Source organism: Salarias fasciatus, chromosome 23, assembly GCF_902148845.1.
Source record: "Salarias fasciatus chromosome 23, fSalaFa1.1, whole genome shotgun sequence".
NCBI classification, from domain to species: Eukaryota; Metazoa; Chordata; class Actinopteri; order Blenniiformes; family Blenniidae; genus Salarias; species Salarias fasciatus.
The window spans coordinates 15,840,580-15,971,366 of NC_043766.1; the positions used below are offsets into that span (position 1 = coordinate 15,840,580).

General features: G+C 40.2%; 4 protein-coding genes across 11 annotated transcripts; 2 read left to right on the top strand and 2 right to left on the bottom strand.

The window, feature by feature from the left end:
* Positions 1-17,656: 17,656 nt before the first annotated feature.
* Positions 17,657-100,817, bottom strand: ttll7 (tubulin tyrosine ligase-like family, member 7). 5 transcript variants are annotated; one of them, XM_030082610.1, is made up of 23 exons: positions 100,547-100,817; positions 91,775-92,158; positions 91,421-91,552; positions 89,523-89,644; positions 86,345-86,412; positions 85,892-86,050; positions 79,771-79,987; positions 78,145-78,309; positions 75,202-75,360; positions 59,679-59,773; positions 57,495-57,642; positions 54,447-54,520; positions 51,206-51,341; positions 45,785-45,871; positions 40,651-40,879; positions 38,508-38,797; positions 37,414-37,548; positions 33,779-33,859; positions 31,855-32,015; positions 27,304-27,477; positions 25,597-25,703; positions 19,471-19,575; positions 18,488-18,575 (listed from the first exon to the last, which is right to left on the bottom strand). In XM_030082610.1, exons 2-22 carry the CDS (start codon positions 91,797-91,799, stop codon positions 19,493-19,495), a joined length of 2,847 nt encoding a protein of 948 aa, XP_029938470.1. In that variant the 5' UTR covers positions 91,800-92,158; positions 100,547-100,817; the 3' UTR covers positions 18,488-18,575; positions 19,471-19,492. The 5 variants fall into 5 exon arrangements, with proteins under 5 accessions (XP_029938473.1, XP_029938471.1, XP_029938470.1 ...); XM_030082611.1 differs by lacking the exon at positions 19,471-19,575 and having other exon boundaries at positions 18,462-18,575; XM_030082614.1 differs by lacking the exon at positions 33,779-33,859.
* Positions 100,818-104,769: 3,952 nt separating this feature from the next.
* Positions 104,770-115,260, top strand: prkacba (protein kinase, cAMP-dependent, catalytic, beta a). 3 transcript variants are annotated; one of them, XM_030083103.1, is made up of 11 exons: positions 104,770-105,099; positions 107,829-107,837; positions 108,662-108,723; positions 110,810-110,938; positions 112,121-112,219; positions 112,374-112,456; positions 112,632-112,758; positions 112,976-113,071; positions 113,824-113,946; positions 114,227-114,391; positions 114,494-115,260. In XM_030083103.1, exons 1-11 carry the CDS (start codon positions 105,054-105,056, stop codon positions 114,617-114,619), a joined length of 1,065 nt encoding a protein of 354 aa, XP_029938963.1. In that variant the 5' UTR covers positions 104,770-105,053; the 3' UTR covers positions 114,620-115,260. The 3 variants fall into 3 exon arrangements, with proteins under 3 accessions (XP_029938963.1, XP_029938964.1, XP_029938962.1); XM_030083104.1 differs by lacking the exon at positions 107,829-107,837; XM_030083102.1 differs by lacking the exons at positions 104,770-105,099; positions 107,829-107,837 and adding an exon at positions 106,648-106,912.
* Positions 115,261-118,106: 2,846 nt separating this feature from the next.
* On the top strand, positions 118,107-125,433 carry samd13 (sterile alpha motif domain containing 13). Of its 2 annotated transcripts, XM_030084015.1 has the most exons (5): positions 118,107-118,290; positions 118,614-118,736; positions 122,010-122,052; positions 122,164-122,275; positions 122,359-125,433. In XM_030084015.1, the coding sequence occupies exons 2-5, from the start codon at positions 118,709-118,711 to the stop codon at positions 122,500-122,502; spliced, it is 327 nt and encodes a 108-aa protein (XP_029939875.1). In that variant the 5' UTR covers positions 118,107-118,290; positions 118,614-118,708; the 3' UTR covers positions 122,503-125,433. The 2 variants fall into 2 exon arrangements, with proteins under 2 accessions (XP_029939875.1, XP_029939876.1); XM_030084016.1 differs by lacking the exon at positions 118,614-118,736.
* uox (urate oxidase) lies at positions 124,171-129,021 on the bottom strand. Its single transcript, XM_030083680.1, has 9 exons — positions 128,951-129,021; positions 128,137-128,349; positions 127,361-127,477; positions 127,171-127,249; positions 126,666-126,852; positions 126,453-126,576; positions 125,790-125,873; positions 125,657-125,701; positions 124,171-124,230 (listed from the first exon to the last, which is right to left on the bottom strand). The coding sequence occupies exons 1-9, from the start codon at positions 128,969-128,971 to the stop codon at positions 124,171-124,173; spliced, it is 930 nt and encodes a 309-aa protein (XP_029939540.1). The 5' UTR covers positions 128,972-129,021.
* Positions 129,022-130,787: the final 1,766 nt, after the last annotated feature.

Here is a 130,787-nt window from a genome sequence, read left to right on the forward strand (position 1 = left end):
AGGATGGAGATGAGTAGAAAGGTCAGGACATAACAGTTCAGTCCCATAGCTGGGGGAGATATTTTTTGGACAGCACACCAGGGTCGCCATGCCAGACAGCCTTTGCTCCTGTACTCTGGTACAGTTGTAAGGGTTGTGGCCAAAGCAAAGACCAGAGGGGCTCAAGGTCATAGCCTGCCCCTCTTCTGCTGACAGAAAGAAGGAGGAATGGGGAGGAAAGGGCAATGAAGGCTATACAAGGTGCTTCTATTAGAGTCTGAATAAAACTGACTCTATTCCCTCGTGCAAGCTACGACGACCCTTCAGTTCATGTGCTGTTGGATTTGCATGTGTAGGTGTCTGCTCTGCTCTCACTTTTGTCTCCTTGTCCTTTTACCTGGCCAGCCAGAGCAGAAGTCCCCCAGGGACGTCCTATTGGCAGGGCATGTTCATAGCTTTAAATACAGTGGGGCTAAATACCAGGTCTCTATGATCCAGTTTCTGGTTTACAGCACAAGAGCACATTTCATTTGCTTGTTTTCCCTTCGCTTAATAACAGCATGCACATTTCCTGCACTAGCGAGAAATAAAAGTTACTTCGTTATACTTATGTCATGCTTTGTTCAATGCTTTGTGCTTGAATGAATGTTCTTTGTTTGGAATTTACCCCTTTTCTCCCTCTGTTTAGCCATGGCCTTCAAGTCATTCATGACAGCACACATATCAGTGCAGGTTGCTACAAACAAGGGCTGCTGGGCACACAGCCTCATTTCTGAGGCGAGTGACAGGTCACAAGTGCCACCTGTCCATTGGGGCCTCCACTGTGAAATGTGATATCACTCAGAGGTTAACACAGATAGCCTCAGAGCTTTGCAACTTTCATCATTATTCCGGCATGTCTACTACTAGTAACATACTTGAAAACACACTCAAAGAGACATATAAGGGTTTAAATGAATGATGTTCGTAGAAGATATTCAGGATTTTTTTTAAAAAATAACAAATATTTATCACTTTCTTAAATGCTGACCAATACTTACAGAGTAATTTCATTTGATGTCTGTTTTCAAGAGTGACTGTCCTCCCATCAACAAATTGGGAGTTCATTTCACAGGGCCGGGTAGTAGAAAGGGAAAATGGTCCATAAGCCACCAACATCTGAAATAGCCCATTAATTATTAATCCATTACTTTCTTCAGTACCAACAATAATTTAAAATTTCCCATCCATATCTGCCTTTTAAAATGGAGTGTGATTCGGGTCTGATGTTGACAGTGTTGCATTATTGAAAGAAGGATGGTCTATGAGGAGCTGTCGCTTCCCTCTTGGCTGACTGGAGGGGTATATGTTAGTGTGTGTTGGTGTGTGTGTGTTTGACTGGCAGCAGCTGCTGAAGAGCCAGATTGCCGATGTGACACCCGGGAGGGAGAGATGAAGCCGAGAAGCCTGCACTATGTCCATGTACTCTACAACCAGACGGTGTGTTATTGAAGAGCAATGACCAGGCAGCATCAAACCCGTTCCAAGTGGCATTTACTTGTACATTTCCATGATGTTGAACATGCTGCGGCAGAGCAGTTAGTTTGCTGCTCAGCCTACAAACCAATATTTGCAGTGGACAGCTCTCAGCTGTGCGGATACCGCTGAACCAGCTAAAGTGAAAGGTATTCATTAATTTAAGCAAAAAGACTGTTATTGTAAAATATTATTTTCAAAAGAAATAATGCAAGGCAACAACTGAATACTTTGTTTAAGCTTTATGCAGCCTTTTGATTTTTTGTGAAAAATCTCCAACGCACAAGCAGCAATGTATAAAGGGGCTAGTTAGGGGCTAGGTAAATATCTGTTTTTGTGACATGCATATTTTTGTTTCTCACATGTGAGTGTCTGCGATGGATAGATGGTGTGTATAGAGTACCGCCTGCCTTCACCCAAAGCCGACTGGGATCTAAATTAGCACTTTGTGACTTCAATATTGACTAAAGTGGTGTGGAAGCTTGATGAATGAATAAGCATGTAAATGTTCTGGTATGACTTTTAACATAAAAATATAAAAATACCCTGAATCCTTGGTCCTAAAAATGGGTGATTTAGCCAGTTTGATTAATTCATGGACATTTTTTATGGTAAATGGAATGCAGTTACACTTTTTCCACTGCTTCAGCAATCTCAAAGCAATTTACACTGTTGATCACATTCACCCATTCACACACCAACGGAAGCAGCATGGCAGCTGTAACCTCGGTATATTGGTCAAGAAGACTCACACATGTGGACATCATGTTATTGTGCTGTCTTTTTTGGTACAGAGTGTTTTATATGTTATTTCTCTCTCTCTCTCTCTCTCTCTCTCTCTCTCTCTCTCTCTGTCACACACACACGCACACATTTAAGGCCTTTGTATGCTTCTGCGTCGCACTGACGCAGGACCTATGCCGTCGACGCAGCCACCCCTACGCAGCCCCTACGCTAGGGCCTGACACACGCTTCCCAAAAATCCTAACCACGCGCGTGACGTGAACGTCGAGGGCTGTGATTGGGCTGCTTTCACCTTATTTATAGAATGAAGTAGAACAATATACTCACCCCGAACACTTTTGTGATCCGAACAGTGCTTTGGGAGAAATTTAGACCCAAAATCGAGGGGCGGACATCCGTATACGGCTAGCAGATGGGGCATGGGTAACACCACTCCTAAAACAGCTTTTATCATCCAAAAACTCATTAGTTTCACCAATATTTCACCATGGTCCGCTCACGCCACTCCTCCATGACAGCCCAGTGTCGCGAGATATGTCATATATGCAGATATATGTTCGGTAAGTGCACGCGTGTCTAGATATCTATGTCTAGATATCTTTGTCTAGGTAAGCCGGAGATACGGAAGCCGCATTGCTGTTGTGACTGTTGATTACGAAACACTGACCGCGGTTTGGCGGTGAAATTGCAGAGGAGGGCATTCCCTTGACACAGAAGCAAGATATGCTCAGTGATGGCATAGGATTGCGGCGTAGGGTTGCCGGCGTAGGTACGGCGTCGCCGTGACGGAGAACCGTAAATCAGGCTACGCACTACAGATGTGTTCCAACCCAATTTCAACGACTGCCCATAGATAGCCTGCTGCAACTCTCTTATTACAACTGTCTGGTGACATGTAGTGCCAAACACGCCTTCAGTACAACAGCTAACCTCAGCAAAAACAAGGCGTCACAGTCCTTTAACAGGTCGACATGGGCCTACCTTATTTGAAAAGAAGCTCACATTGACGCCTTTCTGTGACCCAAACAGGTTAATCACCATATCGTTGAAGTCTGGTAATTTTTGGATGAAGTCCATCTTGATAGACAGCGTGGCAAGTGCATTCAATCAGTCTAAATAATTGGATTATCCAAAGCAAATAGTCCACCTCATTCATGCTAATGCCCGCCATAGCTGAAGTTTTTCTCCCTCCTTCCCAACTCTGGCCCAAATAGCAGCACCGCTGCGTTAAATCGCCGCTATTGGTGAAAAGTCAGTGGCCTGTGGGCTAACTGAAGTTAGCCCAAAATGCTCAGTAAGAGACGGGGGACGGGACATGACACCTGTCAATCACTTACAAGAAGGAAATGAATGTATCTGCTGGGGCTTTAAAAAATCAGCCAATTTAGAGATATTCTATATTTTCCTTTTGACTGGTGCTGTTGCTACCTTTGGTTTTATCTAAACTTAAAACAATCTGTTGTAAGTTATTAAAAAAATAATTTTCTTATCTTTTTTGTATTAGCAGTCTTTTTGTGCTGGGAGGGCTTAGCCCTGCTAGCCAATTTATACCAGCCATCCCAGATGGTAATGGATAGAATCATGACATGGTTTCTTCAGTTAAAATGCATTTGTTTTTCATGTTTCCTGATAGCAGTTGTTTCTTCAGGTGAAGCATGTGTGTTAGTAACTAACTAACCAATCAGATACAAACACCACAGGCCCAAGAGTGGAGAGAGACAACTCAAAGAGCCACCAAACCAGATCCTGTGTGAACAGTACACACACACACACACACACACACACACAAACAACTCAAAAACCCACAAAAGTCCCACCCCATTCAACCCTAGCAAGGTACAAGGCACCTACAATACCATCCACGTACATTTCCTGGGCCATGAAGTATCCAAAATGGACCGCTGTTTGGTCACTTCCTGTACCATACCAGATCCTCTCTCATGCACAATTCAACAGGTCATAAAGCCAAAGGACACGGAGGAGACAAACCCTCCTGAAACAGGATCACTGTAGGACCAAGGAAAGAGGGAAGGAATTGTGGAATAGAAAAGACGGAAGAGGAAGCACACATACCTCCATGTGTCCTGGTCTGTCAAACCATACTAAGCATCTATCTCCACCCAGTAAGTCAATAAAGCCACAGGGACTCAGAAATTCATTTGTGATGTTTTATGTATTAGTAAAATTGTGCTATATACATGTTGGGGTTTTTTTTGTCTCCCCCCCCCCCCCCTTCCCCGGTTCAGTGATATTCTTTTTCTTAGCTATTTTTAATTAAATTAAATTAGGATTGGGTGGTGGTACAGATGAAGTTAAGCTGATGAAAAATTTCCTTCTGTGTATCGATGGAGAGGCTGTCTACGATCTCTGACTGGAAAGTGTAATAGTGATTTTCCATTGGCAGGTATTATATAAACCCCCCTGCAGGTGCAGGGTATGGCAGTGCTCCCATACCTGGACAACTGGCTGGTTTGCGCAGTGTCGCGGGCACAGCTGGCCCAGGATACTTCCCTGCTCCCTGCCCATGTGGAGCTGTTGGGCCTCAGGCTTAACCTCCCAAAGTCATGCCTACTTCCTGCCCAGAGAATAACCTTTATTGGAGTGAACTTGGATACCACGGTCATGAGGGATCGGCCTTCCTCTCGCAGGGTGGACGATGTTCTCCACTTCCTCAACTTGTTCTGGAGGAACCTTGAGGGGCCTTGTGATACGGCTCTTTCCTGCAGCTACTGGGGAAGCTGACTTCACTAACGACGGTGGTCCCACTGGGCCTGCTGTCATTCCGTCCCCTGCAGAGGTGGCTGAACAGCTTCCACTTGGCTGCCAAGTGCATCGCACCTGGAGGCTCAGTGTGGGTGTGGTGAGGACAGAGCTCGGTTATCACGGGGCATCCCATTGGGTGCCACCCCAGCCAACCACGAGACCGTCACCAAGGATGCCAGTCTCATGGGGTGGGGTGCTGTCTGGCAGTGCAGAACAGTGTGGGGGTGGTGGTCTGTACTAGACAGTGTAGATCACATCAGCTGCAGGTCGTGCATCCGGCACTCAGACACTTCCTGCCGTATCTGAGGGGATGGCATATGGTCCTGCAGTCAGACAACACCTCGGCCGTCTTCTATATCAACCACCAGGGCGGCATCAGGTCTGCTTGGCTGCTGCAGGTTTCTCAGCTGCTACTCTGGTAGGCTGGCCCCTGTCTGGCCAGCCCGTGGGCAGTGTACCTACTGGGGGACCTCAATCAGCTGACAGACTCCTTCTCCCATTGGAGTCCCCCATCAGGGGAATGGCACCTTCACCCAGAGGTGGTACGCTCAACCTCCTAGTATTTCGACAGGGCCGAGGTCAACCTCTTTGCCTCAGAGGAGTCCTTCCACTGCCCATTTTGGTTCTCCCTGGGAAAAGCCTCCAGCCCTCTGGGCCAGGACGCGCTGCCGCACTCCTGGCCGCGGGGCCTTCATCATGCCCACTCATCCATCATCATCCATCTTCATCATCCACCACTCCCTCTGCTTTGGCTAATGCTCCTGAGGGTTCTTCAGGAGGATCACATGCTGCCGCTGGTGGTCCCTTACTGGCCAGCATGGGCTTGGTTTCCCTTGCTGAGCAAGCTAGACTGCAGTGGACCATGGAGCCTCCCCAGCAGGAGGGATGTGCTGTCTCAGCACAGGGACAGGATTTGGGACCCCTGCCCTCACCATCTGTCTATATGTCTGGCAACTGAGGGGCCTGAGTCACTGCTGAGCAGGTTTACAGAGACTGTCAGGCGGATCATCTTGAATGCTCGGGCGCCATCGACCAGACTGCAGCATGACAATAGGTGGAATTTGTTTGCACAGTGGTGCAACAGCCGTAGGGAGGGCCTGGTGCTTTGCCCAGTGCCTGTGGTCCTGGAGCTTTTGCAGTCCCTTTTGGAGCTCCAGCCCAGAATCTACATTTGGTCCTGGAGAGATCGTGTCAGCCGACTTTTGAGCTCTTGACACCGGCGGAGCTGCAGTGGGTGTCATGCAAGACTGCTTTCCTACTGGCCATTACCATGGCGAAGCGTGTGGGTGAGTTGTACACTCTGTTCATTAACCCAGCATTGCTCAGATGGCATCCGGATGGTGCGGGCATCACTATGTGGCCGAATGCCGCTTTTCTTCCGAAGGTGTTGTCGGGTCTGCGAGCCAACCAGCCTATAAGACTTGCTCGATATGAACCCCCATCAGGCAATCTGGGGGGCCCACTGGAGCTCTTGTGCCCAGTCAGAGCTCTGAGGGGCTACATGGCTGTTACAGCAGATGTGCAGACATCTGAACAGCTGTTTGTCTGCTACAGAGGCCCTAATAAGGGCTCTGCTTTCTCTAAGCAGTGCCTGTCCCACTGGGTTGTGGACTCCCTTCAGCATTCCCATCAAGCTGCTGGCTGGCCTACTTCCCCCTAGGTGTGCGCTGCCACTCCACCGGGGCAGTGTCCATGTCATGGGCCGCCCTGAAGGGTGTGTCCCTGGAAGAACTATGTGCTGTCTCCTCCTGGGCGACACCTGGCACCGTTTCCAGGTTTTAGGCCCTGCAGAGGCATCTCAGTGAGATGGGTTCCTGGGATCCCTCGTGACTAAGCTTTCATACTTCATTCCAGTGCTTTCAGCACCGCATCTGGCAGTCATCCGGGATTCATAGAACCGTAGTTGCATCCATAACTTTTGTTTTAAATAAGCTATATTTTACTTTCTCTTTCTTTGACATTGTGAAGATGCTATTACAGATTTTCTTTTTTTTTTTTTCATGTGTTAGTGTCTATGGCAAATCAAGAATCCTTATCCCAGTTGTGGGAAATTAATGCGACTTTTATTTAGTTGAAATTTTGATTTTACTGCATAACAGTCATGTCTTCACTCTCTGCTTAGGATAATGAACTCTGTGTTTGTTATAAATTTGTTGAAAACTGAGAAGGGCATCTGGTGGAATGGACTGAGACAGATGACCCAAGAAGCAGCAGCATCTTGTTGCTGAGATGGAAATCATGCACATTCAAGAATAACATCACCTCTCTACTTTTTAAGGATTTTCAACATAGACAAAGTCCAACACACTTGTTACAAAGACAATATGGGCAAGAAATTTTCTTGCAACAGCCTTTGTGTGGCTTTAGAAGGAAACACCCTACTTCTTGCCAACTATGCTGGCAAAAAGCCTGACCTTAATCTCACTCTCAAAACAATAGTTTTACAACACAGACTCTGAAGTCTGGTGCTTGCACTCTAGTGCCCTCCATGTCTTCAGATAACAGGGACGACTAACTAAACTTAAAATGCTCAAAGACTGAGAGATTTTCTGAAGGTGAGAGCACCTTTGCACCCTGGCTGGTCTGCCCCATATGAGGATACCCTCACAGCTTAGTAGGAATATATCCTCTATAGAATCAAGGAACCAAACTGAAACTCACCAGTGTCAGCAGAAACTGGTCAGCCTTTGAACTCTTTTAACTTGATTTTGTTGCTGGTTATTAAAGCCAGATTTGGGAAAATAAGCCTGTCTTCAAAACTTGACAGTCTTTACTGCACAGACAGAAATAGGCATATATTCATGTTTTAACATCAATTAAGTCAAGATCATGAAGATCCTATAATCGCTTTGTTTAAAGTACTATGGGATTTTTCTTTAAGCAAATTTGTTGATGGACTATCAAGGTGTCCAGACTGTACCCTGCCTTCTGCCAAGGCTCAGACCCCAAAGCAGACTTGACGCGATTTAGAGTTTGCCAGAATGTGTTTTCAAAAGTGCAAGACAGAGGCACAAAGGCACAGCACAAAAAAAAACATAATTGCAAATGAAAGCCAAAGTTCAATAGTCCAAGGGGTAACAAGAGGGGAAACACTAAATGATGATGGAGCCCAAAGACATGGGGGTACACTGCACAAGATGATCTGGCAGTGAGACATGAGGAGAAAGCAGTTAAAGTTTAAGATTAAGAATAAGATTTTGAGATTTATGATTAAGGTTTTTTTTGTTTGTTTGTTTGTTTTTTTTTTTTTTACCTGTTTCTTTCATTGTTTTTAGCTTCCCTGTAAAGGGAAATAAATGCATTAATATCATTAATTATTGTTATTAGGTAGGGAGGAACACAGGTGAACCCCATGAGAGTAATTAGATGTACGGAGGAAGGATGATTGGAAACACACCCAGGAGCAGCAGACACACAACCACATGTCACAAGCACACATGCAGACACCGGTGAGATGGAGAAAAATGACAAGATAGATTTCACGGTGATGGGATGGTACAGACAGACACCTGACACCTCCCCCATTAGTTAGGTGGAACTGTCTTCGATGCTCCTGTGACCCTGAACTGGATAAGGCACTAGAGAAGATGGATTGATGGACGGACGGATGGATAGTTCCGCAATCCAGGCACAATTATGTTGTGTGTTAAAGCTGATCTGAACAGCTGGAAATTAGTATATAGTCCAAACTCTTTTAAGAATACCAAAATCACACCTCCATCTATGAATCTCTTTTATGTAAACAGGTCTTCCATGCTTTATTTTCTCACATCCTCTAATTGCTGTGGAGGAGTAAGAGCAATGCAACCATTGGTAACCTTTGCATAGTTATTAATCTTAACACCTTTTCACAGTTAAAGAAAAAAAAATCATTAGTTTACACATTTTTCAAGTTTTCATTATGTGCTATTTCACAGTTAAAAACATTTACTTCTCTGTCCATTGTACTGTGTATATATACTGCACCGTTGTGGGAACCTTCTTCTTCTTTGAGGTTTTTCGGCAACTTGCATCTCAACAGTTGCAGTACCGCCATCTCTCCTGGTGTTACCGTCGACCAGGACACACCACACTGCATGATCCTGACTACGGGGGCCGAGCAGTACATACTTGAACCGCGGAGCAGAGGCTGTGGAACAATGCTGATTGATTAAAATACCAACGTATCTGCTGCAGACGGCGGAGCGGAGCGACACGTATTTTGTGGAACGAGGCCGTCAGCCTGGACCTGTACCTCCAGTCAGCATATATCCAGTCAGCTCGTGTTACCCACCTCAACCGCCCGACGCTCTGCCCCTCTTGCTCTTGGAACTTCGGTTGATTTCTTCAATTCACTGAGAACTCAGTTAAACTCCCAACCCAGTCTGCTCCTGCGGCTGGACTGCAGCTTCATCTCACAAAGACTCATGATACTAATAAAACTCCTTTTCTCCGCTTGAGCCTCAGGTCCACCTCCGGAACAAGAACCGCATCCTCACTGGGATGTAAAATCATTGCTATCATTCGCTGAACACAGCAGTGAATGTCAGAGAGAGAATCCCAGGAGAAAACACACAGCCCTGTGTTCAAGTGCAATACAAGAATCAGTAAATGGCATTGGCGCGTTACTTGTTAGTACTCGCCGATACTGATATCAGTATTGGTGCAACACTAATAAATGTACATTTTATATATATATATATATATATATATATATATATATATATATATATATATATATATATATATATATATACACACACACACACACATATACATACTGTATATGTATATACATACATATATACACACACACACACACACGCATATATATATATATATATACATATCCAATAGTTGGCACACACACTCCAGTCCATTTTCTTTTCAATAGCCACCGGTGTGCCAGTAGAAAGGCACGGTGCCCGAGGTCCATGCGACACAGCAGAGGTAAATCAAACAAGACAGCTGACGGTATCCAGCACCTTAAGCCTCTCCAGGTCAATCTCATCCACCCCTGGGGCCTACACACCAAGGACATTCTTGACTGAGAACACATCAAAAACCTCCAACCCTGCATCTTTCTACAGAGGGATGTCCCCTGTATTTAGGAGTTACTTAAGGTGCTCTCTTCAACTCCAGGTGATATCCTCACTTGAGGTCAAAGGATATCCCCGTTTTAAGAGCACAGTGTGAGAGAGAGAGCCCTCTGACCTCGCCTGAGCTGCCAGATGGTTGGCCCAGAACTCATACTCCATGGCCTCCCTGAATTTCTCCCATGCCACAGTTTTTACTCTGCTGCTGCTACAGCCCGTTCGGCTTGCCAATACCTGTCAGGAGTCCCTTTCCTCAACCAAACACCAAAGTCTGTCTTCAACCCCAGGACTGCAGGTGTGAAAAAGGACTATATTTGGCTGATAAAAATAAACTGGTTGTCTGGACATGGCATCAGTGTTAAAATTTTGGCTTGCAGCGGAGCACTTCTACTCATGGTGGACAGTCGGCTGACTTTCAACAACAAAATGATTTTGAGGGTCAGTTTTCTGTTCTGTGGGGGAAGATAGTGGTCTTATTCATAAAGTAAATATGGTCTTGGATAAGTGAATTTTTATATTTAACTTCAGACTGATCTACGATTTAACATTTTTTTTTTTTTTTTGAGGGGGGGGGGGGGGGGGGGGGGGTTAACATGTCCCATGTTCCACTGGTCTTCTCTAATAAGCTCCATAAATTTGGGGAGTTTGTGTGAGACGTACATACTAGGTGTTTTTTAAGGCAGTGGTTCCCAACCTGTGGTCCAAACCTCCCTCTGGTGGCGCCACAGTTTACAGGAGGGTGTGCAAGGCTTTGTTTTCTTTGAGGCTGTGAAGTTGCCAAAACTGTATTTTTGTATGTTCAGTCATAAGTCACAACATCACACCTACTGGGATAGTTAAGAGTCTGAAAATGAACACTTAAAAAATCAGAACATAACAAAAAATACAAAAACTGACTTTTTTTTTTTTTTTTTTTAAGTAAAGATTTGGAATGATGTAATGATTCCTGTATTTGTTTTGGTGCATGTGTGTTAGTAGGGAGGTTGGGGGGCACTATATTTGAAATCCATAATAATCATTTCTTCATATTTTGAAACAATGAGTTCTGTTTTTCTGAAGATGAACTCTTTGGGCTTATACATCGTCTCAGGGAGTTTAGTGTCCATTGTTTGTATGAAGTCATATTCTATATAACGCTATTGGTACCCAATAATTTTTTTTATTTGTTTTTGTGTTGTTGTTTATATTTTACTTTTTGATGGATCCATCTTTGTCTTTGGCCCATGGCGCTACCACTGTTTTTCTCCTCAAAATTACTTTGGTACCACTGTGTACCTGCAGATTGGACGTTCTCATTCAGCAAGCCCATATTCTGGCAATCTTTAAAACTGCTTCGAAAAGTTCTAAAACTATAAATTTTTTTCATTTAAATGACACTTTGTAATTTTGCATCATAGATTAATTAAACGCTAACTAACCCATTTCTAAGGCATAAAACAACTTCAAGAATTCAAGAAGGCTTTGCAACCCTTCATGAATCTTTGGCAGCCCCAAAAGATTATGAGACACCAATCACAACAAAGTCATCTGAAAATGTTTGCAGAGAAAGAAGTATTTTCACTGAGGAAAAATCGCATGTAGAATCTCTTCTGCATGAGTAAAATGGATAAAAAGTAAAAAGGAAAAACACCCTTTTATGAAGAAAACATCAGCAGAACTAGGGTCAGGGAGAACAAGGTAGGGATTAGAGGATAAAAAGGAAGAAAATTAAAAACAGACAGAGGGAAACAAGCAAACAAACAAATTGTCTTCAGAAAGCAAGCCACACAGACTTGGTGGGGCAGGAGGCACAGATCAAAAATCCAGTCCCACTGTCAGCGATTCTAGATAAAGGACAGAGAACGTAGAGCAAAAACAGTAAGACTTCCTTAGAGTTGGAAAAGTGTTTTGATAGTGTGGAATCCCCTATTTTTTTTCAAGGGATTTTGGTTGTGAAGAGGGATTTTTAAAGTGGACTATACTTTATTATATGGAGTCACCAAATGGGTCAGAGTAGTCCAGTCTCGGGGCTTTCGGCTTTACAGTTGGACCTTATCTGTGGAGGTGGAGAGGCTGGTTTGATGGGATTTCCTTCACCAAGTTTTGAAGATATGCCTTGCTGCCTGATTGTATCTTCATATGCATATAATATCAGTGCTTTGAGACTGAGTTAAGATATTTACTATTTACATTATGCTTATTTTTTTGTGATGAATTGCCCATTTCTGTATGGATCATTTTTAGAGTGGGCAGGATATTTGACCATGGAAGAACTAAAGAAGTCTTCTTTCTGCCTGAAAATATTTAGTGGAGGAGGGAAGAGCTTTAAGTATTGGGGGCATTTCTTTGAACTCAGGGAGTTATAACAAAAACAACTTGTCAGGTGTCAAAGGTTAAATTGTATGTCAATGTTAAGAGCCTGTCTCGAAGGTCAGATGCAGAGCATAAATGTTTCTCCAGTCCACAAAACTACATGTGAACAAGGTTTTTCACTAAAAGAATAGTGCCGTTATTTACAGCTGTGCAGTCTTAACAACAATTGTGACCAAATACCGCACGGTGAAAATAAATAACTGAATAAACAGATACTTTAATTAATTTAATGAACTACTAAATTAATCTTACCCTAAAATGAATCAAACCAAACAATATAAACTAAACCCAACTCTGCAGTTCAACAAAACCAGAAGAAAGAATTGGACACTATGGTTTGCACTGCGAGAGACCTCACATTAGAAGTGGCAGAGTTTTTGTTGTACAGGTGGAAGTAAGGAGGTGTGGTGCATTACGAATGTGGGTTAAACAGGAGGAAGTGTGAGCACACTGAGTAGGATGTCTAACACAACAGCATCAGCAAATCAAGACAGTCAACTTGACTTATTCACCTTTCTTCACTGCTACAATACCAAAGAAAAAAACAGTCCACTCAAAAGAAAGATTCAAACACTATCCTCACAATAGCCCCAAAACAATTCCAACACTACTCAAAGACACAAAACTAACACATTTCCTAAATTTTGAGGGCAAGGGGAAGAAGATTAGCCGCTGTCAGTTAGAATGTGCCGCTGCCTGAAGAAGTTGGGTCTGTTCTGAAGGCAGGGTGCTAATCTTCCAGCTGATGGAGTGCCTCCAACAGTTCGTTCTTCCTCTGAAACAAGACACAAAGATCAATACAGAGACAAAAGCAGTCAGTCACTCACACACAGATTTACAACACACTGAGCACTTATTGTAACACAGACAGCAAACACTCCACACAAACATATACAGGTGATATGGCCAGGGCTGTGACAGTCAAGTTGTTTATGGTTGCCTCCAGTTGTCATATAGGGAAAGAGTTTTGGTTGCCAATAACTTGTTTGTTTTGACTCTATGGCAGGGAATAACTATGCTGACATCGGAAGGAGATATGATAAAAAAAAGAGGTGTAGGGGAGCATTTTGACCTTTTTCTGGTCTGGCAAACACTCAAGCAGCAGCTCTGTATCTGCCTATGGCTGAAGGGGGCAGAGACTAATAGTCACATCCTGTCAAAGCTCTGAAGCCTCAGACTCCTCTCTCATAGAGGCTGCTCTGCAGCTGCAGGTCAGGATGGATGGAAATTGCATGTCTGTTGCTGAAAAGAGTTGGGTGGCTTTGCTACAACCAGCAGTTCTTTCTGATGAAATTGGAGGATCTCACTGGACTGACTGCATTTTACAGCTCAGTACTTCGAGCTTGGCAGGTCCTTCAACCAAACATATAGTTGATGAGATACAGGGTATGTGATTGTGCAAACTGTCTTTCAACAGTTCTCTTCAAGTTCAAGTTCTACTGTCTACTAGCCATTTTTTGGAGGGTCACCCTCAATAAAATTGGCATTTCTACACCTAGTCACCTGCCAAAGATGACGTGAGTACAGAATTCTTCATCTGTCCATCAGCCAAGTTTTTTGGGATTGCCACAATGGAGACAGTCCTCCAACCATCCATCTTCTGCATCACTTACATCCTATTCAGCGTAGCAGGGGCAAGGGCGGGATCCATCCTGGACATGTTGCCAGTCCATCACAGGGCAAACACAGAGACATACAACAAGACACACTCACATCCATGCCACCAATTTAGGGTTAATCAGCTTCACATGCTTGTTTTTGGATCTTGGGAGGAATCCAGAGTACCTGGAGGAAACTCACACTCATTCGGAGAACATGCAAACTCCATACAGAAAGGCCTGGCCAGTGTTTGAACCCACTGTCCTCTCACTGTGAGGCAAGAGGGCTAAGCACTGTGTCACTGTGCCACCTGGAGGTGATCCTCTTCTATCTTCTTTCAACCCCTTGCGTGGAAAGGTTCAAGGCGGTTGAGTGAAAGCCAGCATTTCAAATCTGTGTGAAGTCCTGAATCTGCATTCTGCACAGGGATGAAGGAGGTGAACCAGGTTTTTCATCCATATTATTCCCTTATAAGCAAGTGGCAGGCTATGGACAAGCCATCAGAGCATACCTGAATCCATGTGAAAAATTATTTTGTTCCCAAATTAAAAATGTTTTCTTTGCTGAGTGCTCCAGATTGTTGACAAGATTGACAAGACATATGCTTAATGTTTTTCCTTTGTTTTAGGACACATCAATTGTATTAGCAAGAAGTGTGCAAACCGTCTTCGGATTTCCTTACCTGGTTCTGTCAGACTGGGATTTGATGCTGTGGATTTGGTACCAGTTTGTGAAAGCTGACGATTATTACTTTAATATGAACAATACATGATGGAGAAAATTGTTTAAGCCTTGGTCTATTAACCTGCTTGACAAAGCATTTATACTTTTTCCTTTTCTTTTTCGGGGTGGCTTTTTTCTCTCGCTCTCACTGATTTCAGTAATTTTTTTCTTGTAGATCTGTTTGCTCCACATATTCTGAAGAGCATACATTATGGCTGAAAACGTCACTACAAGACAGTTCTGCGAGCTCTGAATACTGGGTTCAAATTGTCAGTGGGCTCCAATCTCCAAGTTTTGATCCTGGAGCCCACCCAGGCCCCTCGCAAAGCGATGAGCAGCATGAGCTTCTTTGTCTCACTGTTCAATTATGTCTGGATTTATAATAGAGGCTTGAATACAGCGGGTGCTCACTGGGTTAATTAACTTTTGTTCATCTTTGACTTGACCCGGATTAAAATATTGTGTTATTTTTTTTATCTCATATTTATTCATGTTTTGAACTTCAAATGAGGTTGGACAATTTTTGGACCTATGTTTATGTGATAGCACTGCTAGCACAAACCAGGCAGCCTTAAAACTTCATTAGGATTGTAGTAAATAGCAGTGTTTGCTAGTTTATTGTTTGCAACAGACTCCACAGCAGTGAACTTCTTAGTACATCATGTTTGTTTAGTAGTTCATGATTATGTTTTAGCAAGCAATTTCTTTCACTATTTTCATGAAAGCCTCCTTATGGTGTTTACAGTTAGTGCCTATACACACTGCAAAAACTTTTTTTCCTCCCATCCTGCTTCCCTTCAGAGCGCTCGCAGCTTGCTATCAACACGTCATCTGTGTGGACCGTTTCTTTTTTTTTTTTTTTTTTTTTTTTGGAGAGTGAGCTCTCCCAGTTCAACACAAGAAATCAGCTCTCAAGGTCAGCTTGTTTTCTCATGGCACATCACTTGTTCCCTCTAAAATCTGTTTTCTTCACTCCCTCAAGCTTTTCTTAAAAGACACGTCAAGTGGATTCTGTGGCGTTGTTAAGAAAAAAAAAAGAGAAACTTTATCATTGTAATCGGTCTCAATTTTATTACCATCTTATTTCAAGATTGGCCCCCACTAGTTAATGTTGCCGCCTCACAGCAACACCCTGCTGAGAGCTGGAACTTTCTGTATTCAGTCTAATTTCACTTCATTGAAAAGTGGGTTAACGCCTGCAAGTGATTTATCTCAGCAGGTGTGTATGGAAACAAAAATTTAAATGCAAGACTGACCAAAACATAACTAAAGAATAACAAAGTGCGACATGTAAACAATGAGAGGTACCATAGGTGTGTTAATCCCACTCAGCAATTTAAACCTCAGTGTGTTACCTCAGTCTGTATTACTTGGGCTGGTCTCAGGACAAGAGCAAATGGGATCGATCGTCTTTTGCCGCTGTCACAAAATAAATACAGAACAAAACTTAATTTTACAACAATGGAAATTAAATTGAAAAAGAAAACAGATGACACTGTTTGTTGAAACATTTTATTGCTATGTAAAATTATAAATCTCATACTTCAAATGAAAAATTACCACTCTTAAATAACACGATCAAAATCAGGCAGAAACAAAAAAAAAAAAAAAAAAAAATATTTGGCATTTGTGAATTGATGTTCAGCTTTTGGGGAGAATTCAGTCAGAGCAGATCTGTCACTGCTTTGCTGCTACACCACTGTAAATTGCACATTGCAATGTGTCAAACGGTCACCTTTAAAAATGTTATAATCTCATGGAGTAGTAAACAGAGTGGTTAAATGACAAAACATGTAACACTGTCTTTCTCCCTATCAACATTTTACTTGTTTATCTGAGGTCCTATAGGAGTTTATGACGTACTAAACAAGAACAGAACTGAACACATGGATTAGATGTGCTAATTACTGGCACACCCGTGAAAACCCTGCACTTGGTGGGAAAAAGGCTGCGGCTGCTCATCTCAGGCAACTTCACTGCGTTTACAGTATAGTACATTTGAGCTGGTGAGCCAAGTCATTCAATGTGCTCAACAATCTCTGTAACGTGCAACACATCCTGGATAACCGTAAAACAGCCATACTCGGTTTGACAAATGCAAAAGTGTCTCCTTCAAGAGTGCAGCCGACACAAAGACACGGTAATTAATGACAACACAAAACTTCAAGTATATTCCAAATGCATGTCCTCCATCTAACCACTACATCTGGGTCTAAAGGGACTAAAATCAAGCATGCAAACACGACTAATGTGCAGCCTCTTTCTCTCATTGTGTCATTAGTGCATATTAGGAACTGGTGGGTGCTCTCTGACAGGTTACAGTCCAATCCCCATTTTACACCGAATGCATTGTGTCTCCATTGCATCGTATCCTCCACAGTCATTACCAGTTGCACATGCCTGCGTTGCGGAGATTTTTTATTTTCATCAACAAATACGATGTATTGATGTATTTAGAATTACTAGAGCTGCTGTACTGCAGACAGATGCAAGGCGCTGTGGGTATCATAGTAGATGTTCAGACTCATCGAATAGCGAACAGCTGATTCTTAGTTCGGAGCAAATTGTTAAAAGGATACCTGAGTCCGTATTATTGTTGTGTTTGGAAGAAATGAAGACGGAACACTTGGATAGTAGTCCGTGTTTTAACGATGTAGATCAAGGACCTCAGGCTGCATTTTATTTGTTTAAGCATATATTCTTCCTCCACTACCGTGCATGTTGGCTGCAGCATGCAGAGAAAATAGACTCGCTGCCGCTCAGTTGCAGCATGCAGCAAGTAAACCGCATCCAGTGAAAAAACAGCTGTTAATTCCAATGGGGGATATTCCGTGTGGCAACTCCAGCGTGACATGACGGAGCTGCAACGAACACGCAACGCATCCGGTGTAGAATGGGCTTTAGATGTGGCATCAAGTCAGCTCCTCCTCTAAGACACTTGTCTTTTTCTACACTGACATTCTAAACATTGTGTTGCCTAATAGTTCCTCACACAATTGACGCACACAGCATCATCATTCAAGAGTGGTCCGTGCTCCACTTTTCTGGCGTTTACACAAAACTACAAAAACTACAACATGAAATGGTCATTAAAAAACTTTAAATTTATTTTTACTTACTTAATAAAATGACTTATTGCAGACAGCAAAAAAAGGCAATATTACATCCAATTTTAGTTTGTAAATGAAGGGTGGCTTTGTTGATACTAATCCATACCAGCATACTGCATCAGCGTTCATTGCATTCCCGGAATAACTAACAAAAACAAATAAATACATACAATAAGAAATAAAGAAATAAACCTTGCATTGTTTAGTATTTGTTATTCTTTCCTTTTACAGTACCATGACTTGAAACTGTACAGTGAGTATAATACAGCAGTTACAATGAAAAGAATCATTGTCTTGTTCACTGGGGTAAAAGACGGGGTGAGGATACCTCTGGTCTGCTGGTCTGAGCAGGGCTGAACTAAGCCAAGCTGAGAAACGCCCTTTTATTTATCCAAAGTCATCCAGCCTTGCTTGGTTCTATTCTTCCACAAGGAGACTGAATTGTAGTGTGAGGCCCCACCCGGCGTCCAGAGCTGCTCTGTGTTCAGGTCCAAGATGGGATTGCACAAATCTGGGTTTGGCGAGGAGGGAGTCAATCGTGGGAGGTTGAGGTCAAAAGGCGAGGTGTCAGAAGCAAGGGTTGCCACTGTGACCTCAGAAGTGGCCCATCCTAGCGGCAAAAAGGCTGCGGGAGCGTGGCACGGCCGACGAGATGCGGCCAAAGCTGGACGAAGGCCACTTCATGATGAACTGGGAGGTCACTGGCAGCAGATACCTGGACAGACGGACAAGACCGAGGGATGGAGGGATTAGGGGGAACGGATGAACATAATGAGAGGATTAGTCATGCAAAGGTCACAATTTAGAGGTCGGGGTGCCTTAGCGGGCACTGAGACGGTGAGCTGCCCTATTTTCATATATTGATTCTACCCTTTATTGCCATCTCCATTAGCATATTACAACTTTAATAATGGTCTGGTGATTTCAAGGTATTAGAAATAAGAAAATGGCAGGAAAAGTGCAGGGAAGAAAATGTGAGATGAATACAACATGGCCTATTTTGTGAAGGGCTGTAATGACCAATCACTGACAATATTGACCATTTAATGGTTTGTATATAACATGCTGGTTTTGAAGGGGAGTGGACGCCCTGCAAAAATATAATGTGATGAAACTATTTGGTGTGGCATCCAATAGTTGGAGAATACAGAAAGAAAGAAGAAGATACAGTGAAAACCCACCATGCTTTAAGCCCTTGCTTCAAAAACATTAAGGGGTGACATTCAGACATTCATGTTTCATGACCAAGAGTCCAAAATCAACCCAAAAACTTTTGTTATATATTTTCTGGGAATAGCAAATATCTGTGGTTTTGTTTAGAAATTTGACAAGAGTAACTATTTAGAGAATATCGCTTAATCCGTGAGGTGAGTATTTAATTTAGTTTTTCACTGTATGGCTCATACCACACATAAAAAAAAGTCAGATGCATAGTTTCCGTGTCGAGATTTCTGTCAATATAATTATATATGAGGTAGTCATGTATCCCCTGATACTGTAATAAATCTTAATACCTACACCAGCAGCAGCACAAGTTCTCTGCATTTCCATATCTAGAGTATTAAACTTTGACCCTCACATTTGTGGTATCATGAACAGAAAATCCTCACCTATCAATCCGCGCCATAGACGTCAGAACCTTTCTAAGACTTTTCTATGACACCTTCCACCGAGACAGAGCAGTGAGGCAGCTCCTGCTAACAGCGTTCCAGTACCTGAGAATGAGACCAGTGTCAGGGTGAGATAGAGTCAAGGAGGGGCTGAACCCTGCTCCCATCTTCCTTAGTTACTGTAAATGAGTCAGATATGGTGGTCAGAGCCATGTCAGATGAGATGATCAGATCCTGGACAGGGTTAAACTGAGAGTTATGCAGATGTCGGAATTCAGTTCAGGAAACATGAGACGGGAAGTTTGAGCTCCAGTTGCAAAAGCGATTTAATTTATATTTACCCTTTTTTTTCCATCATATTTGTCAGATTTTGATATCATAGAGTGTATGACACTCTGGTTTGACTCTGGACATATATATATATATATATATATATATATATATATATATATATACACACTTCCACACAACACACACACACACACACACACACACACACACACACACACACACACACACATTTTAGTTCAACAAGTACAATGGTCAAAAGAAGTACTCCCTGTGGACACGTTTAGGATGTGACAATCTAATCAAAAGGGAGCCACTGGGGCTGACAATTACAAAGTGAAGACATAATATCTTCTTCTTAGCCAGTGCGGAGATAGCACACTTTTTCCTCTGACAACCCTCATTCCTTGTGAAATAGCTCTTGGACAAATTAGCTGAGCGGCTTGTTCTGAAGTCAACCAAAAAGGAAAAAAAAAAAAAGGCATGTCGCTGAGGGCATCCATTTCAACACAGCCCGAGACCCAGGAGAGTTAGGAAGGATTTAAATTAACTTGATTTAGCCCAATGAGAGTGTCCTTGAAAAAGCTTCAAGTGGGCCGCAGGTATCCCTGCAGCACATCATCTTCTGTGACTGGACTGGGTGAATAGTGGGCTCAGTCCTACACTCCTTAAAGTTCTCTACTCCAGAGAGGAGGGCAGAATAACGCTTTGGCCTCAATCTTTTACATTTGTGTCCATTAGGCAGCTCACACTGCTGTCTTAGAAAGGAAATTTAGTAGTTTCGTGCAGTGTTTTTTATGCCACCGTTGAATTCATTTCTGCATGTCTTGTGTGTTTTTTTCTTCTTCTTTTTTTACCCTAAGCTCTTCGATGAGATTCATGTGTTATCCACTGGGATTCTACCCATGGATTTGTGGTGTGGTTTTCCACCTACATTTTATAAGATTTTCACTAGAAAAGCAGAGCCTAGGTATGGAAATGGCAGAAGAGGAAAAAAAAAGAAAAGAAAAAGAAAATCAAATATTGAACATCCATTGGGGCTGAGTGTGTTCTTCAGAGCTCCTCTGCTATTCACTTTGAGAATATTCAGCTCATAAAAAGAATCGCTGTGGTGGTTGTGGCGAGGGGTGGGATTGAGAGGGGGCTTCTCATGTCCAAGCAGCTGCTGTCTCTCCAGGCTATATTTAATTGGACCCTCATTCTGCATCTTCCAGGTTCGTCCTCCTTTTGATCATGAAGAAGGTCTTCGTAAGAACGTGCATGCATGAAAGCCAGAGGGAGGATTGTTCATGCACTTGTGCTTTACTTCAATACATCAGTTGACAGGGAGGCAGACAGATACTCTGTGCTCCAGTCCATACATGCAAAGCTACAATCTACCACTGTTCCTCCTGACAGGCCCTCAACAGCAATTTTGCCATGTCCGTTGAGATGTGACTGCCACGGCGCATTAAGAGGAGGCCAGGGAAAGCAAAACACCATGACTAAAGGTGGTGAAGGAGAGTGCCGTGATCGCTGACGCAATCACAAACCAAGAGGCAGAGAGAGGCTTGAAGGTTATCTGCAGCCCACATTCAGCTCAACAACCCCAATTAACCCTAATTACTTGCCACACTTTTCAGACGAATCAAAGTTAATAGAATCTGAAACTTTTGTCATCATGGGAAAATTGTCTTTGGATATTGACAGGCTTATTCCACACTTAACAGGAAAGTCATTAGCAGGGCTATTTGGTGACTTATTCTCATCTTCCCACACAAACCAAAGGCTGTTGACACAACTGATCAGGGCACTTCACAGAGGAAGAATGCTTGAACGGGAGCAAACAGGTGTGGTCAACAATGAGACTCTGCAGACCCAAGCTAATAGTTTGAGTTTAATACGGGTCAAAAAGCTGTGCCACTTTATGGGCTATGAATGTGTGTATATGCAGTGTGAGTGTTTCAAACTGAACAGAGCCAAATGATCTTTTTAGTATTTCTGGTTTCAGTGGCTGCGAGAGTCTAGGCGCTATAAAAACTGGGCTCAGAGCCAAACATTCTACAATACTGAAACACAAAAGCTGAAACAGATTATATGTAATACATTTTATCTTGTCCTTTCCTATAAAGTGTTTGTGCTTAAAGCCTCAGAGAAAATGTTTTACATTATAGAGCATAAAGTAAAGACTTGGCTATCTCCACAATCATATGGCCATAATACTTATTTAACAACATTTCACATTAAATTGGGGCCACTGAGACTCAGTCGGTTGAGTTGTCGTCTCTCAATCAGGATAATAAGTTCGATTACCTATCTCTCTTTGTCCACATGTCCAAGTGTCCTTGAAGAAGACACTGAAACCCAAAATTGCTCTCAATAGATGGATTGAGCACCTCGCATGGCAGCCACCTCCACGTTTTCTGTGCGTATGTGGATAGATGAATGTGATTAACGGTGTAAAGCACTTTAGAGACCGTTCAAGTGGTGGAAAACCACCATATAAGTGAAAGCATTAAAACATCAAGATCTGTGGCTATTATAACTGGAGATTATGTATCCATCAAAAGCTTTGTCGAAGACAGGTTCTGCCATGGCCTTTCCTCTCTTTACAAGGTGAATTCAAACCGTTTATATTAAGCGGCGGTATTTTCAGACTGTCATCGATCATTCTGCTGAGTTAAAGGCTGTGCATGTTCTCCGCAGCAAACCACAGAACAGTATATAAATTATATGAACAACATCTAGAACCAAACAAATCCTCCTAGTAGAGGATTCATTGGCCTTTTCCCCCAACTGGTGGGTAGACAGGCTGTCCTTTCCTTCCAGGGCCCCTGACTGGATACTGAACCACTGTTGAAAGACGATGTATGTTGTCAAGACATGTCCAACCCGGCCAACTTGTCCTCTCACTGCCGGGGATAGCATCTCAAGATTTCTTTCAATAAACTGTCTTTTTATATCTGTAGACAAGGCAGCAGAGTTATATTTTGAAAATATTACCTCAAATCATATTCACACTGATCAAAAGGGCATTTTTTTTAAATTCCTTTCTCTTATTTTATCGTTGGTAATCTCTATTCGCCATACTACCTCCTGGTGCTCCTCTGAAGGGCTTTCGATGTCAGCCCTCTGTTGGAAATCCCATAGTGTTTATTTGGCCTGCTCTGCCGCGTCTTCCAACCACACCCCTCTCATTGCCAGCCTGGTGTTGGCCGTGTATAGCCCCCGGCTCCCGCTGCCTCCTCACTCAGTGCCTTGACAGTCAGCTCCCTTGCGTTCACGTCCCTCTTTCACGTCATTGTAGCTCCTCGCTCCGTCTGTCCAGTGGATCTCCATCTTTGTGAACGGAGTTTGAAAAGTGTCCCCATCTCTATAAACACTTTCTTTGTGCCGTGCGTTTCTCTACGATCTCAATCAGGTAATCGTGATCAAACTGAATTTTCGGTGAATCCACCTGTATCCCCTTGTTCTGCCAAACTTTCTTTAAGATCATCTCTCTCGTTTCATACCAGGAGAACTTCACCACCACTTGTCTGGGAGCTCCAGTGGGACTCGGCCAGTGTGTCAGTGCTCTGTGTGCACATTGGATGTGAAGATTGGTTCCATCCGGTAGCGCCAGCTCCTTTTCAAGCGGTCGATCCACAAATTCCACGATTGAATTTCCTTCTGCTCATTCAGAGAAAACCGAAAATCCGATCTTGCCTCCAAGTCTGTGATTTTGTCCTGTATCAGACGTGTCTGTCGGGTCACTTTCAGGAGCAGTTCGCTGGTCTTGGTGTTATCTTCCTCCAGTTCCACTATTCAAGTGTGGGCTTCGGCTATGCTGTTCATACGTGTCTCAATCGCCTTATGGTTTTCTGTCAGTTTGCGGTCTATGTCTTGTTGGGGGATGTCCATTTCTTCCTTCACCTCTCTTTTTGACATCATCTTTAAAGGTTTTTAGTTCATTGTGGAGTTCTTGTGAAAGGTCTTTTATATCGCTACCACTGTTGGCCATAGCCTTTAGGGTTTCAGCATGCTCCATTTAACCAGCTGCGCTCTGGTCACTTTGCTCGCGTACATCCTCCTCCTCCTCGTCTGCCAACTGTGCTGGCGTTGTCTTCGATTTTTCTTTTCCCCTTAACAATCCCAACACTCATATATTTCCAGTCAGCCTATTGTCAAACTTGTTCTCCCCACACTTGTTTTGAATGCAGAAAATAAGTTTTGTGAGCAATTAAAATTTTTGACGGATACACATTTAGTTCTAAGAGCTTATCTTAACCATTGAGGTCTGGGTTTATTTTAAACAGCACAACTGTTACATTGCACTGAGGTACATACAATTATTCATCCAACTCAATTTGATCAAGTGCTGTTGCCTCTTTCACACAGCTTTTCTTCGTAACACCTCAAATTTATGGTAAACTGCCTTATGTAAAACTGTGTGGTCCCATGTATCCACTTTTAAGTGGTTATTGTTATTTTTCCCTTACATTTTCTCTCCATCATCTAACTAAATCCAGCACAGCACAAAGTCTCCACCCCTGAACCTGGTTCTGCAGGGTTCTTCCTGTTAAAGGAGGTTTTCCTGTCCACCATCTGTTATGCTTGCCCATGTGGAATTGTTGAGTTTTTATCTATAAAAGTACCTTAAGATTACTGTGTTGTGTTTGATGCTCTAAAATAAAACTGAATTTAAATTGTTTCAATCCAGGCATATTTCCTGATAGAGAATAAAGTGTGCAAAGTTACTGAGCCTGTGTTAAAAACAGTCCTTCAGTCACTTGACCAAAACTTTAGTGACTTCAGAGCGACGTAATATGAACCATTTCTATTCAGGACGGTGGAATTTTTTTTTTTTATGTCATAGTTTTCATTAGAAGTATTGGAGATAAAAACAGACAGCAAACAAAGTGACCAGTTGTTCATAGGAACAGGTGAATACTGTGTTAGAATGGTTTTGGAAAAAAAAAAAAAAACCTCAGCGTATTCTTCAAACACACGTGGTATTAAGAGTTGTATTAAGTTTGAGGTTAGCAGAGTGTGAAGAGAGATGGATGGTTGTCACATAACAGTGACACAGCAGATGCATGCATGCCCCTCTCTCACACACACACACACACACACACACACACACACACACACACACACACACACACAATTTTCCCTGTCAACTCATACATCAAATGGAAAATAATCGTAATCACTTCTCCGTTATCTAAAAGTGGTAGTGGGTTGCAACTGTCCTCAGCATGCCTTGACGGAGAGATGCGAACCACTTGTGCTGTGAAACTTCAAACCGAACGACGTGAGTCGAGCCATTTTCTGTCTTCTTGTGACAAGAAGAGAGTAGTGCTTAGGTTGATCATGGCACTGATGCGGTGCAGGTGAGGTGCTCAGTTCCCACTGAGGCCACTCATACTGAAAATGCACTCAGAGTGAGATGCTTTGATAAAAGTGTTGAGTGAAAGGCATAATTAAGCATGTAACAGCAGGATGATTGGCCTGTGATGTACAGCAAGCTGGCACGATGGTTGCAGTGATGACCAACAGGGCTCCAAACAGTCTGAATGTTCCTCCTTCTCCTGTCTCTTTCCCACCGAACATACTGTTTGCAGGTTCGACTAACATGATAATTGAAACGCAGTCTCATGGCTTATTGGTCAATCCAGACTTTGCTCATTTGAGTGTTAGTGAGGGAAAGGAGAGGAAGGCATGATAGACTGTTAGGTTTGCAGCCAAAGCAACCATCTTTAGGGCAGGAGGGACCGAGCCTGTTTCAGAGCTTTGAGGTGGTGGGATCAGCAGGAAGCAGTGAGTAGGGACTGTGCTGGAAAAATGGGGGGGTTTAGCAGAACTAAACCAAGCAGAGACCTGCATCGAGGGGCGAAGAGACGGAGGAAGAGGAGGAAGAAGAAGCGGCAGCGGCAGCAGCAGGAGTGGAGCCATGGGTAGAGGTCTGTCCAGCAGCAAATGGTAAGCTTTTTTACACAAACATATATAAACACAGAATAAATAAGGAGAGACAGACCAATGCATGCTAAAATGGACTCTGAAGGACACCTACTGCAAATATATGGATACACCTGTGTACCATACTCTGCAAGACAACGCTTTGGAATCCAGCTATGGTCAAATTTCGCATACTTTAAGTTGACTGATGAAGTTCATGTTCTTAAAAAAATTGTTTCAAAGAGGGAATACCAGAACAAATAATAGAAAGCTACATAGTTTTTCAACTGTACAAAAAGGCTGCATGCTTTTTTCTTTTCTTTTCTTTTTTTTTTAACAGTTGAGGGTTTTATATAGTGTGTGCACAGTGATAGCTTGTTATATATGCACAAGAGTTATGAATCATGTAAAGCAAGGCCCCAGGAAAAAAGAATCTCTCTCTCTCTCTCTCTCTCTCTCTCTCTCTCTCTCTCTCTCTCTCTCTCTCTCTCTGTAAGGTCATTTGCTGCACAGGCTCATCTTGGCTCTAATTGAATTAAGCAGGCCTCGAGGGGCCCTGGGCTAACCTGAGCGCTAATCTGTGGGCCATTATTTCCTGTTAACAGCATACTCCCTCTCTCCAGCTCCCAGCCCAGCTTTCTCCCTGTCTGCCAGCCCAAAGCATATGTGATTTAAAAGTTCACTCATTTTGAACCTGAGCTGCTGTCTCCTACGGGGATCAGTCTTAAAAATAGAATGATGCTGATTTCTGCTTGCTTGTTTTATCAGGGGCTTTGTGATGAAGATGATGGCTCAGAGGCTCCATGGAGGGGAGTGAGGAAATGTTTCCTCTGGGAGGTTCAATGATGATAGCTTTAGAAATTCCAAATCAATGTTTTCTTGTCTGCATGATGCACTCTCTCAGTACTTTTTTATTACAATGTTTTCATTCCAAAGGGAGTCTATCGTTGGGTGTTAATCTGGGGCTCAAACTGCATTAAAACACCTTCGTTTAGTTTCACCCTGATCCATAATACCACAGAAAGTCACGAAAAGAAATATCTGAATATGCTCTCTTTTTCTACTCAGTTAATGTCACAAATGTGTAGTATTATAAATATCTTTTGTGGTGTTTTAATACTGCTTCACACAGTGGTTGATTAGAAGTTAGAGAAGTGAGCTTGTGCTTGGATATTCGCAGGTGTTACTACATGTAGTTAAGGTTAACTACGGATAGAATATGTTAAATGTATAACAATAATTTCTCCAAAAGGTATCAATGAAATGGGTTAAGATTATGAACATTATTAATATAATTCATTGGATCTACTGAAGTACGCTGCCAAAGACATAAAAAGTCACTGTGAAATTATCCACTAAGTTTGAGGTTTTTTTTTTTTTTTTAAACCCTATCTGGTTTTCAGGTATTTTAATTAAGACTCTTTGCTGAGCTGAAGCTCAACATCATACGCAGCAGCTCTAACTTCATAGCCTCAACCTGGGACTACTAGACTGTGGAACTGCTACCTTGAATAATATTCATTTTCTCTAATGTACTATCCCTAAACCTTTGCAGAAGGGAAGTTAAAAGATTCTTTGAAAGTAAAGCACACAGTCAGGAAGTATGTAAGAGTTGTGAGTCTCTCTCACCTTGTGTCATCCCAATCGGGGCTGAGTCCGGTCAAAGAGCCACGGGACTCGAAGACAAACTTGTAGACGACCAACAGACAGTCTCGGCACAGCTGGACCAGCCGGCGGCAGCACTGCAGCTCTTGGGGAGAGACCACCTCACTGCTCTTGCTGAAGATGGTCTCCCACGATGAACTGTTGAGCAGACAGAATGTAAATCTATGCACACTGGAGGTGCACACATGATAACATAAGAATTAAAGCAACCAACACTTTCAAGGATAATATTATTTTAAGCTGTAATATATTTACAAAAGTAAAAAAATACATACATTGGCATTCAAAAGGAAAAACTACAAATACGTAGCACGTTAGGCCAATTTTCTTTTTTTCAGTTTATTATAGTTCACTCCTGGCCTGCAATTATAACTGTTATATCACCTACAAAAGCATTGCATGTTGTCGTTATACCTTTTGAACACTGTTTACATACTTTGCTGTACATATATGCAAAAATAAATTAACAGAAGATACACATTTCACCCAGGCATTGAGAGTAATTTCATGTATATTATGTAAAGCAAGATGACCACCTAAATAAATTTGTGGTCTTTATATCTACATTATATCTTTATAGCCACAGAGATTTGTATGCATGCCCTCCTGTATGTACATACAGGAAGACAGACAGACACAGAAAGGAAGGATGAAAGAAATCCAAGTGCAGTTAACCCCTTTTACAACCCTGGACATACCTCTGACTGAGAGAGCTTCAACAACTGAGACACACAACTCCAGGGGGTACTTTTGATGTCTACCCCTTTCACTTCTTGGGAGGTGGGAGGTGCCTCTGAAAGGGCTCAAAACTGTTTCCATTCTTTTCCTCTAAGTCGTTTTCAAAGCCTGTTGAATTCATCTTGCACAATAGCTGCAAGGCCGTTTGATTGTTGTTAAGTCCCTTAGATAAAATATCAAACAAGAAACAGAGAGGAGTGGGGAGGGGGCTTCACTCGGATTTAGAGTGTGCTGTTCGAGGTGCACTGCTTTACTGTCTCTGCATGACTCCAGGGCCCCCTGTTGGGTTCAACCATGTTGAGGCTATGGCCTGCCGCAGGATGGAGCTTAACAATAGAAAAGCAAGCTTGCTGGATCATCTAAGGCAGGCTGTGATCAGACAAAGGCTGCATGGGGTGCAGCATGCTGGGGTAGCTGAGGCTCAGCACAGGCTAATCCTTGTGGCCACTATTCCTCCACACGCCACCCTGTCTGCCTGTCTTAGGCCAAGTCTCCTCCAAAGATGCATCTCTGGTGATCCGAGCACAAGTGACAGGCCCTAAGGATAAGTGGGAACAGGCACCCATACGTATTTATACATATTTATTCAAACCACTTCCGAGGTGGTCTCGCATGTGATCACATATGTTTGGTAGTAGGAACAACATGTGTCTTGAATGCGATTCTGGATGGCGGCGTAGCCAGAAAGTATGTCATACGCAAAGGAGCTGGTGGTAAATTCAGTCAACATTCTGAGTGTTAGAAGTGGCGTTATAAACCAGACAGTGCGCCAAGTGAGAGGCCATTTTATTTTAGTCTATGCTGTTCTTACTTTCCCTCGCTGTCTTACTCTCACAGTCACGTGGGTCTCTTTGCTTTTCGGCCATCCTTGTTCAGCCCCATGTTTGGTTAACTACCATATTAACATCTATATTTGTTTTCACATGTTTACACCTTTCTTTTTTTTTTTTTAAACTGGCAGCTGTTATGTTTTATGTGTTTTATGTTCGGACTGTCATTTCTTTGAGTGTTTTGTCTCAATGAAATCTGAAATTAGAATATATAAGCAGATAGCAATGGACCATATAAAACTGGCCCCGAACAGTCATCATAAAAAGTAGCTGGTTGGTTTAATTTTATATCATTAATTTATAATGTTATTTCCAGTGCTCCAGGTTGTTTATCTGCTCTTTCTAGAAAATGAAGCACATGCATTGTTAGCTTATTATCACTTGGTAGCAGAGTTAACTTTCGTTTTTTTTTTTTGGTTTTTGTTTTTTTTTTTTTGGGGGGGGCGGGGGGCGCGAACTTAATCAATCCACTCATCATGTACAAAGTTAAGGGGCTACTGGGTTCTGATCTGAAGTGGCTTGCTGGTACGCATGATACAGGTAAGAAGAAACACTACAGCGTCTGGCCTCGCCACACGTGTTCGGATCACCTGGGACGCATTCTAATGCCAGGTGGAAACGGGGACCTTATTTCTTCAATCATGTACTCAGAATTTCACTCTGTCACTATTTTCTTCATTTTCTCACCTGTATCATAATTTTTATTCCCTTCAACACCACCTCTTCATTGCCTTGCCGCCTACATTGTAGACGAAGGAGCATTGTGGGGGTGGAGTAACGACTGAAGTTACACTCTGAGCCCTTCTGTGTCAAGGGGAACACGGCCACTGAGCTACTCAACTACACAGAAAAGAGGAAGGGGGATATTTGATATGCTCACACCTTCATCACTGAAGGAACTGAAAGCTCCGGCAGCTGTTTGCATGTCTTTGTCACATAAGTGTGTGTTAACAAATATATCTATGCTCAAGACAGCTAATGTGCATCTTCATGGATTATTGTACGTATTAGTAAGAGGGCTTTGTGTATCTTTCAGACAGTTAAGGTGAAGCTCTGGTTGTAAGCGGTTCAGTGTAGCATGTGTCTTGGTAACATGACGAAGTGAACAGCAGTGAATCATCCTGTGAGAAGGCCACTTCCAAGAGTACAAAAAACAACACATAAAAAAGAAGAAGAAAACGAACCCATAATAAAATTTCAGAATATCAGATGACAACCTGAAGTAAAAGAACTAAGAGACCTTCCTTTACCTTCTCTTACCTTTCTCCTTTTTCTTACTCCCACCTGTGAAAAAGCCCTGATTAAATTTGCACCCTGTCTCCACAGAGTAACATGTTTCTTTCATGCCTAGGAGCTTTCAGTAAAAGTGCAGTGAGGTCTGGTTGGTCTGTCAGTCATTCTTTTTCATTCAGCTTCCATTTCTTCCACAGTCATACTGAATGAAAATGACAAATTGTAGCTACTTTCACTGAAGCCTCTATATGGAGGTGAACAGGAAGGCTTAAGGACATAGGGAAATTACAAGGTGCATGAACTTCTAGTTATGGAGATGAAGATTTTTTGCAATGAACGAAATAGTAATGGACCTGAAGTGTTGATTCTAAAGATTAAACTTTCTATGAACATCTTGATTCATTCAGTCAGTCATGATCAGTGATTTTTATTGTCTTGGTGCTCTTTAAAGCTTGTAAAACATTTTTTTCATTATTGACTCTCACATGACTTAATTATTATTCCAATTTTAAAAAAATAAATTTTCAGAAAGATTATCAATTTAAAAGCTAATTTACACGAGTTACATTGGGCTTCATAAAATAAAATGGATTTTTTTTTTTTCAAATTGATCTCTCAGTGTTTATGTAAATTACAGCACATGTTTCATGTGTATCAGAAAGCTCCAGTAATTTTACAACCTACAAAAGTTATTTAAAATCAATTAGATAAATTGAATAATTAATTCCTTTTTTTTTTTTTTTTTTATTACACACAAATTTATCTTTCTTGCAAAATCATGTCAAATTCCTCAAGACACAGCTTGAATATTGGTTTGAACTAGGGCATGTAATACACATATATTATGATTGGCAACTGAAAATTTCAGTCAAATCTGGATTGCAGCCCTTTTATACACTGGAACGAAGGATATACCTGTATCGAAATCAAGCAGTAACATGGAAATATCTCACCGCTTTGTATCTTGCCAAGGTTGTGAAGTTCTTACTTTTTAATTTAAAAAAAAAGAGTACAACAATCCAAGTGTAACAATGTTTCCCTTAAATGAGGAATGCTTCATACTTTGTCTCTTTTCATTTTAAATGTGTTGTGATAAGTGTTTATATGAAACGGTTAATTTTACAAAGCAGCTTAATTGAAATCTGATCAAGTCTAAATCCATTAAAACACAATCATAGAATAATTTTTTTCATAGAGGAATGGATTTTAATGGAAAATAAACTCAACAAAAAGCATCTGTGGAGAAATAAAATATGCTGTTATGCCTTTTTGGAATAACACTCAAAATCTTACAGCCAGTTTTCCCAAAGGTTAAAAAAATAACGGCTCGACCTTTCTTTTTCAAGCTTGGTTACGTAACTATTTATGAATCCATTTCTATGGCAGCTGCCACCAATAGTTTTTAATCGTTTGTTTGTTTCCATTAAAACTGTGGTTTTTTTAAACTAAGTAGTAATGGCACTGTTTAACGAGTAAGACCACAATCTATCTGAAGTATGAGAATGGTATTTCAAGATAGAAGAACATATTGAGTGAGCAACTCAAAATGGATGGCTTAAGAGAAAAAAAAAACAAACATTAACTTTGCAAATAAACAGCCAAATAAAATGTATCAGATTATGCAATGAAATAGGAATATCAAATATTCAGAAAATTTTTTCAGATGAAAACACTAAGATTTTGATGTTCATATTCATATGTGAACGTGGCCTACCCAGTGTTTGAGAAGCAGTTCCACAAGCCTTGACCATGACTCCAGAGCATTCGGTTGAAGACGCGGTTAAATAGCCGAAAGAGGTGAAGGCTCTCGACATCGGGTTCCCTCCAGACTCGCTGCAGCGCCGAGCGCACATTAGTACGTACAATGTCCAATACCTGAGTGACAGAGAGATGGAAGGGACGACAGTGGCACAGACTTAAAGCAAGAATGTGAACGAGAAAGAAATAAATGGCAGAATACAAGAAGGTGATAGCTTTTCAGTTTGAAGTACATAACTCGGTATTTGCTCCTATGATGCCATTAAAGAATGATTCTCTGCTCTTTTCCTTAAAAAGACCATGAGTCATCCATTCATGATGTAGGTACACACAAATGCACACACAAAATATATGCACAAACACATCCTGAAACTAACTTTAATCAGAGCATACAGACATGAGTTTGAGCCATTACAGGTCTGTATTTATGCCCTCAGATTCATGCTGGGTTGGATGCACAGACATTCAGCTGTTTTCGCGTGTGTGTGTGTGTGTGTGTGTGTGTGTGTGTGTGTGTGTGTGTGTGTGTGTGTGTGTGTGTGTGTGTGTGTGTGTGTTGTGTGTGTGTGTGTGTGTGTGTGTGTGTGTGTGTGTGTGTGTGTGTGTGTGTGTGTGTGTGTGTGTGTGTGTGTGTGTGTGTGTGTGTGTGTGTGTGTTGGACAAAACGTATCAGGCCAGACCGTTGAGAGTGTGGGACTAATTGCTGCACCAACGTCAGTCTTGGAGATAAGGTGTCAGAAGTTCCCAGGCTGTCTATGGACAGCGGCACCATCCTTCCATCTTCCTATCTCTTCCCACCTCACTACCTTATTTCCTATCTTTTCTCTCTCTTTTCACCCCGCTCAGACAGCAGCACTGTGGCTTTTTTGACTTTGATTCCTCGCTCCTCATTACTGATTTGCCCATCAGACTGTGTGTGCATGTGTGAGTGTCCGCGGCGCGCAGGGGCAAGATTTTCCCCACAGCAATAGGAGGCGAGCCGGAGACGCGCATCCACACTCAAACAAACTGATAGATGAGTAAACACACACAGATATGTTTTGGTATGGTAATCAGATGGCAGAGCGGTGGGCGCCATGTTCCTGACCTCTGCCTGCTGCTCATTAAGCTGCCCCACTCCAAATAAAACATCAGCTCGCGCCACCACAGCCCAGCACACAGGCGAGCACAGTTGTGTAGAAAGCCTCGGCTGAGAGATCACATCATTAATGACACGCCCACTGGATGCCATTTCACATCTTGTCCCCACTTCTGTTTTGTTTACATCCTATTTGGTGTCTCTGCCTCTCACTGTCTGACATAGTAATGATCTTCATGCTTGTCTTATTTTTGTTTTGTTTTTTTCTTCAAGTCTTTTTTGGGGATTGTTTTCATGCTTTAAAAGTCGTTCAAAAGCTTTCAGAGGAATAGGTGGGAGTGGTGACAGCTTGTCATAGTCACTGATTTTAACAATGTCCATTCGGTACAGGGTGACAGCATAGACTGAGACAGCATGTGATATAGCAAGCAATTTATATAGATTTCCAGAGTTGTCCGGAATTGACAGATTAAAAGATTAAATATATGTGACAATGGTGGCAGAGTACCTAACACTGTTACTTGTAGAGAAATTCTTGACATAAAGACAAAACTCAATTTTAATCAGCTTAATCATTGTGCATTAATGGACAAGGATGATCTAATTCTTGGTTGCTTGCAAAAATCAGTGATCTCAGTGACCCATAATGTGCAAATAATTAGTGGAAGGCTTTGAATTGTGTTTGGTTGATTAAATATGACAGCAGCTTGTAACCAAATATCTGCAGTGAACCCGACTGAAAGGCTGTTTGTCAAACTGAAGCTCAGAAATGTTGTGATCTAGACAGCAGTGTGAAACTCACTTTACGTTGTTTGGTTGAATCCAACTTCACTAACCAATAGGAGGCCACCTTTGGTTTATGGTATTTCCAGTTGTCAAGGATCTGTGGGGAAAAGTCAGAATTTTTTCTTTTCTTTTTTTTTTTTTTTTAATCAACATCCACAAAATAATACGCAATAAAGATGCAAGGAAGAATGCAAATGTGAAGTCACACAGTTATTTCCTTTAATTTGTTTCCCAAAAATACACTATAAAATCTCTGGCTTACCGTCCTTGTTTAACAGGCAGTAATTGGACCATGTAGCTGAATTACTGCCACAAACAGCAATAACAAGAAGCGAGAGACACTAGCGCCAAAAAGACACCCATTAGAAAAAAAATGAATGCACCTTTTGACTTGTTGAAACTTTTTAAATGGAGGTTCCATGAAGTTTTTGTGCTTCTTTTCATCTCCCTGTCATGACCTGGCCACAGAATGCCTTTCCAGACAACAGCCAAACGTTAAGTGCTTCCCTTCAGCAGTTCATTGCCACAAGAATGTCTCAGAGATATAAGGAGCACATATGGTAAACTTCTAGATCTCATTCCCACATTCACACTCTCATCATCCTGGTGGACCTTCAGCCACACTTCAACCCAGTCATGAAAATTGTAGCCTTAGTGCTGTATCTGTTAATTGAATCAGTTCTTGGCCTTCACATATTGGTCTGTGTTTTAGAGAAGTTCTATGTGTCAAAAGAAAGTTTAAAGCAAAAACAATCGGCAAGGTAAGAAACTGTTTCCTCATTATTAAAATATATTATTTTGCTTATTTTGTCCTTAGTGTGGAGAGTGTTGTATCTCTGTAATCTAATAAAAGCATAATATTCAAAGCATGGTGCCATATTTCTTTGCCTTTGTATAATATATGAAAGACATAAAATTGTCACATACATTTACACAGAAATTGGCTTCTCTGCCTTTTATTTGGGGGTTTAATTACTGAGAAATAACAGAAAAATAATGCTAGCATAAAAGTTGTGGTGTTTGGTTCTGCAGGACAAAATCCTGATGGTTTATGTGTGTGTTTTGTGTCTCTGTGTACGAGAAATCCTTGGGGTATTTATTATGTTCAAAAGCTGTGCAGGATATTCTCATACACTTGCTCCTGGTGCCAACATTACTGTGTACCTACAGGCACAGTTATTGTTGTCATGTTGACTTAATCTACATCTCCCCACCAGTGCACATATCTTGCATGTGGTGTGCTCGATCCCCCGCAAACAGTTCACCCCTTGGGAAGTTCCAGTGTAAATTTCACGTGTGCATCTCATGCAACCAAGCACAGTTGAATTTTCATCATAACAGACATTACATTGACAGCGCTGTGAATCTATTCCAGCTTTAACCACTCATGTAACTCCTTGCAGTTACCATGAACCTGAACTCAGTCTGCAATGCAAATGTAATAATTTGAATTATGAAGCACACACCTGCACCCACACAGATATGTTGAACAAGTTACACAAGAAACACTTTGCTCAGATTCTTGCTTACTTAGCTTTGTTTTCTTGGATAAATATTACAAACAAGGTGGAAAAGTGTTTAGTGTGGCACTGGCGAGCTCTTTGTTACATCGTGTTTCATACATAAACAAATCATCTTCAATTAAACCCCAATAAAATGAATTTGATACATTTCCTTTTTTTTTTTTTTTTTCCAGGGCTCCAAATGCAACAATAAACAAGGTTTTTACTGAATGATAAAGGAGGCAATTATTGAGATACACACACATCATTAGAGCAATTAGGCCTCAACTCATAGAATCACAGAAAGAAAAAAATGTCAAAGATTGTTTTCATGCCAAGTGAACACTCCTCCTCCCTTGAGGCAAGAATCCAGCAGTACAGGTGCAGTTGCTCATCTGCGTTACCATGGTGTTCTCATTAAGCTTAGTTAACAGTACAGGTGGTGGTAATTGTCTCTCAGAGCCCTGACACACCCAGATGTTTTGCACACGCACACACATACGCACACACGCACAAGCTTTGGGTGTTATGAATAGATTTCAGCCTGCAGATGGCATATATTAGTACTGAAATGAATTAAAACACATTTTATTAGCTGAAGTTTTGTTAGTGAGACATCTGTATTTGTTAGATCGTTATTAGGAATGACAGCACTTCTTGGGTATTCAATTCTATTATGTAAGCAAAATACATTTTACCAAACTAAATTAATGGATGGAAACCTGAGAGGGGGGTGAAAGCTATAAAAACACAGCTACTAAAAAATATTGTTATTGTCCTCTCATGCCCGGATTTCAGCCCAACAGAGTGGCACATAAAGAAAAGTCGATGATTTTCTGCTTAAAGGTCTGCAAACTGTTACTCTGGTGATGAATAATAGATGAACAAATTAAATTATATTCTTTCTTTTTTTTTTTTAATAATAACAATGGACAATGTGCAAAGGCTATCGAGACCTTACTAGCTCACTCTCTTCACACACAAACTATAGGAAGATGAAAAACAGTCCGTAGAAGCACAACACACAGCAGTGTGACAGGAGTGCGTCTAATTTTTCCAAAGTTAAGAAGCCAATAAAGATGAAATCTAAACTTTGTGACCAAAAATGACATTAAAACTTTGTACAAACAAAATATTTAATCTCATGTATCAATAAATAAATAAATAAATTTGCATTAACAATTGAGCATTTTGCTTTCTTATTTTCTTAAACGTAATTGTAAAGACTTGATAATGTTATCTTCGGTCTTGTCTCAACAATATGAGTTGTGATACTGAACAGACCTTTTCTTCCCAGGACAGCAGTTTCTCTTAAATAGTTAAATGCTTTCACAACACTCTTATATTGCTCACAATTATTATTATTTTAAGGTGAGTCTCTGCCTCTCTGCAGCTCTAATTTAATTTTTTTCCTTGCTTACATTGGAAATATAGCATTAAGTATTTGTGGTGCTCTTTCATCAATGAACAGAGATGTAAAGAAACATAATTATGGTTACAGAGATTAGCAATAAGATTATACTGTACATTTTATTTCAATATGGATTGTTTCAAAAGATGCTATGTGGGAAATGGAGACTTTCTTTAACAGTACATGTAAATACATACATAAGAACCTGGTTTGACACTTTAAGCACCTTCATAAATCAATTTTTTTATTGCTTAAAAAAGACTTTTAAGCAACTAATACTGGAAAAGCACAAGCAAAACCAAAATGAGCATGAGCATGATGCTGAGATCTTACCACAACAAAAAGAAAACAAAAGAAAAAAAAAAAAACAGACTGAAAAATCCAGGGGAGCCAGAGGGAATTGTGTATGGCTGCAAACTGACCGACAGGTTGTCGCTGGGGTCATTTGAAAGACAATGGGAGCCAAGCCAGAATGAACTGGCTATTGTGAAGGGAGGCAGGCAGGTCACTTTTAGTTAGGCCGCAAAGTGACCGCACCTGGCCACAAAGGAGCTCTGGGAATACATTGTGTCGGCACTTCTGATTGATCCCCGTGCTGTTTGTTCACACCAACTTTATTTGCCAACCACTTCTTCATGTAAGACGACATGCACGCACGCACGCACGCACGCACACACACACTTTGTAAATAACTAACAGACACAATCACATACTGTACGGTAGACATTTTGCACCCACCTCATCCAGCACAGCCTCGGCCTCTTCTTCCGTTTTTCCGGGAAACCTGATCCTCATGGAGGTGAGTACTGCGAGGGTCTGCCCCACCAGCTCTGCTTCCTGCTGTTTAGTCCTCAGATTTATGAGTGGGTCACCCTAAAAACACAAATATGTAAAGGAAACTTTTAAGCCTAAGATACCTGAATTATTATACACAATAATACAGTGCAAAAACATTGGATTCAGCACAAAACATACTTTTTTAACATATGAGGAATTAATGGAAACTAATACTGTATTGTGCAATAGTTATATAACTTTAGGAATAACTGACAAACTGTTGATAATAAATTTGCTGTTTTAAAAAACACAAGTTGCTGTCTAAAATGTTTTTTTTATTTCTAAAATAATAAAAAAAACAAAATATAAATACAATGTGAAATCTCAAGATGCTCAAAAAGGAGTAGGAGGAAGCAGAACCTCATCTAATCCCACCCTTCTGCCATCCATCTGTTTGCATCCTGTGATTTTTTTTTTCAAATGCATCTAAATGAGAACAGATTATTACATGTCATTTATTTAGGTGTTTTCAATCATGTGACAACAACGTGAAAGGACATTCCGAGTTACTTTACCACAATGTCTGCATGAAGTCAAATATAGATATAGATATAAAGTCATACTATCTTTGTTCTGCTCTATTTTATTTAAATTCCCTTGATTCAAAGATTAATTTGTAAAAACGTGAAAGGAATAGAGGCGGCCTGCAGAACGTAACAGATGGCAACATAAAACGTAATTGAGGGCCACCACTGGTCTATATAATACTGAAGAAACTCTTGCAGGGTCGGAGTACAATATATGTCTAAGCAAAGACAGTAGTGACAGGACAAAGACATTTGTTCCTTGGCCTATGCGTCCAATCAAACTGCAAAGCAATTTGTGATTGTTTTCTTAAAACTCACTAGTAGTCATGAACATGAGCCACTCTCCAGATGTGACAGCCCGAGTTTTATAGAAAGTAGGTTTTTTGTGAGTGAAAGCTTCTGTAACTCAATCTGAGCTGCAAAGAGGTAAATCCCACTTTATGTGTCGGGGAGTTGTGAGCAACCTACTGTATTGGAGTGGATGGTTCCCAGGCTGTTGCTGTGAGGTACTCGATGAGAGGAGCCACTGCGACTCAGTGAATGAGAGCGAAGGGTGGCGGAGCTGGGCCTAATGAGGGGTGTGGCCATGGGAACTGCAGGTCTAGTGGACAGCGCCCGCACGTCATTGGCGGATGAGAGGGAAGAGATGGAGCGAGGGCACGATATGGAACGTCTGATCGGGCCGGAGAGGGTCGGCGAAGCGGAGGGGGCAGTGCTGGTTTTGAGCGACTTGACTGGAGGTTTCCAGTGCATGCGACCTGCAAGGACAGAAGACATGAGGAAGAACAGAGAGGATTACTCTGTTGCACTTTTATTTCTTTTCTTCCCAAAGTTTGTCTCAGATTCCCTGTCAAGGTCAGGATCTTGTCTGTCAGATTTTTAGCTTTCTCTCGTATTGCTTTTGAGAGGAAATGCTGCATTAAAACTCCCCACAGTGACACTTTAGTAAATTAACCCAATGGCCCTGTGTGTTTGATGATACCAACACAGCATGTGTAGTCCGAACAAGAAACTAAACAATAGTCCTGTCTGGAGGTGGGGTGGATTAAAGAGTCGCTCATTGTCTATCGAGCACACACACACAAAAAGTGAGGCAGAAAACCTACACTAATGTTCTGGATCACCTTTGAATCTCCTCCAGCTTGTTGACCAGCCAGTACATTGGTGTGTATTCGCCATTTGCTCAGTGTATGTGTCTAACATCAAGTGTGCACACATGTAATTATCTGGTTGTGTGTATGCACATGCCCGCCGAATGTTCAGAGGTATTACTGATGCCAAATCAGAGCATTATGGGGCTTAGTTGTTGCAGCCTTTTGGTGGCTTGGTATGGAGTAGGGGCTTGGCAAGGTTGCTGTCTACACACACACACACACACACACACACACACACACACACACACACACACACACACACACACACACACACACACACACACAAGTTGGCATTCCAATGGCTTTGTCCCCATATTTTGTGATAAATAGAAAAAGCTCCTGCAATGGCACTGTCTATTAAAAAGTGAAATTGGCAAGCTCTAATGTAACCAGAGATTTGTTTTCCTTCCAAGGTCGGCACATAGATTGCAATAAAAGGTGCTCTTTTTCTCACTTCTGAGAGCTGAAAATGAGGCGATGCATGCAACTTATGCGAATTTGAGAAAATGCTTGAGACTTATCATTCTTGCATTAAAACTGAATATTTCCACATTAAAACCCAAGGTGTTTCCAAGGTACACAACAAAAAGTGGCCCTTTTTCTTCTTTTTTGAATCAAATTCCTTCTTCTCAGCCTTTGTGCTTACCGTCCATTTACTGGAACTGCACTGGTCAGGACACCTTTGTTTCCTCATGTGACTTCCAGGGCTTCAAGCATTTCGAGTGTGGGTCCACAACTTTGCTGCCGACACAGTCCTGGTCCCAAGCTATGACCGTACTCTGAATGTTTTACTAAAACTCCAAGGATCTGCTCAGCATTATATTACATCAATTACAAACATAAATAGTGGGCTGATGAGCATTCATAACATAGTCTCTGCTTGCTCAGATCACCACAAACTACCTTCCTCTACTACTGAGATATACGAATATATATGCATGCTCCGTAGGGACTGATCAAAGTAAGTCTCCACATTTGTATTTAAAGAGTGCCTGAGCGCATGTGTGTGTGCGCGTGCGTGCGCTCATGTGTAGTTTGAAATGTGTGCTTACAAGTGGGAATATACTATTTGAAAACCTTTTAAATGTGAAAGTTACACCAGGCAGGAGTGTATGTAATGAACTTGTAACATCTCAAGCTCAATTCCACTTTCCTTATTGGCTCATTATAGACATTTAAGGCTCACTGTGTCACTTCTCTCCACACTTAAGTCTATATTACCATTAAATAGAGTCCACCTGGATATACAGACAGAGAGCACAGATTTGTTTTAGTAACAAGGCTAACGACTTTATTCAGGTAAAAAGCTTAAAGAAAAAAATGAAAAAAGAAAATACAATATAATATCTATTCAAAAAAAAAAGAAGATTGCAGGAAACAACCTTCATCAAACCCTCACACTCTGACTTTTATAATGAAGATTTTCTCTGACACATGTACACGTACTGATGCTCTACCTGAACGCTCAGCCGTGTTCTTGTCCTTGCTTTCTCCAAGGTCGTAGGAAACTTTCTTCTCTCCTCTCTTTTCTCCACCTCTTCTACCTGCTGCTTTTCTCCTCTCCTCGTCTTCTTCATCCGAAGAGGAGCAGGAGTTATCAGCACTGCTGCAACTGGTAAAATCTGCCAGGTAGTCTGGTCGTAGACGCCTCGGTGTTTGACTGCACTCTGGCATGGTGGTCAAGGGCTGGCAAGGATATACAGGCACACAAACACACGGCATATGTGCACTGCTACATAAGGGCAGATTGAAGAAGTGCATGCGCATACATGCAAAGGCATATTCACAAATATACAGTCAAAGGTTCTAACACACACACAAACATAAATTCATTTTATTTGCTTTCCAACCCTAAATCATGCATAGTGACCTAATATGAAAACAAACAAATCAACAAAAAAACAAAAAAGCTCTTTAACAAAGATCCACAAACCCAGCAGGGACTCACAAGGACATAAGTACACAAACACATCCGCACCTAAATAGGGAGACGTTATGATGTTGTCAGGCTCGCCTCACCCTAAACCCATTACCATCTGTCACTGGGAGACCTGGTGGTGACATGGCAAGCCCAGTTGCCCATATGTGTGTCTGTTTCCTTGCAGGCTCATTATGCACAAACACACAATTACACATGCACTGTCAGTATAAATAGGAACATGATTGGCTTCATACCTTGAACAAATTCGACCTGATTGGATATGCAAAGGTTAAACTCAAAATTCATGTTGGTCAGAATTACTTCACAACATACATTACTCATTAACAGTTTGGGATATTTGACTTCCAGGTGAAATTTCAGGATGAACCTTAAATGCACTAAAACCTTTATAGATAAACTTAACTGTTAAATGTTTCAGGAATATTTTCGCACCTTGGTGCTATCCAACAAAGAGTGTGATGGAAAAATTAATTCACAACAGGTGTTTGATCCATGAACTGAACAATCAATGTCCTGGCACAATTAGAGTAGGCATTTAAACAGTTCTCTTCATCATGCTGTTCACATTCCAACATCGTAAGTCCAAAATGACACCCAACTGTTGATCAACAGTACCTCACCCTGAGAGGCTTCAAACGGGGTTTTTCTCGTACAGAAGTGGCCACTGAGCTTACAGTGTCAAAGAGAGTCATCAGCAGTTCGAACAGACATACAGAGAGACTGGACGAGTCACAGGAAGGCATAGAAGTGGACGTTATTTGGCCACATCCCTCACTAACGGTTGTGAGAGGTTCCCTGTGGAACCAGATGATGAAAGCCACTCAACTGTAGGCCTATTTGAGGGAGGTGAGTGTCACATCACACCACTGCAAACTGTTGACATCGTTGTGGTCGTCATGCTAGACGACCTGCTTCACCACTCCACCAGATACAGGCATCATCGTTGTGCATGGGCCAGCAAGCACTGACAGTGGACGAGGGATCAGTGAGCCTCAGTGCTGTGCTCTGATGGAAGTCCATTCACACTGAGCAGAGATGACGGCTGCCAGTGATGTTGGAGACATCAAGGAGAACGCCAGATGGGCCTGTTACAGTGCAGGCAGGTGAGTCTACTCAATACAAAACCTCCACACACTTGGTGAATGGTACACACTTGGTGAATGGTACAGTGTCAAACCCATACTACCTGAATAACATCATTAATCCAGGCATTGATCCCTTACATGAACAGCACAGATCATTTAATTTCATCTTCATGGATGACGATGCAGGCTCATCGAGGCTCATCATTAGAGGACGGCTGCTGAACACTGAGGTACCCCAAATGAAGTGACCTGCACTTTCTCCAGACTTCAATCCCAGAGAAACCTCTGACCAGCTGAGTCGCCATGCAAAGGCTAGCAAGTCTGTATAACCCAGAACCTCAATGACCTGAGGGCCGTTTTTCAAGAGGAGCGGGATGCCATGCCTCAGCAGACAATAAGCTAACTTGTGAACAGCATGAGACGTTTGGGTCAAGCTCTAATTGATGCTCAAGAGCAAACGGCAAGTTATTGAGACACTGACATTTTTTATTGTGATGAATCCACCACTGCTGCTGGTCTTTGTTTAAGTAAATTGCAATGACGAAATGACTATTCCATGCTTCTACTTAAATACACCACTTTTATGATATATCACTACAGCATGGATTTCATGCATTTTCCATAAATTCCACCAGAAAACCAAATAACCTTAACCTTTTGTGGCTAGTGTAATTAAATATTTTCTTAAAACTTAGTATGCCAATGTATTGGTATGTTTTAAGAATATTGAAGCTCCATTTTCAGCAGCGATAACCTCTGAAAGCTGCTTGTAAACATTTAGAAGCAGTTAGAAACTTGTTCTTCATCTCTATCAAAGCTATTTTTTATTTTACAAATGCTGCTTCTGCAATTTCACATTTTAGCTCTCTCTAACCTGCTTTTGGAAACAGCATTTCAAATGTTTTGTTTTTGTCAAAGTCCAACTTATCATTACAGAAACTCTTATTTCTAGTTTAGTTTGAGAACTAACTGACACGTCATCTAAGTGTAGCAAAAACTGCCTCCAATAAACAGTATTTCTATTGTTTGCTTTTAGTTTTAGTAATTTTTGCTAATCGAGAAGAACTTTTAATTTATTTGTTTAATGTAAACCCACTAAGAACTTAAAAAATGAAACTTGTGCAAGTATTTGATAAACTAATTAACAAACAAAGTCTTTATAACATCCCGGAGGTCATAAAGTTGTGCGTCTATTTTATATCCAGGAAGAGCACACACTGATAGCATTAATAAAGCATTTATACATCTGTTATTCAACAGTCAGACTGGGCAGGGCTGTCATGCCATCCAAATTAATGGGCAGGAAGTGATCACAGGGCTTACACAGTCACCGCCGGGTAGTCGTGTGGGTGAGTGATAGAGGAGGATAAAGACAGAGAGAGATTAAATACATGAGAGGAGAATAAAAGAGAAGATGGGAACATCAGATTGATGGGAGGAGAAATAAAAAGGCAGGAGAAGGTGAAACTGAGTATGGCAGAGCAGTTGAGCAGAAACGAGACTCTGAAAGAGAGACTGAGAGAAAAGGAAATTAAATGAACGCAGAAAGACAAGACAAACGGGCAATGGAAACGTATGGGGGGGGGGGGGGGGCAGACATGAAGTTAAAATGTGAGTTGAGGTTAAAGGTAAAGAGAGAGGGCAAGACCGAGAAGAGCAGACGGAAAAGCGTGAGCGTCAGAATCGGTGCTAAGTTGTTTTTGTGATTTTGTCAATGCCTGCTTAAACTCAAATCAGCAAGGAAGACTACAGAGGGGGCTGGACTACTCCACTGACTGTTGTTCTTTATTTTATTATTAAAAACAAATCTTGAGTGTTCTGTAAGCTGAGAACCCTAAACAAAACGATATAAAACACTTCAGTAAAACAAATCATCCCACATTCAACAGCCTGAGAAATCATCTACACAAAAATGAACAAAACTAATTTTTCTGGGAGTTAAACCAACATTTAACGTTTATTTCCTGTACCACAAAACACAGGCTCTTTTAATCTTTTCAACGCCAAGTATCCTTTTAACCAACAACTGTATCAATATGTGAAGCATAACTTAAAATCAGAAAACCATGTCAGGTTTGAATGTGCACAATGTTAAGTCCCACATGCCAGTTAAAGTGAACCCGAAGCTTATGAATTAAACTGCATCACCTTCAATATCTGAAGTTTTACCTACTAAATGTCCTACTAGTTGCATCTCCGCAGGCATGCCTGCACCACAGCAAATATAGTTTGGCCATTCTTCTGAGTTTATTAGTTTAGTATATTATTATTTGGTCAGCAGATTATAAATTAACATACAGAATTATGTCCAAAATACAAAACAATATCGATCATTCAACATCATCATCTCCAGCAGGATGCCATTCTGATCAAACAAAGGGCCACACCTGCCACTGACACCAAGCACACCAGGTCAGACACCAAGCAATATATCCTACCATGTTCAACTCTTCTAGATTTCTCAAGACCAATTAATGACATGGTTCTGAAACAGTACAAGATAAAATGCAAAAAAAAATACAGGAAAAGCCAATACGTTCAAAAAGCAGCTCAACGGTGGGGCAGCTGGAGTCAAAAACAGAATTCTCAAATGAGAATCTTAAGCAACTTCTTGTTCTTTTTCTTTGGCTCTGATTTCCTGGGATTGATTTCTTCAGAAACAACACACTTTATAAACCTTTCTCTGTTGCTCAGAAGCTTGTTTCCTTTAGCCACATTCCTAACCTCAAGCTTCTGCACAGTGTTGGTTCAGTATCAGCAGATGGCTTGTGAGCACTAAACCCAAAGGAGTGAATCCAGCTGTCAAAGCACTTCTTTCCCTGTACTTGACGTCTCTCTCCACAGACGCCAGAAACATTGAAATTGACAGAGCCCAAATTAATTTGGACAACAATGATTGTGTCTGGACAAATCCTCATTTCAGCTAAGGCCTCCCTAATGCAGCGCTGAACTGCCCTGTCAAGTCCCTAACACACTCTTTAAGTGCTCCAGTCAATTTAACCCTCGTGTGAGAGACGGATGTGGAAGTGCAGGGAAGGGAAGTGATGGAGAGGTGAAGGGACAAGAGTGAACCCGGGTGATGGTGGGAGTAATGTGCTGTCGTGGGAAATCGAGGGGGTGTATAGCTGCATGTGACAGTGGGGGAGATGGGGCAGATAGACAAAAAGAAAGATAGCATGGAGAAAACACAAGAAAGTGTCTGACAGCTGTCCCCTAGGGGAGCTGGGTCTTTTCTTTGGGCCTCCTTATGATTCTTTTTTTCTTAACCCGCTACCTGCTGCCCCTTTATTTTTCTGAATCACATTCTATGTGCTTCTGTGGGCGTTAGCTCTAGGCGTCTGACTACCTGCCTCCATCCCTATCCTCCCATCCTGACACTCTTCTCTGCACTTTTCTTCAGGTCCCATGAGAGTAGTGGTCTCTCTCTCCGTCTCTCACACACACACACACACACACACACACACACACACACACACACACACACACACACACACACACACACACACACACACACACACACACACACACACACACACACACACACACACACAGACACACACATACCTTCGGGCCTCGTTGCCTGGTGGATTTGCCCATCAGCTTCTCATCGTCCAGTTCACACTGCTCCAGCAGATCCAAAATGTCCTCCTCCTGCACACCAGTATTGGATAAAAAGCATCAGCAAACAGTAACAGAGTAGTTAAATCTTGTTGATACATTGATAAAGTATTATCAAAACACTCTGAAGTTTCACATCTCTAACAGCCTTGAAGTCAAATGAAGTGTGAATGAACAAATACCTTTTAACGATTAAAAAAGGGCCAGATGAAAACCTTAAAACTTCATAAGCAATGTGTCTTATCTGGAGGTTAGAAAAGAGGCCCGAGGTGAGCATTCAATGCTTGTTGGCAGTACTCATAAAGACTGAATTTGGAAAAAGCAGCCTTCCCAACTTTGCCAAAAAACAGAAGCCTTGGCCATTTGGCTGGAGCTGAAATACAGGCAAAGGTGATTAATGTTGGTTCATAGCTGGGACATAAGCTCCCACTTGCTGCTCAAATATGGATGAAAAGTGATTGTTCTCTTTCAGATTAGCCATCAAGCAGCTTTCGGGGTCCATGAAAAGGTCAGCGTGTCCCAGGTTTTCTGTATTAGTCTGCATGTTTAAAGACTTGTATGTCTGCAGTGGCACATGTGCTTGCCTTGAATAATCCCTATTTCAGTTTTAATATCAACATTAATCAAGTGATAGTGTTACTCTGAGATTTATCTTTTTTCTTTTTTTTTTTTTTACAAAATGTAAATCTTAAAATCTGACATGTTCTATTTGTCTGACTTTTGAGCCGGTTTCATCTGAGTGACCCTGAATTATACTTTCAGTGGATCAATAAAAATAAGTTAAAGTAAATTATTTACACATTCCAAGGAGACTATTTCAGTTAGTTAGACTTATCATTTACAACCCACTTAACTTGAAGGTGCTGTAGGCAGGATTTTGCTAGTCAATGCTAATTTTTCTGTGTTTTCTTTGGATTAAATGTTAGAGTACCCAATGATAATCCTTTAGGAGTGTAGCATAATTGCACTACCGCGAAGGCGCAGCGTTTCCATCTGTCTCTGTTCTGAGCTGAAAAGGAATCTCGACAGCTCCAGGTATCTTTGAACAATCAGAAGAGCCCATGAGGCTCTAACCGTGATTGGTCGAGGGGTGTTCGTCACACGTTCTCGTGGGAGGGGCTTAACTTGCGTAAGGGCATGATGTCAGAGAAAACAGGACAGGATTGGCTGTGCTGGGTTTCAAATCGCCATCTTGCTTAGGTAACCCTAAGCAAGATGGCGGAGATGCGGAATCATGCCTACAGCACCTTTAACTATACTGTTATTTATATTGGTACCTTTGTTACCATATTATTATCACATACCAGGTTATCATCGCATTCAAGTTGGTTATAGTATTATCAATTATGTCTAAAAGAAGGTTTGCAACCTTTTAAGATATTTTTGATGGCACTTAAAAGGTTATTAAATTAATGGTTAAAAAAATGAATACATTTTACACACACACACACACACACATGTTTGTACAGCTATATGTTGTGAGGACATTCATTGACATAATGCATTTCCTAGCCCCTTACCCTAACCATCAAAAATGAATGCCTAACCCTAACCTATGCCCTAAACCTAACCTAAACCTAATTGTAACCCTAAATCAAAAATCAAGTCTTAACCCTCAAAAAAGCCAAAAAAGGTCTGTCAAATAGTGAGGACCGGCAAAAATGTCCTCACTTTCCAAAAATTGTCCTCACTTGTAAGGTTAAAAACCCAATGTCCTCACAAAAGGTCCTCACAACATATAGCTGTACAAGTACACACACACACACACACACACACACACACACACACACACACACACACACACACACACACACACACACACACACACACACACACACGTCAGTGGAGGTGACAGCCATGTAAGGTATTCAGCCCATACGTTGAAAGCAGCTTGAGGTTCAATGTCTTGCCCAAGGACACTTCAACATATGGAGAGATGGGAGATCAAACCTTCAACATTCAGACTAGACTATTATTATAAACCTTCTTGCCAAACTTGCACCAGGTTCTTACTTTCAAAAGACAACAAAAAGATACAAAAGAGAGCCAGGGAGAGAGGAAAAAAAGCCTGCCGCCATCCCTGGAGAGATTGGCTAATTAATTCATTTTTTTTTACTGATAGAGTGATTACTCTCACGTTTGCAGGTTCAATATTTGTCGTCTGCCGTGTACCTTTGAATGTTTCTGTGGTCAGAATGCACTTATACTTGCTACACAGATCAAAAATCTGCGCCTAAGGTTAGTGAGCCATGGATGTGACATTAGGTCTCTGTTTACCCAGGGATGGCAATCGCAGCAACCTGTCCAGGGCGTTTCATGCTGGAATTGGCTCCAACCAACCACTGGACCACAGGGGTTATCCTTCACTCCCCAAGTGCAACAATGAGATTTGACCACTTTATCACGACTGTCACAGTTTGGAGAAGCTCTGGATGAGTCCTTTAGCCATTACCATTTGGTCCTTGTAATATGTTTAAATAAATATGCTTTTTGTTCTTATCGCACATCAAACTGTGGAAAACTAAATTTGAATATTTATTCCTCACACCGTGATGAAGAAATATTCAGAGTTATCAACTTTGCCTGTCAGTGATGACATTGTTATGACTGATCCACTTGAATGGGAAATTCAATGACAAAAGCATTTTAGAAAAGTATTTGCAGTTTGTGGGTTGGTTCATTTTATTGACAGAACACAACAGGCCAACTGAGCACACACGCTTAACTTTTTTTTTGTATGATTGTTTTCAGAATCTGCGTGAAAAAAAAAATTCAAGAAACAGGAAAACAACTGAGCAGGCGGGAAAATTGTGATAGCCAACAACAACAAAACTAACCATTTGATCCATACTTGTCAACCTAACTGTAGTAGAAGTAGAGCAGGGGGTGATGCAAACCCTTTAAAAACTAGTGAAACCTCCAGGTGAGTTGTGTATAGCAAAGCAGCTGAAGTCAAGATGCTTCTCGGCAGTCAATCGGCATGTTATCACTCGGATTGCATCTTTCTGATAGCGTGACAACTCTCGACATTTTTCAGTAAGAGGTCATATGAAGCCAAGAACGTAGCTAAAAGAGGTCTTATTGGTGCTGTGCTTCTCAGAGTTGACATGTTTCTGTTATATTTGCAAATGGAATTTTGCAAACGAAAGCTCACTACCTAAATAAACAATTTGTACAGGTGCTTCTAAGAAAACATATCTGAAGTTTAAGGATAACTTTGAATTGGGAAGATTTATTTTTACCCTAAACATAGCTTACATGACTTCTTTGTAAGAGTACTGCACTAAAGTGTGTGTGTGTGTGTGTGTGTGTGTGTGTGTGTGTGTGTTCTTGTATTTCTATCCTTGTTGGGGCCAAATGTCCCCACAAGGATAGCAAAACGTGGAACGACGTGCCTTGTGGGGACCTTTTTCCGGTCCTAAGTAGGAGAAACAGTGTTTTCTTGACCATGTTGTTGTTACTGAAAAAAGTAAAAGTGCAAAAACATTTCTTTAGGGTTAGGCTTTGTTGTGGTGTGGGTTAGGGTTAGGGTAAGGGTTAGGGTTAGGGGCTAGACATGAATGGGAGTCAATGGAAGGTCCCCACAAGGATAGAAATACAAGACTGAGTGTGTGTGTGTGTGTGTGTGTGTGTGTGTGTGTGTGTGTGTGTGTGTGTGTGTGTGTGTGTGTGTGTGTGTGTGTGTGTAAATAGAGACAGATACAGAATTGTAAATACATTTGTCAATATAAATGCAGTACAGGAAATTTATACCAAAACAAATAAGTTCATCATAAGCAAGATTTAAATGCAAAACAAAAAAAAAAAAACAAAACCTCACGCTAAATCAAATAAAAAGCTTCTTACTGAGTGAAAATGTGTGTAGTGATCTTGGCAGTTTAAGACCGACATAGTGGTGGGAAAAAGAGAAAAAGCATTTGCATAAAAAGTATAATGTCTGGTGTGACCGTTGATTTATTCAGAAACATTCCTTCTTTATCATGAATGGCAAGATTGGCATCTAGCTCACTGACCCCCAATAATGGCAGTCCAGGAGTCAATCATGATTGTGGTATGAGATAAGAAATATTTCAACTACTTCATCCATCCTTACTTGGATCAAAGGACACACCTGCATGTGTTGTTAACTAAATTTTAAAAAAATCAGGTGTTTCAACTCTTCCTCATCTTTGATTGAAAACTCCATACGAAGTCATTCTCCACAGAGGTTCCAATCATGGAAATGCCCATAATAACTTTTTCAAAAGAAACCCTGAATGATGAGAATATGTTACACAAAAGATGCAATAGTTGCATATGACAGTACTTTGATATGAGTGTGTAATATTAATACCACTAATACTCGAGCCATTTTGTTATCTGCATGCATCTTCATCAGTAATTCTTGCCTCAGTTTGTTTGAATATTGAGGAAAAAAATCCACTCTGCCTTTATCTTTCATTGATGTGATGCACTTGAATAAATTAAGATTTTTTTTTTTTTTTTACCGTTCTCAGGTATTTAAAAGGTATCACACAAAGACCAAAAATTCTATTAGTATCTGACCGATTCTTGAGTGAAAATGTTCAACACTTACATGTTTCTCTTCTTCAGCTCTCTACATCATAAAGCTATGTGATATGGAAATCAAGTCATTTCATTTGCAAAGCCGTTTGTAGAAGTCTTATTCTATTTTACCTGAAAAGATCAGCTTACCGTCTATTACCTAAAAGCATTTGCATACACTAATTTCCAACCCTTGCAAAGCAGATATTGCTGAATATATGAACCCAAAGTGAAGCATGTAATTGTTTTAATTTATATGCATGTTACAATGTTTCCATTGTAATCAGAAAAAAATAACCTCTGTGTGTCCAGCAATTGTTTATCAAAAGTGAAGCTTCCTCGGCGCTAACTTTGACGTAGAGAAAGAATTTAAGAATAGATATGGAGAGAGAAGGAGTGTCCATAACTCAATAAATAAGAATGACATTGTTGTGTGGGATTTGATTTGCTTTCAAAAGCAAAATAGAGTACAGAGCACAAATTTTTTTTTTTGAGAAAACAGAGTGAATAAAAAGTCAGGCAGATAGCGAGGAGGAGAAGGGCATACCGTCAGATGTTCTAACATAAACCAAGGACTGCGGCACACTTTCCGCATTATTTGCGCAACCATTTTTGCCTCTGTGGACAGAATCGTAATAGAAATGCATGTGTGTTTTATTTCCTTTGGAATGTGCTCATCCACAAGTGTCTGCAACTGTGTACACGTTTTAATGTGAGTCTTTGCAGGTTAGCATGGTGTGTGTGTGTGTGTGTGTGTGTGTGTGTGTGTGTGTGTGTGTGTGTGTGTGTGTGTCCGTGACAGTCTGCCACTGACGTACGTGCCTTCATTCGTTTCAGAGGATTATTCATTTCCTTTTGAAGTGAGGCAGCTCGCCCGGCAAGGAAGGTCTGAAAGGCGGCTGAGAGCAGGCTTTCATACTTTTCCAACAGCAGCTTGTCGTCTGGGGGGTAAATACGTCTGTAGGCCACAGAGACAGTGAGAGAAAGGCAAGGAGAGTGAGGAAGGAGTAACGAAAAAAAGGAGAAAGAGAAGACAAAGACAAAATGTTATCAATACGGGGAGAAAGGAGAGGGGAAAAAAACAAATGAAGATATCGAGAGATAAAACGGAACGGAGATGTTGAGTGTGATGGTGTGGAAAAAAATGAGAGATTAGTTTGAAGCAAAGAGAGATGCAATGTGAAATTAGGAGCAATGAAAGAATTTGTGCTATGTTCCTCAACACCACTTATTTCCAAACAAAGCCTAATGAAGGATGGAGAAAAGATAGAGAGATGATAAAAATATAAGACACCACAGGCTCCGGGATGGAAAGACAGAAAGAAGAAAATAAGATGAGAAAAGAAAAGGCGAATGGACAGAATGCGGCACGGCAGGAAAGAGTTGTGGGTAGATAAAAACACCAGAAAGAGGGAACAAATTAAAGGGAAAAAATCATTTAAACCTGAATCATAAAATGGGGAGACAAATGAAAGGCTAGTGGAAAAATCGAGAGAACCTCTGTTTGTAAACTTTCCAAACTTGACTTGCATGTTTTGTTTTTTTCTTACCCGGTTAATTACATTGTTTATTGACTTTAAACATAATCATATAAAACATACTTCTATAAGAAAATGAAGCATTGGTACTCAATCGGAGCGGAAAAAAAGTTCAAAGAACTTATCAATTCCACTCCTAAGTAGCGGACTTGATAAGTGGAAGTTTCCAGATAATTTGTTTAGGTTTTTGTTTGTTAGTACTTTAATTTTCTGTTTGGAAGGTGGTTTGTTGAATTTTTCCTTTCCTATTATAAGATTTACAAAAAGTACAATCGGGTAGTGATCAGATAAATCAGATACTATGACACCAGAATCACAGAGTATTTTGAATGTTTGTCATCATATTATCAATACTGGTTTTGATATTCTTGTTTTTTTAAGTGCACATACTTATTGTGAGTAAGTAAGTATGAAGAATAGAGGGAATTTAGAAAGTCATCTTTTAATGTTATTGTCAATTGCTAAATTAATGTTGGTCACCAAAAATAAAGCAAGTTTTATTTGTATTATTTAGGAAGTTTAGTAATGTTTCCAGTTTGGTCAAAAAGTTCAAATTGGAATCTGGTGGTGTAAAACGCTTTTTACTTCAAGTGATCCATTCTAAGATGTGCTCCTTGGTGTTTCACACATCCTGCATCTGTGCCCTCAAGACTAAACTAACAGTGGTGTCAGTGTTTACCTTAGGCTCAAGGTAATTAGAACAGTGTATAAACATTGGCCTGGTTATCCACCAATGCATCTCTAAACTCTGCCATGTTATCACGATGGCCATCATATCAAAACAATGTTCAGCTTTTAATCAAAATAATGTCAGAGAGAAAAAAATATTTTGCTATTTGAAAAGACATTTAGAGCCAAACTGCTTCAATGATTCAACGGGATTTTAAATCATCTGACATATTTAAATAGCTTCTTATCTAAACAAAAAAATATGCAGCTAGATGAAGAGTCTGTAAAGCAGCAGTGAAAGCACTGAAAAAAGGGACTTTCATGAATAAGGACGAGAAATCTACTGAGCTAGTCTTATATTATATATGAGGTTGAATTATAGTTCAAGTGCAATGCAAAGTTCAACTGTTTTCACCATCAAGACATGAACTGCACCCCATCTATCATTTACAGTTGTGTGCTGTTGGTGTTTCATGTGCATGACTTCCAGCACATTCAATGTGTTAATTTAGTTACTGCAGTTCAGATCAAGACTGCTGAGACCTGAACCAAACACTTCAACGTCTTCCAATGGCACAATTCTTAATATTATTTTAGCTGGTATACTTTTCTGAGATGACTTTTGTTTGAGAGCGGGATAAATCATTTAGGCTGCAAAGCTTAACATCAAGATTTGATTTACTGTGCACTCTTTATGGAGTCCTCTCTGTATGAACAAGTTCATGGATAATTCATCCAAAAAAAAAAAAAATAAAAAAAAAAAGTGTTTGCATTCTGGATTCTGCATGTCTGAAATGAGTCTCAATGCAAATCGATTTTTAAATAGTACTTCTCTTTGTCCACAATATGTCTTTAGCTGTCCCCTGATCTCCAGTGCCGATATGTTGTCAAATGAACAACTACTGGCCGATGATTGCTATAATGTCACAGGTCCCTCATAGAGGTTCATTGAGCGAGCTGAATATAAGTAAGTTCATTACCCAAACTCATCTAATGAGAAGCAATGTGTTAATCAGACTTCAATGCTGAGCCATCACATCATTTGAATACTAAGAGGTCTATATTAGGCGTTCTCCAGACAGACCTCGGTCTGCCTGATTGACTGTCTGACTGCCCGTCGGAAAGGAGGAGAGAGGTGACAGCACTTCATGCAAGCCTGGATCAGCATTCTCACTAGCCAGTAAGTCAAGTGATGAGTCAAGAAGTCTTTCAGACAGACAGCTTGAACTGTGTGTGTGTGTGTGTGTGTGTGTGTGTGTGTGTGTGTGTGTGTGTGTGTGTGTGTGTGTGTGTGTGTGTGTGTGTGTGTGTGAAACATCAGGAGTGAAGGGACATAGAGGATAATACACACGTGTACAAGATGATAGAAGGAAACAAACAAGCAAAATTGACAGAATGAGTCTATTTTCTTCACAGATCCTACAGATGTATTTGAATAGACCGTTGAAAAATGAATTAATGGGCATTAAAAATCACAAGTGTCAAATTTTGAGTGCTGCTATCGAGAGAATCTGCCTTGTGTACGGTGACTTTTAGCATCTGACTTTTATCCCTACCAGAGAGTGCGTGAGTGGGCAAAAGAGAACATGGGAAATGTCATTCACCTGTCAAAGTATATATGCTAATTTAAGTTTAAAAAGGCAGCAAAGTTAAAGGTGTCTGCTAAAAAATGACAATGAAAAGCTTTTGATAACATCATCCATTTGGTCAATTTCCATCTCAACATTTTAATAAACATATTTAAATCTGCTGCTACATCATTTATTCTTCTGGGATCATCTTGCTTGGCAAATACATAAATATAAGTGGCTGACACAAACAAGGCACAGTATTTTTTTTTTATTATTATTTCTTACCTGTAGTTCCCTAGATGTTGCTTTTCATGTTCTTCCCTGGAAATCTGCTTACGAACCTGTGCCAATCGTTCTTTCTGAAAAAGAGATAAAATCATTGAGAAAAACTCAAATTCTCACAGCTGGTGATCAAGCTAAATATTTTACCAGAGTTCCTGAAGAGAAAGAATTTGAGCCTTGTGAAAAAACAGATGTAAGCGATAGAGTGCAAAAGGAACTTCACTCATCACTGACTGATAATTTATCCTGCTTACTCTACTATTAGTATATTACAAAGGTATTATTGTGGAGCTCAGTTGGAGCTCAGTAAAAAGGGAGGCGGAGGCCACTCGCTTACATGCATAGCAAAATCATTGAGTAATGAGTAACATGTAGCTTCAATAGACCAGAATCCAGCCTTGCACTTCACCCAGAACAGCACTCAAAGATGAGGTGGTGCGGTGCCCTTAAAAAAAAAAAAAAAAAAAAAAAAAAAAAAAAAAAAAGTGCCTCCACACCATCTTTCCCTATTCCACTGATTACTGCTGTGGCTAATCAAAAGCCTAATCAAACGAGGGTGGGAGACGTTGAAGTACTAGTAGCTGCCACTTTTTCCTATATAGATGAGAAAAGCTCCCCTGACTCCTTCATTTCACTTCAAGAAAAAACTAAATCATTGAATCCAAGTTTGTCTCAGAAAACTTTGAGTTTTTTTGACACAAAGGAAGAAGGGGGAGAAGCTGACTTTTTTGGCATGCACTTTTGTTGAAGCTTTAAGTTGTATTTAAAGTGTATAATACACTGGTGTATTAAACACTTAATTAGACTGTTTGTCCTGTCACAAATTTAATGTTTGTTTTCCTTGTAATTATTGGCGTGTTTACCAGAAGTCTCTTATGTGACATATGTCTAAACACATCTCTAATAAGCATCTTATCTTCATACTCTGGAGCAGATCCACTATTAGAGGTTTTTTGGCATGGCCAACAGAAATTTAAATACAACGAACAGAATGGAACAAAAGTATTTTATTAATCCCAGGAGTAAATTCTTTATTGCAGTGGTCCACACAGAAATAATACACGGTATAAATGGAATGGAGCTAACATATTAATTAAATATAATGAAAATTAGATAATATCAATAAGGGAATAAATGGATAAAGTGACAAATAGTTTAGTGTAGAAATAGAGAAGGCCATTACCATAAAAACACAACAAACACTGTGTACAAGGAGAGGTTATCGTCTTATTGCCACAGGAATGAAGGATCTGCTGTGACTCTGTCCTGCACTTTGTGTTCCTGCTGTTGACCAGGACATCATGGATGGGTGAGAAACATTGTTCAGGATAGACCTGTTTGAACAGGTGGCCTCAGAGAAGAGGATCCGGTCCAGAGTCCATGTCCACCCCCACCATGTCAATGACATTTCTTATGAGTCTGCTGAGCCGGTAGAGCCTGCTGCCCCAGCATGCAACAGCTAAAGAGGATAGCGTTTCCCACCACAGACTCAGGGAACACCTTCAGTATAGTGTGACAGCTGTTGAAGGATCTCAGCCGCCTCAAAGACTACAGATGGCCTTGGTCCATCCCATAAAGGGCTTTAGTGATCTTAATCAAGTCCCATTTGTAGAAAATGTACACCCCCAGGTATGTGTAACCCCTACAAAATATCCACACTGGCACCCTGACTGGAAACAGGACACAGACACTCTGTTCCTCCTCAGGATCTCTACAAGCTCCTTGGTCTTTGTCACATTGATCTGAGCATACTAAGCAAAAAGTTGTCCACAGGTGCTCTGTACTTGGTCTGATCACCTTCTGGAGATGATGAATCCTAGTGCAAGAGCTGAAGTCTGTGGTAAAGAGAGTGAAGACAAAGGGAGAGAGGACGTTCCCCCTGAGGGAACCCAGTGTTGCTGTCCTGTCTTCCTGACACACAGTTCTGCAGGCGTGTGCACTGCAGCCTGCCAGTCAAGAAGTCAACAATCCAGGATCCAGGACATGAGAGGGACATCCACCTGCATCGTCATCAGCTTCTCATCCAGCAGAGCCTGATGGTGTTGACGGAACTGGAGAAGTTAAATAAGACGACTCTCACAGGGCGGGCTGGACTGTCCAGGTGGGTGTTGATGAGCAGGAAGAGGAGGGCGTCCTCTGTCCCAAGTCTTGGCTGGTAGGAGAACTGGAGAGGGTCCAGGTGAGACTAGACAAGGGGCTGGAGCTGCTCCAGGTTGAGTCTCTCCAGGGTCTTCATGATGTGGGATGTTAGCACCACCGGTCTGTAGTCTTTAGATCCACAGGGACGTGGTGTCTTCTGCACAGGAATGATGCAGGACGTCTTCCACAGCACAGGGTCCATCTGGAGACTCAGACTCATGTGTCAAAACTATTCATCAGTTCATCAGCCCTCTTCACAGATCCGTTATATCCGTTATATACAGGTCTGTTTATATCCTGTCATGTTTGTCATGCTTCTCCAGACCTCTCTCACACTGTTCAGCTGGAGCTTCCCCTCCAGTTTCTTCCTATGTTCTCCTTAGCCTCCCGGATCTTTATCTTGAGCTTGTCCTGAATATTTCTCACCTCCTCCTTGTCACCTTTAAAGTACTCTTCTTTTTCTTGATTGGCCTTGATGTCTTCTATTATCCATGGCATGTTGTTAGCATATCAGAGGACAGTCAAGGCAGGGATGATGGAATCCTCACACTGTTGCACAACTTTTGTGTTGTTCCCAAGACTAGAATTGAATGTTTGGGTGGGTAAATAAATTAAATGAGTTTCGTTATCTCAGTCACATTTGAGGAGAACCACTGTGTAAAGATGATTAGCATCATACATGTTACACCTCCTTTTTGTGGTTCAGCAGCTTAATGTTTTCATCAGTAAATGTCACAAAAGAAGAAGCCATTAGCCAGTTGTGTGTGTGTGTGTGTGTGTGTGTGTGTGTGTGTGTGTGTGTGTGTGTGTGTGTGTGTGTGTGTGTGTGTGTGTGTGTGTGTGTGTGTGTGTGTGTGTGTGTGTGTGTGTGTGTGTGTAAATGATTCAAAATGAATGAAGCGTTTGCCTTACCAGTTCTTCTCTTCTTCGTTCTAATGTGTGACGTTGTTTTTCCCAGTCTGATGAGGCAGCTGAGAGCTTCTTCATGGAGCCATGCCCATAGAGCCGCCTCTGCGCTTCTGCTTTCTGCTGGGCCAGGTTGCGTTTCTTATCACTGGCTCTGAATCAACGTGAAATTAAAGTTGCAAGTTAAGATTTCCATTGCTCTGAATTGCTTAGAATGTTTTGTTAACACTAGTGCATGTGTGTGTGTGTGTGTATGTATATAAAATGAACAGTGCTTAGGCCCTGTTTACACAATGTTTCAAGTGACAACACATTGTTTTTGCCTTCTGCATTTACACAACAATGGCAAAAACATTGAAAACAATTCAGTTAGTATGCCAGGCCTAAAGGTGGAGTTGTTCATTCTTTGTGCATGAAACTACACACACGCCTGTAGAGAACAACAAGCTACACTAAGCTAAATGTTAACAATCAAGAGTACTCAACATCCCTGTGGATAGATGGTAAATTGGATGCCATTAGTGATGAATCTCAGCTATTAAACTACCAACATACACTAGAAAAGTAGCATATGGACTTGGAGCCATGGCACTCTAGAGGTTGCCATGTTTGCTGATGTTCCTCCACTTGCACATAAGCAGACAAACTATTTATCATGGTGATGGTGTGCATGCATTCCAGAAACGTTCTGGAAAGTTCTGTTTTCAAAAGGATGTGTTTTCAGTGACAATGACCACCATTGTTTTGTGTAAAGACCCAGAAAATGTGACAATACTTCCGTGTTTTCACTTATTTTCACTGTTATGTAAACGGAGCCTTAGAATACTGTAAAAATGTATATTACTGATCAAAAAGCTCAGACTTTCAAAGACAAAGAATGCTGTAAATTCAAATGAGGTCTGACAGCTTATCCCTCAATCAGGAACTAACACTAATTTGTCATTTGATCATCACATCAATGTAATTGAAAAAAAAAATCCTTTAAAGTATTAACATGGACAAACAAAAAGATTGACGCAAGATGTAAACACAGACTGAGATGAACAGACAGCTAATTCTGAAGAAGTGAGCCAATAGAGTTCGGGAAAGGGGCAATTCATTTTAGTCAATCACTGGCCCTTTAAATTGGATATTGAGTGCTGCTGGGGAGCTGAGGTTTATCAATGTCCATGCCCGGCCAGGTCTGAATTGGTCCCATTTGATACAGTTGGTGTTGTGAGCAGAGTCAAGAGCCAGCCCCACTTCAATACACCGCCAACCCCTCCTTACTGGGAAAACGAAGTCATGACTATATAAGGAAATAGTGATCAAAGTAGAGCTACAACCTCACTTGACCTCTGACATGAGCATAAGCAGTTTGTCGAGCATAAAGAGCTTCCTGCTGCCACTCAAGGCCTCCTACTATTTATCATGAAGAAAACAAATCTCTCCTTTTATTCTGTGAAAACAGAGCGAAAATCAACCAGGGTACAAATCATTTTGATAAGAGATTTTTTTTTTCCTTTTTTTTATCTGCCAGTCAAACAGGGGCAGGACGATGGATGAGTTTTTATGTGGGCTGGCTGCATAATGCATAACACTTGGCCAGAGTAGATATGCTGCTATGTGTAATTGCGCCATTGTGTCTGTTTGTGCAATTATGTGTTTGTGAGTGTGTGTGTGAGTGTGTGTAACTAGTCAAACCACAGCTATATTTAGAGCTGTAAGAGGACAAGCACACAGATAAAAAGAAGGGCAGTGATCCAGAGGTCGAGTGTGAAATGATCAATCAGACGGGCAGATTTACTGTAGCAGGGGGACAGAAAAGCGCATGCATGCAAACACACAGCATGTCTGACCGATGGGTGAACAAAACACAATGATGGCATAGCTTTGTCTTTGTGTCCACAAACAACACTTAAATTTATATATCTTTGAAGCTCAAAACACCTGTCAAGTTAAAACTAGTGCTACAAGCATTTAATCATTTTAAAACCAAACCGTGAACATGACTTAATAGCACTAAGTTGGTTTTCAATGTTACTAAACAAAAAAAATTATTTGAATTTTCATGTTTTCACTGTCCTTTAAAATATGTTGTCACATGAGCTTAGGATGATCACTTTGATGTTTGTACCCCTTGGAATAAACTGTTTGCATATGCCTGTATACACATTCTTATGTGTGCATGGCCACGGTGGAAAACAGTACCTAATGTTGAGGAGCTTCAGAGCATTGAGCAGTGCTCCTTTCTTCACATCATAATCAATCTTCTGATCGGTCCCAAAGCTCGGAGCGCGATTGATCTGCCCAGAGAACACAGAAGAGAAGAGAAACAAGAAAATTCAGAATTTTCCTCTGCTTTGTCTCTTTTTTTGTGAGTTTTCAGATCAGCAGAGAAAAATGCCCTGCAATTAAAGAAGTGAATTTAAAGCATCTTCATACAAAAAAGTAAACCGTTTACACGAGAAAAGGAAGAAAGAGGAAAAAAGATGCAATAAAGATGGCATGGAGACATGAATGGTGAGAGTTTTCTTCACTTTGAAGGACACTTTGTAGCTGTTAGCCTTTGCCCTAGCATAAATTCTGTCTGTCACATTGTCTTGCATATGTTTGTGCATGCAGAACAGCCTCGCTTTGTGTGTGTGTGTGTGTGTGTGTGTGTGTGTGTGTGTGTGTGTGTGTGTACACAAAAACAGATTGTGTAGGTTAAATGCTCACCACTAAAGTGACCCTGGTCCATGACTTCGCAACCTAAGTAGGATGGCTGCAGCCTGATACAGAAACACTCTGCCTACAGTGGGGTGGGGGATGGGGGTGTTACACATCAGTTAAAAACCCAGTTGTTATATCTGACAAAACAAATCAGTTACTGTACTTTTCACTCCCTATGTGTACAAAGACATCACGTGACACCAGATTTGTATTAGGAAATAGAGTACAGAAAGGGCAAATGAACTGGCAACTCTAACTGGAATGGTGTCTTAATATATGAGGCAGCTTCAATTGACAATGCGACAGAGTCCGGCACAAATAATGGCTTAGGTTAATAAACCTAAATTTTTCGGATGGGCCACAGCTTTAGTTTTTGATTTGTTTGCTTGTCAGTTTGTATTTGAGAGTTATATTGTAATGCAGATATTGTATGTTATATTTCATTTTGGGTGATATATTTGGTTAATCTCTATATGTTTGGTTTTCCGTTATTATGACTGACATATGTCTACAACGTGGGAGAGCAAGCAAGATCAAATTTTAATTCCACTGTGTGTCTTGTAAGTACAGCAGAATTGGCAATAAATTTCACTTTAACCGTGGTACTTGCAAATTATATAAAGTTTATTTTCTAGATTATAGAGACAAAAATAAGCCCAACTAAAACAACTGTAATGATTTTTACATGTGGGTGAAGGGACAAGGATACATCTGCACATGCTTAACAGTGCAACTTCACTTGAACGCTGGTGACGGTTCGTCATCACAGATTCATATACAGTTTAGAGTCAAAACATTCAGCATTTTAAAGCTTTTAGCTTGTAAACAACAACTGCTCTTTTTTATGATCAATACATCACAGTTCATTGAGTGCACAATTTTTCTTTCAGACCTATTTCTTCATATAGACAAATACTGTAGATTGATTCATTATCATTCCATCAGTTTTCATAAGAGAATAAATACGCACTTACTCCAGAGTGCACCCATTAGTCTCACGCTGAAATACACAAATATCAACCTACATATTAAAACATCTGCCTGATATTCTGTAGGTCCCTTTCTGAAAGCTACATACACAACAAAATGACACCTCTGTACCAGAACTAACATTAATTTTTACAGCTATGAGAAATCTAGAAGCCGATCGGGATTGGACTATGCAGACCAGCATGCATTTGCATTGAACAATAGTACACAGTGACACTTCCTGCATCCTGTGAATGTGGCAGGTTATGCCAAAGACCACTTTATAGCCATTTCTTTAAGTTACTGTTGCTGACCTGGAGGAAAATATGTGACAATTGTCACATAAATCTCAGAAAAAAGTCTCACTATGACCAAGTTTTACAACTTATCTCTTGATGGTATGCCTCTTTTTGGTAATCATGAGGTCCAATCAGACTGTCAAGCATTGTGAAGTCCTCCAGAATACGTGGTATGTGACCTCTCTATTGCGCGACCCTCCTCCTAACTCCAGCTTAACCCCAAGACTCCACAGACAGAGGTGGTGCTCCCAGGCCAAAAGAGGATGGCCGACGAGTTTTCTCCCTGCCCTGGCTGTCCCCAACTGCAAACAGACCTGCTTCCAAGTGAGATGTCACTGGCCTCATTGTTAGTTGGTCCAGTTCACCCAGACCTGGAACGGAGCACACTGCCCATTCACTTCCCAGCTGAAGGACGCCACCGACACCAAAACAAGGAATACCTGTCTGGAGACGCCACACAGCCCGCTGCCTTCATTTGAAAGTGACACAGGCAAAAGGCTTTTTTAAATCTGGCTTCCAGAAGACACCGTTCTTGTCTGTCATCTCCTCTGTCGGGCATAAGCTACTGAAGGACACGGTCAAGTGGCATGCAGGGGGCTTTTGTCACCTGGCTGAGTGTCACCATCATGATCATTAAAAAGGTATGCTTCTTCGACACACACTGTTTTCCTAGTGCCACAGTCTATTCCACTTATTCTATTGCTCGATTAAGAGAGTGAATTTACATGTGTTTTAATGAGACATTCATCTCCAGTTCGAAGTCACCTCAAAGTATTTTAATGAACTTTTTAATTTGCTGAGCAGCTGTGGTAAGACTTTATCTCTGGTCCCCTCCCGTTCCTGACCCATAAAGCATGGTGCTTTAGCAGACTCCTAGCACTGAACACCTGGTCCCAATGCACCTACACCCTAAACATGTTTAGTTTCATTGACAATTAACTTTTTCCTGACCTGCCTCTTTCTCTTTAAAGTCAACATAAGCCTTTGTGGTGGTGCGGCACGGTACAGGTCAGTTGTCGTGTGTTTCCACTGAGTGAAGCTGTAGATAGTTCCAAAAGACCAACGCTCAACGCCGATCCCTTCTCGATACTCCTCCGTGTAAGTGCCCGGTGCACCGGTACGGGCATCACAGGGAGAGCTACAACACTGCCGTCCTCTGATTGGCAGTAACGAACGCCACTTTCGTCAAACCCGCAGTGTTTAAACAGTTCATCAGCTGTAGAAACTTGCTGTCTGCATGTGCCGTTTTACACAAACTGGTTGTTTTAACTTTTTTTTTTTCTTTTTTTCATTTTAAATGTCATAGAGCGAAGGACCGACACAGCCGGAGCAGGATTACTATTGCAACAACACATCATCAGTAGGGTAAAACTAACCTGCCTCACGACAGTCTAAACCCAGCTCACGTTCACTATTAGAGGGTGAAAAATCCAACGCTTAGTGAATTACCATTGCGTAATGACGTCTACATTCAAACCGTGCTCTCTGCAGTGGCACCACGACACAGACATGCTGCACATTTAAGGACCAGCCTGTATCGTGCTGTACTACCACAAACGGCGCAATGGAAACACGGCAATAGTACACAGTGCAATAGGCCGGACATCCTGGTGTTGACTTTTAACGTCAGGTGATTGACTTTTACCCTTTTTTTTCCTTCATGTTAGGCTTACATATCTCCATCTTCAGCACCAGTGTTCCCTACTGGCCTCTGCAGCTTCAAACAACCCACAACCAGCTTGCCATTTTCACTTACTGTGTGAAAGGAGGGATTGTCATCAGTGAGCGGCAGTGTAAATTGCTGTGAAACCTCAGGTTAACGGCTGTAGGCACCAAACTTGTAGGCAGCAAAAGAAACTAGGAAGGGCCAGGAATTGATGTTAAAGGTTGATCTGCAAGCCCCCAGACGGGAGGGAGCTTTCACGTGTCAGAGAAAATACAGTGAGCTATACAAATGCAAATCCAAATAATGGGTTGGTTGGATGGTTGGTTGGGGTGGGCAGGAGAGAGGGGGCAGCAGAATAAAGATACACACAAAGCTATACAGTTCACCCTTTATTTTATTCAGGGTTCACAAGTTTTTAAAAGAGTAAAATCTAACTTATAACTTATAACCAACTTGCATGTGTATGTATTAAATCTTTCTCCACTGAAATAACAGACAAAAAGACATGAAAACAAAATTTGAAATGTTGCCTCATCCCAAAAAATGAACTGTATATGAATTGACAAAACAACTATTTGCTTTCCTCTCTTTGTGTCTCTGTTGTGATTTATATTGTTTTTAGATGCCTGACTCACATGGCAGCCCTGATGCACCTTAATAGTTGTTTTTCAGTATTTTGTTTTGCTTTTCTTACATAAATCCCCTTTTTATTCATTGCACTGTGATTGATGGCAATCTATGTTTGCCATCCTCATTGAGAGTCTGCATTTCTGTAAAATGTTCAATAAAGTAAGCAAAAGAAAAAAAAACTTCCTTAAGTTCTATGTCACTCAACCTCACCTTGCGAGAATCGTGTGATACATTTACCAATAACCGCATAGATGCCCCTGCTGCTTAAGTTGCTACAATGGCTGCATGGCACCTCATTTCGACTCACTACAAACACCTAGACATGGACAGCGTGGACATGGCTGACTTTTTCCAGTCAGTACTGCAGCAGACACTAAGAAAAAACTGTTATTATTGGGCTGTCTCACCCGATAGCACAGCTGGAGCAATGTCACGCAGTATCAAAGGCACAAGGAGCAGAGGTTTCAGGAGAGGATGGCTGCCATGGAAGTCAAATTAAACGGCTTCTCTGGTGGGAAAGACAACTGCACAGTCCCAAAATTGTGGCAAAAATACATTCTATTTGCAGGATATGTTCAGTGAGATTTTGTACAATGCTCTGCATTGGTAACATTAAACAGTCAACAGTAGGGAGGTTAACACAGCCTCTACTTCTGAGGTTACACATAAAACTTTTCAATATAATAGAGTTTACAGTTAGGCCTCACTCTTGAGAATGTTCGAATTAACGCCTGCAGTGAGTTTCTGTCCGCTGTCACTCTCCATCCAGTGATGCCTCACTATTACATTAGTTATCATCTTTGAGGAAACATCAGGCGGTGATTCTACAAATAAGTCAATAGTTAACTTTACATACACCGCTAAAGTTTTGTATAATCAGGGGGCATGATTAAAATGACTGACAGTCTGGTCTGGAATGATTGACAAATTGGAACATGTTGGAAATTGGAACAAAGTGGAACTTGGCTCTCATAAAACATTTAGATTACCTTGTCCTCTAATTATCATTTTCCACAGTTACCCAGTTTTAATTAGTTGCTGGTTCACTGTAACCATGGGTTGTTCCTTGATTTTCTGCACTAGAAAAACCCTCACAGGGTTCCATTATCCAATTTTATCGGTAAGTAAATGTTTGCATTTCATTTGCATTGTTGGCAGTAAATATGATGTGTACAATATACTCCAAAATTTGATCATTTTCTCCAAAGTGCTGTGGCCTAAACTGTGCACCCACCTCCACCTCCACTACAACCTCAGATTTGATGAGACAACCCACCCGATTTAAGCATATTACAAATCATAGATTTTATTTATTAATGCACTTAATATTTAAAAAATCTCAAAGTGCTACGTAGCAAGAGAAGTAAAAGTTTTAATAATCATTAGAATGATTGATAGAATGCATTTTTTTATTTTTGTTTTTTTTATTTTCACGGTACGTTTTGAAATTGTTTTCAAAAAAGTCACTGGTTTGCGGGGCCCTCAGGTGGTCAGGGAGGGTTTGGAGGTTGGTTCAGGGGGCTCGGAGGGCATTTGTATTTGCAGAGAAAAAGAAACTAACAAGAGTTCCCCTCGTAGCATTGAGCAAAGAGGGATGGGCGTGCCTAGGAAGACCGTACGGAAGACCGCTTCCCTAGGGTTCCTCAGGGGTCTGGACGTTATGAGGCCGGTAATTTCAAGCTGGAAGCCCCACTTGTCATCAACATCGCTTGGTCTAACTGAAGACAGTCAGTACCATGAGCACACACATGTATTTTGCTGCATACAATACACACTGCATCGTGAGAAAGGAGTTACCCCCATCATGCCTCAAAGGTGTGGATCAGAAAAGAACCGGCCGAAGCAGCAAGACGGACAGAGACCGATAACCATGAACCTGACATACAAATACAGTAAAATCATTTCATTAAGTGTTTCACCTTTGAGCATCATGCCTTTCCTTTTCACAGTCCACTAATATTTATTAAAGTTCAAACACAACCAAGATAAAGTTTGTTCATAAGTAGGAGTCTTTAGCAATAATTTACACTTATTACAATAAAAACAACGTAAGTGTTGATTTTAACATACATATAAAGAAAATATTAGTCCATTATTAAAAACAGTTTAAGCGGATTACTTGATGGATTTTATTCAAAATATCACACCACCAACTCACAACTGGAGACAGACACTGGATCTTGTATGTCAGTCTGTCGTTGACTTGGCTGTATCTGACCACTCGTGTTTTTTCCATGTCACTTACTTTTATGCAACAGGGGGCCTCTGTGCAAACTGAGTAAACACTATTCGACTTTGTCGTTAGCTACAAATATTACTGACCCTGCAAAAGGGCTCTGGTGATTATACCAGAGGCCTGTGATTCAGGAACAGCAAATGGAGACATACAAAAACATACGGAAAAGAGAAAGTTCAGATTAACTGAAAGAACATGGAGGAAAAACAAATTATTGGCTAAGCATTAAATAGTTCAAGGACAAATAAAATTGTATAACAGTGGGGAGAAACAGGCGAACAATAATTACTTCAGAACCATAATTTCCTATCATAAAAACAAACCCAAATTTTATTAGATCAGAACATATTATCAGACCACAAATTTATATTAAATGAATTTTTGGTAAGAGTGGACACATGCTCTTCAGGATTCTATGAAATAAAAATGTTTCCCAAGGCTCAATCTTGGATCCCCTTCTTTTCAATTTTTACATGCCCATTTTGAAAAAATGTCTACTTGTTTTGTACTAGCCTGCTTTGCTTTGGCTTCACAAGTTAGCACATAATCAGTGTGTTTTATTTTATTTTCGTAATTTTTTTGTGTTTCATATATAATTCAACAATATATGAAAAATAAGATAAAACAAAGCATCCAAACATGTGTGCTTAATAGATGACTGCTAGTAGTAAAAGTAGATGTCAGGCTCGAAATTCATCTTTCCCAGTGGACCTAATCTGCAGTCAGAATGTGTTTTTGCGTCAGAAACACTAGTCGTCCTGTTCCTATCGCCTTTAATAAAAGCCGCTGGACACAGTTCAATACTTCAAAGCAACACAACAGACGACTGCATGTCGTAATTTCAGCAAGAGAGCAAAACTGAGCTAACTGAAGTTTTGTGTAATACAGATCCCCTTTTTCAACCACTCAAGAATGTGGGTAAAGGATTATTAAAAAAAAGAAAAGAAAAAAAAACCTTAAGAGAAAAACACATCAGAGTGCAACATCAAGTAAATTATAATGAAGTTTTTTTGTTTGTTTATCTGAAATCCTCACAATGTGAAAGCTCTTTTAGACTTGTGAAAAGTATCTCATATATTATGGGGCTCGCTCCCGAACTCTGTTCCTCTTTCTTTATTGTTCTTTTGAACTCACCGTTGCTAATCCCGACACAAAGGTGCTTACTGCTATATTGAAGAGTTTCGAACAGTAAATTAAAAATAATATTCACACCACAACTAGCCATCCAGAAACCCACTGCACCATAGTATGTCCAGCCATACAAAGGCCAAAGAAAGCTGTCACTACTGAAAGATTATGCATTAGAATAATTATCCAGCTGTTAAAAAACAAACAAACAAACAAACAAACCTCTGGACAGGTATAACAAAACAGTAAAGCTGATAAAATATCCTGGACAAACAATTCGATGCCATTGATGGTGGACATCCATCTATAAAGAGAAGAAACATGATTTTACAAAGAAGCCTCTGTGTGTTTAAATGTATGTGGCTCTGTGTGCATAAGTGCTCACAAGATTAAGAAATGTCACACTGAGCTGTAGCTGTCGGGGAAATATTGGTACACCCTTTCTTGAGCCAGCACTGTTGGAATCTCTTCCGGCAGACAGTAGTTCCACAAATACCATAGGTGAGCTACTAAATCCTCCCCAGTATGAAGTGGGTTTGTATAGAGATGCCTTTCTGAGGGTTTGTGAGCAGTCATATGGACGTTTTTGGATACAGCAACCATTTATCACAAGGTGGGTGATGAATGTCTTCCAGTACAGTGAGAAAAATAGGAACAGAGACCATATCCAACTCTTTCACTCAATAGAAAGAGGTATACAATACATCCCTCTGTGTGCTGAGGACAGAGCTTCACTTCGATCTACAGTACCTCACCAAAGACAAGAAAAAAAAGAAAAAAAAAAAAGGAAAGAGGTCTGTTTTCATTTAGAGCACTCCCCAATGTGACAGGCACAATGAAAAGAGTATGGCTTTAGAGCACCGTAGCCTATAGGTAACAGCCACACTGGCAGTGATCCCTGTGACGGTTGTCTCGTTACCTGTCTTCATTTCTTAGTTTGATTTGCAATGTCAACCTGTCACAGGATAGACTGGCATTTCACTACTCACTGTCTTTCTGTGTGCTCCCATAGTTTTTTTGGGGTTTTATTTTTTTTTTTTTTTTGTCCCTCTCCTTCCATTCACTGCCTGTCGCACACTCTTCAATAGTTTCTATTCCCCACTCCATTTATTGATGTCTTCCACCATGTTTTGTGACTGGTCACCACCTCCTTCCCACCCACACTTCCCTCCTTTTTCTCACTCCCTCTCATTCTCTGGTTGTTACTTCTCTTCATTCCTCTCTCTCTCCATGTTTCTGTGTTCTCTTTTCCCTCTCTGGCAGAGGAAGTTGGGCTAGTCTGGTCCTAATGAACCCCTGCAGGCTACCAAAACCCCCACTCTGCTTTCCTTAAGGGAGTCTGGCAGGGTCTTATAAGAGCCAATCGTTGTTCCAAGACGCATTCAATAAAAGTGTCAGATGAAAAGATTACAAACTTCTTTTTACTGATTCTTTGATGTGTTTCAGCATCAGTATCACATCAACAAGCTGAATATCAATCAGTCAAGAAACAGAAGGAACACATAAGCCCATAATTTTTCACAGGACATATTTATCTTCATCTCATCATCCAATTAAAATATACTGAGATCAAAAGATGATCTACAGAACAGTAAAACTATACAGAACATGGAACAATTTTTATGTCAGCATCTGGAGGTGTGATTGAGACGTACAAGTAAGCTGCTATTGCTTACGGAGGCAGCTGTGAAATAAAAGGTTGTTGTGGCTGAGCCTCATTATTTTATTAGCTGGCTGTTTGGTTTGAATTCTCTCAGAATTGCAAGTCGATCTACTGATCTTTATTACAAGCCCTTAAGTACAAACAGAAGAGAGGAAACTAAACCTTCAGATTTTGCATGGCTTATTTAATTTCATATACTCTATTAATTTTTGGACAGAGGGCCTGTCTGACAGTGTGTTGCCTGCTGAGGCATGGGAGTAAGAATTGCACTGCTTAAGGATATTTAGTTAGGAAATAGCAACCAAACAATAAAAGCACAGCCTAACAATAACACTGGTATTAAAATAGCAACAGGCCATTTTGCATAACTACAGTGAAGGAACTGTAATCATACTATTGTGTGACAGTTAAACTGTAATGTAATCACCTCAGTCATGAATAAACCTAATTAAAAAATGAGAAAATCTTGCTATGATCATGATTATTTCACTCATTCATTGTTAAAAATGTAGAGGGCAAAAAAAGAAAAAGACAACTAATTCCTGTGGCTTCTTGTCTGCTAGCCTCACTTTAATGATATAGCAACAGCGCCGGATCAACAACAATCATCTGCTTTATTTCCAAAAGAAATTGCTTCCCCACATCAACATCTATCCTGTGTCTGGAATACTCTCTAACACAAGTACAAGGGCTGCTCGTGATTAATCGGTTCAGAAAAACGACCCCCTCTTATTATTCCTGGCAGTGTGTAAACAACCACTGCTTTGACAAGGCTCCCATTTTGCCCCACACACTCAAGTATATCGGCACAGTTCAACCGCTGTCAGAATGGAGCGTTTGTTGCCACACAATGGTGGAAAGAGAAAGGGAGGCAGAGGGAGAGCGAAACCGAGCATGAGTAGCAGAGCGACAGAAAGACAGACAGCTGGCCGCCTGGTTGAGTTGTTCTCTTGTTTCAGCCGTCTTCTCAATCACTGTTTTGTTCTTTTTGTGGCATTTTATGTCGTCCTCTCGGACATGGGGAAACTTTAGCAGTGTGCTGGTAAAGGTCCTGGGAGCAAGAGGGCCAATGATTTTGCTTAGCCCCCAGTCAGCTTAACCCACCTGGCTGGTTGAGTGGCAGGCAGGGGTTGGCGAGTTTTGCCTTTTGAAGACATCACAGCAAACAAGGCTACAAAGAATCAAAGGATCACAAAGTAGTGCAAAAAAAAAAAAAAAAAAAAAGGTAAGCCTAGTAAAGGTGCACACTAATATGCACAACAATATATCATGAAAGCATTCCCTGAGGTGCAGCCATCATTCATAAACATGCACAAAATATGCAATCCTCTCACTCCACAATTTCGGGCGACAGACATCAACAGTTGATGCAGTTCATATTTCTTTTTCTAAATTGCATAAATGTTCACAGACACAGTCACTGCTTGTGCCACACATGCCTGATGATAAATGACTAAATGTTGGGGTATGTTTTCAACTGCCCCAAATACAAAACCTATGCACTCCTAATTTGATACTTATTCCATGAAATAGTCATGTTGGGGGAAATGGATGTGAATAGAGACAGACAGCCTCATACATCATTGTAATTATTCTTTAATAAACCGATTTTGAGCTCACAAGTCACTACTGCCACCTAGGGTTCACAAGTGGAAAGACACTCCAGATGTAAGAGCAATGCCAGTGTACAGAATGAATCACACAAAGTTCCAAAGACAAATCAAAGGCAAAAGGAGAATGAGATGTGGAAAAGGGGGAAGGAGAGCCTCAGAATAATAATTGAGTGCATCAAACTGTATGTATTTTCTATCTGTTTTCATCCTAAAATATTCAATCAAGAGGGGAAGATAATTATTTGGAGAGCACAGGTATTCAGTAAATTCCTCTTTAATCACCCAGAATACACAATCATGTTTGATTCAGCTCTTGTAGGGGTTAGGAAACACTTTCCTGAAGAAATTATAAGAAAGACAGAGATATTCACTAAATCCATGCTCCAAAATCCCTCTGAAACCACTATGCCTTAGGTGACTACTCTTAATTTTTATTCCACACAGCCCATTTTACACCATACTTTATTCCAGGCAAGAAATCTAACTCGCTTTTTCCAGCCTGTGCATGACTGTGGTGTGTGCGTATGTATGTCAGAAGAAAGGAAACAGTGAAAATGCGCATCTGTGTCATTGTATGTGTTTACAGTTGCCAGAACAGACTACATCCCACAAACACATCTCCAACACAAACACACACACACACACACACACACACACACACACACACACACACACACACACACACAATTTCACTCAAACGAAGAGGAAGTCTGGATTATGTTGGCCGAGGTATGGACAAAACTCATCTTGAAACAATTGTAGGCAGAGAACAGAATTAAAGTTGCAGGAAGGAGTACAGGGAAGTAGAGGGGGGGGGGGGGGGGGGGGTTTGAAGACTCGCCACCCTTTGGCAGAGCAGTCCAGCTGCAATCTGTTGACCTGTTGTTGTAATGCCTATTCACACATGCACAAACACACCAAGATGCAAATAGACACAAACAAACCCATGCCACAGTTGACCTAACCATGCCTGCCTCATTAGCTGCCAATCATTCTACACAACTGCCCCGAAGAGTGGAAGAACAGGAAGAAAAGGGAAAAAAGATGGATGAGAAAATAGTGTTTAAGTTGTTGCCAACATTAATCATGGTGCCTTAGCTCCAATGTTTGATTGTATCTTAATACAGAACAATGACAAGTAAAAGACCATGAAAGGCATTATTTCTTCACCCTTGCTTTTTTTGTTCACGTTTATTTTACACAGAGTAATGCTGCCTTTCTCACTGGACAAAAAGATGGGCTATTAGCAGGAGTTTGATTACAGGAAAATCAGAAAACTCAACCCGACATATAGACACACACACACATTCGAAATGCCAGAAAACTGCATGGAAACCTGCACAATAAGATAAACACAACAACACACACACACACACAAGCCCTAACAACCATGCAGGTTTGTGATACTCGTGTTCACAAACATGTTTCCTCACTACCATGATCCTTTTCACCTACAATGGGGAAACTGATTTTTTGGGCCTCTATCCATCGCCTTACTCTATAATGTTTTACAGATATAAGATATAAGGGTGTAGAACTTAAAAAAAACAGTGGATCAAATTTGGGCACATGGATTCACTCATTCCTTTTCAGTCACCCACAGAACTGTCAATAATAATTTTAACATTAAAAACCCAATTATTTTGACCGAATGTGATGGTATTTATCATACTGCCTAACAAAACAGGAGAAGAACTGAGGGCTGAGATAACAGCGTCCCACTGATAGATTTTGCCATCCAGTAAACGCACTCCATTTGAGTCACGTTGGATTTGAAATCACATTGTGTTCGTCATCACTTGCACATTTTAATTTTAAAACACAACACAACGATGTGCTTGCAGAATTTATAGATTCATAGAATACATTTTGTTTCATGAGGTGGTTCCTGTAAGCAAATTAACATTTACATTGCTTTTTCTTAAGATTTTATTCACTTCACAAAAAAGAAAACACTCATTGAACCCTTCAAAGCAAAGGCCTTGACTGGAACAATAGAAGGTACTGTTGAAGCGGACTGCATGTGTACTCGATGCATGTGTAGGTGTGTGTGTCATTATGCACACACTTGAGTGTGTTTCTTTATGAAGTAAAGATCACGGCTCAATGAAACAGCTTTTCTATACAAGACTCAGACACTGTCTAGGTTGGTGTAATGAAACTGAATATATCAGGTTACGACATTTGAGGAAGTGAGCGTGCATGTGTGTGTATGTGTTTTTGTAGTCTTGACACTTTGAATGTCAATAGGAGGGAAAAAACTTGTGTTGAAAACTGCTGAATTAAGATAAGGATCACACAAAGGCCTGTTTCTCCCTTTTTACCTTTTCTTCTCTGCTTTCTATGCTTGCTTGCAGCACAGTGTCTGGTTGATACTTGGCCTTGGTTTAAGAGTTAATACTCCTACCTTCCCTGTTCTCGCCCCTAGTGACAAGCTATTTAGCAGGTGTGCGCCAGTGCGACAGATGCTTTTTGAGTATCTATATTTGTTAACAACGATTCGTCTTTGTGTGCGTGTTTACAAAGAGCTGGTATGTTGTGCCTCACACAGAGGTTTTCTTGCAATAGCACGGTATCAAGTAATAGAAAAATTGTCCTGTTATCCCAGGAGTTTGGTGCTGCACTCTTTAAATACCTTCTCCAAAGAAAAAAAAAAAACATGGTCATTTTGCCAGGGAAAAACTGAAGGATGTAAAAAAAAGAAAAAAGAAAAGAAAAAATGCCACCACCACCCCCTCCCACGCACAGAAAACACCTGACAAAAACACAAATGCAAAGGACACAACTAATGTCATCTGACAGTTTCTTATACATGATACCATCTAGCTTTCAGGTTTCCAACTGACTTTGAGCCTGCACAGGTTGAACTTTCATTTCCTGGCTGTAGGTTTTCATGTCTAACAATCAGCTCTGACGTTTTAAAGAGTACGCAAGGACGTCGCTGGAACAGCAGTCTGGTTAAAGCCCCAACGAGGCGTTGCACAAGTAATTCACAGTGACACCAATACGGAAATCTGAGCAGAGGAGTTCACAAATTAAAACAAACCTGCACTCCCCACATTATGTTTCAATTCCTAACGCAATTTTTACTGTTTTTTGAGAGACTCGGCGGGTGAAATAAAATAAATAATTCAAAACAATGGGGAAATGTGGTGAAATAGAGATAGTTTACCACAAAATGCTGCAAAAGGGGTATTCTGAAAAATTAAACTTAGACCTGAGGGCTTGCCATTGGGTACCGTTAGTGGCAATCAGCCTATGGGCCAGACTGTGTATTGTGTCCCAGTTGAATAGGAAGGAATGACAGTGGGGTAAAAAGTGGTAATAAAGTTATTTTCAGGCTTGACAGCATCCGTGGTGAGGATGTGAGAAGGGGTCTCTGTGTGTATCCAACTATCCCCTGACTAATCAGCTGAATTTTGGAAATAAATGATTGTTGCTGTAAATGTTGCGTGAAACAGAAGTGGGGTTTTTGTGTGTGTGTGATGTTAATTGATGAGAATTATAGAGAGCTGCTAGTAGCACAGGGGGGATCATTACTGCTGGAGTGGAACAACTGCATTCACGGCTGTTTACTAACACACACACACACACACACACACACACACACACACACACACACACACACACACACACACACACACACACACACACACACACACACACACACACACACACACACACACACACACACACACACACACACACACACACACACCAGTCAAAAGGAACGTGATACTTTTGCCTCTCTCTTGTGCATCGTTTTGTCTTATACTACAACTGTTCAGCCACACATAAAGAGTCAAGTGGGGCAATAATAGCACACTAATTCCACAGAGAGGAAAAATCGCAGCACCTGAAACCACAAACATGCTCCTAGATGAACCTCTTTTCCTTCTCCCGAAATCTCCAATTTTTATTTCAGATTGTATGATGGAAAAAAACAAAAAACAAACAATTATCCCCCAGGCATTTCCCATCCTTGAGTCAGTTTGTAGGAAGGAGGTGGGGGTGCTGCCACTTTGGGTTAAAAGATTTAGGTCACACTTTAACTGACTGGCTGACATTGGAGTGGGGAGACAGAAATCCTGGAGTGGACTCTGAATTCAGATTCGCCTCCCAAATGACTGACACTTGACAGACCGACGGCGAAAGAATAAAAAACAACTACCGCTCTCTGCAATCTGCCATCCTGACCTACATTTCCATACCTCTGAATATATGCTGCTGTATGTGAATGCATTCTTACATGTATACAAAGGTGCGCATGAAAGCACAGATGCATGTAATTGCATGTACGCATACTCAAGGCTGTGCACAATCCTTTTCTTTGTAGAAGGTTCTCGCAGTGTGTTCTGGTGATTCATAGCGATACACTCCAGACTGTGTAGGTGTTTGTGTGTTGATACAAGAATATGTAAGCAAAATCAGTGTGTTTATGCTTTCTGACAGAGTGCAGTAATGTCTCCGTCTCTCCTGCTTATGTCACATGCAGCCAGTTTTGCAGTTGTTCTCACAGTCAACAGCCTGGTGCGATTCAACAGAATTTCATAAATGACAAAAGAGACAGCACCGTTACGTCGCAACCTCAAAAGTCAACAAGTAATTCATTCTACCTTTTAAAGATACTTGATTTAAAAAATAAAAATGTGGCGTTATCAAATTGGACCCTTTAAATTTCATTGAAATTTCAAACATGTATATTTTGAAAACATCACTGAATGTTGTTTAGCATTCAGTAGAAATGAGAAAAGAGTGAGGAAGACACTTATTTAGATTCATGAACTGAACACACACAAAAAAAGGAAATTGTACCTCCAACAGCCAGGGTTTGAGTTTACGGTCTAGGATGATGTCGAAGCCCAGGATTTCAAAGCAGACACTGTCGCTCCCTGGTGGTTGGCCCGGGCGACACATTCGGTAGGCATGCAGCACATGGGGTTCAGCCACTATTAATGTTTTCACCACCAGCTCCTGGCAGGAGACGCACAGAGACAGACGCAGACAGAGAAGAGACAAACATTACATTTTTCATATCAACAATTTGTGTAATCCAAAGGCTGTAACTTTTTAATAGATACTAATATTAAATGCCTTGATAACCTTAAATGAAGGTTGAAATTGCAGAAAAAAAGAGACAGCGAAGCCATCTTAACACTCTAGACCTGTAACCTACAGATATTGGAAGGAAGACCATCTGTGATTATTCCTGAATCCTTCTGTGGCTTCAAATAGGATTTCAATGCAAAATCCATGGAGAACCCAAGTATTACTGGCAACAAGGAACTATGTCACATGCAGACGTTCACCCAAATTGGCGGTGGTTCATTTGTGTTGCTTAGAGGGCTCCTGATCTGTGTGTGCGCGAGTGCGCGCGTAGGCTGCAGCCTGCCTGCCCACTCTCACTGTGCAACAGGGGTAAACATGTTCACTCTGACACACAATGCACAAAGCTTCCCCTCAGCAGTCAAGCTCCGCATAGTACTGCTGGCCTGCAGTTTGCTCAGTCTGGTCTAACTGCTGAGTACAGGAGAAAGGTACGATGGTCTGGCCTCAGCCTGATAAGGAAGCGCCCCCACCTTTTTTTTTCCACTATGTCACTCACACAACTCTATCCATACGTCAGCCCTTCCACCCATCTGAGCCACAGGCTGCCAAGCACAAACACTTGGTTCCACCACCACCAACATTTATGCCTGAAGTCCCCGGTTCTGGCTGCCGTGTGAATCCACATCACCTCACTCCTTATCCTGAGCTCCCAGCACTGGCCGACATCTTATACATGTGCAAGCATGCTTGTTTCTTGTGGACTTAGTGCTAAAAATGTTGTTTCAAGCCTTTTTCGCTTTGGTCTTCTTATTTATATGATTTGCTGGTATAACATTAAAACAATATTACCGTAGTTCAACTAGTTTTCACAAGAATGTAAATTTAATGAATTTATATTAGATATACAGGAATTTAAAGAATCATGGGTTAATTTGTTTGATTAAATTTTAAGTATAGCTGTAAAATATCTGAAGTAACAGACATGACAAAATAAATGTACAACAAAATGATCTAAAACACATTTTTTTCTTTTAAATTATCTATCATTTTGACGACAGCAATAAAAACTTTGGAAATTTGTGGTGAAAAGCAGTGCCTTATTGGTTTTCACTTTAAAAACAATTTACTATTAAATTATCAAAAACCTGCATTAATGAAATTGTGCATAAAAACAAACAGGAAAGGCATACCTTTAGACATTGACATTCAACAAATTGTTTTGGGGGTTTCTTTTTTGCCGCTGTGTGTGTTTTACCAAATACAAAAGGCTGTAAAAACCAACCCATTTATAGTCAGACCCTGCTTTCAAAATTACACCCACAGAAAAAAGCTCAAACTTTTCTACTCAAACTTTGGCCTCATACCTTACATCAACAACATCTCAATATGAAAGAGATGCCAGTGTTTCACATGAAAAAACATATGCAGTCTTATTAAACCCCACAGACAATATTTGGCAAAACAAAATCTCTGCCTGTGACGACTGGCAGAAAGAGTCAGAGCAGCCTGCAAGGTTTGTACAGGAACAAAATGTAAGAGGAGAGATGAAAAGAAAAGAAGGGAGAGGGAGCAGGGAGCAGAGAGCAGAGAGCGTAAATACAGAGTGGAAACAAAGCACACAGTGTGAGTGTGAGTGGACAGCAGTAACACCAAAGTAGTGCAACTTCTGAAGAAAGTGCAAAGGAAAAAAAAGTGAGAGCAACAGAAGAGGTGGATGGCCTCACTGAGTCCGAGAGTGACACTCTGGTATGTCACCAGAGGACAAGAGAGATGAGAGACAAAGAAAACAATGCAAATAAAAGTAAGTTAAACAGAGTAAAAGACATTTTTATAGTGCCGCATTCCAAGACAAAATAAAGCAATCGGTCAGATTAGCAGGCTTAATAGAAGAAAAGACTTGAAAAAAAAAAAGTTACTGACATGCAGGTAAAACTCTGGGAACTGGAAGAAGAAAAAAAAACATGAAGGCTGATGAAAAGAAGAAATAAAAGCTTTTGCCAAGCAGAGGATAATGGGATTTTGTTTTGAACTTCAGTACTGGTAGAATGCACGTAGAGAATAAAGCTGAAAAAAAAAGTCCCAGAGTGAATATGGACTCAGGGACAACGACTCAAAGTCATGAAGGAATAAACAGAAAATAGTAATTCAGAAGGGAAATAAAACCAGAGATGAACTGAAGACAGAAGTAACTAGACGAAGTAAATAAGCCACATTAGAAATATGGGTGGCTGGGATCTGGCATGTGGACTTTCATGCTCAGCTGTGTGTGTATGTGTCCATGTGTTACACAGTGTGTACTAACCTTGGTTTGTGGGTCTAATTTGATTATGACAAACTGTAGAAGCATAGATAAGAATTTTAAAAAGATAATAGAACAAATCAGATTTTATGGCCAGATAAAGAGAGCTCACCCTCCAGGGATGTTTTCAGGTAAAATCTTCCTGCTCTTAGATAAGCTCACTGAATCAATGTCATAACAAATCATATCAAATCTCAGCTGGTTCACTTGTGCGTTAAGTCCAAACTAAACTGGTTAAAAAAAAATACGTGTCTATATGAAGGGATACACATGCATTAAGTTGTTGTTTACATTTGTGGAGTGTTTTGTTACTGTCTAAGCTATCCTTTCTTTAAAGGAATAACTCACCTAGCACAGCTTCATGTGATTGTATGTGTGTTTGCATTTGTTTGGGTGAACTACCCACGTACAGAGACGTCTCCCCAGAACTTGGCCATGTCATAGTCGTTGGTGCGGAGGAACTCCGTGAACCAGCAGATGGACCTCTTGCTGCCTTTGTCCACCGTCTCATCTCGCTCAAAGTTCTCATTGTGTTTGTTGACCGAGTAGTTGGTCAGATGCATGTAGAGCTGACTCTGTATGGACAAAAAATGAATAAGTTAGTTTTGTGAAAAAAGTAAATACCTTTTTATGCATTTTTACAACATTGAAAATGAAACCTGCAGAGCAACAGTAAATGGAATTTGCTCCAGATGGCATGTTTTGTTTGTTGGTGTGTGAAAATTGTACTGTTTATTTATCTTGGATTTCTTCATTCACTTGTGATGCTGGAGAAAAACTTTACCCTCAATCCCACTCACACCCACAAGGCAGATTATTGCTCAGCACAAACACATTCAAATAGTAATCTCACAGTAGGATGCAAATTACAGTTAAGCATAAAGACTCAACAAATTACCAGCAAACACTGCAACATAAGGGCAGCAACAACATCTTAAACAATCGAAAATAGAAATGATCTGATCTGTTATATATTTGAAGAAATTTAACCACTGGAGCTTGAAGTTGTCTTTTCCAGGGTGACATCTTCAGATCGCATTTTGTCTAATCAACTTTCCTGAGAAGGAAACTGCTCCTTATTGTCCTTATTTAACAAACAGAATACCGTCCCAAAAGTACTACATATCATTATGCCCAATTGATAAAAACAAAAATACTCAACTGGTAGCCTACTTATCATGACGGAAGTACAAAAGTATCTGAATACCAACACGAAATAATGGCTTCAACAAAACTTAGCTTATTTTTATCAGAGTTGATGTCTGTGTCTATGGGTGGAGCTCAGCAGTGCGACGGATCCCAAACAGGATCTTGGTACAGCCGCAACGCAGCCGCAACTCATTCAGTGGAATGTGGGGATAAGAATGTGCGAGTTTTTATGTATGACAGGTTTATTATGTGTGTTTTACAAAGGTTGGAGCGTTTTAAAATTGTGACAGTTTTAAAATTTAATGCTTGACCATAATTTGCCATAGTGTAATGCTTGTTGTGCTTTAAACACCATCCCTCACATTCTGAGATAGTACGTCCTTGTCCTTAGCCTAACGGGTAATAACGGCACGACTGCAGGCCACTTCTGCCTCTGATGGCTGTCTGGGAGCCACTGTGGAATGACTCACTCTATCATGTGTCACAGACTAAGACAATACACACGTGTGTCATAGGAGGCAAGCAGCTTGTCTATGTGTGTGTTCACATTTTAGCCGAGCATCTTTCCTGATAGGAAGCTGTGCATGTGTGTGTCAGCATGTTTGTGTGGGTGCGCTTCCCATCATGAGCAGACCACTGTGCTTTAGCAGGTGCAGCACCTCAAGGCATATATGAGCGGCTTGATATTACCGGAGATATCCGGCACGAGGACATTTATGCTCAGCTGTATGCAAACGGTGTGTGTGTGTGTCTGTCTGTTTGCCTGAATATGAATGTATGAATTCACACATTACACTTAATGCAACATTATTATTATTAGTTTTTTTTTTTTTTTTGTGGTGGGGGGGGCATGTTTATTTATAGTAGTTTTACCATCTCGTACTCACCAGGTTGGCTTCACTGGGTGCATGGTACTTCTCCGTGCCCATTCTGACCAGGCCATCGTTGTAGAGGAATATACGGAGCGGATCGCAAGATGTGACCAGGACATAGATGCGGAGGTCAAACTTGTAGCCCTCCATCAGGAAGGGCTTGTCCAGGTACTCCTGAACTATAAAGTGCTCCTGGGCTGGCAGCTTCTCGCAGTTGCGGATAAGTGAGATCCTGGATCGACAGAAACTTTATTAATCCTTGGGGGAATTATAGTGTCGTCAGCAGCATAATAAAATATGGCATAGTAAAGAGAAAAAAGATAATTAAAAAAAATGATTTATGGGACCATAGTAGAGACCATGAACAAGACTGATAACACTGGCACTGTCTTACATACATGTTGGAGCAAAAATATTACGGCAAACAAGACACAGATTTTATGGCTGCAAATGTAAAATTTATTACAAAGTCATCTGGAAAAGTTGGAGACATAATTCTGGTGTGGCACATATGCCGTGCTATTAATCTTTACAACCCTGGAATAACATTGGCCTGCTGCTTTTATATTTACTGGATAATACCATAATCTACAGCGTTATATGCAGTTAGAGGGAAGGGGTATTTCCATGCTGTGTAAATAATAATTTTAACACTTACATTTAGGACATTTAGCCCTCAATTGTGAGCAGTAAAGAAATTATGGTATTCATGTAACCATCTACAGGTATATAGCCCTGGATGAAAGGAAATTCAAATACATGTATTGAGAATTCCTCCAGTTCTGACAAGGTGCTTGGCTCTTTCAAGAATCAAACTGTATATCAATTGTGTTATCACTCTCCAAACTGGCATGTCCTATCAAATTCTTTCAAATGCCTGTAAGCATGCAGAGACAACACAAATGCTGGTTTTTCTTACCCAAACTCTGCATGCATGCTGTGAACATATTTTTTTCCCCCAAAGTCAAGCTCTGTCTGAATTCAGGGCAGTGCACCAAATGCTCCACTAGGGTTTTTCTTTTTTTAAACTGTGAGCAGGTTAATAGAAGTGGACACTGTGCTCTGTTTCAAACTACTCTAATCCATTTGCTTTGGTCTCATGTCAGGGGAACTCCAGTCTTACAGTCCACAGACCCATGCTAGCTGGACTCAAGAATGAGGTTTGTTAGTTTCTGTACATCCATGAGGGAATTTTTCTTTTTTTTTTTTGTTTTTTAAACTGTGCGTCTGAAAGCAAGAGGCTGTTTGCATGTGTGCGCTGAGGGTGAGGGGTCATTTCTAAACAATCTTCCACTATGTGGAAGCAAAGCAACTGACCTGCATCCCAATCACTCATAGTTAAGGTTGGCTTGGGCTAAATTGGTAACATGCATGGCCTAGAAGGCTTCCTTATGCACTTGTAAGCAAGCGCAGCGGGCACAAACAACAGCCAAGATGTAGCGACATGATTGTTTAATTCGTACCACCAGAGGTTTGGGATATTGTGGCACCAAGCTTTACCAGAGGGCAAACATTATTCTGGCTTCCGTAAAGTCAGAATATACAGTACTCTGAGAAGGAGAACAGTGCAGCCTTGGTTGCTGTAATTTCATTAAATAATTAAGGTGTTCAGTTAGTTCTAACGAAGCAAAAACACTGAAATATAGTTGCTAATCTTCAAATGAGGTTAAATTAAAAAAACAAAAAAAAAAGAACAGAATAGGATCAAGTACTACTTTCCAATGAAAAATAAAATAATGAAATAAGATTTTAACAGTACCAATTTCCTAATGAGCTGGATAAAATCCTCTTTAGTGTAACACTGCTTTGTGTGCATGCATGCGTGCATGTGTGTGCGCGCGTGTGCAGGGCCCCCATAAAACAATACTTCAAAATGTCATCTGAGACACAGTTGTATTAAAAATGAGGCTTCATTGGGCTGCTTATCACCGTGGTTGAATAGAGAGAGAAAAAAAAAACAGGAAGTCATTTGGAGCCTGACCAACAAGCTGAGGGGCCAGCCTAACAGACAGCAAGCTGAATGATGGGGATGAGGTTAACAGTGTTAGTTAGTTGAGTAGAAATAGCTGAGGAGAAGACGACATGATTGATGAGCTGGGGTGTCAGATAATCACAGCCCACTCTCCCCTGCCTATTTAATTTGGCACTGGAGGGGATCGCGCCTTTTTAAACTCCACACACGCTTTTATTTTGTTTCCCCCTTATAACAAGCTGGGCTTCAGACACAAACAATAACTTCATTTAGTTGGTCGACAGAAAAATAAATTACAGGGGGTAGAGATAACTTAATTTCCTGCCGCGTCACACCATGCAAAAAAAAAAAAGAAAGAGAAAAATCTAATCTTGTGAGCCGCCTGCTGTTGAGTGGTCGAGCTAAACTCATCATCTTTCATATTCTTAATGTATTGCAATAATTCAGCCTTTGCTGCCTTTTATTCTTTAATAAATAAGGGCTTAGTGCAGCATGGAGTATAAGTAATGCTCACATTATACCAGAAAGGACAAATTCAAAGAGAATTACAGAGAGAGGTGAGGCACACTGAGCTATTTCTACTTCAATATCCCCACCTATTGGTGCCAGAGATGAAAGCACTCTAAATTATTTCTTCATACTTCATGCCCTAGGGGATTACATTTTAAGGAATAAGTCCATAAAAAAATGCACAATCTGAACAACTGGAAAAGATTCTGAAGTGCTCAAAAGACGTATGTGCGATGTACAAAAGCAAGAACAGATTCATTTTAGAGTGACGCATAACAGAGTCCAAAAACATATTTACTGTTGTGCCACTCTTTCATTCACTTTTTTTAATTTATGAGACTGCACAATCCGAATCTATGAAATTGGAACCACTTGATATTTTCACTTCATCTCTGTTTTGTGTGGGAGGCCTTGATAACACACAGACACACACACACACACACACACACACACACACTTTAGATTTCAGATTCCTCAAAGCAGCCACCCTTTGCTTTGACAGTGCTGTAAACCCAAGTCTCCCAATGAGCTTCATGAGGTTGTCACCTGAACGGGTTGCCATTTCTCATTGTTGCCTTTTCAGGGTTAATGTGTGGAATTTCTCACTATCGTAACAGGAACCATCAGTTCTGTTGTGCAGAAGTCAAGGCCATCAGCTGTCTGCTAATCTATTTGACATCTGTTAGGATTCATGGAATGGCAAGAACCAGTTAGCTAGGTACAGACAAACGACAGCAAATCATTACTTTAAGAACTGAATGTCAGTCTGGAAAATTGCAAAAACTTTCCCCAAGTGCAGTTCCAAAAATCAACAAGTGCTGCAACAAAACTGGCTCACATGAGGGCCGCCCCAGGAAAAGAAGACCAGGAGTCAACTCTGTTGCTGAGGATAAGTTCAACAGCCTCAGAAATTGAAAGTTAAAAGCATCTCCGCTTAGAGTTCAGATAAATATCACAAATAGTTCTCATAGCAGACACATCTCTACATAGGAGACTGTGCCAATCAGGACTTTATGGTCAACTAGCTGTGAGGAAACCACCACTGAGGAAAAGCAACAAGCAGAAGAGATTTGTTTAGGCCAAGAAACATGAGGAGTGGATATTAGACCAGCGGAAATCTGTGCTCTGGTTGGATGAGTCCAAATCTGAGATGTTTGGTTCCACCTGCTGTGTGTTTGTGCTAGACAAAAAAGGTGAACGGATGGCTTCTTTATGCATAGCTCCCACCATGAGGAGGAGGAGGTGTTATGTGCAAGGATGCTTGGTGGCACTGTTGGGGATTTATTCAAAACTGAATGGCACACTGAACCAGCATGGCAACCACAGCATCCTGCAGCAACATGCCATCCCATCCGCTTTGTGTTTATTTGGACCATTACTTAGTTTTCACCAGGACAATGACCCCAAACACACCTCCTGGCTGCGTCAGGGCTTTTTGAGACCGAGACGGAGAGTGATGGAGGGCTACACCAGATGACCTGGCCTCCACAGTTACCTGACCCAAGCCCAGTCGAAATGGTTTGGGATGAAATCGACCACAGAGTGAAGGCAAAAGGGCTAACAAGCCTTCAGCATCTCTGGAAACTCCTTCAAGACTGTTGGGAAACCATTTCAGGTGACTACATAATAAAGCTCATCCAGGGAATTCAAAAAACCGTGCAAAGCAATAATAGGAAGTGGCTAGTTTGAAGAATCTACAATATAAAACATGCTTTCAGCTATTTCGCACTTGAGAACCTATGTTCTTGCTCGGCTCTCGGCGGAGGCGGACACTTTTGCTATCGCTCTCTTTATGCTTCTCCCCCTCCCTCGTGTCTCTGCTTGCTTGCTAAACTTTGTCTGGCGTGTTTGACTTTAGCAATGGCTTGGCTTTTACAAATATATCAACACACCAAACATGGAAATGATCAGCTGGCCTCTCAATGCAATTGATACAATCATCGCAACGGAGAGCGGAGGTGCGGGGGAACCCTCCTGCTTGGACGGACTCCTCCACGACAAGGCTAAATATAGGGGGATGTGCCTTCTGCCTGGCGCCCCTGTCCATGGAGGACGTGGAAAATGTCTATATATTTGTATTTATCATGACAGGTCTGCTCTGATTGGCCGGAGAATTAAGAGGACCGCCACCATCAAGCACGTCCAACAGCTGTTTGTCTTTACAAATGAACAGTCAAACGCTGAGGCTGACCGTTCTGGCGAACTCAATCGAAACATGGACAATCTGATTGGGGTTGCGGTCGATTTGAGACGCAAACTTGATGTCATTAATGGAAGGGTGTGAATGTGAAGAGTTGAGGACCAAGCAGAGGAAGGTCAAATGGCTCTGAACGATGGTCGTTTCCACAGTGACTACCACCTGCGAACTGTGACACCATGACTGGAGCGCTAAAGAAGAAGACGGACCTACACACTCACACAAACACTTGAACTCATGAACTAAGTCCACATATCTCTATAATTCCACTCCCCTCCCACATCCACCGCCTCCGGCCACCCTTCTGCTGATGGGCAGTGGTGATGACCTGGAGTGCTGGGAAGCTGCGGCGGCTGATCTGCTGTACTGAAGCAAACTGTCTTATGTCATTGGCTGCATTTACACACACACACCCCACACACACATCTACACACACATCCCCACCACGCAAACACACACACTTGGTAACTTCTTAAGAAGTAAGTGGCTGCCTTGGTGCCTCTCCACTGCAACATACTCCTTGTGAGATGTACAGTCAGAAACAGTCAAGAAAATAAAGAAAAACATTGAATGAGAGGGTGTTTCCAAACTTTTGACAGGTGCTATAAAGATAAGGATTGATAGAATGATTATTCTTATTAATTGCTGCATAAAACAATCATTTTACAGTTTAGAATAATAGACTATAAATTGTTGATTGTAAATTATTGTCAAAAAACTACATTCAGTCTTGAAACTGTATCTTCTACTCAAATTACAGGTTCGACAGGTTGTAGTGGATTTTATCTGAATGCAGACCTGTGTCAAATAAATAAAACACCTTTTATAATTCTTAGCAGCTCTATTAAAAAAAAAAAACTGGAGTAAGTTATCGAATGCTTAATGATTTCAGACAAAGTAGTCCAAATATAGGATGGAAATGTGACATGACAACTAAAGATAGGCGTTTGGAACTGAAAGGATGAAACATGCGTTCAGGTACCACAGCCAGCTCATCTTTTAATGAAGTGATGCCATTTAGAGACAGAGGGTCCTGAAACAGCTCTCTCTGTCCATTCTCTCATTCGACGTCTCTCTGTTGATGATGCTTCATAAAAAAACTCCAAAAATATAAAGACTTTCAGAGGAGAAACTACAGTAACTGTCTGGGTTTGCCTGTGTGTGTGCATGTGTGTGTCCTCAAATAGCAAGAATAACCTGATTTAAGAAAGATGTGACCATCAAGAACAATGACATTCAACATATCCTCTCAGCTGAAATACCCATTCTGATCCTAACCATATTTCTGACAAATACATAACAGGGACATAAACTCCCAATTGTCTGGTTCTGTTGTGCTTGTCGAGTTTGCTCAGCTGCTAACTTCTTTCTTACTCGGCATCCACCCAACCATTTATTCTCATCCTGTCAGTCTGGCAGTTAATGTGAACAGACAGCGGGACATATGCTGGACCTACCCATGACCCATTGCTCCGTTGGCAGGTTTAACAATGAAGGTCTTCTGCTTGCGTTTCCTTCGTAGCTCCTGGACGTAGTTTTGGAACTGTGTGTACTCAGCAGGGAAGATCCACGTTTTGGGGATGAAGCTGTACTCTTGAGGCTGGCACTTGATCATTCTTGAAATATTAAAGACAGGGAGAGAGGAGAAGAAACGTACATTTTTAAGACACTCTTAGTCTTACACTTGTCATTTCTAACATTTAAAGTAATATTTTTATCTTTTAATCCAAGGAAGGATTAATGTTTTGATCCCATTGCAGTGCAGAGTATGTGGCTTATAATTCTGGAGTGCTATAAGTGTGCACTTGTACTTTAAGGTCAAACTATCCTTGAAAAGCTCACTTTTTTTTATGCGTATGCAAATAAACCAAATTATCTTGCGTGGGTGCTAAGAAAGACAGAAAACTTACTTGGACATGTTCCTTGCAAGGCAGTCTTTGCGGCAGATTTCGCCCATGCCCGGGAAATGGTTAATTCTCTGCAGAGGGACAAGCAGACATAATAATGTTGTTAGGGCCATTACGCCACTCAATTCCAATCCCACCCCTTCATAAAAATGAGCACATTAAAGGCAGCAACCTGAAGTGAGCTTACAATGTTCTGACATTTATGCCCAATTACAGACTCAAAACAAAAAGGTGACGCTGAGACCTTTCTCAACCCTTATTTAGTTTACCATGTTTTTTTATACTTTAAAAGGTTGGGGAGGGAAGAGGCGAGGAAAAAAAAAAGATCAATCTCAACTCAGAGGGGCCAAGGTAATTGGTTCTGCATCGCAAGCTCCTGCAGTGACAGTTGAATGAATTGCTTTGAATGTGCCGAAAGGAGGGTGGAGGCAAAAGGAAAACTCTGGATTTTCTGTATTCTCTGACCAAATGAGCCTGAACAGGGGTGTTAATTAGGCTTGTATGAGCTGAAAGTTGACAGCAAACTCTCACAGTACATCACTAAAAAGGGGGAAAAGTAAAAAATGAAAAAGAGCGAGGAGAAAAAAAAAAATACAAGAGATAACGGGAACGTGTGATTATTATCCCAGCGAGACAGACACAATTAGGGATTCGGAAGAGATTGCATAATTACTCCAAAGCCGTAAGATGACATGGCTTGTGAGGGCAAATCAGACCCAGTTGCTGAGGGTCTCTATTTTTGTTGTGAAAAATTACATTATGAAGTATCAGAGTAGCACGAAGAAAAAAGAAGCACCAAGTCAAACACAGCTGCACTGCTGTATGTTAAGCTGTTGCCATATTCATTATATTCAATGTACTTAGCTGAACTCTTGCTGCCCACATCCTATCGTGCCAAACTGTTTCTGACTAACCAGTGATTTAATTTATCATTAGTCCTCAGTCTAATCAAATAAGCACGTATAAGACAGACGGCTAATGTGCCTCAGAACTGAGAGGCAGCAGCCAAGCTCAGTCAGCAAGACTGGGGGTGGGGTAGGGGTCAAACAGAGGTAAGCGCTCGCTCTCTCTCTCTCTCAGATCAGTACCAATACTTCAGACCAAACCTTGCTGTTGAGGCCTTTCTGATTAATAACCAAACCTAGACCACCCATAACACTTCAAGTTCACAGTGGTATATGTGTAAATGCCACCTCTTACTGAGTTCAGTCAGTTTCCCTATCTACTGTGTGTCACTGACGATGAAGGGTCTCAGTAAGATGAACTTTGACTCTTTATTGCTCTCCTTTGCTGATCCTGTCCCAGGTTACTTGATGTGAGGGTTCTGTCATCTCCTTTCAGTTCTTTTTTCTTTTTTTCCCCCTTTCTTTGTAATTCCTTGAGTAACAGAGTGAGTGACAGAGAATTTAGGGATGCTACACTATAAATGCAAAACTACTCTCAGCATATATAAGAATTGATTATATTTACTTTTCTTTGTTTGTACATCTCACTTTTCAAAACTTCAATTCAGGAAAAATCATAAAATAGTATTTCCTTATTCCTCATATTCAGTTATTAACAACTGGGTCAAGTTTTTTGATGACACATTAGACCTTTCTTCACTTCAGTGCACTCATCACTACTCCCGTGCCTGGTTCACTCGTGTTTTTACAGCTTTAAATACCTTTGTTCTACTGTCATTAGGGCTGTCAAATGATTAAAATTTTTTAATCAGATTAATCACAGCTTACAAATTAATTAATCATGATTAATCACAAATAATCACAATTTCCAACTATGTCTGAAATGTACCCTTTTTTTCCTATATTGCATTAGCAAAAAACGACAGGACATGATTACATATATTTAACACGTGATGTGTTTTTTATTTAAAGGTGCATTAAGGAGTTTTACAACCTTAAAAATACTTATTTTCCACCATAAATATGTTACACATTTTTAATGATGTGTACAATGTGCCCTGACATACTCATTACAAGTACCGCTAACAGCGCTAAATTGTCACTTGAAAGTTGCAGTGCCGGTCCGGCACCAGCATTTTTTTGGGGAGAATTTCAAAGGAATGATGTAATGCGTGCTCCGGCTCCTTGAGTTTCGATTTGTCCGCCATTACTCCACCAGATGCTTAGTGAGCAACAACTGAGCAGGATCTTCCAGAAAGTAAGAACAGACTGGCTTCTAGCACTGCCACAGCTCCAGCACAGACTCCACCAGGTAAAAGAAACTTAAATCTTACTTGAGCGCTACTAAACGAGCGAAGACGGAGTCCCCCTCTTCCGTGCACGCGAGCCACAGGGACGATTTTTCACTAGCTGTTTCGCATAAAGCGTGCAAACTCCTTAAGGCACCTTTAAGGCTCCAAATAAAATAAATATTCAAAAAACTAAAACATGCACACCATAACATAATGTCTGTGTGTGCAGTGTATTTGTACGTGCTCCGCTGCACGCCACGCCGCGCGTCACCACGCCGCACTGCTTGTCATGATGCGCATGCGTTAAAAATTTTAATGAGATTGATTACATAAATTAATTAATGCCATTAACGCGTTATTTTTGACAGCCCTAATTGTCATATTTGCATTGTTCATAAATTCTTACAGATGTTTAATTTAAAAAGTGTAATACTGTGATTTTAACTTCACAAATCATAGGTTTATCATCTGTCAATTTTCCAGTTAATCCAAATTATTTGATAAATTGATCACTCATTCATCTGTATCGTTTATCCCCACAGGCTGCTGAAGCCAATCCCAGCTATTTATGGGCAGGTCGCCAGTGTTTTTCAGATCTGATCACATTTTAGCATAAGATATTTGAGATATTTGGGGGGGGGCACCTTGAATCGTAGTATTTTATCAGATTAACTTCAAGGCCAACTGCAATATATTCAGTTTAGGAAAAAACAATCAAGATAATATACTAAGGCAGAGATTTGTCTGTTGTTTTGTCTGTTGTCATGTTACACTGTCTGAGATACTTGAGTTTCACCTGGGAACTGATCACATCCAGAGGAATTGCTATTGGACGGCTAATCTGTACACTTACCTGGTCAGTACAGCAAATCGGACCTGATGCAGTTTCTCAGAGCAAATAAGCTCTCTGCTCTAATCTCTAGGACATAGCATCCACAACCAAGTTGCACTTACATGACAAGACACTGTAACTGTGCCGTGTACCTGATAATTCCTGAGCTCAGCAATTTTCTCATGCTGCACCGCTGAGTCATTCCAGATGAGGTTGGCAGTCTCATCGTCATCCCGAGTCTTTATGAAGTCCATTTCGTTGATGACGATACGAACTGTGGACAAATGCACAGAACATATTTTTCCCCACTCGAAAGCATGAGCAGTGCAATCAATTTAATAAACTTTTCACAGTGGTTTGAAGACAATTAACCAAAAGGAGCAATGAGGGATATTCATGAGGGAACAGTAACTCTAAGATATAGATGAAATATGATGCAACTTCACAAATAAAATATTTCTGCTTCATTGATCAATATTTTACTCCAATATTTTGCAGGGCCTAAATTTTGTTTGCATACTTTAGGAGAGAAATGAGTCTGGTAGACCTTAGATCAAAACGCTCCCAGCTGTATTTACCATTCATGGAATGGTTGCAAAGCAGCCAAAACCAATGCCTCTTTCCAAAAAGATAAATGAATTGTCTGCAATGCTTTCAAATCTCAATGGAAACCCCATAGTATGAGAGATAGGTGGCAGGCCCATTTGAACATTAATCCAACAACTATTCATTATTCAGGGAGTAATGAAAAATTCATATGCCCTAACGAAACAAGGTATTAATTAATTTCTTGGAAGCCTTCACAAACCTGGAGAAGGCTTGCCTAATGTTGCATGATGGTGCGTGAACGGGCAAAAGATGCGACTTCATCAATCTGTTCACATCAGTAGAGGCTAACAGTGTTTTGCTAACTGGAACAAGGAAGGCTTATAACACAGCAGGCTTGTGCTTAGAGCTAACAGCGGGATCTCTGAGTACAGCAAGGCCATCATCAATCCTTTCCTGCATATCTTACTAAACAGATATCCTCAGGGCCGCCCCTTTTTCAGTGGGCATAAAGAAGAATTCCAACGCTGCTGTCCCTGACTTTTAACCTTTCTGTGCAATACAATCAATTCTTTAACAAAAAAGACAAGTACAAAAAAAGACAACAGCAAAAATGAGCCATCCATTTGGCACTTAGTGTTAATTTTGCTTCAGAATGGCCCTGCTCTACTCTCAGAATGGCCACTGTGAGGGTCTCGTCACAGCAAGCAGACTGACTCACAGCTGGACGTCCATCTACCTACAGAATCCCGACAGCCTCCAACGTCTACCTGATGCTGCTGACGCTTTAGTTTCATAGGTTGTAGTTTGCCCCTGAGAGCACTGCTGCCACAGTGTTTTGAGCATGTAAGGAGTGCTTACAAAGCACATTTAGCACAATCTTGGGGGGGGAAAAAAAGAACTCAATGCCAAGTTCTATTACTTCAACCAAGATTTATCAATAAATATAAACTCAAGTTGTCTCAGTGTAAAGTGCTTCACTGGACTGCAAGTCTTAAGTTTAAACAGTCTCCACATTTTATTGAGGCAACACTGTGACTAGATTTGTGGTGTTCTGAGAGACTGACGGAGCCATACTGAGAGGCTTTTCCTAAATTAATAGATGATTTAGTGTTACAATGAATTTATCTTACACACACACACACTTCACTATAAAACAACCATTTCATATGCGTCAGAAAGAAATATAATGGGGGAAAAAAAGAGTAAATAAGATGAAACAAATAATACATCTGCAACTAAGGGCACCCCTGCCATTTTTGGAAAACTCTCCAATCAATGAAAAGACTCTCACTTTGTCTTTAGTATCACCATGAAAAAGTTATGTTTCTTTTTCATGTACACAAGCCACTGACCTGACTGATCAAACTATATCTTTTTCTCTTTGCCACATATACATTTTTTTATATATATTTAAAATGTATTTTTATTCTTGCCCAACATCTATATATTAGTTTTGTTGATGCCAAAGCGGTTTTACTGGACTGAAAGTAAATTACAATACCTATTTCATATTTTGTGCCAGCAACATTGGCAGTAATTGTGCATTTCTTCTTTTTGGTGTGCACCTTCCTCTTCCCACTGTTCTGGTAGGAGCCCACAGATGTTCCGTTCACGGGGGACGCTCCTTGATCCTCTGGAGAGCAACACAGCACAAAACAAACTGACAACACGATAACATTTGTTTATGAAGCTGAAAAAGTAAAAAGAATCTGAAATCTAGTCTGGTGTAGCGCCATGCATCATGGTTCTTTAAACAGGATGTGTATGCATGTGCGTAACAGTGATGACAGGATATCAGTGTCATGCTGTCAATCTTGACAAACTTAAAACGTTTTAAAACATTTTTTTAACTTACCTCCATCATTGGGAGAGGAGGGCATCTCAGGCGCTGGAGGAGAAAAGGGGTAAGCCAAGCTTTCTGCCAGGCTTGGCGGGGAGGCCTCACAGGACGCCAAGAGCACCCTCTAGGGTTCTCTCTCAGTTGCACTAGTTACTCTTTCCTGGCTGGGGCTATATGAACGGCGTGGTTGAAAACGGCCTGATGGATCATCTGGGCATCTCCCTGGCACCTTTCAGCAGCAAACACAGCGGCAGTGGAATCCGAGTGGGCAGGGAAGGCAGAAAGAATGGGGAAGAGTGAAAAGAGGAGGACTTCTCAAGGGTCTACACAACTCCAGCTTATTTACAGCCCCAAGAGGAGAAAGGGAAGGAGGGGGTGGATGGGGGGGGATAGAAACGCCTGTGGAGGAGAAGAAAAAAAATGTTTTACTACTGCAGAAAAACAGTAGAAAGACTAATTCTCAGAGTGACTCTAGTGCACACTGTAGCTCAGTGTGTATTTTCTTACTGGATTCTGAATGCACTGAACAAGCCATTCGGCGTAAAGCAGCACAAAGGCCTATCAGAGGGCACATCAGTCAATCTGGCACTGGACAGCTCAGTGAGACCTCCATGCAAATCCTGCGCAGCAGTACCACTAATAAAATAATCTGAAGCTGTGCAATGTCTGCTGGAATAACTGATATCCCATAAAATCATTGTGAAATATTAATGCGATTGTCATGTAAAGCCTTTTCAACACCTCATTGTGCCTTGTGCCAGCTGGGTTTAAGGGTTTAATTGTATAACTGGGAGGTCACTTCATTCAGGCAGATGGCATCTTTAAAGTGGTTTGTTAAAAAGACGCCCCAGGCTATGAACAGTGTGGGAAATTAACACAGGTCAGCAGCCAAAATCTGATATTATTTTGTCGTGCTCAATGAATGGATCTTTAAATCCTTTTCACTGGTAATCAAGTCTTGTGTAAATGTCCTATAACTTTACAAATATGGACACTGTGGAGAACATAGTTCAATGGTGATCACTGTGCCTTTATAAATATAAGAGATTCGACTGGTCCGACTGTCTGTGTGCTTGTTTAAAAAATTGTGTCAATTTTAAGACCCAACTTGCACAAATATACCTGCCCAGAAGGGTCTACAAACCAGAGTGTATGTGTGTTAGAAATAGATTTGTTTAACTGTGGTTATGTGATGTTTCAGGCATCACGTATTACGCGTGAACATTTTTTTCAGATTGAACAAACCTGGAAATAGCTTAATCCCAGTTGCAAAAGCATTGAAAATTCAATCAGAAATCACATGAAAATCTTATTTTATTCTGAGATTAAATGTCAAATCTGCTTGTTTATTCTAAGTTCATTTACAGAAGCCTGCATAACATACAGGTCAAAAAATAATTAAAAAAAACTGATGCTGTTGATCAGCAAAAAAAGAAATAGGAACCTCCTTTTGTTTGCTACTCTGTACATCACTTGTAAATCAATAGAGTAAATGACATTTCACACTGTTTTGTCACAACAGTCTGTTGCTCTGTCCTCTCCTTCGATCCCCTCGCTCAAAGTGGAGCAGCAGAAAGGCCTCACCTCTGATCCTGGCTCTGCAAAGGTTTCTTCCTCTTCCTCTTTCTTCCACTGTCTGCTGTATGTGTAAACAAAGAAAATACAATGTGAAACTTAAGTGTCAGTACAGGCTGACCTTCGTAACAAAAAAACAATAACTGAAACTTATGTTGCATTTTTTTTTTTTTTATCTTAAAAGAGATCATTCTACTCCATGAAAAAGCAATGTATGACTTAAATGTCACACAAATACCAGAGAATGTTAAAGGAGCCAGTAAGGCTACATGTAGAGGCTACAGTCGATGGTGATGCATCTTTTTCATTTCAGATCAACAGTAGCCTCTAGTGGTGAGAAAATGTTAGAGTCTGTATTGACTAGTGGCTACAGTTACACAGTGTCCAGTAAAAACAGTGGCACATACACACTTAAAGGACACTTAGACACAATCTATTTGACAAAGCATCTCTATTGATTCTATTAGCAGCCCCTGAAATGCATTTTTTTTTAAATGGGGAACCAAGTTAGGGCTGCACAGCATATCAAAAAATGTGTCAATATCCAAACGTCTACATGCCAAATGTATGTATCACACACTGACTAAAGTGCAATAAATTATGCACTCTACATTCAAGCTTTGCAACATACTTGGTCAAACAAATACCCTGATGCCCCCCTTGAGTTCATAAAGGGAGTAGTGAGTCTTTTAAGGTCAGTTTTTTTTCCTTCCTTAAATATACTGGTGATGTTGATAACAACTGCTTCACAATATTGGGCACACTTTAAAAACTTATTCCATAAAAACATTCCCACAGAAAGCACTGCTTTTTGAAGAACAAATCCTAAAGCACAAAAAAATCTCCTAAAATTCTTCTCTTAATCACACATCAAACCATCACAACACTCAACAGCATTACAGCATGTTGAACATTCACCAATCTCAACACAAACGGGTCGAGTCAACTGGACACGGTCATGCATGTTGGAAGGCGTTTCACCTCTGATACGTGAGAGGCTTCATCAGCTCGGCTGGCTCATTCAGCTCACCTGATTAATTTGCTTTGAGCTACTTCCTACCTGGACAAATGAGAATACGTATCAACAACATGTTATATATAACACTGAAATCAGTCTTTTAGTTCTGCTGCCTGTCGGAAGGATGAGGATGACTGTTCATCATAGAGGGGCAAAGCCACAACAAAAAGTCATAGTTCTAAAACACAGCAACCTGCCCTGCTGACGCCAACCCCCCTCCCCCCTCCCAGTAGTAGCAGGTCGCACTGTCTCCATAGAAGCACTTGGACTTTTGCGTTATGTAAATCCTCACCAGCAAGTGGGGGTCTGACAAGACACGAGACAACTGAAACTTGATGAATGCAATAGCAGCACACAGCATATTCTCTAAAGCAAGTTATTGGAATATTACACACAATCCCTAGGCTCTGACGCCAGCTCTTACTATTCGGTGTAATATTGCAATCATTCCTAATTCAAAGAACAATTATGTTGCTGCACTTTTCTGTGTTTAATTGATATTGCATCCCAATGTCATCTTGTTTTTTGCTACAGCAGACTTTTTAAATTAAATATAACATTATGAGGGTGGTATTTTTATAAATACCCAATATTAGTAAAGTAAACCTGGCGTTACATGTGTTCAGCTTCTAGAAGAAAAACAAAATATCACTGGCAAATACAAACTTCAGTGTCAAATATCTATATTAATACTATAATAAATTGTCTATCGTTGAGCTTTTTAGAAAAAAAGAGTGGTAGCTTAGTAGCGATAGAAGGTCATAGGTGAGGCCCAATGGGAGATCACTGATCAATGGCACGTCAAAAGGAGACCTTGTGTTTTATTTATTTATTTTATTTTTTTGCTTTGTTTTGTTTGTTTGCTTGTTTTTTTGTTGTTGCTTTTTTGCAATTTATCTCAGTAGCAGTGGGGGTGATATACCAAATGATGTCTGTTCTGGCCACCTAAGTAAATGTGGTGCAATCTGATAAGGAACCTGAAGAGACCTAAGGATCAAAAGAAAAGCTACATAAAGTAAAGAAACACAAAGAAATCCCAGAGAAATAAAGAAACCTAAAGAACTGGAGAACTAGAAAGTTAAAGAATATCATAGAATTCTAAAGGAACTTGAAAGGCTCGAGAAATTTACAAAAACCTGCAAATGAAACCTGATGTGATGACAATAAAAATGTTGAAAGAATAGTTGGACTGGTTCTTTGAGTGAAATCCTATGGAACATCACGAGGGGGAAAAAAAAACTCTGTTCAAGCCTGGAATGGCACAACAATTCAGAGGACTCGAAAGAGGGAAGATATTGTGACACCCAGTAATGTGCTCACAGTATGTGACTTAGTTGTGTGCTTTGAATGCATGTTTTGTGTAGTTGATGTCAGTGACCTTGTTTGACCACAAGGGGGCCTCAAACACAATTTACCCAGTTGTGTGGGACCAGTGCTGACCCCTCCTTCAGTTAAACTGGAGACAGAGCCACGGACACCACTATCTCTTTGTTTACGTCGGAAACTCGATTACTGATCTCTCCTGTGGGAAAAGTAACAATCTTAATGCAATACAGCAACAAGTGACAACAAAAGCCAAGTGTACTGATGATAATATTTAAAAAGGAGACTATTCTTTAAGTTTCACTTTGAAGTTACTTTTGATAAAACACTAATGCATTGAAATGTAGACATGAAAGAGCCACTAAAATCCAAGATCATATTACTGATACTTTCTATCTCTATAAATATGTTTTGGGGGCATTTCATTCTTATTTTCTTTCCTTCCATTTTTCTCATTGTAGTAATATTTTGAATTGAAAACAAATGTTTTCCCTCAAAATATGTTTTTATATCATGTTGATAATGATCATTATGATAGTGATCATTTTCGTTTCTATAGCAAGTGGTCAAACTCTTATTTGTTCCCTGTTAACGCTGACACTTTGGCGCAATACCACTATTTCTCCAGCAGAGTGAGCCAGTGGGCCATCACAGCAGAGTTGAACATGATGGGATGAATACGCGGGCACGCGCGCACGCACTCAGAATGAGTGCCTCAGCTCATCTCTTTTTCTCTTGTCTTAACAGCAAAACAAACGCATGTCTGACTATGAGTACTGTACAGCAGAATTTTCCTCTATTTATCCAAGTAAGTCAAGATGTTGTGCCATTAAGAATTTGTATATTGTCGTAAGCTGCGATGTTTACAGCAACAGGCAATCTCAAACAAAGCAACATGAACAGCTTTGAAAGAAGTGCATCAAAGGAAAAGCAGAGCCTAAATAACAAACTCTGTTTACACATGACAGGCTGTGTCACACCTAGCAGCGGTACATCCCTTAAGGCTTGTTTTATGTTACTGCAGCCTTACATGAAACTACATCTTGAAAGCAGCCATCAAATACTAAATCAATAGAATGGCTTGGGGAAATGCCACTTAGCCTTGTGTTGTGCTGAAAGAGCAGTATTTGCAGGCACAGGTTCTTGTCTGAATGTACAGTAAGCTCCAGTCTTGCATTTACAGCAGGGCAGGGACCGCAGGGCTCGAGAAAGCATTCAAAAGAGGTAGTGAGTGCGAATGAAGCATTTTGCTCTGTTATAGCACAACTCTATTATTAGAATGAAAATGTAAAAAAAAAAAAAAAAAAAAAAAAAACTGAAGTGCAACATTTTCATATAAGTCAAACAAATACGTCATGTGACAGATTTCATGAACGACAGGCAAAAGAAGGATTCATACTTTATAGGTTTAAGAAGGGAGCAACCTAATTTTCCTGTTGATGAGTGTGATATAATCACCAGCAGGCTAAACCTAATTTAAATTACAGCGTCACACAAAATACAGAGAATCTGTTCCAACTCGGCTGAAATCGTATGCCATACATAAAATTCACAGCGACATATATTTTAAAAGGTGTTATTTCCTGTTTATCAGATCCCTGGCTCATGACGTAATCATGGATTCCCCTTCAAAATGCTGCTTTCAGTCATTCAATCAAAACGCACGGGGGGGGGGGATGGACAACACAGGGAGCATCAAAGTTATTTCTATATAACCACATTTAACTTATTACCTAGCGTAGACTGGAGCTACAATAAATAAATACTTTCTCATTATTTACATTATATTTTAATCAGAAAAAAACTATCTAAAAAAAATATGTATGAAGAAGAGTACAATGCATGGTGGAACAGTGATAAGACCAGTGAAATGACTGCACAGTAATCCACAAATCCAAATGTTTACATTCAACTAAATAGAATACAACTTAATACGAGTATTTGAATCGTAATTGAAAAAAAAAAAAGGAAAAAAAAACACCTTCACAATATACCTTCAAAATTGTACATTTCTACGTGTTGTGATGAATATAGTCTATTCTATTCTAAAATAAGTAAGATTTCAGCATGCCTACACTGAAATCATTCTTATGATTCTGCTGCGACTAAAAATGCAACAATGACTCAACTATAAGTACAGTCACCTCACAGATGGGACAGGACCCCCCGTCTGCCCCGGTTTGGCCACGGAGCTGACCACAATGACAGAACACATGAAGGAGGTGCTCTCTGCCATCACAGACACGCACGTCTCAGGAGGAGGTGGAACTTTTAGTCTCAACATGTTTCTTGTGTTCTCTGCAGATCGTATTATTCTGCTCAACACTGGATGGGTGAAATCACCAGATCCTCTGTAAAGCGATTCTGAATGATTCATGCGATCGGCCAATATGTGCACTAATTAAGAATCCATCATTTGCCCATCAACCAAAAGCATCAGATACAAACTTTTTCATCAGTTTTGTCCATTGCTGAGTTGTGTCTGTCTGCAAACTTGAGGTATGGGGAGGCGAGCGTGCAGAGAGTGGCACTTAAAAGTAAGAGAAACTGCAGATAGGTGGGAAATAGGAAACACAGTTATTTAAAAATATTGTTTTAACACAAAAAGCTATACTGATATATATAATACAGTATTTTTCAGTTTCATTTTTTCAGGGAAATGTCAATATACTTCACATTTCGATGTATTGCCTGATATTTCGAACAATCTAAAACACTCAAATGTTCTAAAATTCAATAGCACATAAGAAACCTCTAAACATTTTAAGGACATATGGGAACCAAACGTAAACTGAGGACAGAAGTCTTTTCTCTGACATTCACAATGCCGATTTAACGTGAACTCTATATGTTTAAAAACACAATTGATCCTGTGTGTGCTTGTGAAAAGCTGACCCAATCTATGTCATCTGATTTACGACGATAGGCTTCTGCCAGTGTGACAATGATTACATTGTGGTGTACGGAATATGTCGCTTGTTGTAGATAAGGTCTAAAACACACAGTAATGCAAGTATACAGTGAAATCAGTTTGGCTAAAAAAAAAATAAAAAAATGTTTTTTCCTTTTCTATTTCCCTGCCCCATGCGGTGTGCAAAGTACAATTGATGAGCTTGATCATTCGCACAGAAAAGTAGTTGGTTTAGAATTGTCAGAAGATCTAAAATTATCCATAACCAGCTACCTAACTTTGGCTTCGTGCCTTCTTCCAGATATGAAGAGGAACGAGTGTGGGAGCTGTCAGCCCACAGGGTACTGAAATACACCAGCAAACAGCTGAACGTTCAGCTTAACTTTATGAGAGAGAGTTTACAGTAATTCAAAATGGCTATATTTAAAATTCAGCCACAATCAGCATCAAATGCGCTTCAAATGAAGGAAAATGTTTGATCACCAGTTCAAGGTTTCGGAAAATAATGTTTTGCAACAGGGATTGATACTCCTGATCCTGGAGGGTCACAATCCTGCATAGTTTTACTGTGTCCTCAAGTCAACACACCTGATAGCATTGACTGGCTTATAAGGTTTTCTGCAGAGATTCATGATACATTCATTAAATTTAGGTGTGTTAGAGCAGATGAACTTTGAAAAGATGGAGGACTGCAGCCCTCCAGAAGTGTCCACCCTTGTTTCACTATATATCATCTCATGATTTTATCGTCTGACTGCAGCGTGTCCATACGCAGCTGCTACACCTCCCTACGAAACTTCAGGATGCACACAAGCGTTTGTCAACATTATCAACAAATGTATTTGTAAACGTTTCAACATAAAGATGGACTATTTGAGGAAGGCTCCTGCAATCAAAGCGCACTGTGCCTCAACCTTGTAACCTGAAGCTGAATGTATGAATCCAGGTGAATCAAGTTTGGGGTTGTGCTGCAGATTAATGCATAAATGACACAAAGGGGTCAGAAAATGGGGCAAAATAATAAAATAAACTACATAACAGCCCAGTTTGTGGAACAAGTCAGACGAGGCCTACAAAATGTATGAATCAAAGGAGGGAGTACCTTAATTCAAATAAAATACTATGCATATCATATATTTCTTAAGAGGTCTATTTGGATTTTGCCAGGAGGCAGGGGGCCATGCAGAATTCATAACTAAAGCCATTTTCATTATGTAAGCAATCTGCTCTGTTGGGAATGGTCTTCTCTGGGGGGGGGGGGGGGGGGGGGGGGGCAATCAGCATGTGGTCTGTTAAGTGGCAGACTGGACAACAAACAGACCAGAATAAAGGTATAAAATCGTCAAGCGTTGTGTGTTATGTAATTAAGCTGTCCCCGGGCGAGCACTGCTGTGCTGAACGTAACCAGCAAAGTTGCACGCTGCAAGAGCTGGACCGACGCTGTGATGAGCTCAGAAGCAACGGGACGAGCAGTGCCTGTCACAGCAGCACAGTCGATGTGGTATATTCCAGATCACTGGAGAGATTGTAGGCCATCCCATCTCTTGACACCCTCTATTCTGAACTCGCGACGAATTGGATTTGTTGAATTCTCGCGTGCAATTACAAGGAAACTGTCTGCGATCACACGCCGGAGTGTCAATAAGCCCGAACAGGTGTATTGCAGATATCGCCCGGTATGCTAACAGGCTCAGCTAACGGCAGATGCTAACCACTCGCATAGGTCAGGTGGAGGAATCAAACTGGGAAACAGCCGCGGCGGTGTGAACAACCAGATAACTTGTAGCGCCGCACAAATGCAAAGGTCCACGCCGAGCGAATGTGGGCGTCTTCAGATAACGTTGCTATAAACACAACCTCCCCCCTCCAGTGATGCGCAGTGTGTTAATCCAAAGGGGGCATAATGACCCCTACTCTCCCTAGCAAAGGATGCACAAACGGAGCAGCCCGTCAATGTTACCTTATTTATTCCAGACAGTGCAGCTCCTTGGCTGTTCTCATCCGGGAGGCACGGCTGTCGTCCAGAACCGGGCTTCTTTTTGGAGATATCGGCTGGTCCCGCGCTTGTTTCCGACGCCGTGATAATGTCTGCTACAGCGTTGGTTATTGTAAAATAACGCTGCCCAGGGCAGGTGGCAATCAGTAAATTGTAGTGCTTTCTTCAGCCGAGTGTTAGAGCAGCTCCACGGGCAGAACCTGGGTTGCCAGATCGTGCGAAAGAAACAAGCGACGACAGCTTTACTTCTCCCTCTTCCTTTTCTTCCTTTTCTTCTTCTTCTTCTTGTTCCTCCCTTCTTCTTCTTTTTCTTGTTCTTCTTCGTCTTCTTTTTCTTCATTTGCGTGATGGCCGGTAGCGTGAGCGTGTGAGACGCATTACCGCCACCTTCTGCGCTGGAGTGTGACTCAAAGTCCACTACGTTCTGCTCCAGTTAGTACATTTTTAAGCAACATTTCTTCTCCACTCAGGAAGACTCTCTTTTAATGACTCCCGTTCAATGTGTTCCACAGATTCTTCAGTGTTGTAAAGCTCACATAAATTAAATATAATGTATTGTTTAACCTTGTGTGGCAAACCTTCTAAAATGTTCTTTAACATGTTTTCCTCTTTTGTGCTATTATTTTTTTTATGATTGAATAAAGATGCATACCTGTATGTGATGCCTCCCACCTTTGCCACAATTCTTTTATAATAAGCTTTTTTTTAGAATCCAATTTGCGTTTTAAAATCCCTCTTTCCAATGGAATTTCTATTGTACACGAAATCAGAGTGAGAATCTGAACACATTGCTCTTTCCACTCTTGAGTCATCTAACCTTTGGAATGCTGCATTGATTGTTAACAGTTCCACTGCAGAACTTGGACAAGGGACCAAAATTAAATTCAATTAATTTTTTTAAAAAATCACTGTTTGAACCTTAAACCATTCATGGCACTTGTCCTGCATCTTTAAGGTCTATCCCAGTTTGCAAACCACCCCATTGCAATAAGGGGCTAATTATTGTTTGTTTGTTTTGTTTTGTTTTATTTTGTTTTGTTTTGTTTTGTTTTGTTTTGTTTTTTTTGGCAAGCTTGATGAAGCGATGAACATAAGATTCACCCCTTAAAATCAGTATCTAATATTTATTTATTCAACAACATGAAACAGATCTGATGTGAATTTGTGAATCAAAACTGGACCCTTTTAGCAACGACATATATCAAATGCACCTCTGATAACTACACTATATTTTACCCATTTGCTTTGTTTTTAATTAGTTTTATTTCCATCACATTAAATCTCAGTGTCATTTCCACTGTCTCAGCAAAAAACAAATAGATAGATAGATAGATAGATAGATAGATAGATAGATAGATAGATAGATAGATAGATAGATAGATACTGCATCAAGAAAAGTGACTCTTGAATTGACAAATGAGTTGCAGTGGCCTAAACTGCCGTGAATTTTTTTAAAAAACCTTATGATTATTTTTCTTTGCTAATTCACTTTTCATTAAAAAGCAAGAAAAGAATCCCTACATATTATAGTGTTTTCATTTAAATGTGCCTCTCTCACTTCCATGCAAGAACAGGCATAGATTTACTCTTCCGCAGATTCGCTCATAATGGTGTCAATCAAAATCATAGCCAATCAACAGTGAGATGCTGGTTGAACAAACCCCCGTCTGACTCATGCGGATGGAAGGAGGGGCAAGAAGGAATTCACAAATATATCAAAACCATGTATTTGATCAGTTTTACAGGTCAGAGAGGGCGAAAATAAGAAAACACGTTTATTTAATTGCAAGTGTCGATCACTGCAAGTGAACGTGCAGAAAAAAGCCTAAAATTAATCAAAATAAACGGACTTGGCAACCCTGGGAAAAACCATTCTGCGCAGTACGGAGGGGGGGGAGTGGAGTCCCTAAAGTGCTGAAGTTTGCATTCGCAATCTTGAACATACAGGACTTCTAGTGCCCTTTGGGGTTTGAAAGGTGTCACCACTTATTCCATAAGTCAGATAAGAAGTTTTAAGTGTTTAAAAAGATGTATTCTGTGAGCTTGAATTGCATCGTAGGTTTCAGGAACTCGTAGGTACAAACACAATCATACATAGCAACCGTGTCGCTGACCGTGGTGCTAAAAACAACCCCGCTGGTAATGGGCGCGTCTCACGCAGAGGTCACTAACGTGATGCTCCTTCCCTTCACTCCTGCTTTGGTGGGATTTCAAATCAATCATAGAAAAAACAAGAAGGCCCATTCAAAAATAAAATTAAATTTAAAAAAAAAACAAGAAGAATAAAACATTCATTTAATATATGTCAATAGCTTTTAATAGTGTCCTATAATTATTAATGATGTAGAAAATTGGTGGTGAACGATTTTGTTTTAATTATTGATATGAGACTTTGTAACTTATGAGCCTTACCCTTAGTTCAACAAATGAATCTTGCCATGAAAGAGTACAAAAATCATACAGAAGGGGCCAAAAATGTAAAGTAAATGTACACTGTCATATAAATAGACTCTTAAAAAAACATACGCACACACAAAATCAAAAGAATGCTACTACTCTGACTTCACAGCTAAAGTCCTGGGTTACTGGCATTTACATGCATAGTTTACACGTTGTCCCAGTGCATGAATTAACTGTGGCAGCATTCCTGTCAATATCCCGTAGAAAGCTTTTGGTTGATACTTTCTGAATTCTGGAATTATACACGATCTCTTTGGAGCAATACTTATCTGTCACAGACTCTTCTACAATGCTGTTAGAACTCACGAAGTGAATCACCACATTTATTTTTATTTGTAATTGGTACATGACAATTATACATGTTCAATGCAGACCAGTAGGACCTTTAGATCAACAGGATCATTAAATGTATCAATTTGTTTGTGATTTAAAAATCTAAAGTTCTCAATGTATGCTTCAAAATCTGTAGTATTTTGACTCCATGTTGACTTGTGCCTCAGAAATGGAGCATCTGCTTTGTTTTGTGTGTGTGTGTGTGTGTGTGTGTGTGTGTGTGTGTGTGTGTGTGTGTGTGTGTGTGTGTGTGTGTGTGTGTGTGTGTGTGTGTGTGTGTGTGTGTGTGTGTGTGTGTGTGTAGGTATCTATGTATGTATGTATGTAGGGCCAGAGACTGCCATGTATACTGTGTATGACCAAACAATGGCCATAAAAATTACAAGGTCATTAATACAGAGAGAATTTGTGACCTACAAATGAATTAATATTACAGATGATAATGATAATTACCTTAAATCAAAGCAACTAACTTTATGTCTCCTCATTTTTAGTCAGCCTGAAATTCTTATCTATGTCAGAGTCAGAATGCATTTAGTAATGCCGTGATTCCATAGTTACAGAGATTACATCAGTTCTTAAACAACCTTGCAAATAAACTCATTCATAAAATAATTTTGACAATAAACAACCATATATATAAAACTGAAGAGAAAAACAGTACATTTCAAAATAACAGGTTTACAAGCAAATTCAGAGGGGTTAGACAATTCTGTCATCAGAATAATGATATTAAATGTGCATCACCAATTATTTTAAAAGCAAGTTAAAATCAGGAGAAAAAACTTCAGAGGACAAATGGCCAGTGAAACAATGTTATTAATTAAATAATGGCAATGTGACGAGATAAGTAAGATATGTGAGGAAATAAATGAACATTATAACAGAAAAACTGACATACACCCCCCCCCCAAAAAAAAAAAAAAAAAGAAGAAGAAGAAGAAGAAGAAGAAGAAGAAGAAGAAGAAGAAGAAGAAGAAGAAGAAAACACGCACACACGGGGTTGATGACAATATAAAATGTTACACTTTATGTGTTTGGTTTTGGTTCGTGTGTAAACAAACAAAATAACAATCAAAATGATAGCATACTGTAGCAAAAGGGGAGAGTGTGCACTGACAGTTATGAGTCATGGACGCACTTAAGTTGATGCTTGCGCACGCAATAGTTAAACTAAAAGATGGTTCAGTTCAGTATTTCCCTGTGTTGTTTTGAACAATAACATTCCATCTGTAGCTGTTATCGTTGTTTCTGCTGCTGCTGCTGTTGCTACTGTTGCTGTTGCTGCTGCTGTTGTTGTTGTCGTACCACCTACTGCACATGTACTATTTCCTACTAGTCCTTAAAGGCAGCATTCTACCCCTCAAGCCTGTATGTGGTAATTCCCACACGACTTGAACGCAGCACAAAACGACAGCAGGCAGAGGTGAAAAGTCTGGATCATGTTGTCATTCCAGCGGAGGCATGCATGAACGACAAAGGACCTTGTAAATAAAGACCACCGAGGCAGTGAGCAGAGCACGTCGAGGTTTTCTCCGTCAAGAGGAGACATTTATGTCTTTTTTACCCCATCAGCTAGCACCAGCTGAATTTTGTTAGCTAGCTGACGGAGACCCCTGTTAGCTAACCACCTCCATCGTTGCTCCCAGCCAGCTGTGAATCGCCCTGTCTTCCTACGATGGGAAACACAGCAACTGCCAAGAAAGGCAATGAACAAGAAAGCGGTGAGTATCTGGAAGCCCCCCAGCTGGCCTGGTAGTTGTTTAAAGTTAGCTATTGTACAGAATAGGTTTGTGATCAAAGTCAGTGAAGAGCACCGTTTAGCTGTTGTTGACCAGCGTTAGCAGATAGTACAATAGTATAGGCTGCAGAGCAGATCCATCTTTGGTCGGGCAGTTTACAACCTCTGCTTCCTCTAGCCTAACCATCTCCGTCAGCTTATCAAATGAAATCGTTATCACAAATGATATTGTCTTTTTTTAATTATTATTTTTTTATAAAGTGGTACAGGCGAAGATGACGGCGGTATTACTGCCTTATACAGGCTTACATAGTGTTCGATGTATAGAAAATCATTTCTACGTGATCATTAATGTCTCAATTCATAAAACAATGCAATATTTAGCTTCAGTAACCAAAGAACCGCGTTTCATCTCTAAAAGGCTCACATCACGTGCCTGGAGGCAGATAGCATCAGCATACACTGGTTTCTAGTGAAGCTGCAGTACAAAGCTTGGTCCCTGCAAACAACAGGTACCTGATAACCAGTATAACACATAAGTAGTCCTTAAAGGCTTCCTGATGTGGCGAAATAATATTTTATCTTTTTTTGTGTGTGTGTATTTTCATGTATTTGTAGTTTGATTGTTTGATAAACAACAACCACTTGTGTTTTTTTATGCCTTATATGGTTAAAACTGATAAGGCAAGTCAGCTGTCTGAAGTGTGCTGTATAACAAACTCTTACACTGTCAAGGACCCCTTACAATGACATCACATAATGTGTACTGGTACTAAAACATCTGGAAAGGGTTGCACCCTCATGAGCCAAACCTGTTGAAAAGTAATTGTAATGTTACATATCGTATTCATCATATAAATGCAGTAGCCAGAGGATATCCTGTTGTGTTTAGCACACATTTATGAGTAGTGTCCAGTGTAATCTGTCACAACTGTGGTATAACTAGTTGTCTGTCTGAAGAGGTTGATCTTGTCCTGCTTCCCAATAATTCCAGTAATTCACACAGTCTCGCAGATTTGTAACTCAAGCCACCTGTAGTTTTAAGTCATGTGTTAAATAATTTGATGCCAACTGCAAAAGCTTGTTAGCTTGTTATCATTTAGATTCATACTGTTATTTTAAGTGACTTATACTAATATAGGTCTATGATTATTTTAAATTTTCCCAACCAAAACCTTGAGATAAACATAGGCACCTAGAGGTCAGGTCAAATTGCTTGACTTCTAGTCTAAGGAGTTGACTGTGGAACACAACCACCAGAGAGCACACTAACTTGAACAGTACTTCCACTTCAGTTTGTCTGTGGGTGCTGCAGACTTGCACGTTGCTTATCAGCACTCTAAAGTTCTCAGAGTTGAAGTGTTTCTTATTTCACTGTGACGTTATATCAGAGGGCCTTCTGTAAATTATATATATTTTTCAGAACAGTAAAAAAAAATTGTATTTGAGAAAAATTAAATGTTCTTAAAACGCAACATGGAAAGAAAATGGACACACAGTTGGCTGCTGAAACAGAAGCATAGCGCTTAAACAGGAAGCTTCACTTTTTGTGGTTATTCAAGCATTGCAGAGCCCTTGATCGCATACAGGAAGTTAGTACCACTGATGTTCAGTTAGAAAGAACTCTCATTTTGCATGTTAGCGGTCTCGCTCACACGTCAATATGGCCCAGGGAAAAGATCAGTCCTTCGCCAGCCGTCTGTTCCACAGATACCGTAAAGGTAGTCAGGATCACAAAGGACAGGAGAGTGATGTGCCTCATATCTCTGAGTTCACCATCATGTGGGATCAGTTGAGTAAGTCCAGTGTTTGTATTTTTTGAAATGTGTCGACTGCCATTTTCAGCTGGCTCCGCTTGATCCGCTTGGAGATAGAGTGGCTCATCACCTTAAAGATAATCAGCTGATTTATGTTTCAAAGCTGTGCAGGGACTTCAGTTTTTACCATTGTCTCCTTTATATGCTGAAATGCTCGGCCTTTATAGGTTCATTGACACCATAAGTTATTGTTTTATCATTTCTTTACTAATTCGAATTATCTTCCCCATCAGATTGCAATCCCCTGTATGTTCATTTTTGTAAATCCACCTGGGACAGTATTAAAAGTAGATTAAATATAACACTTTGTGGAGCAGGCTATTTGCTGTGCTTCAGTCGTTTATATCATCTTGATATTTGTGCTTTGTCATTTGTGTGCATTTGTGTACTGTTTTGCTAGTATGTTTTTTTTTCATGTGGGCTTTTTTGCAGTGTTTGTTAATCAGTCTTGCCTTTTGTTCTTTATGCAATAGCAAAAACCTGCAACAACAGCGGGACAGAAAGCTAGACATAGAACTAAAAGTTTAAGGTAACTACTGTACAGAATCGAGGTCAGATTTAATCATTCTTTCCTTCACTGTGAACAACAAACATATATAATAGCTGTGCAAGGAAAAAAATCTTTATTTTTCTGTTTCAGACTTTAGTTCTGTCTAGTTTTGATTAGTGTTCATCCCAAACAACCATTATTTCACAATAGAAAAATATTTTTACAGTGTTGTCTGTCTGATATTGAGGGTGTCTAATATTGTCTTCTCCAGTGTCACCAGTTTGTTGTCTGATTCTAAAATTTTCTTGTTTTTAGCACTTCATAAATGTCTCTTCCTCTCTTTCTCTTCTCCATCATTTCCATCCATGTGGGTGAATGTTCCTGCAAACCCTTGGTGAACTGTAGAGACTTTTGGTATGCTCATTCTTCCATGAGAGGTCCCAAGTCATAGAGAAAATATTTATTATCCATTCTAGGCATAGTATGCTCACATTATGCCATACTTAAATATTGCCAGTTTAAGTGTTGTGTATGTGCACAGTTTCCACACATTTCAGTCATAGTTTTATATTTGAATATTTATCCATATTACAAAGTGTTCCAGCCATGAGACACACTAGATGCCTTTCAATAACTCTTTGACTTTGGACACCTCATGTCTGCTGTGACTTTCACAATGCACTGTCTTTCGATTGCCTGCTCTGTAGTCCTAGTTATGTTTGGCATTTTGTCGTCCTCTATGCCCCCGCTCCTTTTTTACTCTTACCTACTCTTGAAAGAGATGCAGAATAGCTCGTCTTCAAATTGGCCAACTTTGCGAAGCCCACTGAGCTCTTTGCATCACTTTAACTAAAACTTCCTGCTTAGGTGTGTGTGGTGTTGAGTTTTATAATAATGATATTGTTTGCTGTTTTTTTTTCCTTGAAGTAGAGTCCTACCTTCCTCGTACTTGACATTTGCCTGACCTTAAGATGCGTTTGCCCCCCCCCAAACGTGTGAATTGCCTTAGTTTGTTTTCCTGAACACATTAAATTGCCCTAGTTTTTTTTTTTCTTTCCTGATGATGTTACCTAACATTTCCTGACTGCTAACTTTTCCAATCTCTCTCTCTCTCTCTCTCTCTCTCTCCCTCTCTCTCTCTCTCTCTCTCTCTCTCTCTCTCTCTCTCTCTCTCTCTCTCTCTCTCTCTCTCTCTCTCTCTCTCTGTATTTCCTCTTACTTTCTTTTTTTTTACATAGTGAAAGAGTTCTTAGCTAAAGCCAAAGAAGATTTTTTAAGAAAATGGGAGTGTCCAGCACAGGTATGTGTTCCCTCCGTATAAACTGTTTTATAGAATTAAAACCTTAATTTCAGCATTTTAAGCTCTACAGTTAAGACATTAGTATGATAGCATCTGGCTTTTTCTCTTTCAATTCTTAAAGCGACACTAAGGAACTTTTCAACCTTAATAAAACATTTTAATATCTTTTATGATGATACATCGACTTACAGCTAGTTGAATGACCCCTCTGTCACGGCCTGAGGGCGTCAGTATTGCTTTCACTTGGACTAAGCAGCTGTGAGGAGGGTGGTAGGAACCCTGCACACTAAAAAACTCCAAATGTGCGCACTGCTTTACGGCATGCGTCACATCATGAGATAACATTGTTTAGCCACCATTAGATTCATTACCTCGTCGCTATCCATCCTTCACACAGCCACTGGAAACAAATGAAGGCGAGTTCAGTCCGACAGCATGCCACCGGGAGCAGCATTTTTCCACGCCACGCGCTAGTCCTCATGGGAACTGTAGTATTTGTTCAGGCAAAACACTAACGCTTTTGTCCACTGGCGCTGCCAAAATCAACGAAAGCTGAAAGTTCCTTAGTGTCGCTTTAAATGTTCAGCACTTGTTTATTTAAATGCAAATTGATTGTGTGAGTTCTATTGAATTCCTTTCAACATGTAAAGATTAGGCAGGGTTAATATTGACAACCTGCTTAGGAAGAATATTAATTGACTCATGTGGAATTCTGTAAAGTATTATTATTATTATTATTATTATTATTATTATTATTATTATTATTATTATTATTATTATTATTATTATTATTATTATTATAAATTATGTTTCAACAGCTTGACCAAACTGGATGTCTAGTAGAATCCAAAGTAAAATTAGAAAGTAGATGTTCCAGTAAAGCAATCCATTGACAAATACCTCCTGAACTGGAAGCTTTAATGAAAAATGCCCCAACAACAGAATGGGCTTTCGGTGGCAAGTGTTTATTTTGTCAATGTCCTTTTAGAAGAAATGTGCTGATGTACAAACAAATAGTGGATTGCCCTGGCCTGTTAGCTGTTCTGTGAACTGCTGCCAAATGTGTTGCTTGGAGGAAGTAATTCAACATTCGGCATTTGACAACTTTCACATTGGTGGCCGACCCAGGTTCAAATTATAATAGACTAGCTACATTCCTCCCCCCACCCTGTGCTGCACTGGTTGTGACATTTTCACCGGCACAGCAGAACACAGCGAGGTAAACCAAAGTCAACCCATAATCCTGTTACTTCCTAACAATTATCCTCCTCACCTCAACTCGCCAGGAGCTCTCCTCTCTCCATCTAACCAGTCAAACTCCATTTTTTGCTGAATTTCCAGCAAAAGTGACTTGGTAGTGGCTGTGTTCCTATTGACTGTGGTTGTACGCTCATTTTAATGACATTTTGAGTCACTTCAACATTTTAAAACGTTCACATAGCTGCTGGTCAGAATCCAATTCGATAAAAATCCCTGAATGGTAGATGGGGTAGCTGACCCTGCTTCCCATACTCATTAAACACAATAACCCCACACCCACTGAAGCTCTTTGAAATTAGTGGGTTGCTGGCCCTGTGTTAAAAACACTTTACAGCCAATGTTGGTCTTTTTCAATGCCTGTATCAGCTGGATGTGAGTGTTTGTATCTGGTGCCTTAGAGAGATCCCAGGCTACCTGTTAGTATTTTAACCTGCCACTGGTAATTTTTGACAACCGTACAGCTTTGTTTTGCCAGTTTTTTTTTTGTTGACAAATTCAAAATATGGTGTTAATATTATTATTATACATGAGAAGCACAATTTGGAACTCCCCTCAATGGGATGCAGTGTGGCTCATGTCACCTTCACATATAAAATACAGTTGACTGAAAATGTGATTAGTCTCCAGGAAAAAAAATGTTAACATTATTCCAATTATACACGGAGATTTTCTGATAGGGTTGCTTTATTGCATCACATTAGGGTGTACAAATGTACCTAATGTGACCAGTGAGTGAGTGAAGACACGCTGTAGAGGTATCTGTCAGAGCAGAAGATATAGTAAAATTACAAGCTGTCTGATTTTCACTGCTAATGTGTTTCCTCAGAGCACAACGTGCTTGGACGACTTTGACAGGTTCAAGACTCTGGGCACTGGCTCATTTGGACGAGTAATGCTTGTGAAACATAAAGGAACAAACCAGTTCTATGCCATGAAGATCTTGGACAAACAGAAAGTAAGTAAATTATTCTGATTAAAACACTTATGACCAAGTGTTGTAATGCTGACTTGTTTGTGAAATATAAATGCCTCTAATCATGTGTGGAGACACTTTGTATCTCAGAAAAGGAAATGTAACACTTCCTCTCGTGCAATACCAGCATGCTTTCAGTGGAAACCTCAAATGTTTTCAGCCTTTGAATAATGATGTGAAAGATGCCGAGGCAGGTTAGCACGTCCACGGTGGGCTGCTCATGCAGCAGTGCGTTGTTCCCTTTGATTTTCAGTTATTTTAAGAAGCAAACTCTTGACTCTATGCTTTGGCCTTACAGTTTCTCCAGTGTAGTTTTTCACACTTCCTTCTTTAATTTGCTCATGTTTTGTTGATTAGACCGTACTTGGTTTGTCACAGAATTCTGATGGCCTTATAGGATTTCCTGTGTACGCGCTCGCATTCAATTTTTTTTTTAATTTTTTTTTTTTTACCCCATATCTGAATATACCTTATATTTACTTTTCCAATTGAAATTTTGCAATAAATGATTCAACAGTGGCCACAAGTTTTCTTGAAAGAATATGAACAACAGTGAATAAATTTGTCGGCTCCTTCCAGAAAGTTCAGATATATATCCCAATAGAGATTCTGACCTGTGGTTTTAAAAGTATGTGGTGATTTGGTCGATATGTCAAACGCTGTTAGTGCTGACAAGCCAGTGCAATATCTGAGAATTAAGAGCCTTTTTTCAAATAAGCACATCTGTTAAACAAAGAGCCATCAAATTAAACTGACCTTTGTCTCCTTCCTCTACAGCTCATGGACACAGTATTGACGAGAGGAATTGACTCCTAAAGCTTGTTTAGTCTCAACTCATAATGATTAGACAGGGTTTAAAAGTTAGTTGTCCTCTTAACTGCTTGATTAAGTAACACTGACTATGACAGAAAATTACATTATTTCCTATGTAAAATGACCTATATTGGCAAAATGAAAACCAAAAACCACACAGCTTGTCCTGATGTAATCACGTAAACTAAAATTGACACTGTTGCATTGAAAATATAAAGAAAAGGCAATTGATTACTGTTACTTGGATATATTTTAGAAATCTTAAATTATATAGAATTACAACACCAAAAAAGAAGCTAAATGTTCCTATCTACCTGTCTTCAACTTTTTTTGTTGCCATTTGTTTTGTAGGTGGTGAAGTTGAAGCAGATAGAACACACACTAAATGAAAAGAGAATACTACAGGCTGTCTCTTTCCCCTTCCTCGTCAGATTGGAGTACGCCTTTAAGGTACAAGTCCGTCCTTTGGCATGGCGTATGTGTTGCAGTGCTAGAACGAATGTACCCACGTGGCATGTTTGTTTTCTTCCCCATTCCCAAATAGTATGCATTCATTGAAGAAGTACCATGACCTTATTAAGAAATATAATGTTTTAATTGCCAGGACAACTCAAACCTCTACATGGTGATGGAGTATGTTCCCGGTGGGGAAATGTTCTCACACCTCAGACGCACTGGAAGGTTCAGGTATTGTTCACAGTTTATATCGTACTTTTGTTCCTTTCATCTGGATTGCACGCTGATGTTTTAGGTGAGAGGCAGTAAACTGGCTGTAAAGTAATAACACAGATTGTCTTCAGTCAGCGATCACCTGTCTTCAGTTATTGGCCAAGTTTTTTACAATTTTTTTTTCCTCCTTCAGTGAACAACATGCACGATTTTATGCAGCTCAGATAGTACTCACCTTCGAGTACCTTCACTCCTTAGACCTCATCTACAGAGACCTGAAACCTGAAAATCTGCTCATAGATCAGCATGGATATATCCAGGCAAGTACAAAATCATTGTCAAGTTCATCTGACAAAATTAACTTGAGTCACTGACAAATTCTGTCTGTCTGTCACATATCAATCACAGTACTGAGACCTGAAATTTAAAATTTTAACAAACAGATTTGAGCCTTCGTCAGTCATCACAGTGCAGACAAGGAGCACACTTTGCCTTCACATTCATGCGCTTATCATGTCATTGTTGCTCGTTCCTCAGGTGACAGACTTTGGCTTTGCCAAAAGAGTAAAAGGGAGGACCTGGACATTGTGTGGAACTCCTGAGTACCTCGCTCCAGAGATCATCCTCAGCAAGGTGACGCCTTTAAACACAACATAGTACCTTCAGCTATTTTGAAACTATCAAGTTTGGATCTCTGATGACCTAACCGGGTCTTATTGTCTCGGTTCTCTTCTGCAGACAACTAGATTCCAAAACAAAGCAGTGATGATGAAGTGAAAGTACTGACTTTCATTTAACGTCTACATCCATGTTGAGATAAATGGAAACATAGCAATAATGAAGTGAAACTACATATTTTTTGTTGCCAAACTGGATTGTCCGACAGGTCGAGTGAGTCGGATGACGTCACTCCATTTGAATACATGTTTCCTACGACAAAGATTCTAGACAAAGATTTATGACAAGGTCACTGTTGTGGAAATCTGTTATGTCGTGACCAACAAAGTTCACTTCACAACAGTAAATTATTTTTCCCTAATTCTGTTTTTGTTGTTTTTACTTGAAACTTTTTAAATACTTTCCAGCACTTTCTCATGACAAATATATATTTTGAAATTGCATCAGAAGCTTCCAGTTGTATGTTTGATGAAATATTGATCCTGTTCAAACGACTATGGTGCCTTGTGTGTCGGGAAAGACGGTTGACGCCAACAGGTTGCCAGAATTATTGGCTTATTGTTCTATGTCGATGTGTCTACCGAAAAACATCCCCGCTCTCATCCTTTTTTCTTGAAATCTTAAAAAGTGACCTTTAGATAGTCATGGAGTGTATCTGATGTGAAAGATCAGATGTAAACTAACAGCGCCTTTATTTTAATTTCCAGGGCTATAACAAAGCTGTGGACTGGTGGGCACTTGGAGTTCTCATTTATGAGATGGCTGCTGGTTACCCGCCTTTTTTTGCAGATCAGCCCATCCAGATCTACGAGAAGATTGTGTCTGGCAAGGTATGCAAAGATAGCCACGGGTCATTGCCAGGTTTAAATGTTTGTGATATTTGACTGCTCTGTCATTTCTCTTCTCGTCTTTCACACATTTGTTAGTCACTGATTGTCAAGCCAGCATAGCACGCTGAAGTGAAATAGGGAAGCATTCGGTCCAAATTTGTACCTGTTTAAAGCGTATTTCTTCTTTTGCAAATGGAGAGCATAGATCTAAGTCACACTCCTTGTTTGTATGCATAGCTAACATAACTAAGACCTGTATTTTCTATGCTTTTCATTTTAGGTAAGATTTCCCTCTCACTTCAGCTCTGACCTGAAAGATCTGCTGAGGAACCTGCTTCAGGTCGACCTCACAAAGCGGTTTGGCAACCTGAAGAATGGTGTGAATGACATCAAAAATCACAAGTGGTTCTCCACAACAGACTGGATTGCCATCTACGAGCGAAAGGTGAACCTTCGTTTTAATTTTCCTGTATGTCTGACATGTTGCAGTCCATGAGGCACTTGTGGATGTGACAACGACTGCACATATGTCAATGTGTCTTCTCAGGTTGAAGCTCCCTTCCTGCCAAAGTGCAGGGGACCAGGGGACACGAGCAACTTCGACGACTATGAAGAGGAGGACATTCGTGTCTCGCAAACAGAGAAGTGTGCAAAAGAGTTTGCAGAGTTCTAGTGAACAGGCACGAGTCCCATCAGGGCTCTCGTGTTTGGAGATATTTGCACTCTGTTTGAGGGTTAAAGTGGAACTGAGGCCATCATGTGCTCAAACAAATGCCTAGTTCCTTCATTCCACACAGCTGAATGAGGTCCTTTTTGCCATGATCCTGCGTGCAATTAGCACTAATCTATACACAGGCACATTATGCAGACACTCGTGCTGCATCACAAAGTACTAGACCACATTTTCATTGTTTGTCGTCTTTCTTTTCTTGTCTTGTTTGAGACTTTTGAATCACAATCCCCCATGCCCTTCTTTGAGTTTCTATTCTAAAAAGCAAATTGAAAACTAATGTTATTCCCATTTTTAAGCGACACAATGAGTGATTGATTGTATTAGCTGGTGTTACACATAATGTGATTTGAGCTTTGGGGAATTGAAGGGATCTTACTTTCTTTTTTGTTGTTGATGTTTCAATTTGACATAGAGGTTACCAGTCATCTGCCTGTTACGAACCTGAGTGTCATTTAGGGTACAGTTTGGTATTCATTAATCAAGAACACGTAAACATTAACCATTACTCATCATTCTGGTGTTCTTAGGGCCTGGAATATATGTATTAGTACATTTGAGCATATACATAGAAGAGACATTTTGAAATACTTTTATTTGTGAAGCATGACCAAAATTCAATCAAAGAAATTCATGTTTAAGTGAAAGAAAAGAAACACTGGGAACTTCTTGAAGTTTTTCAGTTTTAACATTCTGACATTCAAAGAGATGGGTTCAGCACAACGAGTGATGTTATCAATCACAACAATGTCAGTGCTGTGTTCGCTGATTAATTGTAGCATTGTTTATCCATATCTAGTTACAGAATAGCTCCTTTTTTTACCTCAGTTTTGGTGTGGTAGACACTGAACAAGTCTGAGTACGTCACTGCACACACACAAAAAAAATCACTGTTTATACAACATAAAATATCAATAGACATATACAAGTTTATCAACATTGTATTTTTCAGTAGCTCATATATATATATATATATATATATATATATATATATATATATATATATATATATATATATATATATATATATATATATATATATATCTCAAAGGGAGAAGCAATGTTGGTCACTTGAACTCACTTTGTCCAGTTTGGTTGCATTTTTTGAATTTGTGTTCTAACTGTTGTGTTTAAGAAGACCACTCAAATAACATTGTGTATCTGCCATATATGTTTTGTTTAAATTTTTATTTCTGCATGTTTTTTTCTTGGTTATGCAGTGAGTCACACAAGCTATTAGTGCTCTACACGTGTTTTTTTTTTTTTTTTTTTTGTATTTACCTTGAATTTGTTTTGTAGTGTGAACCATTATTACTGTTGATAAGTTGTTTTTAGCTGATGACACAATTTCATAGAAGCAACCACCAAATCATTTATCTAGAATAATGAGTGAAATGTCATACCAGTAAAGTATTTTATTCATCCTGGTCAATACTGATTTGACCCATCTGCTGACTTAAGTTGAATCTTACTGTGTCTTTACATCATTTTTCTAACCAACTTGGACACTGTGATGGAAATATATTTGCTCATTTTTGTTTTTAAATTGGTCAGACTGATAAAGGATTAATGAAGGAAATGTGAAACTTTCAAAGGAATAAGGTCAAATGTCTGGCTTTCGAAGTTTTTTTTTTCTCTCTTTCATGTAGGTCACTCCTTTCTATTATTTATGTGTAGGTAATTCATTTGTACTCCAGTCTGAGGTTTTGATGAAGGATTTTTTTTTTTATGCCATGTACCTTTTAGGTCCCATTTATTCTGATATATTGCCTGTCCTTGCTGCTGAAATGTAGTCCTTGCCTCGATAAACTCTGCTCCAGTGTGATAGATAGATTTATTGTCTCTGAACAATCTGTACATCAAATGCTAAAGAAGACCACAGTGTTGACATCTGTCAGATGTCAGGAAAGTTCAACTTTGTGGATTTCTTATTCTTGTTTGTCTCGAAATATCCTTCATTTGGAAGTCAGAGTTTGAGGTAATTTCTGCAGGTTGGGCACTCAGGGCTGTAAGAAAAAAATAATCAAAGTTTTAAGTTTCACACTGTGTTAGAAACAACAATGTGCTGTTGACAGCCCTTTTCTGTTGTAAATCTCATCTATTTCCACGTGTTTTCCTTGTTTTTCGCCACATTGCTCAAGTCTTTGCATAGGAAGAAAATGCAAACTAATCAAATTCAACAATCGTGGACAACCAAATGTGAAAAGGGACTGAAAGTTATTTTTAAGTACTGTTGTGAATATTCCTCAATTGATAAATTTACACCTTTTCTTTCCACTCAACTGAGCACTTACTAACATTTTAAGATTTCTTTCGTTTAAAGGCACAGTTCTTTCTTAAGCAATTTTGATTTATAGTCATAATAATATATTTTACTTATCAGCACCTTCAGGACACCCGAGGTCACTGTACTATGAACATTTTAAGATAGTTAAAAAGTGAAAATAACAAAAAAGTGTTGATATTATTTTGAAATAACATTTAACATTTGAGCTTGCATAGTTCTGAGTATATGTGAGACCCCAAATATTTTTATTTGCAAAGAATGAATCAGTACTGAATGCTTTGGATCATTTATTTGTACTGCTTTCTTTATTTTACCTTATTACAATTAAACATTCATAGTAATATACATGATTACCATAGTTAATGCACACTGACACCTCTGATGCCTATCTAAAATTGAAGCTCTTCATTTTTAATTTTCATTTCAATATATCTTCACTTTTTTTTTCCTTACTCTGTGCAAATCAACTTCGTCAGACACAATCCAACCTTATTTTGGCAGTTTGAAATGTGAACAGAATGTTAATGCTGAATCCGGCACAGTTCAAATTGGGAACGTTTTGGGTAAATTAGACCTGAGAAATTAGCATGTTTAAGTCTCAACTACTTGTGTGTAAATGATCCCAGAACGTGTGCAGAAACCCTTCCACCTCCTGCCACCACCATGTGTGTAATAATGTTTGTCAGTTTTGATGTAAACAATGGCACCTTTCCCTGAGCCACTTCACACTCCTGACTGAAGCAGGTCAGTTTATGAGTTCTCCATAGCTAGTAACACATGCCGATATGGGATCAATAATCTGAAGTGTGTCTGTATTCAGTTTGTGAATTACTTTTGTTTTTGTTCTTTTCGGATTTTATTTTTATTTTATTTTTTTTTATTTTATTTTTTGCACATCATTTAGATGGCTGACACGTTTTCCCACCCATATTTAATTGTGTTTGCAAGGGAAATATACTTTGCTGTAGCAGATTTTATGTAACAAAGGATATGTCACTATAATAAACTCTTTTTATTAAAACCTGTGGTTGTCCTTGGTCTGGATACACTGGGATTTTCTGGGTCAGCAAGTGGTGTGTCTCAGAGCGCTGCAAGCCTGGGCGACACTACATTTCCCAGGATTCTCTCGTGTCATGTGGGCGAAAGAAGCGAAAGCAATGAGCGGCAGCTAGTTGGCTTTAGTTGATTAAATTTTGATTTTATCAAGCGGAATCGACAATATTTAAGAAGTAAAATATATCCGCGGACGCTGGACTTTTTTGTCATTTGAAACGGGGCAGCTACTTGGACGAGCAGTTGTTGTCAAGCGGGAATCTTGTGAAATAAGGTAAATGTTAAATTTTATATTAGCAAGCTGAGCTAACCATCCCTGTTAGCTTGACGTTCATACAAAAATACGGAGAAGCTGAGAATTAATTATCGGTTGTTCGCCAAGTCAAGCTGTCTCCGTGTTTCTGCTTACCGATACGAGCTAATGTGTGGGTGTCCTGCCGTAGTAATGTTATCTTATTTTTATTATAACAACGTGATTTTAGGTCGTCAGGAACACCGCTCCGCTCGCTTGTGTGAACACTTTGGTCATGTTTTGGCACGACTGTGTTTGGTTAAAAATGCCGTTTCAATTGTTGTACTGTGCTACTGTTATTCCAGCGGAGACATCCAGTGAGTGCCAGGCTGAGAAAGATGATGAACAATGATGGTTTTTGAGCTGCCGACACACTGAGTTCTCCAGGAGTGGACATCTAATGAAAAATTACTGCAACGTAACAGATTGTAAGAATCTCATTTCACCCAATTCAATGCTAAAAATAATAATAATAAAAAAATAAATAAATCAGACAGGCCTGGAAGAAAAAGCGTTCACCCACCAGCAGTCACACTACAGCATAGAGTCTGTGTACTTTTTCTGTTGCTGCTGTAATTCATCGACAGCCGCCTCCTGTGCACTGTTCCACAAAACAAGAACACCGAAACAATCGAATACGATATATCATCAGTGCAATTCAACCAGCAAAGAAGTAATCCATCCTTATTGTCAATTTTATGAGTTATACAAATTGCTGCATTTCAAGTGCAGGTTTTTCATTTTATAATAATGTCTTTGTCTCAATTCGATTAAAATAATAGTAATAATAACAATGTAACATTTCAGTTTTGCATTTTTGATATGGTAGGACTGGCTTTAACAGGTAAATATTGATCCAGAATGGGGTATTTTCACTTTCTCAAACACGTTATTATTGAGTGACATTGTGCTTTTAACACATTCTAGTTTTGTACTTAAGTGTACTGCTTTCTCACGCAAAAAATAAATATGTAAATTTTTCTTAAGTAACCAGTGGCTCTTAAAGGTCCCCGGTTTAATGAAAGGAGTAGAAATCATACTGTATAGATCCGCTTTGGAAAAATTTTCTCTTCATTTCATATATAGTTAAAATTAACAACACTATAGTGCAGAGCCCAAGAGTGGCCCTGTGGTACTCTGTTGGCACTGCAAACCTGTGAATCTGTTTGCTTCTCTCACCTCTGTGCCAGCAGTGCCCAGGTAGAGTTCACTTTTTTATGGGAACAGTAAGTACTTAACGGCATAGTTGAGTAGTTTGGTCATATTGATGGTACTGTTTTTCCTGGATCCAATGAACCTGTGTGGCATGCTCCATGGACACAAGCTGATGCCTCTGGCACAGCAAATTGGGCAATGGATTGTAACACAACTTTAAGTGGTCGCACTTATTTATATTTTTTGAAATTTTAGAATATATTTAGTTCATTTTAAATACGTTTAAAATGCCATTTACGCTGTCTTGTAATTGAGAGATGTGATTGTTAATTGAGATTGTTTTTAATTTAGTATGAATTTGTGTGCAACTATAATGTGTGAATGTAATCCACTTGAAGAGAGTAGAGAAATGCTAATGAACTATTGCAAAAGTTGTCTTGCTATTTCTCTTACCATTTGTCAACATTCCTTATTGGGAAAATAAAGTCACCAATAAGCACACTACAATCAATACATCTAATCTTGTAAAGTAAACAGATCTTTGTTTTTTTCCCTCCTAAATAGGTTAGAATGGCTTTAAAAAAAACTTTAGCTGTGAGTAATTTGATATTTTACCCAAATTGCTTGAGCTAACCACTGTTTTAATTTTGGGTTATTTCCCAAAAAACCAGCACATTAAAAATGCCAGTGCAAGAAAACATATTGACTACATTTCAACCTATTTTTAAGTTAAATATAATGTCTTTGTCCTATCAAGTTACAAATTAAATGACAATTTACAAAAGAAGACTGTGCTGTGCTGTATTTATCCTTGTGGTGGAAGTGCTTATTGACGATCTGCCCCCCTGTTGATGAAGATGAAACCTTTATTGCTGATTAAGCTTGCTCATCCTCACTCTGGGGCATTTGTTTGGGTAGTTCAGTTACAATGCTACTTAAATAATAAATATATTTCGCCTTTCCTATGGACACATGAGCTTGCTGGTTTCAATTAAAGCCATAATTGTCAAAATGTGGGAGTTACCGCCAGTGGTACAGTAGCTCCCTCTAGTGGTATGTGGAGGCAAGTCATAAATACATTTTTTAAAAATAAAATGTTTCTGAAAATATGTGAAATTGTCAAAATGGTATAAAACTTTGAAGGAAAAAAACATGAAATCCCTATTTTTGTAAAGTGTATTAGAGAGTTCATGGCTGATAGGATGAAGTCCCACTCCTGTATGTTCCAGTCAGCCATGGTGGTACTGGGAGAGCTCGAATATTTTCCAGATGGCACAGACTGAAAAGTGTGACAACCACTGAATTAGATCAAAGAAATTTAGTTGCAGCAACTAAAATCAGTTATTTAGTAAGTAGTGTAGTGGTTTGTTTTTTTTGTTTTTGTTTTTGTTTTGTGTGTGTGTGTGTGTGTGTTTTGTTTTTATTTAACCAGGAGCTATGTTTGTGCTCGCTGTTCATCATTTATTGTAGATGCACTTGCCCTGAATTTATTCAGTACCTGCAGCAGGAACTGAGTGTCTTTCCAAAGTGGTGTAAGTATGCATCGGGCATTGGTGGCATTTTTTTTCTTTCAAATAGCTGAGCTGTCATATTAAATTTAACACTCAGCCTTTTTCAATAGTATTGATCTCAAGCTGTTTTATTAATATTGGATGAATCAGCCTTTGACATGGCTTTTATTTATTTTTTTTTTTCGTGAAACACAGTCATCTCGCAGCCCAGAAATAGGAAACAACAGACTAGAATTAAGATGTATTGTGACACTGAGGAAGCTCCTGGAAATGTACACTAGAGGTCATTGAAGAAGTGAGAGGTGGTTATGTAACATGTTTGACATTATTCTACTATTTCAAGTATTGTCCATTATACCCAAATTAAACTAAAATTAATTTGCAGTTCCACTGTGCAGGACTTTTGTACTTGCATGGCTACCACAAATCCCACATGAGCAACTGTAGGCAACAGAGAAAAAGAAAAATCTCATCAGCCAGAAGCCTCAAGTAGAACCAAACTCATAGGTTGTGGTTGCATCTTTTTGGGGGTTAAATCGTATTAATGGAGACAAGAATATATCAAAAAACATATAAGAGAGCAGCACAATTTCCGGACAATTTATTGCTGTAGCTTTCAACGAAGACAGTGGACCAAGATGACCTAACTATGTCAAGCTCTAAGCTTTTTCATTTAGAAAACTTGAAGCACCCCTTTATACCAAATGCTGAACAATGTGCACAGGCTGTCTGCTTTTGAAGTAACAAGGATTTAACCATGGAAATTAACCCCTGAACTCCAGAATGTGTGCTTTGAATAAGGCCTAAAAGGTTTCTGCTGTTTCATGGAAAGTCAGTGGATGAATATTCACCCTGTACTGACAACATCTGCATTTGCTTGCTCTCCAGTGCCTCAGCTGATGATGACTATATTTGTGATTGAATTTCCTAAATTGTGAATTTTCTGACACCAGCTGGATGGAATTATACCTTCAAATCAGCAGAGCTGTAAACAGTGTTATGTCTAATTTTGCTTTATTGATTTATTTTTTTCAGCTGGCATGGAAGACAAGGCTAATGGCTCTGTTGAAACCAAAAGGTATGCCTTTCACCGGATTGTTTTATTGCTATTTAAATTAATTTGTCACATCGTTAATACAGATGAGTGTATGTTCACATTACAAAATAGACACTATTTTCTGTCCTGCAGCCCAGTGGAAAATGGTCAGTTGCCAGACCCTTCCAACTGGGGGGTTGTGGACGTTGTCAACTACTTCAAAGCTACAGGTTTCGAGGAGCAGGCCACTGCTTTCCAGGATCAGGTTAATAATCATTGTCAGAATTCCTTTCATCAAACGGCAGCAGACTAGACCTCCAATTAAACGTTTCTCTCTCCACCTGACAGGAAATTGATGGAAAGTCGCTGCTCCTGATGACGCGTAATGATGTCCTGACAGGGCTGTCCATAAAGCTCGGGCCTGCACTAAAGATCTATGAGTATCATGTGAAGCCACTGCAAACCCAACACCTCAAGAGCAATGCCTCGTAGCACCGCAGGTCAGCCCAGCATCCGCCTCAGTGACAATCATGTGTCAGGAGAACCCCTGCCAGGTTAGCTGGCGTTTCACAAAGACTCCTCGGCCCACAGTGGCACCTTAACAGGATTTGAGTGCTGTATGTTTTTATGAGCATGGACTCCAAAATGGATTGCACACAGTGTCCACTGTTTACTGTTTCAGACGTTCTCATTGTTGCTGCTTGAGATGTGTTGTTCTTTTTTTTTTCTTTTCTTTTTTTTGTGTGTTTTATTTAAAAGACAACAGTTGGGGGAGAATACTCTGCAGGTATGATTTATCTTTGTGTATTGGTCCTTGTCCACTAGTACCTATTTGCTCGCCTCAGATTTTGCATTATGTATTATTACCTGATACCAGATACTTTTTTAGTACCTGCTCGGCTGTGGTTCCAATCGAGCTGAGTCGAGTCGAAAACGTGCCGTCTGCAGACGGCCGGCCGCTGATTGGCCAGGCCACGATGTCGCTAGATGAGTCAGGAGAGCGGTTCGCCCATTAGTATCAAACCCCACCATTTTTTGGAAAAATGCGATCCTAAAAAGATCGATCACAATCACAGATGGTTGCACAGAAATCAGCCCTGTAGAGCAACAGTGAGGTCCAGACATCTCTTCTGTTGGCTGACGGGCAGATTTAGTGAGAGCTAGATGGAGCGACCTGCAACCTGTCACTTGAGTTTCGAGTTGCCTCGATCTGACAACTCCACCCACGCAGAGGTCGTGCTCTGTTGTAATGGGAAGTGGCCGGGTTTGAGTTGATCTGAGCCAAGCCGAGTCGAGCTGAGCAGTGCTGGTGCGCGCGCGTGTGTGTGTGTGTGTGTGTGTGTGTGTGTGTGTGTGTGTGTGTGTGTGTGTGTGTGTGTGTGTGTGTGTGTGTGTGTGTGTGTGTGTGTGTGTGTGTGTGCGTGTGTGTGCGCGCGCAAAATGAATTTACCTATAACACTACGTAATAAAATTTTTACTTGTCTCTGTTCCTGGATTGAAAGTGATTTTTCCTGGTTCCTTGTAGGAAAACACCAGTTTCCCCCTTTAAACTTTGCTTTTAAAACCAGAGCCATGAAGCCTTTTGTTTTCCCATTTTCCACAGTATTTCATGTGGAATAGGACATGCATGACGTATTTATAACAATCCCTCCTGTCGTCATGAGTCAATCCAGTGCTTCGTGTTTGCGAGCAATTGGTTCAAGCTCGGGGTGCTGTGCGTCCCAGGAGGGGTAGATACTGTATGGCTGCAGCCGTACTAACATAAACTGAAAGCTGCTGAAATGCAGATCTTTACTTAAAAATCAATTATTTCCTCACCAAAGACAAAGAAGCAAAGTTTGAACAGCATAATGACCATGTCTTTGATCTGTCCAGATCTGAGAAGTGAGGAAAACGTACTTTCCACCCAGGAACAAAATGTGTGTTACATAGTGTAATGTGTCACGGCAAATCCCTGCTAAAATCTGAGCACAAATGAGATCCACACACGAGGGAGCTCTGTGTGCAAGTCAATCAACTGCAGAGATTGAAAATCTTTCTATAATCCAAAAGACCTGAAATACAACCCGGCAAGTATTGTATCATGTCAACCGTCAGCAAATCACGTTTAAGTACTCAGTAACTGAAGGTTAGTACTCCTTCTGGAGCCGCTAATCCTTTTCAGGGTTGTGAGGTGTAGTAGCCAATCCCAATTACCTGTGGGCGAGGCTGGGGAACACCCTGAACAGTGGGGTAAACACGTATAGAGACACATGTCACATTCACACCAAGGGGCATTTTAGGGTCGCCAGGTGGCGGTGTGGGAGGAACCAAACACACACGCGGGGAGAGCACCCAATCTCCAGGCTATTGAAATTCGGAAACGTTCCCCCGAGACAGTTAACCGGGATGAGGGGGCCTTTCTGCTTTCACACACCTGGGATGCTGTACTCAAGAAGTCGGACTGCAGATGGCGCTGTTCTCCCGCTTCCACTAGTGGGACAATAGCGCCAAAACCTGTATAAATCAGCTGACAAGATACGTCACAACAACATCACGTGACACTCTGAAGAAGACAGCTGACAGCTGCCGAAACCGTCAGGTAAATAACAAAATACCACTCTGGTCTTCGGGAAAGAACCTTTGGTTTGAATCTCCACACCACCTCGGCTGGTTTTTTAACCCGGGACCCTCTTGCTGTGAGACATCACTATGCCACCGTGCGGCCAGGTTAGTAGTCATACTTGTAAAAAGCAGTTTTGGCGCCTCCCTGGACTTTAACCAATCACGTGTCTGTTGTTGTGACGACTGGCTCCGCCCACTTACTGCCAAAATGAAAAAATTTCTCATACCAGCAGGTGAAACATTCAGTGTGTGTTCCTTCACATTCTGCTCATCATTGAAGCAGGATTTTATCCTCAAAAGTCACAACGTTGCTCATGCAAGCAGAGATATTCAACGTGCGAAGGCTGTGAATGTTCCCATATCAATGCGCGTGCGCAGTTGATTGATTTTGCAAGCACTGCTCGCTTACATCCATGCACATTGATTGTGGTATGGACTTGCCGACATGATGGTTCTGAACAGTATCTGTATATAAGATGATATAAAGTTAAAAACTGTGTATGGTCTGTTGTACCTGAACACTTGATACACACAGAGTATAACTGTCCAGCGTTTAATTTTGACCTAACATATTTTAATATTCAACCTGGACATCTTGAGTCCAAAAGTCTTAGCATGTAAGAATAAAGCTTTTTTGTTATTATTATTATTATTTTTGCTGTCCCCCCAAACACACCTACCTGTGGTGCTTTTAACATTGACACACATTGACATCTGTACTGAAGTGTGTATGACTAATATATATGTGCAACCTTACACTGGATTTTGAATATTTCACCCCAAGATTTGCAATAAATGGTGCTCTTTTCTCACCAAAGATCAATGTTCGTTAATTAATTCTAAGTGGTTTCATTTTGTTTTTTATTTAGTTCCATATTCACCTCTCGTGGTCAACAGCAAAATATATTTTTGACAAGTCCTGAGTGGTATATCTTTATTGAAGTATACATGATACTGGATTTCCTCTTAAAAAGGACATTTGGACTGATGTCTGAGTACAGCAGTGGTGGTTTCACAGTCGGGCTCGCTGTTTCCGGCGTACTGTCCCTGTAATGTTCCCCGACGGGTTATCAAGAGGAAGAAGTACCTTTTGAGAGGCAAAGTAACACATGTTAGAAACCATATCACTTCCTCCTTAAACAACTTCTGAAGTTAGTTTCAAAAGCAGATCTTACTTCATCTTTGTTGCTGAGACCCATTTTTGTCATGTCGATGGTGAAGTAATGCTGATTGGGCATCACAATCTCTATTTCTTCCATCTAAAAGACAAAACACTTGTAACAGTTTGACTTCTCTCTGTGTTTTGTGCTGTATTTAGTATAAGACTTTGAAGTGGGTGATAGGCAATGTAGTGATGTGTTTTAATAACAAAAACAGTGCAAAAGGCCTGAAGTCTTTAGGATTTTTTGTTAATATATTTTATCTACCTACAAAAATTGCTTGTATTAAAAAAAAAACCCCAAAAAAACCATTTTTAATTATGAATGAAAAACTTGACATCTCTCCGTTTCTTGAAATCTGAAGCATGCAGAATGCCGGCCCTTGATGAATGCAGTTTGACACCTGTGTTCTAGACTAAAACAAAATAACCACCAGATTAAAACTGATGATATACAATATTAAAGTTGTAAACACTTGTTACAATCTTCTTTTTGCATTTCTACAGAAGTAGAATCATTTCTTGTCCTGGGAGAGTTAAATTGTCATATCTTAAGTGTCCCTGCTATTGACTGTTTAGAAAAATAGAAGGAAAAAAGTAACTGAGTCTTGTCTGTTTTTTAATTTTCATTGATATGTGTCACAAGCAGAATGCTGATTTCATGTTTACAAGATCTCACCTCAGGAAGTCTGTCCAGGGCCAAAACCTGAGTTTCATAGAGGGTCTTCTGCACAGAGGGTGAAAACTCGCCACGATCAAAAGGGCCAGCAAACTTCTCAATGATCGTCTCCTTCACAGTCTTCCTGTGTTAAGATTATCCATCAGCTTCAGCATAATGTCTCTTCGTTGTGAATGCAGACTTCTCTCAAACTAGTCTGTTACTGATAATTACCACGCAGCGTCGAAGTTGACATCCTGACTGTTATTGTACAGCCACCGACAGTAGACAGAGGTGCAGAAACATCTGTCCTTGGTTTCTTGCAAAGTAGTGAAACGGTCTCGGAGGAAGCCTTCAAAACCAGACTGGGTGGTTTTCAGCACCTTCATGTTCTTCAGTCCACTGTGAACTACAGGGGTGCCTGTGTCGAACACAGAGTTAGTGACCATGGAAAAAATATCTTAAAGTGTGTATAAAAATCACAGTTTTTGCAACAGGATGGAATGAACCTTATTAATCTAGAGTATATTGTTTAAGATGTTTTTGTTTTGGGCGGGGTTAAGGAGATCAAAGTGTCAGTATTTAGATCTTGTTCCACCATATGCTGAGCAAGGGAAATCCTTTCAATTGCCACAACAGATCAGATCTTTTAAAAGAAAACAGATTGAATCAAACGTGTTTATACCTTTCACAGTTTAAAGCTCTGCGTGTGTGTATATGTACATGCGTGCATGATTACCATTGAGATTTTGTTCAACGTCACAGAAGCGACAAGCCTCTGGACTGAAGATGAATGCATGAGCATGCTCGACTCCATTCTGAGGGGGGGGAAAAAATTACACATATTTTCTTCATTGGTAACAAACAACATCAATGAGCAATTCAGTCCCACCATGACTGTTGGTCCGGGAGCCATGAAAGAATTTTACCTTCTCCAGTCTTTTCCATGGAGCTTCCTCCATGTAAACTTTGGCTTTCAGCACATGGTTGAAAGAGGTTAGGAAATGATTACAAATGTCCAAGGAAAACTGTTCAATGTTCTTCACCTGTAGGTGTTGATAAAAGAGAGAAGGTTTACATCAGATAATCTCGGTTTTAAGCAAACTGAAGGATCACGTCAAAGAAGGCAGCACTCATATGAGGCTGAAACCTGCTTCTTTTAATAATTGTAAAACAGCAACTCAAACCACTGCACCTCTTGTGGACATGCTTACTCTCCTTTGTTTGGCTCACATTGACACCTATCGGGAATTTGCGTTCATCAATGGATGTGCCATCTTACCCTCAGTGACAAACAGACATACATAATACTGACAGTTTGAAATGCGCTACTGGTCCACCCAGTTTCATGTTGAACAAACTGAATTGTTTGTTACTCCAGAGAGAAGCATACAAATTCAGTTTCCTACTAGAGGCTTATTAAGTCCCAAAATTGGTATTTTGCTGTATTTTATAGGATTTTTCTTTATAATCCAAAAACAATCCACTGTGAAAGAAACATGTCTTGAAAACAGCTCAGTCCTCTCAGTTCATTTAACCCCGGTCACTAACAGAAGTGCCCGTCTCTTTAACTGATATTAAAATGAGGGGTTGTGTATGAAGTGCTGATTAGGAAAGTGACAGATAATCGTGCAGCTGTGCTCCTCACAGGGATTACAAGCTGCAGTGCATTGTCTTGTTCCTGGCAGAGCCATCGGAGACTCACCCCCTTGAGCTTGGCCAGAGCGTGAACCGTGTTCTTGATGGTGTCCGTGGGGATGATGTCTGAGTTATCTCCAGTCAGATAGTCCTTTCGTGTCTTCAGTGTGAGCTCCACATCAGCCTTCAGCTCTATGATGTAGTGATGACTCCCCTCCCTGCGGATGACCAGCACCTTCACGGCGTTCTTTCCGTAGCCTGTTCGCACAAACTCCACATTCTGCATAGACAAGTAACAACTAATCAACTCTCTTAAAGTCAGCGTTCACTTGGATGTGTTTATATATGTGTACATATTTATTTACTGTTGATGATTATATCTTCAACAGCTGGCGGCTGTTATGGAACGTGATATCATCAGAACCATCATAGAAATACAAGAAGCTTAAAACATGAAATCATGATTATCATAATGCCACATATTGACAAAAAGTTGAAAGAGATCAATATAATTCTTTAATGAATTTGCATATTTAAAAGAAATGATAAAAGCAAAATGTTGAATATTTTCAGCCTGAAACTGTCAGATTGTATTTATACATTTTCTCTGAAATTCTCTTCCTAATAGTAAAGAAATACAGTAAATGTGCTTAAAACCGGTGTCTAATTGAAAATTAAAGGTGGAGTTTAATTTGTAATGAAAAGAGAAAACCCTTATTTTTTTTTCTTTTTCCATTTTTGCATCATGCAAGTTTAAAAGTGGTTCATCACTTCTGAGTCCTGCAGATTATTATTTGGCCTCCAGGCCACTGACCCCATCAAAATAGACAGAGTCGTGTACATTTAGGGGAGCCACTTTGTGTGTCTCAGTGAAGAGTTACCTGATCTGAAGGAGTTGTCATGATGCCGTCCCTTTGATGTCCTCAGTCTCTCACCCCGTCCCTGGCAAAAGCTGCTTTTGCCAGTCCGTGCTGGAGCATTTTGTGGAGAGGGTGGTACTACTGTTGCACTTCGACATGGGGGAGTCACCTTAAAGGACGTTCAACCTGTTGTACTTGAGCCGTGAGCGTCATTGCATATTCATGCTTGCAGATATGTTCCCAAACATTCACTTATGTCCACTGTCCATTACTGAGACTCAGACTAACCTGAAAGAATTAAAACATCTTAAACACAGTTCTATTGTATTGTAGCTGCACTTCTTATAGCTTCAAATGTTTACAAATGAAATGCTTCTGAAGAAGTAAAGTTTTTTTTAAAATAGGTGCTCAGATTAACAGAAATGCAGAGAGGTAGTCTTTCTGTCAAACTCATAGCTTCAAATACCAGTATGTTGTTTGCAAAACATATTATAGTCTGCATGCAGATCTTTAAAAACTTTAAGGAAACCTGGCTACTTCCCAATTCTCAAACTGTTTTTACCAAAAGATTTAATAGAATGTGCAAACCTACGTTGACTTTTTTTTAACTGTATTATTATTTTATCTTTATGCTATGAAGACAGTTTTTTCTCACTTTAAATTACTCTGTCAAAAAACAATTTGGACCAAAGTCTACCTTTGCCTGTCTACTATTGTGAAGTAACACATTTACTCCAGTGATCACAGTTCTGAGGTACTTCCACCTGTGATCTTCAGTACTACTATGCCAGTTTGTTTCAATAGCTGTGATTTTGTTTTTTCACTCGTTTTTACAGCATCAGGGACTTTAAGTATAGATAATAAGCATAGATTTACTGAATGAAAAATTAAACTAAAGACATTTCCAATTGAAACAACAACAACCAGAGAAAGATAAAACTATCCATCCATCCATCCATCTCCTTTGTCCTTGTTGAACCATGACGAGCAAAAAACAATTCTCCCTGTTGTGACTGAACAAACAGCAGGATAGCTTGAAGATTTCAGAAACACATCAGAGGAAATTAGAGACACTCAGACATACGAATATTCACAGACTCATCCAATTTAGCCAAAGTGTGTCTTTGGATTGTGGGAGAAAGTCACAGTGCCCAGAGAAGCTGCAACTGACTGTTTAGCATTAGTGGTATTCAAGAGAAAATATAAAGGATGAAAAAGGTATACAGTCTTAATAACAACTTCCATGAAGAACTCTAACTTTAAAATTTGTTTCTCCGAAATTGTACATAGTAAACATTTGCAAAAAGTCTTTGTTTTCTTTTCTTTCTTTTTTGTTGCATGTGATGTCCTCTCACATGTGATCAGTTCAATAGCAGCAGAGAGCTGGGACTAAACCCTCTACGTTGTAAACCAAAGTAACCTCAGGCCTTGCTTGGTTTATTTTTTCTAGTAAATCTTTTGTCAGAAATAGATTACATTCCCTAATTCAATGCAATAGCCTGGACACCATAGTTTCATTGTATAAAGCTTAATTTCTTACTATGACTCTAAATATCTAGCATTGAATTTGTTACTCAGTTTCACTTAAAAACTGATTTTGTTTTACCGCTGTTTTACAGTAATATGGCATGTTTTTTTAATACAATAAAAGATTTACAGCTCAGTGGTCAGTGACAACCTTATTAATAATTAAAAAAAAAAGAAATCTCTAAGATGTGAGAACCATCAGACTGAAGTAAACACTAAAGTCTTCCTTAAGTATGTTTCATACTCTGAGTGAACACTTCCCTAAAAATGAGGTTACATTTTGTGATGCAGGGGCCAATTTTCTGCAAAGATGCTGATTTAATTCCTGTGG

What these genes read in the sequence shown, in the direction of transcription:
- prkacba (XM_030083102.1), top strand. Translation starts at nt 106,780, where the DNA reads ATGGCCCAGGGAAAAGATCAGTCCTTCGCCAGCCGTCTGTTCCACAGA. An exon ending in AGATCTTGGACAAACAGAAA is followed by an intron (nt 110,939 to 112,120) that starts GTAAGTAAATTA and finishes TTTGTTTTGTAG; the next exon opens with GTGGTGAAGTTGAAGCAGAT. An exon ending in TTGCCATCTACGAGCGAAAG is followed by an intron (nt 114,392 to 114,493) that starts GTGAACCTTCGT and finishes GTGTCTTCTCAG; the next exon opens with GTTGAAGCTCCCTTCCTGCC.
- uox (XM_030083680.1), bottom strand. Translation starts at nt 128,971, where the DNA reads ATGACAACTCCTTCAGATCAG. An exon ending in GTCTCAGCAACAAAGATGAA is followed by an intron (nt 125,702 to 125,789) that starts GTAAGATCTGCT and finishes GCCTCTCAAAAG; the next exon opens with GTACTTCTTCCTCTTGATAA. An exon ending in CGGGGAACATTACAGGGACA is followed by an intron (nt 124,231 to 125,656) that starts GTACGCCGGAAA and finishes CCCACTGTTCAG; the next exon opens with GGTGTTCCCCAGCCTCGCCC.
- samd13 (XM_030084015.1), top strand. Translation starts at nt 118,709, where the DNA reads ATGAAAAATTACTGCAACGTAACAGATT. An exon ending in TTACTGCAACGTAACAGATT is followed by an intron (nt 118,737 to 122,009) that starts GTAAGAATCTCA and finishes TATTTTTTTCAG; the next exon opens with CTGGCATGGAAGACAAGGCT. An exon ending in CCACTGCTTTCCAGGATCAG is followed by an intron (nt 122,276 to 122,358) that starts GTTAATAATCAT and finishes TCCACCTGACAG; the next exon opens with GAAATTGATGGAAAGTCGCT.
- ttll7 (XM_030082610.1), bottom strand. Translation starts at nt 91,799, where the DNA reads ATGCCCTCCTCTCCCAATGATGGAG. An exon ending in ATCCTCTGAAACGAATGAAG is followed by an intron (nt 45,872 to 51,205) that starts GCACGTACGTCA and finishes ACTGGTGTGCAG; the next exon opens with GAGGAGGACATTTTGGATCT. An exon ending in GAACACGGCTGAGCGTTCAG is followed by an intron (nt 38,798 to 40,650) that starts GTAGAGCATCAG and finishes CTGTCCTTGCAG; the next exon opens with GTCGCATGCACTGGAAACCT.